A 144,179-nucleotide genomic window follows, 5' to 3' on the forward strand; every position below is an offset into this window, starting at 1 on the left:
CCTTGAGCAGTTCCTGCTCATCTGCCCACAGTCAGGTGTCTGTCAAGGAGATGTTTGAGCGCAAGAAGACAATGTCTCAAAGTCACCCCCTAGCCCGGCGTCTGACAGCTGGCTTGTCGGAACTGCTAGCCCGCCAGCTTTTTACCATACAAGCTGGTGGAGTCTGAGGCCTTTAAAAAATTTGTAGCCATTGGGACACCGCAGTGGAAGGTACCCGGACAAATTTTTTTTTGCACAAAAGGCAATCCCCAACTCCATTGTGCAAAAGGAAATTATGGCATGTCTGGCACACAGTGTAGGGGCAAGGGTCCATCTGACCACTGATACCTTGTCTGCAAAGCATGGTGCAGGGCAGGTATATCACCTACACTGCTCATTGGGTAAACCTGGTGACGGCTGCTAAGCATGGAATGCGTGGCTCTGCAGAGGAGATGGTGATACCGCCACGACTTGCAGGCAGGCAGTCTGCGTCTTGCTCCACATCACCGGCACCCCCCCCCCCCAGCAGCTCCCCAGGTGCTATTCCACATCCCGGATACGGCAGTGTCACGCCATTTTGGGGTTGACTTGCCTCAAAGTGGAGAGTCACACCGCACCAGCGCTCCTGTCGGCCCTGAACGCACAGGTGGACTAGTGGCTCACTCCGCACCAACTGGAAATCGGCAAGGTGGTTTGTGACAACGGAACAAATTTGTTGGCGGCATTGAGGTTGGGCAAGTTGACACATGTGCCGTGCATGGCACATGTGTGTAATCTGTGTGTAATCTGGATCGCCAGTCGCAGACGGACGTATCATGCCTATGGCATTTTGATATGGGGTAACTACACATGGATAATGGCTGGACATCTTTAGTACTATACTGTGGTTATGTGGACATCATAGAGGTTTCGTTACCTAGGTGGCATTATTATCTGAATTCTTTATCTAATAATCTGGAGGGTCAAACAAGATCTTGGTGATTGGACAATTGTGGTCTGGAGTTATCTGTAGTAAGGAAGCAACTATTCTCAGGTCTCTATTCCAGGGGGCCATTTACTAAGCCTATTTTCCCTTTTTCTATGGAGGAGCCCTTATCGTAGGGTCCTCACTTTATCAGTGATCTCGTTCTCTGCTACCTAGAGGTTGCTACATCAGTCGGAGGATATTCAAATGAAGCCACAAATAAGCCTTGCCATTTCCTATCTGCATTCACGTGCTTTGTATTGTATATGTGTCTGCTTTGATGTATTATAATATATGTATAGTTCTAATTGTCCTTTCATCTATTGTACATTAAGCTATGCCTTGGTCCATGTGTTGCACGCTATCTATACATATTGTTCCTCCATATCTCGGTGCTTATTAGGTATATATATGTATACTGTTGTTGTCATCCCCTGATGAACCGTTGTATATCACAAGATACACGGGGAAACGCGTTGGGATATACGGTTGTTCATCATAGGAGAGCTTTTTCTTTCTTATGTATTGATACTAATTATTTATATTATTGTTATTGGTTTTTTTACGAGGATCAAATAAAATTGTGAATTTTTAGCTACATGGTCTAATGTTATTCTGGTAGAAAATAGCTATAGGACACCATTGTGTCCGACTGTCAGTGAGATTAATTTGTGCTCAAGTACCAAGGCTTACAGGATGTCCTGAAGCAGTCCAGGAAGGTGTGTGGCCATTTCAGGTGTTCCTACACGGCCATGGCGCACTTGTCAGATATGCAGCGACGAAACAACATGCTAGTGAGGAATTCAACACTCCTAATGTTCGACCGCCTGCTCCAACAAGAAAAAGCCGTCAAAGCATATTTGTATGACCGGGGTGCTAGGACATCATCTGCGGAGGCTCGTGCGTCCATTTGAGGAGGTGACAAACCTGGTCAGTCGCACCGAAGGCACCATCAGCGACATCATACCGTTTGTTTTCTTCCTGGAGTGTGCTCTGCGAAGAGTGCTGGATCAGGCAGTAGATGAGCGTGAAGAGGAAGAGTTGTGGACACCATCACCACCAGAAACAGCCTTATCAGCATCGCTTGCTGGACCTGCGGCAACGCTGGAAGAGGATTGTGAGGAAGAAGAGTCAGAGGAGGAATGTGGCTTTTAAGAGGAGGAGGAAGACCAACCACAGCAGGCATCCTAGGGTGCTCCTTCTCACCTACCTGGTTCCCGTGGTGTTGTACGTGGCTGGGGGGAAGAAGATTATACCCTCCCTGACATCACTGAGGACAAGGAACGGGACATGAATAGCTTGGCATCCGTCCTTGTGCAAATGGGGTCTTTCATGCTGTCGTGCCTGTTGAAGGACCCTTGTATAAAAAGGATGAAGGAGAACAACCTGTACTGGGTGTCCACGCTACTAGACCCCCGGTATAAACATAAAGTGCCTGACATGTTACTGCATTACAGCAAGGCGGAAAGGATTCAGCAGGTCCAAAATAAATTAAGAAGTATGCTGTACACAGCGTATAAGGGTCATGTCACAGCACAACAGGGATCTAACAGGGGAAGAGGTGAAAGTAATCCTCCTCCTCCTCCCACGAACACGCCGACAAGGACAGGAAGCTGTACAGACATGCCGTTGATGGAGGACATGCGGAGCTTTTTAAGTCCTACGCATCGCCACAGCCCTTCGGGGTCCACCCTCAGAGAACGACTTGACCGACAGGTAGCAGACTACCTGGCCTTAACCGCAGATATCGACACTCTGAGGAGCGATGAACCCCATGACTACTGGATGTGCCGGCTTGACCTGTGGCCTGAGCTATCCCAATTTGCGCTCGAACTTCTGGCCTGTCCCGCTTCAAGTGTCCTGTCAGAAAGGACCTTCAGTGCAGCAGGAGGAATTGTCACTGAGAAGAGGAGTCGCCTTGATCAAAAAAGTCTGGATTACCTCACGATGAATGATGAATGAGTGATGGATCCCGAAGGGACTGACACTTGGCGATACATTTGACTGAACAAGGCCTGATCAGATGAGCTGCCTTGGCCTAAAAATGGTCCACGCTCTGCTGTATTTGAACTCTGAATGCCAGATGACTTGCGTGACTTATCCGCCACCAACTAGGGTTCAAGCCGCAATGTTTTAGGGCCCTTTCTGCCTGGCAAAGCAAACAGAAATTTTTCAGCATACCATATTTTCCAGCCAGGTGTACATGCCTAATTTTTCTGACCTCTGCTGCTGCACTTGTTATGGTGCTTCAATTTTTCTGGCTGCTGCTACAGCTGCGGCTGCGACAACACCCAATTTTTCATCCATGTGTACATGCCTAATTTTTCTGGCCTCTGCTGCTGCACTTGTTATGGTGCTGCAATTTTTATGGCCGCTGTTACAGCTGCAACAATACCAAATTTTCCAGCCAGGTGTATATGCCTAATTTTTCTGGCCTCTGCTACTGCACTTTTTCTGGTGCTGCAATTTTTCTGGCTGCTGCTACAGATGCGGCTGCGACAATACCCAATTTTTCATCCATGTGTACATGCCTAATATTTCTGGCCTCTGCTGCTGCAATTGTTATGGTGCTGTAATTTTTATGGCCGCTGCTACAGAAGTGGCTGCAACAATACCAAATTTTTCAGGCATGTGTACATGCCTAATTTTTCAGGCACTCTCTGCTGACATCTCTGTTCATTTTTGCAACCGTGAATATTAGATGTATGCTAAGGGTAGCATGGTGGCTCAGAGGTTAGCACTGCTGCCTTTCAGCGCTAGGGCCTTGTGTTCAAATCCCACTATGTGCTGCCTCAAGAGGGGCTCTAACTATGTGCTTCCTAATATGGGGGAATCTTATGTGCTGCCTAAAGGGGGGATGTAACTTTGTGATGCCTAAAAGGGGGCTCTATGTGCTGCCTAAAGGGGGCTAAAGCACATTATTCCAAACCATTTAGGAAAAATAGGTGATTTATGCCCTTTATGGATTAAAACCAGACTTTGCATCAACTATGTAATTTTCCATGGGAGTTTTGCCATGGATCCCACTCCGGCACGCCACAGTCCAGGTGTTAGTCCCCTTGAAACAACTTTCAAATCACTATTGTGGCCAGAAAGAGTCCATGTGGGTTTTAAAATTTGCCTGCCCATTGAAGTCAATGGCTGTTCGCCCGGTTCGCCGGTTTGCAAACTTCTGCGGACGTTTGTGTTCGCGGTTCGCGAACCGAAAATTTTATGTTCGCGGCATCACTACTCATATACTGTCCTCTGATCTTGTCCTCCTATCCCTTCCTCATATCAAGTCCTGATAATCTGACCTCAAATCCGGTCCTCATATCAAGTCCTCATATTCTGCCTTCATATCCCATCCTCATATACTGACCTCATATTTCAACTTCATATCCCATCCTCATGTCAAGTCCTCATATCCCACTCTGGTTGCTGGTGCTGCACTCTGGTTGCTGGTGATTAAACTATTCTGACTACGTTTTGTTATGCACATTAGCTTTAGTGCTACTCTGTTCATGTCTGCTTTATCATGCACCTTGTATTTATATTGTGGTGTTTCTGAGTTTTTAACTATGGTTAATTGTCTTGTTTATTGTATATTTTAGTCTGAAGTACAGTTGTCTGTTTTTAGGATTATTGTATGTCCGTTTTGCTTGTACCTTGTTTCTTAGTCTGTGTTCACACTGGGAGTATCCTGACATGCGTTCCTCCATGTTGTGGAGTTTGGTTTTGAATATATCCTGTCTTATATCTTGAAAAATATCCTGTCTAGTATCTTGAACTGTGTTCCTACACGTTGTGGAGTTTGGTTTTCTTGGTATTTTTATGGAGTTCATGATTGCTGATCTTTAGAGTTTATAGTACATGCACTGATCATAGAGTTCATGATCTCTGATCTAGTGTTTCCTCTGTGCTTTACCATTGGTCTATAGTATCCTCCTCTAACCTGCCTGCTGGACAATCGATAGAATGTTTAAAAGTCCAGGCAATCTTCAGCCTGAGGGTAACGCAATCAGGAGATGTGCCAGAAGTCCCATAGACAACAAAAGACCACCTCTTTGAGAAGACCAAATCGCTATTTTGAATTTGTGCGATGGATTTTCAGGTCACCATACATATTGCTTGGTGGCTATCTTGTTTGAGAAAACCCACATAAGTTCTGGGGCCTTAAAGGGGTACTCTGGTGGAAAACTTTCTTTTTTTTTTTTTTATCAACTGGTGCCAGAAAGTTAAACAGATTTGTAAATTACTTCTATTAAATCTTTTTTATTTGAAAAAGGGGAAGCAGTTCCCCGAAACGCGTCTGGTGTTAAGACAACCCTGCACATCATCTGAGACAATCGTTATCAAATTGCCGGTCCTCACCTACTCTCTCACCTGCTCCCTGTGCCGTCGGGGTAGAAAGGATACCTCCAGCATTGCCATACGCTGCTACTACCGCTAGGCTTCACAGCGCTGCCACACGCTGCTTCCCAGCCATCATCTCCAACCCCCAGCACCGGGGTGCTACATTTCTCCCGTGCCGCCGGGACAGAGGGACGTGTATCCGGATCGCAAGCACAGCTGCACTCAACTGACTGTGTACACTGTAGCCGGTAAGAGGCAATAAGTGCCTGAACTGTATAGCGATTTCCCTCTTGCATTCAGTCCCTGTGCCGTCGGGGTAGAGGGGGCATCGCCTGTATTTCTGCACCTAAAAACATTTATAGTGGGCCCCAATCTGGGAGGCTCCAGAGCTACCGAAAATTTGCCTTATTGGATTATTAACTTTTTTGCTATGTACTTTCATCTGGATTAATCCTGGCTCTTATAATATGACTTTACAGTATAACTAAACAGATGCTGTTTGCACTGTCCCATTGCCCCACTTTCATTGTCTCATTGTCCAACTAGTGAAGTGCAATACCATTGTGTATATTTTATATTTTTAGCATTTTATACCATTGTAACCATTTTATCTAGTGACCAGTCTGCGACAAGGGCCCTGCCGCAGACCTCACATAATTTTTCCAAATAAATGTTATCATTTTATGCTATTTTAGGCACGTTTTCTTTTTTCTCTCTCTCTCTTTCTTCTAATTTTTGACCTTATATCTTTTACCCTGACCTAGCCTAGCAGGACTGCCTCCCCTTTTTACACTATTAGTACTCTTTCTTGGCACATGGGTATGTGCAACGCAGTATCCTCGGTATAGGTTTTCTCTTTTTACGTTGAGCTCCCACATTTTTCCTTTATCCTTCCAGTACTTATTAGCTGTTGAATACTACAGAGGAAATTATTTTCTTTTTGGAACACAGAGCTCTGTGCTGACATCATGACTACATTGCTCTCTGCTGACACCTCTGTCCATTTTAAGAACTGTCCAGAGTAGGAGAAAATCCCCATAGAAAACATATGCTGCTCTGGACAGTTCCTAAAATGAACAGAGATGTCGGCAGAGAGCACTGTGGTCATAATGTTAGCAGAGAGCACTGTGTGTCAAAAAGAAAATAATTTCCTCTGTAGTATTCAGCAGCTAATAAGCACTGGAAGTTTTTTTAATAGAAGTAATTTACAAATCTGTTTAACTTTCTGGCACCAGTTTATAAAAAAAAAAAAAAAGTTTTCCACTGGAGTACCCCTTTAATGAAATTGGCCAATCCATTTAGTCTCCAATGCTAGCGTATTTTTATGGGATAGAGATTTCTTTAGGTTTCCTCAAGCACTGGTGTCTGAGTATGGCTGCTAGCTATGCTCATGTACATGCAGATATATCATTTTGTAGAGGTATTTATCCTCCCTCAAAACCAACTTCTATAATTCTAGAGACATTACTTAGCTAAACAAAATGCTGCACCTTCCAACAGAGCAGTCACACAAATTAAAGTTTTCCAATAATGTCCCCACCCATTTGACTATTCACTGAAAAGTACAGATAGTCAACCAAATAGTAAAACGTCTATATCTTAAGAACTAGCGGGAGTAGCAAGGAAGTAAAAACATTGTTGGAATCTGGACACTGGCTGCTACAGAGTGACATAACATATTTTTTTGGAAAACAAATCTCAGGAGATTCTCTCATCTCCAATTATCAGTAAATAAATAACAATAAAATTCCCAAAGTTAAACATCTACCCTGTCCCTTCTGGGTTTTATTACTTCTAGTATACAGCCTATCATAATACATTAATAATTATTGCCAACCTTTTACTTGACTTTATATTGGTATAATTCAGCTTTACTAAACTGTTAATTGGAACAATTAACCCCATAATTGTCCTTGCCTATTACAAGCGACTTAATATGTACTAAGCATCCGACTGAATGTTCATGGCCACAGCTCCTAGTTTTAGCGCTAAGATGTCTAGGATCCAGTACGCTGTATTAATAGCATACAGTATGGCATTACGCTCTCACAGCTACACACTGTTTGCCGGGTATTTTATTAATAATAGCCATCAGATTGCGAAGCCGGGAATATCTTGAGCTAAAAACACGCCAGTCGTCTATAAACAGAAAACTGCAGGCACAGCCAACTCTGCTCACATTCTGCACACCAATTATACTAATGCTGATGACATATCTAGTTTAACGCGGACAACATTAAAACAGGTCCCTTTTTCCTAGGGAAAAAAAAAAATCTAATTACGCCGAACCCAAGTACTCAATCAAAGCTGTTATTCTGTGGCTAAACAGCCTGGTGTTAATACAGTTTGTGGAGATCTAGGCCGTGACTGTGAACGTCATGTATTAACAATATCTAATGGGAGCTCCCGTAGGTAAATGAATATGCTAACAAGTGAGGTCGCTGCTAAATATTATATCGTTAAGCTGTTTAATTCCAAACAGTCCCTTAATAAATCAATTGACCGGGAGAGCTGATGCCCCTATCAATTATTCAACAGGGCAAATAAATATTTCAGATGATTTGATAGGAAGTCTTGCACTGGTCTTATGGAAAGCTTTGCATTTCATTAGCCTCTTGCTAAAACTTTTATAATGTGATGTACACATATGGCTCCAGCCCTGCTAAGGATCAGGAAGTGTCAAGAGGCAGAAATAAGATGGATAAGGGATTGAGTCGCTGGAATGTAGATGACAGGGAACAATAATGAAATGTTGTTGATTACTTAAGTGGACCTGTCAGGATCTACCGTATCTCTTACTTGTGACCCCTTTTGGGGACATTCCATTAGCATCTATAATATACATTTTAGCATTGACATTGTGTTCTAAATCAGGAAGAAGAGAGTTAAAATTTACATACTTCGATTTAGCACAACAAAAATTCTTAATACATTATGCTTCACTGTTAGCAAATATTTAACCCTTTTCTTGACAGATATCATATAGCTTATAGAAAACCGTGCAGAATTAAGTTGTTTAAAATTTACACTCATTTAAAATTCAATTATACTATTTCCAAAAGGTGGTGTTCTCTTCCCTCCCCCATATTAGCCACTGCACTATTTTAGATCAAAGAGATTGTATAGTGTTAGTAAAAAATGGTTACTTTATTTCCAAGAAAAGCACCGCACTTGTCTATAGACTGTGTCCAGTATTTGAGTTTAGCAATATTAAAGTAAATAAAGTATATTTGCAATTCCACACCCACAGCATGTGGACAGGTATGGGTGCCATTGTTATTATAAGAAAGGAGCCAAAGTTAATTGTTATTATTTTTATTATTATTATTATTATTATTATTATTAATAATTATTAGCATTTATTTTTTAACCAAGGTTTATAAATTCTAGCACTGGTGTTGCTAGAATGTCTGTATACAATTGTAAACACATTCTTCAGACAACTAGACAAACATTGGAAATGAGTTGATACATCAATGATTTTTACCGATTTAGCATAAGGATCTGAGCATCATGTAAGGACATCGCAACATGTCATCAGCAGGGCAGACTTACCATCTGTCGTACCAGCACCGCATCTCTTGGGGATGTTAAGTATCATTGCCGTTAGGGTGCCATTACACTCCAATGGTGTTTTTTCTACCTAACAGTACTATGTTAACTCTTGGCTATGATGCTATATACATTTATGTATTAGTACTGCCTGCTATCTTGGCTATCCTTGTGCATATTTGTTTAATACCCCTATAGTAGCTTTGTTATACTGTACATGCTTTGTTATACTTGTGCATGATAGCCCTTCAAACTATTGTTGGACACACTACTTCCACTTACTGTGGAGTTGAGCCAGTATTGTTACTCTGTATGGTGTACCAAAATACCCTTAATTATCTTTGCACTGATGCACTAGCATTTCATCGGTGCTGTTTTTGTATCAGTGCACATCTCCCATCTTGGGTGTTGATAATAGCCCGTTTTTACTGGTTACTGATTCATTACCTTTTGAATTTTATGCTGCATTTCAGGGTGTACTTTAAATATCAGTAGTGCGCCACATCAACATTGTTTTTAACCTCTATGTATTTTGTTAGTGTCTTTCCCTGATGATCCTGTACTAATCTGACAGGTGAAACGCGTTGGAATTGGGAATTTTTGGGTGTTTTTGTGACTATTTTCACATCTGTGGCCATTTTGCTTTTTGGAGCCATGGGGTGTGTATCCAATCCTTTTTCTACTATTTTGTCTATGTTGTTGTTTTCTCGCCTCACTTAGAGAGCGCAGGGAATGTCATCGTGGTTGAGGCCACCCTGTTAAGGAGGTGGGTCCCTCAAAAAGCAGGGAAAGAGGGATGGGCATCTTTATGTTAGTGGGCACTTACCCCTCCATCCTTCCAACCTATTGCCTTCACAGCTATATAACAACATATGTATTTTGCCATTTAGTAGTACCCCCAACTGTCTATCTGTTTGGAAGGCCATTTTTTCCATCTGTCAAATAAGTGGTGCAATTATCTATCTCTATTCATAAAGGATTAGGATAACACACCTCTGGGCTCCCCAGCACATTTTTTGGTGTAGCACTATTAGATACATTAATAAGGATTTTTCTTTAAGTTGTTTTATAATACAGTACAATAAAGGATATGATTTAACTATTTAGTTTGATCATGAGAATCTGTCTCAGTGACACCCTTATGACTTTCACCAGTGTTTATTTGGGACCACAAAACAATTGAGTTGCCCCTAGGTCAGTGATAACCCCCTGCGTCCAAGTCCAAGCTAGTCCTCTGAATGCAAGTGAATGATTTATTCTTACCTAAATGAAGTACCAATAGTTCACAGTCATAAAATTAGGATCAGCATCTTACCATGACAACAGATGTCAAGCTCATCATAACTATACACCCAAAAAATTTAGAAATAGAAACTGTGATATTCAATGTGAAGTCAGAACTGAGACCTCATACACATGGCCTTAGTATGCCTCAATGTGGTACAGAATGATAATACAGTTTCCATAAACCTCTATGGAGCACTGGCCTTATGCTAAAAATAGGTCAATGGTTATTAGACACAATGGGGGAGATTTATCAAAACCTGTGCAGAGGAAAAGTTGACCAGTTGTCCAGAGCAACCAATCAGATTGCGTCTTTAATTATTTAAAGGCTTTGCCCAAACGGGCCCAAAACAGAGCTCACTAGATTTGCTTATCTGTAATAGTCATGTTAGATTAAAATACAAATTAAACTTACAAAATACTTTCATATGTTGTAGACATGTGAAAAGTTTCGATCAGTTGGGATCTGGGTGTTCAGACCACGACCGATTGCTAAAAATGAACTGGGAGAAAGCATGCTAAGGAGACAAACTTACAATGTAAGTCTATGGAATTGTCTTGGTCAACGCATGCTTCTCTCCCTGCTTATTTTAGTGATCAGTTTATGTTTAAAAGCTCAGATCCCAACCGATCAAAACTTTTGACATGTCTCTACAACATATCAAAGGTTTTTTGTAAGTGCCCATTAAATTTGGGCACCATAACAGGTACATTTTAACTGACTCTTTCTTTCACTCTTTCTTTCTACCATCTTAGACCTACCACAGGTTGGGCTTTTGGAACTTCATTGATGACATAAATAAACTGATCCTGGACTGTATATATGGAAGATATAGCATTAGTTGCCACCTCTGTACTTCATTGTGACTTATCCATTCAGGATATTGATGGGCGTCCCAGCTGCCGTATACACACAAAAGTGACCTTTTGGCATATCAGTCATGTCATGCTATGTGTACTTACTAATTTTCTATATAACATAAAGACAACTGAATTAAACTGCAATTGTTAGTTTGGACTTCTTTGCAAACTTGTGATTTACAGTAAAGTGATTTTAAGAATATGTTTTCTGACATACCTTTAATAGATAGCTATAGCTTATAAAACGACATAAAATCCCTGTTCTACATTGTTCTTATGGATATTTTACTGGTATCTTTATGCACAGTTATTAATAAAAATGGCAGTTTTTATTTCTTCCTTTTTGAGATACATTTATGTGATCCTGATGTCATCTTTAATAATACTTGTAAAAAAAAATGAAATAAAATATTTCTGACCTTAGGTTTCCTTCTCTGCTATCTGGCTTCTTTCTCAAGATACTTAGATTGATTTCTATCAGTCATCCATTTAAATTTTATATCTCTCAAATGTACGCTTATTATTATTAATTTTTTAAATAATTTTTATAGGTTTAATCTAGTTTTGCAGTGAATGTTAACCTATCCAGCATTAAGTGCTTACACTAAAATGCCAATGTACAGATGTGTCTTATCTTACCTTTTCTCTTGACTCAACATATTCTGAAATGGCACAAGATGACCAGATTTGAGACAAAAACAAAAGGCTTGATTTTGCGATACACTGCTCTGGGATATTTACACTTTGTATACCTATACACCAGTGTTTCCCAACCAGGGTGCCTCCAGCTGTTGCACAACTACAACTTTCAGCATGCTCTACACAGACCCCCTTCGAATAGGCTGCTGCACACATGGCAGTTTTCTTTTTTTTTTAAAGGCTGCCAAAGCCAGAAGTGGATTTAGCAGGTAGGAGAAGAATACAGTAACCCCCCCGACCTACAATGGCCCCGACATATGATAAAATAGACATACGATGTCCTCTCAGAGGCCATCACATGTCGATGTCAGCATCGACATACGATGCTTTTATATGTCGGGGCCATCGCATTAACTGCTATCCGACAGCGCAAAATGCTTAAGCTGCTGTCGGATAGACAAATCTGTCAATCTGAAGAAGGGGTATGCTAACCCCGAAACGCGTTGTTGTATACTAATAAAGCTTGAATTCCTATCCACCTCCATGAACTGGTTGTGAGATCTCTTTGGATCCCCGAGCGCCTGATGCCAGGTCGATTTTTCCAATATTTAAGCATCCCTGGCAGGTTCGCTTACCTATTCCCGCTGCTCCGGGTCCACTTCGCGATCCTCCGGTGTCTTGCGCATCTTCTCCAGGGTCCGGGCCTCGCTTTCCCTCGTCGTTATTACGTCACTACGCACGCCGCTCCGGCATAGCAGCGTAATAACGTCACCAGAAAGCGAGGCCCAAACCCTGGAGAAGATGCGGAAGAAGCCGGAGGTTCGCGAAGAAGACACCGGAGCAGCGGGACAGCATCGGGAGCCCCTGGGACAGCATCGGGAGCGGTGAGGACCTGGTCCGGAGCGGCGGGGACATGTGAGTACAGCTTCCTATACTTTACATTGCACAGATCCCTCAACATTCGATGAATTCGACAAACGATGGGTCGTTTGGAACGAATTACCATCGTATGTTGAGGGACCACTGTAAATTATTCCTTTATATTGCTCATTCTTTTGAATCCACTCTTAGTCTTGAGTGAAACTGCAGTGTGTAATTTAGGTTGCTACTGAAGCTCTTACCTCTCCAGGCATTGCCCATCCATTTAAATAGGGATCATGTAATACAAATGAGTGGTCACAGGAGTTGGACCCAAAAAAATCAGCTATTCACCAAGGAAGGGTGTTGTCTTACTTTCTGTAATATTTAAAGGTGTATTTTGGTCTTTTGACACATTTTTTTTTAGAAAGGGTAGGCAATAGGAGGGTAAGTAAAACAAAACAAAACAAAAAAAACAAAACATAAACACTCCTCCACTGCCTCCCAGTGTAGCATTGTGCTGGTCTGTAGTCTTTAGCCATAATGCCTTAATGGCATTCTTTAGACTCTGCATAGGACTGCTGACGGCAATTCCAGGCCTCAGTGGTCATGTTGCAGCTTGGTATCTCACAGAGGAGAGAAAAAATCCTGATCGTTCTGCAGCACTATCCCCAAACACAAATTCAGGCCCTGGAAGAATAACCACTGTGTGAATATTTATTACTTGCCAGTCACAGACGCGTTTCGATGTGACATGTATATTTTTCAATGTGAATACAGCCTGTATTCACATTGAAAAAGATACATGTCTGTATTGAAAGGCATCTGTGACTGGCAAGTAATAAATATTCACTTTATTTCACTTGTGTCTGCACTCTGTCCCACCCCCTAAGCCCAACGCTATATAAAGTAGCAGGTCGCTACACAGGGCCTCTTCATTTCTAGCAGCCTTCCAGTCTGACTGGGAGCACATGGTAAGTGAGCTTTTGCCCCTTGTTCACACTGGTGTGGTGCTGTGCGGCATCCATTGCTGCCGTGTCACCATGTCTGTGGGGAGGTGTGGGGAGGTGTGACTGGTTTGAGTGGCATTGGGGCTGCTCTGCCAGTGGGTCATCCCCCCTGTGGGCACTGGTGTTGCAGCGGTGGTGGTCGCCGCCCAGCGCTACGCCATTTTATGCTAGGGACGTTAGGGACCCCCTCTAAATAGGTGGCCTTGACGTGGCAAGTGGGCATGTACTTTTTATATACTAACAACCTGTTAGTTTTTGCATTTATGCTGAGAAGCAAGTAGATCAGAATACAGATTGTATATGTGAGACCATGTCTGTTTTCTCTACCTGGATTCAATAAATATTCACACGTTATTCTACCGGGAATGTGCCTAAATTTGTGTTCTGGGATAGTGCTGCAGAATGACCAGGATTTTTTCTCTCCTCTGTGAGATACCAAGCTGTATCATTACACTGGACAGGAGCACCATGCACAGTTGGGACTCGGCATAGCTGCATCCCCTGATATTGTGTATATGCTTTACAAGTCGTTGTGTATTCTACATAACGCAAGAAGGTGAGCCTTTTCTTTTCTCTCCGATCAGAGGGAAACCTGTTGTATTGCGCTATGGGAAGCTCTGCTTTCATTTTTTGTATTTCTGCCTAGTATCAGTGGTCATGTGGACTTTCTCTTGCACTTCTATCAGGTACTACGGAAAGGCATGGCACTGTACCAGTAGTGTTATGAAATAGGATGTATGAAATTGGATATCTAAGTTTATTTGTTGCATTAAGATGTAACATTATGGTCCAAAAATTTGGTTTGGCACATAGATAATAATACCTTCTTTTCTATAGTGCACACAAATTCTGCAGCACTGTGCATTCAAATGGGTCCCTATCTCCACAGGGTTCACACTCTAAATTCACCTATCAGTATGTTTTTGGAGTGTGGGATCTAACCCACACAAACATCGGGAGAACATACAAACTCATTGCAGGTGTTGTTCCTGTAGGAAATTGAACTTAGGACACCAGAGCTGCAAGGCAACAGTGCTAACCACTGAGCCCTCATACTGCACAGATTATTAAAACCAAATATATTAAGAATTTTATTTAATTCTCATATGTATTATAAGACTGACCAAAATGTTTCATAAAGTTTCTAAAGTTGGCACAAAGATTTGCCCCGGTCAGACCAAGTTTCCAATACTTCCTGTACATTTGTAGAAAATGATTGACCAACTACTTTTACACTCTATAATCACACCAATAATAAGACACAATCTCATGGGTTTCTAAGCATGTTCAATTATCTTCTCAATTGCCAATGACTAGTGCTAATATTATTGTTAAATGAAAACCATTTCACAATTGTTTGCATATGCCGCTAAATTGAGCTGTAATAAATTGTACATATGGAAAACCATCCAGGAGTTCTGTAGATGAATAATCCAACATCTGGACACTATTAGGAGGAAAGAAGAAACACCTCTGGCCCATCATATTAACTTTTCCATAGTGGAGACCTAGAGTCTCTGAGGTTTTTGGGTATTACTTGGTCCTCAAAAAGGGATTCTGGATGGACTACTACTTAAAGAGGAAGCCAACTGGATCTACAGACTCAAAAGTCTGAGTCCTCTAGGCCTAAAGAGGTATTCAAGTGGAAAATATTTATCTTTAAATCAACTGGTGCCAGATTACTTCTATTTAAAAAAATGACTTCTATTAAAAAATCTTAATGTTTCCAGTACTTTCCAGATACTGTATGCTCCAGAGAAAGTTAAGTAGTTCTTTTCTGTTTAACCACGGTGCTCTCTGCCGACACCTCTGTCCATGTCAGGAACTGTCCGGAGCAGGAGAGGTTTACTATGGGTATTTGCTCCTAGTCTGGACCATTCTTGACTTGGACAGAAGTGTCAGCATAGAGCACTGTGGTCAGACTAAAAAGAACAACTCAACTTCCTGTTGAGCATACAGCAGCTGATAAGTCCTGGAATGATTAAGATTTTTTAATAGAAGCAATTTACAAATCTGTTTAACTTTCTGGAGAAAGTTTATATGAAAAACAAATTGTTTTCCACTGGAGTACCCCTTTAAATAAAGGTTTTTCCATCTCAGCCTATGTGTACATTCAAAATGACGGGAATCTGTGCTGGAACTTTTAGACATAGTACCTTAATCAATCTTGTTGTCCTTGGAGTGATTTGAACCCAGGTCCCTAGCGCTGCAAGGTAGCAGTGCTAGCCACCAAACCACCATGCTGCCCAGTTATCCATGAACAGGGGGAAATGTGAGTAATAAGCATTGCGATAGGTTCGAAATCCAGTAATAGGAGTGGCTCTGAGAGGCAAAGAACATCAATCATTGGTGGGAATACCTGTCAGTCAATCTCTCTGATTGAGCACCTTTGTGAATTGGAGAGAATCACTGTCCTAAGTATGGAATTTTGTTGGACTGTGGGTGATGTCATGCTTAGTTACCTTTAAGGTAATTGGCTGGGTCTTGCAACACATCTAGTATATCAGTAACCATTGGATATGATTGTTCCCTCCCTTAATCTGTGATGTCATCAACAAAGGATACATAAGGCCAAACAGTCTCCATTATGGAAGCTATTTGCCCAGGCCTCTGATGAAGCTCTGAAACATGTTAGAGGGGCTATTTGTATGATTTTTTAATAAGCCTGTGTCCCCGGTCATATTTTTATTATACTTGTTGTTGGGACTGCAGCCATCAACAGTATATATCATGTCATACTCCCAGTGTCATACCATTGTGGGTGCATGCCCTCACGTCACAGTGATGTATACCTATTACGGTTGGACTGGTGATACTGGTGTTTTAAACATCTTTTCTGTTTATACTTTTTAATAAACATGTTATTAAAAGTGATGTTTTAGGGTATTTTTGATTCCCAAAACGGGATTTGTTGGTTCATGGCACAAAGATTTGTCCTGATCAGTAAAATTTTCCATGACTTTCTGTGCAATTGTAAAAAATTATTTACCAACTCCTTTTATATCCTATAATTGCACAAATAATAAGAACCAATCCATTCCGTTTCTAACCATGTTCAATGCACTTTTTGATTATCAATGACTAGTGCTTATATTATAGTTAAATAAATACCATTTTACAATTGTTTCTTTAAATTAATTTATAATGCTCTTAATATTTCTAAGGTGAGTGTCACATGCATGACCTCTTTTGAGGCATAGATTGTATCCTCCACTGGGAAATTAAAGGGTACAATTTGTATGGCTCCAGCGCCATAGAATATGTCAGCACCATATGACTAATAAAAATTAAAGAGATTAAATCACTGAGCGCTACATACAAGAGACAAAAGAGGAACAGCCTGACTATACACAGGAATGATTTGTAAGGTTAAAGTTCATTTCTAAAGTGAGTTGTCATGGCCTGCAATCTGAAAATCATTCATGAATATTTTATGAATATTTTCTGTAACCAGGGCAATATTATTTTGAGACTACTTTTTATGGTCCTGGTGTATCTCATTATATGATTATTATCAATCAATGACATTGTAATTATCACTGCTTTATATTGCCTCTTATTTTCTGTTACAAGTCAATGATTTTTAGACACCAGTCACCTTTTGACTCCTGATTAGCCTGGTTCACTTAAGGTTCAGTCCCTCTATGAAATGGCCATTTGTTTTATGGGGAATTAGCTTTTTATTGCTTTCATCACTTGAAAGAACCTCCTGCAAATGAGATAAATACTGAGGCTCTATGTTCAAAGATTAATTTGTCTCACACCTGGTTTTACCATGAATTGTATTAGAAAACAACATGAATTTGGACTGAAAAGACAGCTTTCACTATTTACCAAATATTTTTATGCTTTGGAGTGGAAAGCTTATTTACCTTGTGTCCACTTGGTCAGTGTGTTACAGTTTGGAGAGACAAAGAGTTTGGGAAGACAAATGACAACTTTCTCCCACACATTTCTTATTCCAAAAACTGGGTTATTAAAGGGTTATCCACTATAAAGAAGGATCAATGCTTGTCTGTGGGCAAAAGGGCTGTGTTGTGAGTCCACTATAATGCTGTTGATTTCTTTTTGTGAAATGGCTATTTCCTGTTGGAGTTCCATCCCTCCAACTGCAACCCCCATGATCCTTGTTTGTAAGTGTGAGGCCATTTTTTCCAGGTCAGCCACCCCACCCATTAAAGCACACTTGGGAAAATTCCCTGCTTCCTTGTAGAGAATGATCTCACCCTCACCCTGCTGTCGATCGACCCATTGAAGCAGACAGACTCCCTTATGAATACCAGACTAGTAATGTTATGTTTCAGGACTACAACCTGGGAAAACCTGAGACAACACTCATTTTGTATGTTGTTAAACATAAACATTCGGGAAAAGATCACATAAGAATTGCAAGACCATCTATCAAACGCAGGTGTAGACACTATATTATGAACTACACTAACTTTACAGCCACTGTAGCATAGCCAAATAAAAAAAAATCCTGGAATATCTCTTTAACTCCAGTAAAGTACTGACCTAACACATTGGTGACTTATCCTCAAGGTGTTAGGAAGGATGATATAGCTTTTCAATATACCAAAGAAATCATTACACTTGATAAGCAGGAAAGTCGGACAGCAAAGAATCCACTTGCTTACATAATATTTCACAAGACCCACTTATAGTACATCTACTGTATGTTGGTAATGCAAAAGGCAACCATGTTAAGCATATAGATATATTCAGTGTCAATATCATTTTGAAAATACTTCTTGCTATACCAAGGAGCTGCAGATCACCATTTTCTTGTTTATATTTGCCATCATATTATCATTATACATTATTCTAAGACCAAATATTGATATCTGGTGAATAATAAATAAATGAATAAAAATCATGCCATTTCCAAATTATCCAGCCCTCTTCTTTAGTTCTATGAGAGTCCAACTTTCAAGAGCAGGCTTAAACAGTCCCCTTCTCTTACCCTTCCTGATATTTATGTCCTTATTTCCTATTATACTGGCAATTGTGATTTCAGCCAAAGTTAAGCTAACGGTGATGTTTGAAAAGCTCAAGTTGAACCTTTTTGAGGGACTGTAAATCAACTTGAAATATTATGGAATACTGTCCTCCAGTTAACATCTATGCCATAATGTCCATGTTACTGTGAAAGAGTTAAACTCAGGGCTATGTGTCCACACGAGCTATCCAAGTGTCAGACATCGGTGTATTTGAAAGCATCTAGTGCCGTTTTATGATATTATTAATCTTTGTTGCAGAAAGCCCAGCAGGTGAAAAAATGAAGACAATTTAGTAAATAATGGACGCCAAGATGACTTATTGTTTTCCTGCAATGAGGAATAAGTGCAGTTTATTTTCTGACCTTTTTCCAACGGCTGCCAAGGAATCAGAGGTAATAAACTTTGCTGGCTCTTGCTTTGAGATGAAGAGCTGATTTATTTAAACAGCTTATTTTTACCTTAGTTTTTTACAGCCTTATTCAATTCTTATCACTGTTAAGCATGTGTTTACCATGTCGTTTTATCCTTTCTCTGGACTGTGCAAATAAACAATCAAAAAACTGGAACCCATTACTAGAAGACGGGGAGCACAATGAGACCATCTAGGTCAGGAGACAGCAATAAGTCAAATTGTGCCATTTTATTGGGGTATTTAAAAAACAGCTTACTATGATGAATACTGTATGTACGCTGTTTAAAAGTAGGTATCTCAAGGTAAATTTAATATAGTATTTTTTACAATCCAAATATCCTGAAAAAGTAAATACATCCACAATGACTACAGATTTGATGTTTTAAATGCCTTGTATAAATAAATTCTTCTTGAAATAATAGTATTGGAATACGATTATTTTTTCTCTTCCCAAATTGTCTTTGGAGCCATACCTTGGAGAAACCTGCAGCTTGTGCCATCTTACCTAGACATTCTTGTATATGATTTCCGTAAAACAATGGCATACAGAGACACCATAAGGTGGCACAGGGAGTAACTACAATTCTGTACTCTGAAGCTATTGGTACGCTGTGCTCCTCATTTACTGACTGTGCACCCAGCTTTACTATGTTTAGGAGACCAGAGGAATTATTAACATAAGTTAATACATAAATGTATGTGTTTTTTATTATGGTGTTTTTACGTTTGCAAAAGCATTAAATTTGGATTGTTCGACTTGGAGGCAAATACCGGTGGTTATAGAAAAGTTAGATAGCCAAAAGCTAGGACCAATAGAAATCATAACAACATTCAGATTTAATTTAAGCAATAAAATAAAATAAGGCATTTAATGTCTAATTTCTGAAGACTTTCTAAGATGCAGTAGTATATGAGAATAATTTATTCAACCAAGGGATCACCAATGTATGCTTCTCCGTGCATCTCTAAATGGAAGTGGTAAACAGATTTCCTGTACATAGCTTAGAAAATAGTTTGAACATTTAATTGACGCCATGTTTGTGGGGGGGTGCTAGCCTTAGGAGGGGCACAAAGTCATCTCCAATGCTAAGCCTATCATTTACAATTCCACACCTCTGCACAATGTAAATTCAAAGCAATCCGGGTCTAGGCATTATTGAGGGGTCACACTGCTTATTGCTTTATGACACTGGCAGATTAAAGGTGTAGCTAGGCTTATTTTAATTTTGTTCTTGTTTGACTAGAAATGTCTCCCAAAGCTGGAGGAGCGCAAGGTGAGCTTGTCTCATTGTAGGGCTCATGTCAGTCATTTAGAAATGACAAGCTGCCCCGGTACTGAATAAACATACCCTATATAAGATTAAACCTTCATCACACTGACATCACATAAGGAAATAACTCATCTTCAGCACAAATGTTGGTGTGCAGACAGAGAAATTTGAACAGTGTGTAAGACTTTGCAATTTTTTTTTCAATCCTAAAAAGTGAGTTGATTTCTTAATATTGCTTTATTATACCTTCCATTCTGTGCATGCTTTTTGCTTCCATTCCTTCATTTAACCTTGGACCTTGCAATATTTTAGTGGGATATTTAAACAGGAGGTGAAATTTCCAGATCTCCTGTTTGTTGCATCTCTATCAATTCAAGCCGGACTGTCACCAGTTTCCCTGACAATAATGTTTTTAAATTTTTTTAATATTTTATAAAAAAATATGATGTTATTTTGTTTAATGTGTTTAACTTTCTGGCTCCAGTTGATTTAAAAAAAAAAAAAGTTTTCCACCGGAGTACTCCTTTAAGGAAGCTGATACAGAGTCATATTATTGGGCTTTAATATGGCTGGAACATGGGGCATTATTGAATTCTTATGGATTCTGGCAGAACATATCTCCTCATTCTTTTGTGTAAAATCAGAATCATGTGGGTGAAAAGTACTGAGGCGACACATAGCAGTCTATGAGCATCATACAAATCATAGTCGACAAAAAATGGCAGTTTTTTTTCTTTTTAATAAATTTAACAGCGTAGCATGAAATTTCAGCCAGAAAATATTTCTCATATGAGAGAAAAGTATTGGCACTTATAATAATAGAGGAAAGGTAACAGAAGAACACAATTTTTCACTATGCATATGTACTTCTATGGTTAATGTATATCAATTAGGTTAAAGTGGGTTGGACATCAACAGAGCCCACTTTGTTTGGAGTCAATGTATTGGGTGATAAGACAAAAAAAGAAGATACCTTGGCAAGGCAGGGAAGTGAAATCATTAGCCACATTAACCAACAGTAGCACAAGTGGGGTGATGGAGGGGGTAGTTAGGAGGGAGGGAAAGGAAGGGAGAACTGGGGGGGGGGGATTGAAGGCCTATAACTGGTTTAAATGAGGTACCATCAAAGTTTTGCCTGTGGGGAAGTCATGGGAAAAGGTTCTGTAGTATGGTTAGAATTTTCTGTCCAAGGTGACCATGTGTTACAGAACTTCCCATGTGAACGATGTTCCCAGGCAGCTAATTCGTCAAGTCTATATATCTGAAGTATCTCTATATATATATATATATATATATATATATATATATATATATATATATATATTAATTCATGGATAAAATTGAGTCATATCTTTTTTTATGCAGTAAGAACATTCCCTAAGGCTATGTTCACATGAATTTCTGTGCAAAAACATCTGTCACAGAAATTCAGATTCCGGCCTCCACAGAAAAAATTCTCATGTCAATTGTGTTGTCAGAATCTGCACGGAAATGCATTTCTGTCTATGGAGACATGGCCTAAGTATAGATTTGTAAGGAGAGAGGAAATCAAAATTGAAAGCAGATACATGTCACACAAAATTCCATGTGAAGAGGTGCTTAAAGAGGTATTCCAACTTTAGACATTTTATCCCCTATCCAAAGGATAGGGGATAAGATGTCTCATCACGGGGGGCCCACCACTGGGACCTCCCCCCTCCCCCCGCGATCTCCCTGCAGCAAACACTGTATGTGCGTGTGCTGCAGGGAGATTGCGGGGGGTCCCAGCGGCAGGCCCCCCGCAATCAGGCATCTTATCATCTTATCCCCTATCCTTTGGATAGGGGATAAAATGTCTAAAGCCAGAATACCCCTTTAAGCTCAGTTATGTCATGCAGCAACCATAATGTTAACCATCGTGCCCACCCCAATGGTGGGCAATTGTTTTCTTATTTATTGAATAATATTACTAAAAAGGGAGCTTTAGACTAATGTGCTATATAAATCCTCCTTTACTATGCTTTTTTAATTACTAATGTATACTAACCCATTTTATATGTATGACTATCATTGATAGAATTTGGAATTGTTACAGCACTTCCATTAGTAGCATGACCAATGGAAGGTCCAATGTGTTCCCGAGAGAAAGTTTATTATTGACAGTAAATTGGCCAAGAACCCCTCAGTCGACTGCTGGGAAAACATTGGGCTACTACTTAAGACTCTCTGCTTTTTCTTAGTAAAGGAACATGTTTTGATAGATAAAAACCATTCACCTCACCGAATATATTATTGAGGCAGGTTTCTCTTTCAGTTGAACATGGCACAACAGAAGGTATTGTCTGAAGAAAACACAAAGGATATTTTGAGGTAACTATTCCTTAAAGGGTTTGCGACATATTGTGTCCATGGTCTATGTCTGGTATAACAGCTCCATCTCCAAGTGTAAAAAAGACAAGCTGTGGTGTCAGCTGTCCTGTGAGTGTTTATATTAGGAGCAGCACCATTTCTGGCAATAATATAACTTGTACATGGCATTTTTCAGCAGATGTGTGCTCTGCAGGCTTTGGCCGGCATTTATCATTGTAGGTGTAAGTGAAGCATTTTTCTACACCTTTTTTTGTGTGCTGGTAATGTGGAGGAGCAACAAATTTATTAAATGGTCACACTTGATAAACATTGTGCAGGTCACATTTTCTGAAATTTCTCTCTTACATACACCAAAAAGCTAACCTAAGGCTGAGCTGGTGTAGTTTTAGAGACTTTTCAGTAGTTTTTGCACTTTTTCACAAAAAGGCGCAGTTCAGAAAACCCTTCCATATCATGTGTATTGCCAAAATCAGTGGATTGCAACTCAAAATCTGCAGAAATGTGTAAACCAAAAGGTGCAAAAAAGGCGCAAATAAACCCTGCTTGCACCTTTTTTGCGCCTTTTATAGACACAAAAAACAGTCTAAAGACAATGATAAATGTCGGCCTTTTTCTCTAACTTGCAGTTCTCTGTGAGCGGGTGGGTGAAGCTCCCCCCCCTGCCCCCTCCATAGATTTGTATTGCTTGTCTTGCAGGCACAAGACAAACCTGAGACCAGAGAAGATTTGAGCAGAGAGTGTGTGTGTGTGGGGGGTGGGGGGGGGGGTAAGAAAAAGTTTGATAGCAAGAGAAAGAAGCCTTTTTGTCAAATAAGGCAGAAATTTTAAATACAAAAAACAGAAAGACCAATGCGCATCTAGACGCAATTATCCTTTTAAAGAAATGCAATGAAAAATAATAAGTGGAGGTTTGCTCACCTTTGGGTGTTGTACTATGAGCACAACACCACAGATAACTTGTTTCCATAATAAGTGGTATGTAGAGGAGTGCAGCCTGCACTGGTCCCGTATTCAGCTGGTGAAGAACGGTCTGGTAGAATGGTCAGGAGTGTGACCACGCCCAGAAACAAGAACCACGCCTACACACTGCGGTTGTTTAGGCTGGGGACCAGGGGGAGATGGTTCAGAATCCAGTTTGTCCAGACATTCTTCCTGGCCCGTTTACACCAAGAGGAGAGCGCCGCTGACTGCACCACATTTCTGGGAGATTTTCTCTTCCATACCTTGGATTTTTGTCAAATAAGATATATAAAAAAGTTTCTTATCTTCACCTGTACAGTTGATCAATCCAATGTTTGTTTAAATGACAGTGCCTATTTAAAGGGGTACTCCAGTGGTCAATGTGTTTTTCCGTTTTTGACTTACCCTATTTGTTTTGTTTCATTTCTATTCTTGTTGTTTAGCCTACTCTATTTCCGTTCTTTGTTGTCTTTTTATCCCCCACTTTGTTTTCCTATCTTTGCTTCTATTTCCTGTTTCTTGCTGTGCTGAAAACTACAAATCCCAGCATGCCACATGCCTTGCTGGTTTAGGTCGGCTCCTTTTTTTTGTTTGTTTGTTCCGCCCTTTACCCATCCTACTATTTTCCCGGGTCAGCCCCCTTATACACAGCACACTAATATAATCAGCTCTGGTTGGGATACACTGGCATACACACACAAAAGGGACTACAACTCCAAGCATGTGCCATTCAGGAGTCTTCAGTCTGTGGTATGACACCAGCATACTGCCTCTGTAGTCTCCTGGGGGTTGTAGTTCACCACACCTCTGTAGGGCATACTCCAGTGTTTTCCAACCAGTGTGCCTCCAGCTATTGCAAATCTACAACTCCCAGCATGCCCAAAATCTGTCAGGGCATGCTGGGAGTTGTAGTTTTGCAACAGCTGGAGGCACAATGGTTTGTAAACACTAGCATACACACAACAGGGACTACAACTCCCAGCATGTGTCATTCAGGAGTCCCCCCCTCCCCCTTCACATATAGAGATCATTCCCAGTATGAGATTTATTCCCATGCAGTCCATACATCCCCGGCCCGTGCACCTTCTCATCCTCCCTTTCAGATAACATTTATCTTCTCTGTGAGGTCCTTCTCCTGTGCAGACCTGCGTCCTTAGAATACAGAGCAAGGGGGAGGGGAGGTGAGGAGCTGTGTACTCAGCTGGATGAGATGAGGGTGTGTGGCTTATTTTTCTCATGCAGAAAGAGAGAGAGAAAAAAAAGCTGTGACATCTTGTCCACAACAGACTCAGAACTGTGGACAACAGTAAAAGAAAACCCTCTGAACTACAGAACTTCCTGCCCAACAAACAGGTAAGAAAAACACATACATGCTGCCAAAACATATAACACATGTATATTGCAAAAAAACTAAACTTACAAAGAAGATGCCATATAGTCAAAAAAGTTAACCACCGGAGTACCCCTTTAAAGTGCACAGATACGTTAGACTAAGGTTAGTTGAATATTCTGACAAACAGCTGATCAAACGTTCAGCCAGCAGTTATTGAAAGTGTGTGGGCATCTTTAGACAACCTTTTTATGCTGGGTTCACATATATTTGTTGCATGGTATTCCGTTTTTGTCAGATGTCTTTAGTAATATTATATATGATATAATATGACAATGTGAATCATATAACTTTCTACGGCAGAGCGGATTATTGAGAGCACAAAGGATACACCCTAATGCCCAAAAGTGTTTTGGAGGAAGGTACCCTCTAAGTGACCAATCGGACTATGGCAACAAATATGACCAATGAGATCATTGCCTTTGACTCCCCACTGCCACATTGTTTTGCTTGACCAAGGTGAGATAAATGTCACAAAACAGGTAAAATGTAGCATCATTATTATTATCAAAAAATATGAAATTGTGTCTGCTGTGTCCTATTGTCGGAGTATCCCTCACACTATTCTGTGCCCTCAATGTTCTTTCTTTTTCCTTCTCGGCACATAAAACCATAACAAACTGAGATATGTGACAGCAAAACCATTGCAATTTATAGTAAGGAGATTATCTCCCGAGTTCTTGTACAGATACAAGGGAGGAATGTAATTAATTCTTTCCACTCTACAATAAACTCTGCAACACAACCTCTTTATACCACCAGCAGTTATTATCTTAGATGTTTAAAAGGAAGGAGTTAAGGAGAGATATTTAAGCGTCTTCCCCTAATGTGTACAACCTTGTACCTTTTATTACAAGTTGATGTGAGGTGAGAACTGATAATATCTAGTCTGCTCATACACTGCCACAGATTTTCATATACCGGTAATATCATCTATCTACACTGGTCAGCCATAACATTAAGACCACTGTCAGACAAAGTGAATAACATTATCTCATAGAAATGGCACCTGGTAAGGGACAGGATATGTTAAATAACAAGGTACAAGTAAGTTTTAATGTAAAATTGATGTGTTAGAGTTAACAAAATTGGACAAGTGTAAGGATCTGAGGGACTTTGACAAGGGACTGGGTCAAAGCATCACTAAAACAGCAGATCTTGTGGGTGGGCTGTTTCCATATTGCATAGGTTACAATACCCAGGGCCGGTTTTAGACAAAGTGTGGCCCTGGGAAAACCTAAAAAGGGGGCCCCAATTTTTTTTATATTCTACCAAAAATATAGGCGCATTTAATGCTGAAACCGGTCAGCTGTTTTGCGGAGCTGCCGCAGCTGTATCGTTTCTGTGAATGGGGCCGGAAACAAATGGCCCCATTCACTGTGTAGTGCCCGTGCTGAATTACTGCAGCTCTGCTCCCATTCACTGTATACAGAGCAGAGCTGCAGTAACTCAGTACGGCCACTACACAGTGAATGGGGCCATTTGTTTCCGACCCCATTCACAGCGTAGATCCAGCTGTGGCAGCTCCGCAGAACAGCTGATCGGTTTCAGCACCCCACCAATCAGATATTGATGGCCTATCCTGGCGATAGGCCATTAATATGTGGAACTGGAACTACTATCACAGGGAAATTAAGACATTTTATTACATGTATCAGGGTGCGTTCACATGCTGGTAACTAGCAGCGGGTTTCCTGCTGTGGCAAATCTACTGCGAGTTACACTACCTTTCATTTCAATGGGTCTGCAGTCAGTCTGCAATAGTGGCAGATTTTCAGACTGCTGGCAGACCCGTTGAAATGAAAGGTAGTGTAACTCCCAGCGGATTTCCCACAGCGGGAAACCCGCTGCTAGTTACCAGCATGTGAATTCACCCTTACATCCAAGGGGACCAGTCTGTAGCCCTCCAGCTATTGCAAAACTACAACTCCCAGCATGCCCAGACAGCCAAGGACTGTTTGGACATGCTGGTAATTGTAGTTTTGCAAACAGCTGGAGGGACACAGATTGGACACCTAGGTTATAGTGTGTATGTATTAGTGTATGTATTGTAATGTTTTTTTTTTTTTTTTTACTGTAGCACTTACCCTGTAATGTCCCTGAACTGACTCTGGCTGCCACTGGCTTCCTGGTACTGCTGGGCCACCAGCCTGACCTTGCTCTGCTGACTGCTCTTAAGACGCTCCTTGAGGCTGCACTGCGTCTGCTTTACACCACTGAGTCTGTGCTGTGGTGGCAGGACGCACGCAGCTCAGGGAACGTCATAATCTGGAGGAGGGGCCTTGCTGGCTGTCGCTGAGCTAGAACGTCGGCAGACGCAGCAGACAGCAGAGCAAGTAAGAACTGACAGGGGAGGGGGAGGGGAGAGAGAAGACGGGGCGGGGTATCTGCACCCTGCTCTTGTTGTTTCTGTACAGCACAGTGAATAGAAGGAGCGGCTTTTTCCGGACGCGGAGGCGGCATGACGCTGTCAGCACTCCTGACAGTGTCACGCCGCCTCCGCTGCTGGTCCTCATTGAGCGGACTCCATCTTCCAAAGGGCCCCTGTCACAGTGACAGGAGCCCTTTGGAAGATGAACTCCGCTCCTGACACGGGGCCCCTTTGGAGATGGGGGCCCCAGGCAATTGCCTAGGTTGCCCGCCCTAATGCTGGCTCTGACAATACCTACCAAGGAATGAGGCAATAGAACCAATGTCAGGGTAATGGGGGGAGATTGATCAAAACCTGTGTAAAGAAAAAGTTGCCCATTTGCCCATAGCAACCAATCAGATTGCTTCTTTTATTTTTGAGCAGCCCTTTCAAAAATGATAGAAGCAATCTGATTGTTTGCTATGGGCAATTTGGCAACTTTTCCTTTACACAGGTTTTGATAAATCTTCCTCATAGTGCCCAAGATTCATTGGTGCATTTGGGGAACGACTAACCTTTTTGGTCCACAGAATCCTGGCTATGACAAAATGTGTCAGAACCCACAGTACATATAGGCTTGATGTGTGCTGAGATGACTGCTTTACCCCCACAATGGGCACATAGCATTAGTACTGTCGTTAGAAACAATGGAGGGAGTTTTATTTTACCTAATGTAGATTTAGGGGACACAATATTTGATGATGTTATATTCAGGAGGAAGGATGTGTGGTGCTTGAGATTAAGATGGCACAATATTCACCTCTATTTTTTAATGGTTTATTGTATGTGTGTTTGGGGTGGTGAGCAATAGTGTATGCTGGCTGGAAGCATTTGTAAATCAGGGCTGGTTTTTAGTTCCAAAATGGCCGTGATTGGCGGAACCGGAGGTGCGGCTGATGCAGAAAACATGGTGGCAGCTGCCAGAACTGGGGAAAAGGAGGGGAACATAAAGCAGATGCAGTTAGCGGTGAGTAAGTCAGAATTATATACAAGGAAGAAAAGCATATCTAGACCGAGTCATGTCAAAATTTACTTTATTGATACAGTAATGCAAAATACATACATTTAAAACCATTTAAAAGACACCTAAATAAGATAACAGAGATACATCTCCGTGGCACAAAGATAAACCGGGTGTCATTGGTAGACTCAAATTGCTCCAACAGTATGGGTAATGTACAGACCAGTATAGGGAATATAGTGAAACCACCTAAGGCAGCCCAAATGTAGAATGGTAGTAAGAAATTATTGGGTCAGGTAAGGGACCCAAGAAAAAACAGTACAATAAATGAGTGAGTGAGTCAGGAAGGAGCACAAAAGTGTGTGAGTGTCGGTGAGGAGGAGGACGTGGCACAGTGGGAGCACCCACATTTATGGGAGTATGCTGAGACCTTTAGTTTCACAAGGATTGAGGATTGCTAACCCCCCTACAGTTCTGAACTGTGGATTTTTCACTTATTGCAGGGCTACAACTCCTTGACTTATCTACTGGTCTCTGGGGTGAGTAGTTCGGCACCACATCTTTATGTTGCCATGGACCTCTGTATATAGCTGTGATTGTATGCTGTGGGGGGGGGGGGCGGAATTATTGCCCAGGGTCCAATAATGACTAAAGACAGCCCTGGTCTCGGTGCCAAGACCCCCACGATTGAAGGAGTGGGCAGAAGTGTGCATTAGTGCACTTTACTCCCTGGCTTACAGCCATCTACAATTTGCTTGGCCCACAAAAGCTGGATGAAGAGCTCAGTGAGCCAGGGAGTGAAGCACTTAAAGGGGTACTTCTCCTGGCACGTTTACCTGATTGGTGGGGTCTCAGCACTTAGACATTTACTGATCAGAACGTTTGACATGTCTGTGTGACGTGCCATCATTTTTTTCTAATTGCAGGGAGACTTAAACTGTCAGGAACAAACAGATGTCTGTATGGAACATGCTAATTTCATACATCTAATTTCATACATTTAGGACATGACTATAAAGCAATGGCATTTTGTGAAAAATTATTTTAGTTATCATAGTGGATAAGTGGATACCAGTACCCATGATATAATGTAAATATCCCATGTGCATACTAAAACAAATTTGACATTTAATTCCCAGAGTTTAGTAATCCTTTAAAACTATATTTAGTTTCAGTGGAAAATTATAATTTCCTCAAGGATTTCAGTGTTTTCTTTCCTCTCTGAAATGGGAGGATAACGCAGAAGCTGCGAAGCAATAAGTGTCAACTCATGTGAAGTTCAGTGAACTTTTCCAGATGGAGATGCACCATGAGAACCTGACATACTACATATGAAGGCTATCGGGAAGGCTAGCACATTCCATACCTGTGCCATTAATGCTATCCCTGCTACATGGCCTCAATTAGCAGATATGCTATCATAAGGTTGTACTAGGCTGCAAATGCTCTCATCTGTATGTCTGTATTTTTTTATGCTTTTTATGGTTACAAACCATGCAACATAAGACTGCAATGTTATTCAGCTACAATCTGTTCGAAAACGTTTTGTTGGCCATGCTTATCCAAATTAAACAAGGTTTTACGTTTCAAGTTTACTCATAGTGTAATAAAAAAAAAAATTATACAATTTTCTTCATTAGTTTCTCATGGTTTTCAAGTTCTCTGCTCCCAGTAATTCTGAACTTTTATTGTTTACCATAGGATGAAAATAATTTCTGGTTATGTAATGTATATAAACCATGCATTCAGAAAGTTTTCAAACCTTTTGACTTTCACTTTTTTTTATTATGTGGCCTTGTGGTAAAATCATTTTTAAAAAATCAGGTTTTTATCATCATTCTGTACTCATAATGAAAAGTAAAGTGACGTATTTTTCGCCGTATAAGACGCACTTTAGTTGGTGCGTCTTATAGGGCGAATACACCTCTATCGCGGCGGTCCCTGCGGCCATCAACGGCTGGGACCCGCGGCTAATACATTACATCACCGATCGAGTTATTTTCACTTCAGACGCGGCGGTCAGCTTTAATTGCCGCGTCTGAAGGGTTAATACAGGGTGATGCCCTGTATTAACCCTTCAGACGCGGCAATTAAAGCTGATCGCCGCGTCTGAAGTGAAAATAACACTTACCCGGCTGTTCAGTCGGGCTGTTCGGGACCGCCGCGGTGAAATCGCGGAGTCCCGAACAGCTTACAGGACACCGGGAGGGACCTTACCGGGATCCCCTGCATGGCCGGCGCTCTCCTTCGTCGCCATCATGTCGTCACGCACGCCGTCCCGTCATCCAATAGGAGCAGCGTGCATAGCGACATCATGGCGGCGACGGAGAGCGAGGATACCGGGCAGCAGAGATGTTCCGGAGCGACGGGGATGCGGCGATAGCGATGGAGGACGACATCCAGGGCAGCGGTGACGGGTCCGGAGCGGCGGGGACACGTGAGTACTACCTCTTATACCAGTGGTCTTCAACCTGCGGACCTCCAGATGTTGCAAAACTACAACTCCCAGCAGGCCCGGACAGCCAACGGGAGTTGTAGTTTTGCAATATCTGAAGGTCCACAGGTTGAAGATCACTGTCCTATACTTTACATTGTATCTGGTTCAGAATCTTTATTTTCTAGATTTTTATCCTATAAAATTAGGTGCGTCTTATATGCCGGAGCGTCTTATATGACGAAAAATACGGTAATGCTTGCACATTTATTAAAATTACTAACATTTTTCATGATATTCAGACCCTTTGCTATGACGCTTTATATTTATCACTGGGGGTGTACCATTTCTCTTTCATCTTTTAGATGTGTCTACACCTTGATTATAGTCACCTGTAGTAAAGCCAGCTGATACTGTACATTATTATTATTTATTTCTATAGCATGCCTTGGTTTCAGGGCACTTTACATATGATAAAGGTAACCATACATCACACTCACATGGGACTGTTGAGCATTACACGGAGTAACTTGCCAAATTACACAGAGGAGGAGAGGGCCCTGCCCGCAAGGGTTCACAATCTGCAAGGAATTGTTTGAAGACATAACCTTGTCTTACAGCCGAAAATAAATATCAAACCAAGTTATAAAGTGGAAAAAAAACTGCCTGTAAAGCTCAGAGATTTGTGTGGAGGCATAGTTTTAAAGGGTAAAAACATTACTGCACTGAAAGTTCCCAAAAGCACATTTGCCTTCATAATTCTTAACCCCTTAAGGACCCAGGACGTCGTGTGACGTTCTGGCGTATTCCGGTCCCTGCCGCTCGCCGGGCAGAGATCGGAACCGGATGCCTGCTGAAATGCTTCAGCAGGCATCCAGGGCAAACGCCGAGGGGGGCCATGTAGGCCCCCCATGTCGGCGATCGTCGCAGATCGCGAGGGAAATCGCCCCTGCGATCTGCGGCGATACCGGGCTGATCGGGTCTCTGGGACCCGACCGCCCGGTAATTTTGCCTGATCCCGGTTGTCACAGACAGTCAGGACCATGCTGGAGGCTACGAGCGAGGTGGCAAGCCTGCCACCTCCTCCTATCCCCTGCGATTCTTCGGTTAGCTAACTGACCAATTGCAGGGGGGGGGGGGGGTGGTTACTTCCTCCCGCCCTGCCCGGCCCCTGGAAGTCCGGAGAGGACGGGAGGAAGACCGGAGGACGCGGCGGGGGACGGGGGAGTGCTGGGGCCCGGCCCCGGTACTTACCTTGTCCCTGAAGACCCGGATCCCGGCGATGAAGACGGCGGCGGCGACAGGTGAGTTCCTCTTCAGCCGCGGTCGGGCCCTTTACAGCAATGCACGTCGCCGAAAAAGCGATATGCATTGCTGTATTGGGACCCTGTATACTACAACTCCCAGCATGCCCAGACAGCCCTTGGCATCTGAGCATGCTGGGAGTTGCAGTTTTGCAACATCTGGAGGTCCACAGTTTTGGGACCACTGTGCCCTTCCAGATGTTGCAAAACTACACATCCTCAGCATGCCCTTACTGTCCAGGCATGCTGGGAGTTGTAGTTCTGTAACATCTGGCCCTTCAGATGTTGCAGAACTACAACTCCCAGCATGCCTGGACAGTTTGGGCATACTGGGAGTTGTAGTTTTGCAACATCTGGAAGGGCACAGATTGGGAACCACTGTATTAGTGGTCTGCAAACTGTAGTCCTCCAGATGTTGCTAAACTACAACTCCAAGCATGCTGGGAGTTGTAGTTCGGCAACATCTGGCTCTAAAGATGTTGCCGAACTACTACTTCCATCATGCCTGAGAATGTTTGGGAGTAGTGGTTTTGCAACAACTGGAGGCACACGAGTTGGGAAACATTGTCTGTTTCCTAACTCAGTGTTTCCCAACCCGTGTGCCTTCAGCTGTTGCAAAACTATAACTACCAGCATGCACTGATAGACTGTGCATGCTGGGAGTTGTAGTTTTGCTACAGCTGGAGGCCCCCCCCCCCCCCCTGTGAATGTACAGGGTACATTCACATGGGCAGGGGGCTTACAGTGAGTATCAAGCTGCAAGTTTGCGAAGCAGCAAATTTTGCGCGGCAGCTCAAACTCGCAGCAGGAAACTCGCTGTAATCCCCCGCCCATGTGACTGTACCCTAAAAACAATACACTAACATAAAATAAAAAGTAAAAAATACTACATATACACATACCCCTACACAGCCCCCCTCCCCTCCCCAATAAAAATGAAAAACGTCTGGTGCGCCACTGTTTTCAAAATGGAGCCTCCAGCTGTTGCAAAACAACAATTCACAGTATTGCCGGACCACTGTTGACTGTCCAAGCGTGCTGGGAGTTTTGCAACAGCTGGAGGCACCCTGTTTGGGAATCACTGGCGTAGAATACCCCTATGTCCACCCCTATGCAAATCCCTAATTCAGGCCTCAAATGCGCATGGCGCTCTCACTTCAGAGCCCTGTCGTATTTCAAGACAACAGTTTAAGGCCACATATGGGGTATCGCCGTACTAGGGAGAAATTGCCTAAAAAATTTTCGGGGGCTTTTTCTCCTTTCACCCCTTATGAAAAGTTGGGGTCTACACCAGCATGTTAGTGAAAAAAAAATGTTTACACTAACATGCTGGTGTTGCCCTATACTTTTCATTTTGACAAGAGTCAAAAGGGAAAAAAGCCCCACAAAATTTGTAATGCAATTTCTCCCGACAACGGAGATACCCCATATGTGGGCGCAAAGTGCTCTGGGGGCACACAACAAGGCCCAGAAGGGAGAGTGCACCATGTACATTTGAGGTGATTTGCACAGGGGTGGCTGGTTGTTACAGCGGTTTTGACAAACGCAAAAAAAACAAAACCCCACATGTGACCCCATTTCGGAAACTACACCCCTCACAGAATGTAATGAGGGGTGCAGTGAGAATTTACACCCCACTGGTGTCTGACAGATCTTTGGAACAGTGGGCTGTGCAAATTAAATATTTTGTACAGCCCACTGTTCCAAAGATCTGACAGACACCAGTGGGGGATAAATGCTCACTGTACCCCTTGTTACATTCCTCAAGGGGTCTAGTTTCAAAAATGGTATGCCATGTGGGGGTTATTTTGCTGTCCTGGCACCATAGGGGCTTCCTAAATGCGACATGCCCCCCCGAGCAAAATATTTTTTTTTTACGCATGCAAAAGTCGTGAAACCGCTGTGGGGTATTAAGGCTCACTTTATTCCTTGTCACTTTCCTAAAGGGGTCTAGTTTCCAAAATGGTATGCCATGTGGGTATTTTTTGCTGTCCTGGCATCATAGGGGCTTCCTAAATGCGACATGCCCCTGAGCAAAATTTGCTCTCAAAAAGCCAAATATGACTCCTTCTCTTCTGAGCATTGTAGTTCGCCCGTAGTGCACTTCAGGTCAACTTATGGGGTACCTCCATACTCAGAAGAGATGGGATTAAAAATTTTGGGGGGTATTTTCTGCTATTAACCCTTGCAAAAATGTGAAATTTGGGGGGAAACGCACATTTTAGTGAATTTAAAAATTTTTTTTACTTATGCAAAAGTCGTGAAACACCTGTGGGGTATTAATGCTCACTTTATTCCTTGTTACATTCCTCAAGGGGTCTAGTTTCCAAAATGGTATGCCATGTGTTTATTTTTTTGCTGTTCTGGCACCATAGGGGCTTCCTAAATGCAACATGCCCCCCCAAAACCATTTCAGAAAAACATACTCTCCAAAATCCCCTTGTCGCTCCTTCCCTTCTGAGCCCTCTACTGTGCCCGCCGAACACTTTACATAGACATATGAGGTATGCGCTTACTCGAGAGAAATTGGGCTACAAATATAAGTATACATTTTCTCCTTTTACCCCTTGTAAAAATTCAAAAATTGGGTCTACAAGAACATGCAAGTGTTAAAAATGAAGATTGTGAATTTTCTCCTTCACTTTGCTGCTATTCCTGTGAAACACCTAAAGAGTTAAAACGCTGACTGAATGTCATTTTGAATACTTTGGGGGGTGCAGTTTTTATAATGGGGTCATTTGTGGGGTATTTCTAAGATGAAGATCCTTCAAATCCACTTCAAACCTGAACTGGTCCCTGAAAAATTGTGATTTTGGAAATTTGGTGAAAAATTGGAAAATTGCTGCTGAACTTTGAAGCCCTCTCATGTCTTTCAAAAGTAAAAACACGTCAATTTTATGATGCAAACATAAAGTGGACATATTGTATATGTGAATTTAAAAAAAATATTTGGAATATCCATTTTCCTTACAAGCAGAGAGCTTCAAAGTTAGAAAAATGCTAAATTTTCACATTTTTCATCAAATTTTGGGATTTTTCACCAAGAAAGGATGCAAGTTACCAAAAGATTTTACCACTATGTTAAAGTAGAATATGTCACGAAAAAACAATCTCGGAATCAGAATAACTAAAAGCATTCCAGAGTTATTAATGGTTAAAGTGACAGTGGTCAGATGTGCAAAAAATGGCCGGGTCCTAAGGTGTAAAATGGCCTGGTCCTTAAGGGGTTAAAGGGGTTCTTCGGTGGAAAACTATTTGTTTTTTTTTAAATCAACTGGTGCCAGAAAATTAAACAGATTCTTAAATTACTTCTATTAAAAAATCTTAATCCTTCCAGTACTTTCTTAGCTGCTGAATACTACAGAGGAAATTCTTTTCTTTTTGGAACACAGAGCTGTCTGCTGACATCAAGAGCACAGTGCTCTCTGCTGACATCTCTGTCCATTTTAAGAACTGTCCAGAGTAGAAAATCCCCATAGCAAACTGACAGTTAATAAAAAGTTAATAAAGATAATCTAACCCCTTCCCTAATAAAAGTCTGAATCACCCCCCTTTTCCCATTAAAAAAAAAAAAAAAACTGTGTAAATAAAAATAAACATATGTGGTATTGCCGAGTGTGGAAATGTCCAAATTATAAAAATATTTAGTTTATTAAACCGCACAGTTAATGGCGTACGCGCAAAAAAAATTCAAAAGTCCAAATTAGTGTATTTTTGGTCACATTTTATATCATGAAAAAAATGAATAAGAAGCGATCAAAAAGTCAGCTCAATACAAAAATGGTACCGCTAAAAACTTCAGATCATGGCACAAAAATGAGCCCTCATACTGCCCCATATGTAGAAAATAAAAAAGTTATAGGGGTCAGAAGATGACAATTTTAAACATATAAATTTTCCTGCATGTCGTTATGATTTTTTCCAGAAGTACGACAAAATCAAACCTATATAAGTAAAGTATAATTTTAATTGTATGGACCTACAGAATAAAGATAAGGTGTCATTTTTATCTAAAAATTTACTATGTAGAAACGGAAGCCCTCAAAATGTACAAAATTGTGTTTTTTCTTCAACTTTGTCACACAATGATTTTTTTTCTGTTTCGTAGTAGATTTTTGGGTAAAATTACTGATGTCATAACAAAGTGGAATTGGTGGTGCAAAAAATAAGTTATATGGATTTTTAGGTGCAACATTGAAAGAGTTAGGAAAAAATTAAAGTACAAAAACGGAAAAACCCCTGGTCCGTAAGGGGTTAAGGACTCAGATTGTGAGAATCAAGATTCTTACGAAGGGATGATGAAACCAAACTTTCTGACCTCAATTCTAAGCGTCATATCTGGAGGTAACCAGGCACTGCTCATCACCTGCCCAAAACCAACCCTACAGTGAAGCATGGTGGTGGCAGCATCACGAGGTGGAGGTGTTTTTCAGTGGCTGGGACAGGAAGACTGGTCATGGTTGAATGGATTAAACTTAAATTAGATAGTTATTTATTCATAATGCAAACCTATTACAGAGTGCTCTAAGTTAAAGGTTTACCTTCCAACAAGTCACTGACCCCAAGCACACAGCCAAGACATTACTGGAGTGGCTTAGGGGCAACTTTGTAAATATTCTTAAGGGGTCCAACCAGAGACCTGACTTGAACCTAGTCAAACATCTGTAGAGAAACATAAAAAAAAAAAAACATCTCTAGAGAGACCTGAAAATGACTGTTAACAGACAGTCCCCATCCAACTTGTCAAAGCTTAAAGGGGTTATCCAGATTAGAAAACCTGTCCTCATTTTTGGGTGTGGTAATGCAGCTCAATTTCGTTAATGTAGCAGTGTTGCAATACCATGCACATCTTGAGGTGAGGTTTGCTGTTTTTAGAAGAAATTAGCTAAGTGTTGCTATTCCTAGACAACCTCTTTAAGTGGATCTGCAGAGAAGAATGGCAGAAAATCCCCTAATATAGCCGTACAAACATTGTGGAATAATCCCCAAGAATACTGGAGGCTGTAATGGCGGCCAAAGGGACTTCAACTAGGTAGGTAAAGGATCTGAACACTTATGTTGTTCATGCAATGTTTAGATTTGTTTGTTTATAAATTAGTTTAAAAAAAGGTAAAATTATTTTTCTTATTTTGGGAAATTGTGTGCAGAATGATGCAGGAAAATTGGATTTTTGCTGATTATATAACAAAAACATATGTATATTTTATATAACAAAATTATATGTATATTTTTCTTAAACATTGGCTAAAAAATGTCATATTTTTGGGGTGAAAAAAATAATGTCCCTGCAGCTACTGCATGTGTGTCTCTGTGCTGAGACAAAATACAGGAAATAAGGGCAGGGCAAGCAGGGCACTGTGCAGGCTCCTGGCTTGTCAATCAGCCTGCTGTGTGAGCCAGGAGTGTGTCACTGCTTGTCCTCAATGTACAGAGTCCTGCTTGTCCTCAGTGTACAGAACCCTGCTTGTCCTCAGTGTAAAGAGCCCTGCTTGTCCTCAGTGTAAAGAGTCCTGCTTATCCTCAGTGTACAGAGCCCTGTTTGTCCTAGGTGCACAGAGCCCTGCTTGTCCTCAGTGCACAGAGCCCTGCTTGTCCTCAGTGTACAGAGCTCTGATTGCCCTCAGTGCACAGAGTCCTGCTTGTCCTCAGTGTACAGAGCCCTGCTTGTCCTCAGAGCACAGAGCCCTGCCTGTCCTCAGTGCACAGAGCCCTGCTTGTCCTCAGTGTACAGATACCTGCTTGTACTCAGTGCACAGAGCCCTGCTTGTCCTCAGTGTACAGAGCCCTGACTGCCCTCAGTGCACAGAGTCCTGCTTGTCCTCAGTGTACAGAGCCCTGTTTGTCCTAAGTGTACAGAGCCCTGCTTGTCCTCAGTTTACAGAGACCTGCTTGTCCTCAGTGTACAGAGCCCTGCTTGTCCTCAGTGTACAGAGCCCTGCTGACCCACAGTGTACAGAGCCCTGCTTGTCCTCAGTGTACAGAGCCCTGCTTGTCCTCAGTGTACAGAGCCCTGCTTGTCCTCAGTGTACAGAGCCCTGCTTGTCCTCAATGCACAGAGCCTTGCTTGTCCTCAGTGTACAGAGCCATGCTTGTCATCGGTGTACAGAGCCCTGCTTGTCCTCAGTGTACAGAGCCCTGCTTATCCTCAGTTTGCATAGCCCTGCTTGTTTTCAGTGCACAGAGCCCTGCTTGTCCTCAATGTACAGAGACCTGCTTATCTTCAGTGCACAGAGCCCTGCTTGTCCTCAGTGTACAGAGCCCTGCTTGTCCTCTGTGCACAGAGCCCTGCTTGTCCTCAGTGTACAGATCCCTGCTTGTCCTCAGTTGCAAACTGTAGGAGCCCTGCTTATCCTCAGTGTACAGAGCCCTGCTTGTCCTCAGTGTACAGAGCCCTACTTGTCTTTAGTGTACAGAGCACTGCTTGTCTTCAGTGCACAGAGCCCTGCTTGTCCTCGGTATACAGAGCCCTGCTTGTCCTCAGTGTACAGAGCCCTGCTTGTCCTCAGTGTACAGAGCCCTGCTGGTCCTCGGTGTACAGAGCCCTACTTGTCTTCAGTGTACAGAGCACTGCTTGTCTTCAGTGCACAGAGCCCTGCTTGTCATCAGTGTACAGAGCCCTGCTTGTCCTCAGCGTACAGAGCCCTGCTTGTCCTCAGTGTACAGAGCCCTGCTGGTCCTCAGTCTACAGAGCCCTGCTTGTCCTCAGTGTATACAGCCCTGCTTGTCTTCAGTGTACAGAGCCCTGCTTGTCCTCAGTGCACAGAGCCCTGCTTGTCCTCAGTGCACAGAGCCCTGCTTGTCCTCAGTGTACAGAGCTCTGATTGCCCTCAGTGCACAGAGTCCTGCTTGTCCTCAGTGTACAGAGCCCTGCTTGTCCTCAGAGCACAGAGCCCTGCCTGTCCTCAGAGCACAGAGCCCTGCTTGTCCTCAGTGTACAGATACCTGCTTGTACTCAGTGCACAGAGCCCTGCTTGTCCTCAGTGTACAGAGCCCTGACTGCCCTCAGTGCACAGAGTCCTGCTTGTCCTCAGTGTACAGAGCCCTGTTTGTCCTAAGTGTACAGAGCCCTGCTTGTCCTCAGTTTACAGAGACCTGCTTGTCCTCAGTGTACAGAGCCCTGCTTGTCCTCAGTGTACAGAGCCCTGCTGACCCACAGTGTACAGAGCCCTGCTTGTCCTCAGTGTACAGAGCCCTGCTTGTCCTCAGTGTACAGAGCCCTGCTTGTCCTCAATGCACAGAGCCTTGCTTGTCCTCAGTGTACAGAGCCATGCTTGTCGTCGGTGTACAGAGCCCTGCTTGTCCTCAGTGTACAGAGCCCTGCTTATCCTCAGTTTGCATAGCCCTGCTTGTTTTCAGTGCACAGAGCCCTGCTTGTCCTCAATGTACAGAGACCTGCTTATCTTCAGTGCACAGAGCCCTGCTTGTCCTCAGTGTACAGAGCCCTGCTTGTCCTCTGTGCACAGAGCCCTGCTTGTCCTCAGTGTACAGATCCCTGCTTGTCCTCAGTTGCAAACTGTAGGAGCCCTGCTTATCCTCAGTGTACAGAGCCCTGCTTGTCCTCAGTGTACAGAGCCCTACTTGTCTTTAGTGTACAGAGCACTGCTTGTCTTCAGTGCACAGAGCCCTGCTTGTCCTCGGTATACAGAGCCCTGCTTGTCCTCAGTGTACAGAGCCCTGCTTGTCCTCAGTGTACAGAGCCCTGCTGGTCCTCGGTGTACAGAGCCCTACTTGTCTTCAGTGTACAGAGCACTGCTTGTCTTCAGTGCACAGAGCCCTGCTTGTCATCAGTGTACAGAGCCCTGCTTGTCCTCAGCGTACAGAGCCCTGCTTGTCCTCAGTGTACAGAGCCCTGCTGGTCCTCAGTCTATAGAGCCCTGCTTGTTCTCAGTGTATACAGCCCTGCTTGTCTTCAGTGTACAGAGCCCTGCTTGTCCTCAGTGCACAGAGCCCTGCTTGTCCTCAGTGTACAGAGCCCTGCTTGTCTTTAGTGTACAGAGACCTGCTTGACTTCAGTGCACAGAGCCCTGCTTGTCTGCCCACTCTTCCTGTATTTTGTCCTGTCTCTGCAGGGATGAGACAGCATTTTTTCAGCAAAAAATACACACATTTTTTAACCACTGTATATTACAAATATATATACAATGGTATTGTCTACATCACACAGAAATTGTTTTTCTAATGACAAGCACACTTTAACTAAAGTAAAAAGAAATGTAAGTGTGAATGCATCTACAGAGGCAAAAGTGAGGACGTTAGGGTGATGTGTATTACATGCAGATTTTGCCATGGCTTTCCAGTAAATTTCACACTGTTAAATGAAAAGGGTTAAAGGGGTTGCTCAACAGGTTAAATATCTTCTTTTCATACTGGGTTACCAGGTCCCTATTGATATCCACTTTCCAGTCCAATCTCAATGCATAGGAAATAGCTGTTCCCCCCCCCCCCCCCCCCCCCCAGTTGATTATTGGCTAAGGCAGGTCATCAATGGAGGCAATGACTTACTGAGAGTACTTTCCTCTCATGGAACCAGAAACCAGGAAGTGAAGATGAGTGGAGACACAGTCATTGTCAGAATTTGGACCTGGAAGGTTAGTAATGATTGTTTATTTATTTATTAATTTTTTTTAACCCTGTCTGACCGTGTTTAGGAAAAAAAATCTTGTTGAACAACCCCTTTAAATCCTATCCTGCGTTCACTCATTGCGTGTCATATGCAAGCTAGGATCATTCATCATCCCAGAGCATAGTTTCTCACTCAGGGTGCCTCCAGCTGTTGCAAAACTACAACTCCCAGCATGCCCGAACAGCCTTTGGCTATCCGGGCATGCTAGAAGTTGTAGTTTTGCAACAGCTGGAGCCACCCTTGTTGGGAAACACTGTCCTTGAGCCAGATAAAGTACTTTGCTTGAAACGTTGCATACTGATATGACAACAGTACAATTTATTGGAACCTGATTTGAGAGTCTACAGCAAATTCTCAAATCTGCTGTGTAAAGTAACAAACTGCATGCCTGTGTGTTAACCCCATGACCAGAAAATACTTTTATCACCTGGAAATAAGCAAAGATATCCAATAAATGAATACAAGCAGATATTTTTAAAATTATGAATAGAAAGTATACAGTATTGGAGCATTGTACAAGTAACTATTTAGTTGCTGAAGCCAAAATACCAATTTAAGTTGCTGATTTGCAGTGTCTAAAAAAGGAACAGGTTTCAACACAAAACCCTACAGTAACCTAAATTGATTATTTCTGTTGCCCTTCAAATAATTTTAATAGCCATAACTGTATCACTCAGCAATAACCGCCTTCTCTTCCACAAAGTAAGAGACTCTCCATCAGCAGGGTTTTACTCAATTGCAAAACTAATTTTGGAAATGGCCGAACATACTCGTACATTAAATCAATAACACCCATGAGATGTCTTGCCGCTCATACATTCCTTCCCTTACACTTACTTACTCTATCACCATCACAGTTTTTCACCCCCTTTATTCCTTTTTCAGCCACCCACCTATCTCCTTCCTTAGCACTCAATTAACCATATGAAAGTGTGACCCTTCTTTTTAGAAAGAAGCTTTTAGATTAATCATATTATCTTAGGTTTCCAAATCTCACAGCCTCTACGACCTTTTTTTTCCTCTTAGAATCCATTATCTTAAACTAGCACAATAATCCTGGCTTTAGGGAGGGAGAGAGGGAAGCAGAATTCAGACCTAATAGATGGCAAATAAGATTAATCTATGATCTAAGTGCCGATTACACTTGGCCCTGCCCTTGAGTGTCCAGCTGTAACCTTGAGAATCACATCTACAGGGTTGGATTCTGGGGTTCTGGAAGCACACAGAGATGATTCCACTAATGTGCTGTTATCCTCATGAGCATGCTAAGACAAATGACTGTTTTTCTATTCGAGAAGTGAAGCTTTTATTTAAGGTTTAAATTGCATCTAATTTGAAACTTTTAACCTGTTACATTTCCCACTGAACTCGCAAAATTTCTTAAACCAGTCATTAGAGAAAGTGGGAAATTACAGTTTTCAGTGTAAATTTTATGTAAAAGTGCTATGAGGGGATATTTATTATTACTGTTCAAAATTTAGACAGAATAAAGTCAGACTAGACTGGCAACGCTGTGCCAAATCCATTGCTGTGGTACCTAGTATATGATCAATTTGTGTTGGCTTGCTAGACATATTTATTTTTTCTTCTCTTGGATAGAATACTATAATCCAACATTTAGGGGTATTCTGGGCAAAAACATTTTAGGGCATAAGATGTCTGATTACGGCGGGTCCGCTGCTGAGAACCCCCTCGATCTCCCTGCAGCACCTGCATTCTATGCGGGGACTGCGTCTCTAGTTTCGGAAACCTCCGGGTTTCTGGGACTGGGGAAGTGACGTCACGCTACGCCCCCTGCATTCAAGTCTATTGAAGGGGGTGTGATGGCCATCACGTCCCCTCCCATAGACATGAATGGAGGGGGCGTGACGTGACATCACGTCCCCAGTCCTGGAAACCTGGAGGTCTCCAAAACTGGAGATTCAGCACCCGCATAGAATGCGGGTGCTGCAGGGAGATCGCGGGGGTCTCAGCAGCGGGCCCCCCCACGATCAGACACATTAGACACATTAGTTAGGCATAAAAAAAAGTCTAAACCGCATAATCAGTTGGGCACATATCATATATGCTACTCTTTTTTTTAATACAAATAGTGCAAGAATTCTGCTGTATTTGAGCCCTATTAAATGACTAATGACTCTTTCCAAGCTTTTTTGGATAGTTAAAAATAGTAACTGTTGTAAATACCAAAGTAAAACTTTATTAGGCTTAAATAGAAAACTGACTGTGACAACCCCTTTTCATATGTCCTCTCACGCCATATGGATGTCATAGATAGAGGTCAATATGGATACAGAATTCCAGCTCCCCCTCTAGCCGGGACGTAGACTTGGCGCACAGATATCCACAGTGCAGTGGAATAGACAACCAACATGGAAAAGGTAATCCAGCGCTCATCGGATGGTGGTGACCCACTTTATCAAAGGCTTGACTTGTTCATAGAGCAAAAGAGGAAAATTTGCACAATTTTTTCCATTTTCCACCATGTTTTCTGACTGGGCAGGGTTAAGATGTAGGGGAATGGTCAAATTTACTACAGTTAATTGTAGTTGAAATCTATGCCAGATCAGAGCTGACAGAGATTTCAGCAAGGGCGCACATGCATGTTTGGATGAACAGGGATTTATTAGAGGCATGAGCCAGACTTTATAACCCCCCAAAATCTCACTCTGGCAGACCTGGACATTTCATGTATTCAGAGTTAGCCTACAAAGCATTCATTTGAATGGACAGCCTGCATTTATAGGCCACTCTAGGAGAAATGTATGGCTAGTCATAACTTCCCGAGACAATATCAGCTGTTCATTGGAGATTTCATAGGCTGCACTAATCTGCAGGCTGCTGAGGCTCAGATAATACAGCTCAGATACTGTACAGAAACAATACAGTACAATGCAGTTTTATGCAGTTTAGCAGTTTCTTGGCATTATGATGTCCAGAAAAGGGAAGTAAATAAATATTTATTTTATACTTTTCTTCCATTTAGTGCCCTGCCTAAAAAAATAAAAAATAAAAAAAATAAAAAAAAATGGATTTCCTAGCAAAAGTTTTAACAATCTGCTGTCCACAATGACAAATTTCTTCTTTTCCTCCTTATCCCTGTATATTGACTTATTGGAGCAAATGTAAATTGTTTTCTATAAGGATGTAAAACTTTCATTCAAGTTATGACTAAGGTATATTTATTAAAATGTTACAGTGCTTATAATAAATGTCTCTAATACAACCAACATTTTTAATACAGGCACAAGCTCTGTGTCTTAAAGTGGTACTCCGCCCCTATACATTGTATCCCCTATCCAAAGGATAGAGGATAAGATGTCTGAACGCGGGGTCTGGCCACTGTGGACTGCTGTGATCTCGGCTGTGGCACCCTACTGTCATCACTGCACAGAGCAAACTCGCTCTGTGCATAATGGCGGGCGATACGGAGCATTGTGACATTACGGCTCCGCCCCTTGTGACTTCACGGCCCTCCCCCTTAATGCAAGTCTATGGGAGGGGGCGGGATAGCTGCCAGACTCCCTCCCATAGACTTGTATTGAGGGGGTGGAATGTGATGTCATGAGGGTGCGGGGCGTGATGTCACAATGCTCCGGCCCCTGTATCGCCCGTCATTATGCACAGAGCGAGTTTGCTCTGTGCAGTGATGACAGTAGGGTGCCACAGCCGAGATCACAGCAGTCCCCAGTACACTCACATAATACCTGTATGCTATTAAAGGGGTTATCCAGGAATTGAAAAACAGAGATCATTTTGTTCCCTCAATACTTCCACGTACTAATTAACTGTATGCAGTTTAAAAGTCTTCTCACAACTGCATGATAACTACCAATAAATGGCAGTAGGAGCACAGGTAACAGAACACTCTCTGAACTCAGATGCTACAAAGAGGAAATCCTTGATTTACCTTTCAGACACAGTGTATATCTTCTGGATTAGAAGTAGAGCAGGAAAAAACCCTCAGGTATGGCGCTGCAGACTCTTGTAGACAGATGAGGCGGATGCCAAAGGTAATAGGAAAGTCCTCAGCAGGACATCTTATTAAAAAAACAATAAAATGGACAAGATTACGCGTTTCGGGAGGATCCCTCCCTTCCTCAGATCAGGATCGTGTCCATTTTATTGTTTTTTTAATAAAATGTCCTGCTGAGGACTTTCCTATTACCTTTGGCATCCGCCTCATCTGTCTACAAGAGTCTGCAGCGCCATACCTGAGGGTTTTTTCCTGCTCTACTTCTAATATTGACTCCCAGGACGACTTGTTTCCTCCTGCAACCCATCGGCATAGGAGCGACTCGTACTACAGTACCCAGATTATATCGTGGGTGATATGCTTTTTTGCATAGATCTCAAGGTGAGCGGCCATCTATAAGCCCCGTGGGGTTGCCCCCCCACCCACCACCCGATCTATTGAGGGTAAATACACGAGGCGCCGTCCGTCGGTCCTTTCTTTTCTTTTCTCTACAGATTATATCTTCTGGAAGATGGACAAAAGATCATCTTGCAGTTGCACAGTCCAGTTTTTTTTTTTATCTTTCTGTGGATCAACAGATCAGGAAAACAATGGAGATATAGGTTGAACTTGATGGACTCTGGGTTTTTTCAAACTTAGGAACTATGGGGAAGATTGATCAAGACTTGTGCTGAGGAGAATGTGACCAGTTTCCCAAAGCAACCAATCAGATTGCTTCTTTTCAGAGATATTTTCAAAAATGAAACAAGCGATCTGATTGGTTGCTATGGGCAACTAGAAGACTTTTCCTTTGCACAACTTTTGATGAATCTCCCCCTATGTAACTATGTTTTCCATAACACATGATACATGGCTAAAAGCCACCTGTCAATAAATAGGTTCACCATGAATAAAAACCAAATGCTTTACCCATTATGCTGTGTACCCTACAGCCTAGGGTTTTCATATGACAACATTTGGGTATGTATTCCAAATCCAGGAGTGGAACAAACACAGGAAAAAGGTACAGTAGTCCCTCAAGTTACAATATTAATTGGTTCCAGGACGACCATTGTATGTTGAAACCATTGTATGTTGAGACCATAACTCTATGGAAACCTTCTAATTGGTTCTGAAACCCCCAAAATGTCATCCAAAAATAGGGAAAAAGTGAGGATTAAAGAAAAATAAGTAGATAACTAATACAGATAAAGCAAATCCTTACATATAAAAGTAATAAAGATCTGCTGGGAGCTGTAAATCACTGTCTATTTCAGTGTTTCTCAACCAGGGTGCCTCCAGCTGTTGCAAAACTACAACTCCCAGCATGCCCGGACAGCCGAAGGCTGTCCGGACATGCTGGGAGTTGTAGTTTTGCAACAGCTGGAGGCACCCTCTTTGGGAAACACTGGTCTATGTAGAGGACAGGAGCTTCTTCAGGGTCCTGTACAGAACACAGTGTCCTAAAAAAAAGTAACATGGAGCCGCCCTCACCTGGTGTCCAAAGGAGCAGATAACCCTGGTACAGGTAAAGAGTAGTACAGGACATGTAATACCTCCCTGTACTGTAGGGGGCGCTACCAGACACCAGTCAGTGCATACACTTTAGGAATAATGGGGGTTTTACCAATGAATTGTCCATTCTAATTGGTCGGTTCTTTCAGCCATTGACACGTTTCGCAGATTCCATAGCATTGTATGTTGAGTCCTGTTTCAAGTTACAATGGTCCAGAAAAGACCATTGTGTGTTGAAACTATTGTATGTTGAGGCCATTGTAAGTTGAGGGATCACTGTATAATGGAAAAGTTTGCATCTCCTCCATCGTTTGGACCAACTCATAATTCTATTTTATAGATGCCGTTGCAAAATACTGCCCTAAATACCATTTGAATGGGACCTAAAGGAAACACTACCTGTTCTTACAGAAACACCTTGCTATTTTGTCTAGGAGCATTAAATAATACACTCTGAAAAATAATGTAAATGTGCCTATATTTAGCAAATATGTTTGTCAGCAGCTACAGCTGTCTCAATGTACAAAGTGCTTTATGCAGCTTACATGTGAAAGCGGCAAAATTCACACTGTAACATAAAAGGCATTAAAAAGGTCATTTCAGCAGCTGAAGGTGATGACTTAAATTGATTTAGATTCCTAACTCCATAATTGCATTCACCTAATGGAATCTATGAGCACTGTGTTTCCATATATAATAGGATCACGGGAGCAACGGGCAAAAAGAAAAAAAGAAAAAGAAAAAGAGAAGAATACTTACTTATTTAAAGACACATAAAACACAATTTGACAGATTCTGGTATTTTTTTTTTACAGATTTCAGTTACATTGCAAAGGAAACAGCTACAATCCACAAGATTGCACTAAGGCTAAGTTTCTACAGGGTTTTTTTGTGGCCCAAAAAACTGCTAGAAACAAAAAATTCCAGGAAAAACTCCACAGCATTTTCTTATGTTTGGCTTTTTTTTCTTGTGTTTTTTCGGGTATTTTTTTTTCCTTCGAGTGGAAACTGCATTTTAGAAATTTTTTCTAAATTTGTTGGGTTCCAAATTTATTTTTTAATAAAAAAAAAAAAGGATGCAGTAGTGATGGAAAAAAAATTGTTCAACAAAATTTATATTTTTTATAACAAAATTTTTATTATTTTTTAATCAAGGATTAAACAGGGGAAAAAATATATATATATATATATTCACAGCTTCCTGCATATCCCAGAACCATTAAAGCTTCCAATCTAATCCCTTACCATGTACTCACATTACCGGTAATTTATTTTCTAAATTGACAGGAAACTGTAAAGTCTAAAGGAAATCCAACAACACTGCAGGAAAAAGCAACTGCATACTGACACTGAGCCTAACAGAGTCCATGACCCTGACACTGTAGAGGAAGGGTTAAAGGGGTATTCCAGGCCAAAACTTTTTTTTATATATCAACTGGCTCCGGAAAGTTAAACAGATTTGTAAATTACTTCTATTAAAAAATCTTAATCCTTCCAATAGTTATTAGCTTCTGAAGTTTTCTGTCTAACTGCTCAATGATGATGTCACGGGACGTGACATCATCATTGAGCAGTTAGACAGAAAACAACAACTCAACTTCAGAAGCTAATAGCTATTGGAAGGATTAAGATTTTTTAATAAAAGTAATTTACATATCTGTTTAACTTTCCGGAGCCAGTTGTTATATAAAAAAAAGTTTTGGCCTGGAATACCCCTTTAACACATACAGAGTATTTATCAATGCAATAACCCCAGTAAGGCCCATTTCACATGGCTGTATTACGGACCTATTTTCGCTTTCGTTTTACAGTTGTAAGTCCTGGTCTTACCACCCAAACTGACAGATGTCAATTCGGGTCATTAGACCCACAGTCAGGTCAGAATGGAAGGTAGTAATACAGATACAAAAATGTATACACAATACGCCTGTGTGAAACCATCCTTACTGCTAAAATTATACTTGGCGTTTTTTCCTTTGTGTGAAAAAAAATCGTAAGAAAAACGCCTGAAAAGACGCCAGTGCAATTTCCTGCATCTGGCGTTTTTTCTGGTGTTTTTTAATTTGTGTGGAAATCGCATTTTTTTCTTAAAAATTTGTTGGGTATCAAAAAAAAAAAAAAAGATGCAGTACTGATGGAAAAAAATGGATTTAACAAAATTGATATTTTTTTTATAACAACATTTTTATAAATTTTTAAACAGGGATCAATTTATGTGTGTGGGCAGGGCACTAAAAATGTAGCCGGCAATAATAAAAATGTAGTGTGTATGTGTTTTTCCCTTTTTTTGTTTAGGCAGTACTACTACTCCCAGCATGGAACACACTGTTCCATGATGGGAGTAGTAGTTCCTGTACTAATAGACAGATCGCCCTGGGTGTCACTCCTGACACTCGAAGTGATCGTCCACAATATAGCAGAGACGCGGAGCGGCTCTATACAGCGCTCACATCTCTGCACTATACTCCGGCCGGCCAGAGATGTGAATAGAAATTCACATCACTCATTCATATTTTCGGCCCAGAGTGGGGATTGGCCGGATGGTGGCAGCCAATCCCCGCTCTCAACGGGAAATATGAATGGTGAGTGGCCGGCCAGAGTACAGAGCAGAGATGCGAGCACAGGAGAAAGCCACTCCGCATCTCAGGGATGAAGGATGAAGGACGATCGTAGTGGGTGTCAGGAGTGACACCCTCTGTGATCAGTCCTTAACTGCAGGAACTACTGCTCCCAGCATAGAGCAGAGTGTGCTTCATGTTGGGAGCAGTAGTACTTGCAGTTAAGGACAGATCACAGCGGATGTCACTCCTGACATCCGCTGTGATCCTCCTGTATAATATATAGAAGCGTCCGGCCACTCTTCTATGGTCCACTGCACTGACGTATATATATATATATATACCTATTCATATTTCCCACAGAGAGTTGTGATTGGCTGGAACCATCTGGCCAATCACAGCTCTCTGTGGGAAATATGAATAGGTGTATATATACGGCAGTGCAGGGGACCATAGAAGAGTGGCTGGCCGCATCTATACATTATACAGGAGAATCGCAACGGGTGTCAGAAGTGACACCTGGGGTGATCTGCCAATTAATACAGGTACTACTACTCCCATCATGGAACAGTGTGTTCCATACTGGAAGTAGTAGTACTACCTAAAAAATAAATTAAAAAGTGAAAAAAACACACACACTACATTTTTATTATTGTCGGCTATATTTTTAGTGTCCTGCCTGCCCACATAAATTGATCCTTATTAAAAAAAAATATTAAAATTTTATTATAAAAAAGATACATTTTGTTACATACAATTTTTTCCATCAGTACTGTATCTTTTTTAATAATTTTTTTAATGGTTCCCTACTATCCATCACTTTTTTTGGATCGCTAAAGTCCCAAAAAAAGAATAAAAACCGCCTGCAAAAATGCCAGTTAACCCCTTGATGACCAGGCCAATTTTCACTGTAGGACCAGAGCATTTTTTGCACATATGACCACTGTCACTTTAAGCATTAATAACTCTGGGATGCTATTACCTTTCATTTTGATTCGGAGATTGTTTTTTTTGTGACATATTCTACTTTATGTTAGTGGTAAAATTTTGTCGATACTGGCATCATTTCTTGGTGAAAAAATCCAAAATGTTATGAAAAAATGGAAAATTTAGCATTTTTCTAACTTTGAAGCTCTCTGCTTGTAAGGAAAATAGACATTCCAAATAAATTATATTTTGATTCACATATGCAATATGTCTACTTTATGTTTGCATCATAAAGTTGCCATGTTTTTACTTTTGAAAGACATCAGAGGGCTTCAAAATATAGCAGCAATTTTCCAATTTTTCAAAAAAATTTCAAAATAAGAATTTTTCAGGGACCAGTTCAGGTTTGAAGTGGATTTGAAGGGCTTTCTTATTAGAAATACCCCATATATGACCCCATTATAAAAACTGCACCCCTCAAAGTATTCAAAATGACATTCAGTAAGTGTGTTAACCCTTTGTGTTTGGTGTTTCACAGGAATGGCAGAAAAGTGAAGGAGAAAATTCTAAAGCTTCATTTTCTACACTCGCATGTTCTTGAACACCCAGTTTTTGAATTTTTACAAGGGGTAAAAGGAAACAAAACATCTCAAAATTTGTAACCCAATTTCCCTTGAGTAAGGAAATACCTCATATGTGTATGTCAAGTGCTCGGCAGGCGCAGTAGAGGGCTCAGAAGAGAAGGAGTGACAATGGGATTTTGGAGAGTGAGTTTTTCTGAATTTGCTTTTGGGGGAAATGTCACATTTAGGAAGCTCCTATGGTGCCAGGACAGCAAACCCCCCCAAATGGCATATTATTTTGGAAACTACACCCCTCAAGGAACGTAACAAGGGGTAAAGTGAGCCTTAACACCCCACAGGTGTTTGACGACTTTTCGTTAAAGTTGAATGTGTAAATAAATAAATAAATAAATTCCACAAAAATGCTGGTTCTCCCCCAAATTTTACTTTTTACAAGGGGTAATAGGAGAAAATTCCCCCCAAAATGTTTAACCTCATCTCTTCTGAATATGGAAATACTCCATATGTGGATGTCAAGTGCTCTGCTGGTGCACTACAATGCTCAGAAGAGAAGGAGTTACATTTGGATTTTGGAAAGCAAAGTTTTCTGAAATGGCTTACTATTTTGGAAACCACACCCCTCCAGGAATGTAACAAGGGGTACAGTGAGCCTTAACACCCCACAGGTGTATGACGACTTTTCGTTAAAGTTGGATGTGGAAATTATTTTTTTTCCAACTAAAATACTGGTTTTCCCCTAAATGTAACCCCAAAAATATGTAACCCCATCTCTTCTGAGTATGGAAATATCCTATGTGTGGATGTCAAGTGCACTGCGGGCGCACTACAATGCTCAGAAGAGTAGGAGTTACAGTTGGTATTTGGAAAGCAAATTTTGCTCAAATGGTTTTTGGGAGGCATGTCACATTTAGGAAGCCTCTATGGTGCCAGGATAGCAAAAACACCCCCACATAGCATGCTATTTTGGAAACTGCACCCCTCAAGGAACGTAACAAGGGGTACAGGGAGCCTTAACACCCCACAGGTGTTTGACGACTTTTTGTTAAAGTTGGATGTGGACATTTTTTTCCCCAACTAAAACACAGTTTTCCCCCAAAATGTTACTTTTTTACAAGGGGTAATAGGAAAAATGCCCCCCAAATTGTGTAACCCCATCTCTTCTTAGTATGGAAATGCCCCATGTGTGGACGTCAATGGCACTGCGGGCGCACTACAATGGTCAGAAGAGGAGGAGTCACATTTGGCCTTTGGAAAGCAAATTTTGCTGAAATGATTTTTGGGGGGCATGTCACATTTGGGAAGCACCTATGGTGAAGGACAGCAAAAAAAAAAAAAAAAAAACATGGCATATTATTTGGGAAACTACACCACTCAAGGAACGTAACAAGGGGTACAGTGAGCTTTGACACCCCACAAGTGTTTGACGACTTTTCGTTAAAGTTTTATTTTTTCACTAAAATGCTGGTGTTCCCCCAAATTTTGGATACAGAGACAAAAAAATAAAAAAAGAGACATTGTCGCACATCCACAGAATGCACTAATGATCTAACGCTTCTCAGCAATATATATATATATAAAACAAACAGGTCGTTTGTGTACTTTATGATCATAAAGTGCATGAAGCCCGCCGGCCTCGTCACGGCCACCTGGATGTGGCGGGTCCCTAACATCCCTAGCATAAAATGGCGCGGCACCACGCGGCGACCACCACCCAGTTTTTTTTTCACTAAAATGCTGGTGTTCCCCCAAATTTTACTTTAGCAGCCGTTAACCCCTCCCCTGCCGGCTGCTATTGGCCGGATGTCCACCTCGCCACCTCCCCATAGATACAGGAGGTGATCACCATGTATCTCCGGGTCAGCGGGTCACACGTGACCCGCATCACTGGAATCACCGCAAATTGTAAGTGTGAATTCACTTGCGATTTGCAGTGATTGCCGACATGGGGGGGTCTGATGACCCCCCCTGGGCATTTGCGCGGGATGACTGTTGATCAATATCAGCAGTCACTCCGATTCGGTCCCTGCCCGGCGCGCGACAGGGACTGAAATTCCCACGGATGTACGCGTACGTCCTTGGTCCTTAACTACCAGGGAGCTTAGACATACGCGAACGTCCATGGTCCTTAAGGGGTTAATACCCACATGTCACTTTTCTTGTTCTTTTTTTTTTTACTCCCATAGACTTCTATGGGAGAAAAACGCCACAATTTCAGGGAAAAAAACACAATAGGCTCAACATGCTGCAACTTTGCAAAACCGCCAAGGAGCGAAAAAAGAGTGAAAAAACGCCAATGGGATTAAAAAAAAAAAAATGCCAAACTGAAAACTGCAAAGTGGAAAATGATTTTTTGCGATTTCTCATTGATTTACAGCTAACAGCTGGCCACAACCATGGGGGCAGTTTTGGCGTTTTTTGGGGGAAAAACACACACAAAAAAGTGGAAACTAAGCCTAAGGGTGATTTCATGCTGTGTCTGAAAGTGTCTGTCTGGGGTATACATGCCTTCTGACCTCCCTACCTTTGACAAATGCCAATGACAGATGCCATGTTATGTATTTTTTTTTATTATTGCACCCAGCTCAATGGAATATGGCAGAAGTCTGCACCATTTTATCTCGCAAATGGAATGGATGGCAACTTATACTATTTTGGCCTCTGTCAGGTAATGGGGAGTCTATGGATACATTAACTATATGTGTTGGGACTTTTTCAAGCAAATACAATAAAGGAATCGAGCTTATTAGATCCCTATCAGTCAATCAGTCAATGTGTTTATTTAACTTACTGGGGCAAATTTATTAAAACTGTCTCATTCTGAGGCAGTCTAAACTGTTTATGAATGTGAAATATTTATTAAAGTGGATTTGACAACCTTTCAATCATTGGATAAATGTTGGCTTAAAGAAGAAGTATCATGGTAAAAGAAACGTATCATGTTAAAAAAATGTTTTAGATCGCGCGGGGGGGCGGGGGGGTGTCCGGGCGCTGGGGCGCGGGGTTTGGAGCCCCGGCTCTCCTTCACAGTGGCGCTTCATGACTACCACCCAAAACAGGGGCCGCCACCCTCCTCTATATAGCCCTATGGGAGAGCTGAAGATTGCCAAATGTCTCTAACATAGAGCTATATGGAGGGCGCGTGGTGGCCTCCGCTTTGGGCGGGGGTCGTGATGTGCCGCTGTGAAGGAGAGTTGGAGTTCCAAACAGGGAATTGTGGGGGGCACCAGCGCTCGGACCCCTCCGTGATCTAAAACTTATCATCTATCCTTAAAGGGGTATTCCAGGCAAAACCTTTTTATATATATCAACTGGCTCCGGAAAGTTAAACAGATTTGTAAATGACTTCTATAAAAAAAATCTTATTCCTTCCAATAGTTCTTAGCTTCTGAAGTTTTCTGTCTAACTGCTCAATGATGATGTCACGTCCCGAGAGCTGTGCATGGTGGGAGAATATCCCCATAGGAACTGCACAGCTCCCGGGACGTGAGTCATCAGAGAGCAGTTAGACAGAAAACAACAACTCAACTTCAGAAGCTAATAACTATTGGAAGGATTAAGATTTTTTAATAGAAGTAATTTACAAATCTGTTTAACTTTCCGGAGCCAGTTGATATACATAAAAAAAAAGTTTTGGCCTGGATTACCCCTGTAAGATAGAGGATACATTTTCTTCCATGATACGTCCCCCTGAACCCCCCATTTCTACGGGACTGGCAAACAATCTAATGAACATAGGATTTTTTCAGATTCTCTCCTGACAAATGTTGCCAGGGAAAGAAGGATCAGGCATCTTGGATTACAACTGCCTTACACCTTCTGTATTTAGGGAGATAAGCTGCCACCAGTGGAGACAGGCAGTGAGTTAGCCATCTTCTCCCTTTAGAACTAAGCAAAGCATTTATGTGTATGGAGGGATTGGGAAAGATAGCTGTCAGCTGAATGAGCATTCAGCCAACAGCTGTGGTATATGTGCAACCACCTTTAGACGCTTCATACCATATCTTAGTTATTGTGTCAATTTGTACCAGAATTCAGTGCTGAAATTTTGGAACAATTTTAATCTATGTTGTTGTCATCGTAAAAGGAGTCTCTCACCACATTGGACAAAAATAAGCTTCTGGTATTTCTAATATCACATTTTTTACAGATTATTTACTGAATGCTACTTTTTTGCACCGAAGAAAGAATTATGCAGCAACTCATCCCCTTCAATAAGACTGGAATATGGCACTGCTACAGAGATGGGCCAAATCCCTTCTTTGAAAAATTCCAAATAATAAAATCAGATACTCTTAAGGAAAAAGTTCAGTTTGTGTGGGCCATCATGCCTTACAGCAGAGGTCCCCAACCCAGTCCTCAAAGCCCACCAATATTTTTTTTCTCTGTTCCATTCCAATGGACTAACTGAAGAAAAATCTGGAATGTTTGTCTTGAGGATTAGGTTGGGGCCATTGCCTTAGAGGACTTACTGCGGTGTCCCAGTACCGCATTCTATACGGTACTTGTTTATTTATGGGTCCCCATAGCCAGAGTCCCTAGGACGTAGGGATTACTATTAGTCAGTCTACCCCTAGTCGCCTCTATCCTAGTGTATAATTAGTAATTTATGCATAGGTTAATGGAAATAGCATAAAATATGTAATTAAATGGTTAATTACTTGTTTCTATGACATCGCAGGGCCTTCGGGTCATGTGATGTGTTCGAAGCCTCACTCTGGATGCGTTTCAGGCCTCACTTTGGTATTTCTAGCCTCGTTTTGGTATTATTATGTGTATAGGAAGTCAGATGATCACCCAGAATCCTGTGTGACGGTGAGTGACAGCTGACCTTGGACCTATCAAATTAGACCCCGCCCCCTGTCCATATAAGGGACGCGGCAGCCATTTTAGCTCTCTTGCTCCTGTGCTCTTGATGAGAGAAGACCTGTACAGCAGTAATCGCAGTGAGTTAGGCCTGAGCCTTGCGGCAACGACTGAACAATTATAGTTATAGAATGTATCAATCCCCAAACACTCTGCGGGACTACCGGACCTAATTTACCCCTAAATCCGGACGGATCCATGCACCAACTACCTTGATTCTATTAACCTGCAAAAGATGCAAGGTCCACAGCAACTGTCAGTCATTGAAGTCTATACAAGTGTATTACAGAGACTGTTACTGTATTCTGAATGTACCGCAAGTTCAAGAGTAAGGTTTACTTCAGTTCAAGTTTAACTCCAGTGTGGACCTTCAGTCATTATCTGCACACGCCTGTCATTTCTGGGAAGGGCGAAGATAGGCCGAAGCTATACCTCAATAAAACCAGCCCTCACCCTGGCGTCACAAGTGACAGGGTTAATATTAACCCCTCATATACCGTTACCATACCACCACTACCATACAGCCCCCAAGGGCTACCACATTACAATGATCTGATCTGTACATGTCTGTTGATACCACATTTATAGTAAAATATACCACAAGTCTGTTGTATCCCTCCACATGTCTGTTATCCATTTAATTAGCCATATGATCAACTTCAGTAATGATGATAGATAGATAGATAAGTGAGAATAATACAATAATGAAAAACACAAGTGTAAGATGTATCATTGTTATTATTATTATTATTATTATTATTATTATTTTTATTACAAATAATATTTACTTAATCTAAACATGTGGCAGTTGTCAGTTGCACTCCCAAAAGTCTTTCAGGGAATAGAAGCAAAGAGTTAACTGGAGTTAGAAGCAGGCAATCTGTTGCCATTAAGCCAGGGAGAGTAATGAAATTTCATTTAATTTGTCAGGAGGAAAGTGCTAATGTTAAAAGACATTTAATAAAAAGGGGGGATTTTTGAAAGGAAGCCTTTAAGTAATTGCTTCAAGTGTCTTTGGTCGGCTCCCTGGAATATTTACATTACTGTCTTGCAGTGCCAAACTATAATTAAATTAGCACCACATTTACATCCCATCTCTCCTTAAAAGTGGGATTTTATTAACAATTACTGTAAATTTTTGATGCATCTAATTGTGTGTTTGGTGCTTTTTCAATGCTCCCTGTAAATTCCACCAAACTTCAACTGAAACGTGCAGACGCAGCAGATATCCGGATGTATTGAAAAGCTGCCATCTACTATATACTGCAATGCTAGACTCAAAGCCCCGGCCAATAGCTCTGGACTGCCAAACTGTCCCATAAGACTTTCTGGCTATGTCTGCTACACTACCAAATAGGAAAGGAGAAGAGGGTATAATGAAAAAAATTGATCATGCAGCTGCCCGAAATCCTTCATTGCTTTATGCCAGTCCCAATAAAAATAGAGAATGTTCAGAGCTACAAAAATCAGATGAGTCAGTAAAACCTGTTGGTTTGGATCTAGTCATTAAGTATTAATGTTCATTCACTAAAATGAGCTATAACTGATATAAGGATTGAATAGAGGTGATTGATACATCCCCTGAAAAGAATTACGGAAATAGCACACTAAGGCCCCATTCACGTGGCCGAATTTTTGCAGAATTTCCATGTGGAAAAATTTAGTCTGGACATTGTGCCATCTTGGAATTGTGCCATCTCCAAGAACGTTGATGCTTTTTCAAACATATTATGCAAAAAAAAAAAAAAAAATGAAAAAAATATGTTAATTCTTTCTGTGGAAAAGTGGCATTCAAAAGAACTGCACAACTTTCTCCGTAGCATGCATACTCTATCGGCTAGTGGTGTTCTGGCACACTGGAATATTTAGTGTATATGGAATGATTTTAGTCACTGCCTCAGAACCTTTTCTCGGAATGTATTATTTCTCATTGCGAAGATCCAAATGGTAGAGAGTCAATAGGAAGAAAAATATCTGTCGTGACTTAGGACTTTGTAAGTCAAATATGTTATATGTCTTATGCAGTGATTTATGTGAACCCAGTAATTCCTACCAGAGGCCCCCAGTTTTTTTTGTCAGATTTGATTGGATATGATCTATGAATGTGGGATTCTGTGGAGCCAAAAGGGTCTTCTCAATGTTTATATGTGCATGCTAATCCACCAAGGAAACATTAGGTCTCTGGGCTGGACGGCCACAAGAATAATGCTGAGCAAGGGAACAGAGGAGCCCAACATACATGTGTACAGATATGATGGAAAAGATAACTGGTGGCCGAACATGCTTTGGGAGAATATATAGAAATACAAATGATATACATTCTCCCAAAGCACTGATCCAGAGGAGTAACAGATGGTACAAGGAGCATGAGATAAGCCAACAGAACTTTATTTTATCATGCAACATGTTTCAATACAGAAATTGAATCTTTTTCAAGCAAAAATGCAAGTCCTGTGTTGGGATGTGTTGCATGACAAATAGTTTATTTGAATTATCCCATGCTTTCTGAATCCCCTGTTTCTCTACTAGATCAGTGCTTTGGCAAAACCTGCATTGCTGCATTCTGTACTCCTTTCCCGTACATACTATCCAACAGAATGCATACTCCAGCTCAGCACTGCCTCTACAACACTTGAGAATAACTTTTCAAACAGGCATCAGCTAAGCAACAGGTATCTTTGTTTTATATTCCCATTAGCTATCTGCCCACGTCTGCAGCTCTATATACAGCTGAATGTGATTCTGCTTCAGCGGAATGTCCGTGTGGACATTAACATGGCTTTAAAGGGGTACTTATTATTTGGCTTCAGAAAGTTAAACAGATTTTTTAAATTGCTTCTATTAAAAAATATTGATCCTTCCAGTACTTATCAGCTGCTGTATACTACAGAGGAAGTTGAGTTGTTCTTTACTGTCTGAACACAGTGCTCCCTGCTGACACCTCTGTCCGTGTCAGGAACTGTCCACAAGTAGGAGCAAATCCCCATAGAAAACCTCTCCTATTTTGGGCAGTCCCTGACATGGACAAAGGTGTCAGCAGAGAGTGCAGTGGTCAGACAGAAAAGAACAACTTAACTTCCTCTGTAGCATACAGTAGCTCATAAGTACTAGAAGGATATTTTAGTAGAAGTAATTTACAAATCTGTTTAACTTTCTGGAGCCTATCAATATGAAAAAAAAAAAAAAAAACATTTTTCACTGGAGTACCCCTTTAAAGCCATGTTCACACAATGGAATTTCTGTACGGACTTCCACAGAGGAATTCTGTACGGACAGTCCGCTGCGGCAGAATCCCACTGATTTCAATGGGATTCTGCTGCACTGTACACAAAGCTAAATTTCAGAAACATCTGCCATGGAAATCACAATTCCAGAGCCTGATGAAAAAATAGACATGTCTATTCTTACTGCGGAGTCTGCACAGAAATGCATTGCCGTCTATGAGACGGTGCAGTTCCGAACTGTCCTAGCGATGGCAGGTTATGCAGGCACTCCACTGTTGGAGGAATGTCCGCATGGAATTTTTTCCGTGCGGACATTTGCCTGTGTGAACATAGCCTTAGGAGACTCAAAGGTCCCTCTGTCACTCAAGAAGACGCCATTATAGGCATATGGAAGGTACGGCGTTGTGACAATATTTGAAAGGTGCTCAGGAGCCTTACTTCTTATATGATTGATGTACATAATCCCCCTCTTCCCTTCAGCACATATACACCAATTTCAGCATAGCACACTAAGTACTTTTTAGTTTTGCTAAATTGATGAAATCTATAGAACCTATGAAATACAAACTATAAACTGGACAATATATGAATTATAATGAGGGAAGCTGTAAGCTACAACCCAAACTGAGATAACCCTAAACAGTCTTATGATATCCAGCACAGTATTGATGTATTGGCTCAGTGATAGTGAGTTTTCATATTACTAAATGATCTATAAGGAAATATGCTGTTTCAGTGCCTTAAAGCATATATAAACCACATATGCATGAATTCACAATAAGATTGCTTTTGATTTGCTGCCAAATATGGGGGGGGAAAAAAGAAGGAAGGAAAATGTGAACTTTTGGTCACATTTCACCTCCAGGCTGTCTGTGTGTTAAATTAGAGGGTGAACTACTGTGTATTCAGTCAGTGCTGCGGGATTTACCAGCAAAGCTACCTGGGAAAATCAGATCTGTGTCTATGTGACAAGATGCAAACGGGAATCTGCAAAACAAACTGTAGGACTATGCGTTGTAGGCGCGCTCCGCGGACCAGGTGCATCTTGTTTTACAACTGGCAGTACACAGGCAACATGAAAGGTTATCTGTGACAAGCTTTTCTGGCTATTATTTTCTCTCAGTGAAATGCTATTTCTCCAGAAAAAAAGGTCTTTGGAACAAAATAACAGTAAATCCTTATTGAGATACATAAACCTGCCATTGATATCACATAATATCAGTGTTCTTTCTCATTCGATACAGGCGGTTTAAAGATAAATGGTAAAAAAAAAAACTGGAAATCCATCTGGCTGGCTGCCTACTCTAATGAATAACCCCACTTTGGCTCCTGCGATGTAAGCAGAAAGTTCTCTCCCGGCCGCTTTCGTCTGTCATGAATCTACAAGACAGCCGGCATAGTATGAGGGCGACAACAGCGTGCTAACAGTGCACGCACTTCCATTTTCTTTGCTTTCTATTGATTTTCACTTAATAACTGGCGAAATACTAAACGCCAGTCCTGAGTACCTTATAAATCCTGCCTGAGCTTTTTATTGAAGAGAATTTAATAAAAACAACCATTGAAGCTGAGGGATTTTTTTTTTTCTCCTTTGGACAAAACAGAAAAGGTGCAATGGGAAGAAGCCATTAGAATGTTTTCAATTGAATTATCCATGATGCTGATAATCAAGGTCAAAAAAGAATAAAAATAAATAAATAAAAAGACAGGAAAAAAAAAGCCAAAACGAGCTATCTTCTCTTGCCAACACCCTGCAGACAAATGGCTCTAGAAACTGAATAGATTTCTACTTAACTTGGATATATGGCTTATGACTTAATTGCATTTAAATAATATACAGTTTTACAGACCAGCACCCTATTCCTACAACAGAGGACCCGGAGATGCTTCTGTCTGTAGAGCTCAGCTGGTCTATTTGATACAAATGGTACGAAATGGCACATAAAATAAAAAAGGACTCCTATTGACACATGTTACCACTGCCAGAGATAATCACACAATATATTAGCACAGGCAGCAGATTGTCATGATGGGGTTTGATTTTGCACAGGGTTCTTGGTTTATGACCCAATGTAGAGAGAATCTGCATGGAGGTTGAGTCCCTGTCTGTCCCTGGGGCTCTCCTGTAGTGTCCCCCCTGTGTATATAGGTTTCCCATAAAAGGGTTTTCACATAATGAGTAAATGACCTTTATTGTTTGTCACATAATGATATGTGTACCACATGTTTATGTTTGTCACATGTTTAAGTCATATGATTGTTACCCAGAGAACCCAGTGACTGGGTGACCTCTCTAGTAACCTATAGGCTCCTTGCACAGCCCCCTTATATAAGATAGGGGAGCAGCTGCAATCCCTCTCAGCTCTTTCATCTTTCTTAGTTCCTGAGGTCCAGTGCAGTCAAGTCGTCTCTGTATCAGTATCCAGAGTATTGGAGGCCTCAAGCCTAAAGTCTGCAGCCACCTGTCAATTGCAAGTAAGCTAAAGTCATCTAATTGTCAGTCATCAAGTCAGTCAAGTCAAGTCTACTGTCTAGTCACCTTGGCCTGCATTATAGTCAGTCTAACTACTGCAAGTCCCAGCAAGCCTGCGAGGTCTCTCTGTGTCACTGGCCACCTCTCTGGGATACTGGCTGAACTGTATAGACTGTACCACCTGTCTAACCTCAGTAAAAGCTACCGTTACCCTTTACCTGGCTTTGGACTCTTTATTGCCCCTGCCTGACCTAGAACTAGCGGTACTATCTTCTGGTGGTTATATAGGAAAACCACAACCTGGCATCACAAACCCGAAGAGGTTAACACCATCTACCCCTGGGCAACACCATCTGCCCCTTACACCTCACCTCACACCCCCAACACCACATAAGTATAAAAAAAAAATGTCACCATCTCCAGGATATTTTTAAAAATGATGGCCCACTTGAATACCTCTTTAAGCAGTGTCTATAGGATGCATACATTAGGGACTTGGAACAGGATTGGAACCTGCATTGCTGCTCATTGTTCCCTTTAAAGCATTACTGTCATTAGTAAGAACATTGTAAAAAAATGCGCAGTGAAGTTATGTGCCCTAAGACCTGTATGCATAATAATATGCACGTTTTTATGTGTAAAATACCTTTTTGATCTATGTATTACTAGGATGACTCTGCTTGCAAACCTCCTAGAGGCCTAGGAGGTTTCTTCAGAACCATGACAAACTTGCTCCTTTCCTCTCCCCTCGCTCTCCCTTGTCATGATGTCTGTAAAAACATTTTAACATTTGCAAAGCTTTGTGCCTAAAGTGCATTCTTTTTTCATAACTCTAATGCAGCCATGTAAACTTATATGGTACAAATACAAAAGAAATGCATTTATAAAATGTTCACAACCATTTTATGGCCTAATTGTTAGCTGAAAAAAATGTATCAAAAGCAAAAGCAAACTGCATATTTTCTGGAGCTGTTGGTGGTGCCCAAATTATGAAAAATTGCCCCTTCTTGGGGCAAAAAATGTCTTTTTAAATCTTCATTTTAATCCTTCCAGTACATCAGCTGCTGTATACTACAGAGGAAGTTGTTTTCTTTTTTAATTTCTTTTCTGTCTGACCACAGTGCACTCTGCTGACGCCTCTGTCCATATCAGGAACTGTCCAGATCAGGAAAGATTTGTTATGGGGATGTATTCCTGCACTGGACAGTTCCTGAAATGGACAGAGGTGTCAGCAGAGAGCACTGTGGTCAGACAGAAAAGAAATTCAAAAAGAAAAGATCTTCCTCTGGGGCAAACAGCAGCTGATAAGTACTGGAAGGATTAAGATTTTTAATTAGAAGCAATTTACAAATCTGTTTAACTTTCTGGCACCAGTTGATTTAAAAAAAAAAATTCCACTGGAGTACCCCTTTAAGTTTGGGTCAAATTTCCGATCATTTGCTTTTCATTAACAACTAAAAATAAAGACATGCCACCTAATTATATATCGGTAGAAATATATATTAACTTAAATATATCTGTATGCATGCAATACTGATAAATTTTTAATATGTCATGGTATTGTATTGTTTTAAGCATAAATGTAACATGTGTCATTGTAATGTACGATTTTAATAGAAAAACAATTACACTTGACTTCTTTTTGGTCACTATTCCCCTTTCCTACACATTTATAATTGAAGCAATTCATTCTTCAACTTGATTAATAGAGAAGCGGAGGCCATCCTTAAGAATAAAATCCAGCTAATGAACCAGTTTATAGAAATGCAAAGCAAGCAGCGCATAATCCCTAAAAATTTGCAATTTGTTTCAGCCACCCCATAACTCATAATAAAATTCATAGTATTTTTTATTTCTGCCTCAGAATCTACATGTGTGTTGCTCTTTAATTGGTCAACATAAAGGTGTATCGCTATGTCGTTAATTCATTGTGCTGCATTACAAAAGGTTGTGGTATCCAGCTCTGATTGTGACAAATGGTTTACTATTAGGAACATTCTGTAATTATTGTTTGGTGGGACCACAGACCAATACATCATTAACATGATAGAGGACCTTTAAGATCAGCAAAAATAACTAAATTAATAAAAATGGCTTCATTCCAAACTCTGTCAGAAAGCCAATATTCAGAACAATTGCATATCATTGACACTTCAGACAGAGACCATGAGTGCTTTTCTTTCTCTCTTACGTGGAGCCTTATAAATTGAATAGTTCTTCTATTCAATACCATATTAGCAGAATCGGTATTGTTCTTGTATGTTATGTAATGCACTTTTTCAACAAAACTGGCGCAGCACATATTTTCAGAAGAATTTTGCCTCATTTTTACCATGTGTGCTGATTTTTTTTTTTTTTTTTTAAATGGTGTGACCTTTGGAAAAGAGGGCATGACCACTATGCCAACTCAGAGGGGGTGTAGACTAAGTACAAAGTTTAAACTGCGACAGATTTCAAACAGCCGGAGTAACTTTTAAAATTAAAAAGTCTGACACAATCTTAGACTGTCTGTTCTTAGTAAAGCTAAGCAGGTTTTTGAATATGTTCCAGTGTTTTATATTATCTAATCTCCTAATGTGGTTCTACATAAGAATTATTTAAGTTACCATGTTGCACTAAAGCACCATTTAAAGGGGTACTCCTTTACCTTATTTTTTTAGTGTGCCATATTATGTGTTGTATTGTTGTTTGTTTGTGATTTAACCTTATTTTTTGCTTTTTTTCTGCCTCTTTTTTCGTCTGTTGTCTTTGCGTCCTGTGTGTGTGTTTTTCATTTCTTCTTCCTGTTCCGTTTTTGATGAAAACTACATTTCCCATAATGTTTTAGTGTCTTTATTTGCTTTTTTTTGTTTCCGCCTTTTTTAAAATCTTTTCCCTTCCCACTTTGTTTGGATACCCGCCCTTGACTCGCCCTCCTAATTTACTTATTTCGCCCACTGTTTGTCTATTTGTTTTTTGTTTTCTCGCCCCTTTGCTCCATTGGTTTATTCCTGTCTGCTGACTAGTCATGTGGCTTGTGTTGTGTCATGTGATTGCATCACATGAGGTGCGCAGCTCGCTTTTACTCTTCGCCCGGTTGTTGCATGCTCCGGACTTGTTGCTTCTACAGGTTAGTTTTTTTATGCGCATGCACAGAGTTTGCATAAATAATTGCTAAGGACACAGTATTACAAACTGGAACAACTACTGAGGAAGCCGGAAACATAGCCAGCAGCCTGAAAATGCGCAAGCGCATTCCATGCAGGGTGATTGGAGCAGTGTAAGGAAAAGAAAAAAAAAAGAAGCACAGGAGGCAGAAACCATGAATAAAATTAGACTAATGAGTACAGGGGTGGCGTCAGGAATGCCCAAACGAGGATGGAACATGGCCGAGCCACCTGGGAAATCCTGATGTCACGACCAAGACATGGCTGACGAACGGGAAGGAAAGCGTGGTCGCCATACCCAGGACCGTCCCGAAACTGCCAGACTTCCGCCCTCAACAAACAGTAAGAAAAATATACTAAAGAAAACAATGTTAAAAAAAAAAAAAAAACATAACACATAATGAGAACAATCAGAAGCCAAAAAAAAAAAAAAAAACAGGCATGGGAGTACCCCTTTAATGGCAAATGAGGCTCTGTTCAGAGCTCTTCACCAAGACATGTTCTTGGAGAGAAGTTGAGGGTCAGATTGGGGGAAAAGGCAGGTGTAGAAAATTTGGCTTAGTTCACACAAGGAGTTTGGTGGACAGGGATGATGTAGTAATGGAAAGAGAACTGGATGATAAGAGATGTGGGGTAGGTGAGGGTGGATGAGGAGTGCTGTGACCAGCTATCAGCTCATTAGTTGACCAATCCTTCAGTGCACCCCAGCCTCAATAGCCACTAAATTTGAATGGCTTTTCCACCAGGCACCATTCTTTCTGTACCCTTTGCTATTTATGGGATGAGCACTGCAGCATTTGAAGGTCTTTAGATAAAAGCCCCTGCTGGCTGCTAACAAAATCAACCTTCTAACCTTAGGTCATGTAATCTTTGCACTTGCAAATTATTTTGGGCTGCACTGATATCTTTGCCATATCTATGTTTATCCTTTCATCTCCTTTTGTCACACTGCACTGGTGCCATGTTAACAGGTTCTGCCTAACCGAACCAGACAATGTTCACCTTCTTGTTGAAGCTAACAACTCCCAAAGTTCTGAGCAAACCCAGATTCACACTCTAATAGTATGTATCAGATAATAATGAGAAATGGACCAATGTGTTGCCATAGTATGTATTGACTGTATGTATTGTAAAGTCTCTCTGAAAATTGGATGTACCATGCTTTTTATTTTCACCACTCTTTCTTTCTATTTTGTATTACATCAGACCATGGACTGATCCACTACAGAGCTTACACTAGACCCGCGGACTGATCTACTGTAAAGATTAGACTGTGGACTGAAAGAGGCTCAAAGGTAATTTATATTTATATTACAGACAAGTACTAAAATCTGTTAATAAAATGATTACCTGATGTTGAGATGACATATAGATACCTATGGCTATTTGCTCATAGTGTTGATGTGTGTAAATTAAAATGGCGTAGCTACTTCATGGATAAAGAGAGGTTTAGAGTTCCATGACTCCTCATGATCAGTACAGTAAGCTGCCTTTTTTTAGGCATATATTTATTTATTTTTAGATACACAAGTATAGAAAATTAAATACTCTATCCTCAGCTTTGTATCAGTGTTATGTAGTTATTGCGTTGGACTGTTCTATTCCCTTGTCTCTGTCTGAACAAAAAGAGATGCCCTGGGAGTAGAAATTGTGAGTCAGTGACTTGGAAGAATGGCAGGATGCTCTCTGCCTTAAGATGTGCCTCCTCTTAGACCAGTTCATGTTTCCTCTCTCCATATCTGAACAAGACATTTTAAAGTCTGCCATTAATTCCCCGAAGGCTTTTTTTTTTTTTTAAGAATATCAAACATAGGAAGTAGCCTCTGCAAGGGTAATTTAACACAATGCAATATGAAAGCAAGGATTCTTTTCTGAGGCGGAATTACAATTCTCTTCTGCATGGTACTGCATGATCTTTCACTTGCTGAAACTTAAAGCAATTTCCTCTATGTACAGAAGAAATACATACAATTATATCAGTAAGGTTTATTTCGGATGCAACAAGAAAGATGAGTACATCTAAAACGTGAATATGTCTAAATGATATGTGGTCACATATGAAAACAGAAAAGAATATACATTCGGCCTTGTAAAAGGCTTGTGGACAACCAACTTACCTAAAAATGTCATTCTATCCCATTTAAATACCCCATTTGTGAAGGCCTCAGTTGACAATGGGAAAAGGGACTAATACATGTACAAACTCTATTGCTGCTTTTCTTCACTAGCTCTACCAACCACTACCTTCTGACCACCATAAGACACACTCCTCTCATTACGCCGCTCTTTTCCCAAAACTCTACCTTAAATGATTAATAGGTTTTATGTAACTTCTGAAACAATGGCCAACATGAAGTATCCCACTACTTGACAACAAGATTTTAATTCTAGTCATGACATTATACAATGTTCAATTTTGACATGCAACCGGAGTGGACCTGCCTATGGGACCTAACAGGTTTGGTGTTGACCCAAGATTCAAAATATTCTCTAGGTTTTCACCCTTTATTCCACTTCAGAGTTAGGAAGCTTATAGAGGGTATGGGATAGGGACAGACATGCACCATGCAGCTTAGCTAAATGCTGGTCACAGTGGTATCCCATCTCAGCCAGTGAAAAGCTGACTAAATATGACTTATTGGGCTCAGGCACCAGTCTTCTTCCAGGTGCCCAGGCCCAACATGTCACATTACTGCTCAGTCTATGTTGCCTGCATGTTGCGTGTCAGGCCTAAGGTTGCGTGGGAATAGGGGCAGGGAAAAGACAAGACCAAGGTCTAGAATAGGGATCAGGAACATAACAGATAATAAGACCAGTTACAGACCAGAAAAGAACCAGATATAAGCAGTATGAGGCTGAATCCACAGGAACATGAGGCCAGATGGACCAGTACTGGAACTGGCTATGTATAATATTCAGACAAGGAAAAGCAGGGTCTCAGAAGCTAAGACAGACTGATGTGGTTGAATGAGATCCTGTTACCGTTACACATCTGAAGTAGGAAGAAGTAGCACTGCTTCCCTCTACCTATTTCGAAATGATCTGCCCCTTTAGCACCAGGTGAGCATGTCTCTATATTATTTCTACTGTACACTGCATGGTATGCACCAGACACAGTAAAGGCTTGTTAACCCTTAAATTTAGGGAAGAGAACACGAAGACAATTTAAAGATTACAATCAATATGGTGGAACTTCCTGTAATCAATTTTGCTAAATTATTGAGCCCAATGTAACAAGGCAGAAAAATATCAATTTCTCAGTAAGGAAAATAAACATTAAAAGAAGAAAAAAAAATATCCATCATTCTAAATGATTATTTAGTAAGAAATTAAATTTTGTATGGAAAATTTGGTTGGAAGCCATTTAGTGGGATCTCCAGATATCAGAGCAGTGGCATAAAATGTCAATCTGTTTACTGAACTGTATTCCTTAGTAAATCCTGACTCATAGTCTGCAGCACTTTCTGCTCTATCTCTGTTGTATTAACCAAAAAGCTTTTTATTACAACAGGCATTTAGCAGAAAGTTCTCCAGACTATGAGTCAGGATTTTAATAGATCTGAAAGGATCTGATTGCACTTTTTCAGGGTCTGATACAGTGGATATATTGGTATTTTGGGATTCCCTGAATGACTATTAAAGTATTCATACTGTATGTTTAATGACATCAGAAGTACTATAAAAACTTTAGTTCAGTGTCCAATGTTATCTTTTTTAACGTTGCCATTTGCTTCAGTCCATTTAGTCTCTTGTTTCATCAAAGTCTGCGGTACGTATCTGAATCCATACAACCCAACAGAAACAAAAGACTATGTATCACAGTGTTTTCATTGCAAGATGTCACCAAACTGTTAAGGCATATTGCTATATTCCATTTCTGTGGAATGATGCAAAAGGAATACCTAAGGTCCACTCATATATCTTTTGCTGTCTGACACATCTCAATACATGAGATGCGTTGCTCTTTGAAATCTTATGACCCAGCAAGGAGTCCTTTAAAATCATGTTATAACAGAGAACCTTTCTAGATGATAGGCAATCCCCAGTTTACACAAATAATTGAGCTGCCACACACTGATAACAGAGAAATATGTTCTGTATTATCTGAAGAATTGCACAGAGAAATTCTGACATGGATGACCTTTTTAGGGCAAGAAAAGACCCAGCAGTCCCATTGAGCAATCAGGTAGGGGAGTAAAGTGACTCGATTCAATGCTGAAACACAAAGGTGACAGGAGTCAGGAAGGAGAAAATTTGAGATTTTCAAGGAGAGCTTCAGAGTCATCTCCTGTGAAATACTGCCAGATGTGCACTTGGTGTACAGCAACAATACTGAGATGTTTGTCATTGCTAAATCTGAAAGACAAATCATAAGGCAGCCCATGGGGGTGAATAATAACTTCAATGAGTGGAGGACTCGTACCAGTAAAAGATAAACACTAGATGTCTTATTGTCTATTCACATGGCAGAATTTTTGCATGCGGAATTCCACACAGATTCCGCATTCAGATTCCGCAAGGATTCTGCACCAATTCCGCACAAGCCAGAAACCATAGATACTTACGGTGATTGTCACAGCATTGATTCCTTAAATGGGCACTGTCATCAAACTTTTTTTTTTGATATGTTGTTGTACTTATGTACTACAACATATCTCTAATATATATTCATAATTTTTTTTTATCATTAAAATGTTGTGTTTTACCGGCTGCAGCCTGACATGACGTCACCAGTGAATTAGGATCGATGCCGGCCGGGCAATCTGTCCTAATTCATTCAGCCTGAGCCCGCTCCCTGCCTCTCAATCAGACAGGCAGGAGTGAGCGCTGGGCACGCATTGGCTCCCTGGCCTCACATGCCGGCTCCATCTCCCAGCATATACGAGCTGCTGCTACTGCCTCAGGACTGGCCGGCACTTGGGTAAGTCTCTTTCGGGGAGGGCATTCGGGGTAGCAATATAGCAAAGTTATTGTTTTTAACCCCGTGGGGGGGGGGGGGGGGGAATGGGGGTTCGGGTTAGCACCATGGCCATAACAAAGTTATTGTTTTTAACCCACGGGGAGGAGCGGCGTGGCCAGGGCCATATCAAAGTTATTGTTCTCAACACAGGGTGCCTCCAGTTGTTTCCCCACTACAGCTCCCAGCATGCCCTGACAGCCAATAGATGTCAGGAAAAGCTGGGAGTTGTAGTGGTGAAACAGCTGGAGGCACCCTGTATAGATGAGCTAAGGGCGGAAGTCAGCCCCCCCCAGCAGGCATCAATGACGTCACACCTGCTGGGGAAGTCTGCTTGTAAATGAGCACACTACCAGGCAGACAAAAAGCCATTTCTCAGCTAGTTAAAAAAAATGGAAAGGCAGGGAGGGGGTTAGGGATAGATGGGCAATAGGTAGGGACAGAAAAAGAAAGAAAAAAAGATAGTGAAAGCTACTCTTTAAAGAAATTCTGCAGCATTTTTTTTAATCTCAAATAGATGAATGTCCTTCAACAAAGTTGGACTCATCTGGCTCAAGGACATCATGAGTGGTTTTGGTGTACTTGGTGTAAGGGGTTTTCTAAGATGTGACAACAGTTTAAAATACAATCCCTGGCAAAAATTATTATATTAAATATATTTAATTTTTTTTTATTCAACATAAAAGGAGCACTGTCATTAAAATAAATTTTTACTATTGCACTACTTATGGTAGTGATAATAAAAAATCTTTCTAATATAGTTTGTACTTGTCCAGAACACATTTCCTCATATTTCTTGCACAGACGTTGGACTCCTGCTGGCCTTGCAGAAGTCCAAAATCAGGAAATGCAGTCTGGAGGGCTGAGGGGGGGGGGGGGTGCAGCCTTAGCCAATCAAAGCTCACCTCATACACTGAACTGCTCTGGGCTGTGTGTAGCAGAGTGAGGGAGTTCTCCCCTGTATGGCTTCAGATGATGTCACAGCCTGCTGGGCAACGCCCCTTCGCAGTCTGTGAATCTGACTGAGCAGAAAATACAGAACAATTGCAGGGTAGAAAACAAAAAAATTATAAAAGTAAAGGCAGGAGGTGGTTTATCATGATGGGGGCAGTGAACTGGGAGGATTATAAAATTTAATAAGATCATGAGACGTACTCTTTAAGTGATTTCATCATTTTGTACTCAGCTTGACCTTGAAAACATGACTAATGAAGTCAGCAAATACATGTACAGTCATGGCCGTAAATGAACAAAGAACACTATACTGTACAACACACAACTACATGCAACTGTGTCAAATTACTTGTCCATGATGTCCCTTCATTTTATTTCTAATCCCCAGCATGGCTCCCCTCTCTTTCTTGGTCTCCATAATGGCTTCCCATTCAAGCCTAATTCCCAGCATGGCTACCCATCTCATGTCTGGTCCTTAACATGGCTTATCATTTCATTCCTGGTCTTTAACATGGCTTACCATCTCACTCCTGATTCCCATCATGAATGCATCCTTATTCCTGGAGCTTGGTATGGTTCCCCCCTCATTCTTGGTTCCCAGAATGACTCTCACACTCATCCTTGGTCCCTAGAATAAATCACTTTGGTTGGATAAAGGGTAATTGGCTCAGAGATTGGAAGCTTACATAGGCTGTCACAAAAACAGAGTTGATTGGGGGGGGGGGGTTCCTTTTAAAGAATGGAGAGATTTCATTGGATATAGATTGCAAAGTTCATTCATTTAAACTTTCATAAAAGCACCATTAGAGATCTATACATTTTGCATTATGAGCCAATCTACTATAGAAATATTTGCTATCTGGAATCTGCTGTGTGAACATACTCTGGCCACACATAAGAATTTGTTGGTCAAACAGACTGATTTTCATTGAGAATAGTTGACCACTGGGCAATGGGCAAGTAGAATTTCCAAACATTTTTATGTGTATGGGATGGTCTGGAGAGATAGCGTGAGAGATAGAGATAGTGTAAATTTGGAAATTACAGGAAGTTGTGTAGTCCTTTCATTCTCCCTGTGGTATTGATGCAGCTTCTAGCTCCCCCCTCTCTCCCAAGGTAATCAACCATCCTTTGCTGTCTCGGGAGGCTCGGTAAAATGAGGTGTGTTTACTGCATGCTGTCTTGTGCTGAACAATGCCACAGGCAGAGGAGCAGACAGGGAATACTTAAGATATGTGTCACCTCACCGTATGATAGTCTGCTGTGAAATAAGATATTCTGCAACAGCTCTGGGAAGGGAACTGGCAGGGTGAGAGGACTATGAAGAAAATCTGATTTAAATCAATTTTCCACCAAGAAGTGCAACCTCATACAGGACTAAGACCCCCCCCCCCCCCCCCCCCCCCAAAAAAAAAAAAAAAAAAAAAAAAAAAAAAGGATTTTTTGGTGGTTTCATAACTGGGGCAGGTTAGCAATGCTATACTGTGTGCTACTGCAGCACTTTTCTTTACCTGATGTCAGAGTATCCCTTTAAGATGTAGTCAGACTAGGATTTCTGCTCATCTGATATTGCCCTAAAATAATAACAATAATTATTAATATAAATGAGAACTATTTTATATCTTTGTCAGATTATCTTTATATCCTATTTAAAATGTAGCAACACATATCTTATAGTTAGATAATTTCATTTAATACAGCAAACATATAGTGATGAGATGTTGTGGATGTCTTGTTCATGAAATCCTTTATTTAATGTGAATAAATGTCTTACTGTTTCACGTCAGAAATCAACATCATGTTGTGCATTAACAATTTTTAAACTAGAAGAACAGAAATAAGAAAGGGAAAAAATACAGCAGCATCAATATGGATTTCTCCAACAGCTTAATCCCCCGAATTTCAGGAGGAATGGATTGCAATGTGTTGTATGTTGCAGATAACATCTCCCAAAGGCAGGTGATTTGCTGGCTGCTACAGCACAATCAAAGGACACTACATCTCTAAGTAGAATTGAATGTTCTGTGTCTTTAAGTGAAAGCTGCACTGTTGTTGGGCAAATAAATTTAAACCACTTAACATGGCAGAGAAGGTCAGGCGAGCTTATTAAAGTGATCATGGCGTTACGGCTATTGCGATTGACCGCTGCTCTTTGGAATCACCAATAATCAGGTGCCGGGAGCTGTGTTTGCTGAGAAAGGTCATCATTCATTTTTCCGAAGCATTAATATCTTTTGTTTGTTTGGCTCAACATGAAACAGGGATCAATAGAGGTAATTCACAGAGCAATTAGCCCCTCATCTGTCAAACCACATCTGGGTGTGTTTAACAGAAAAGGCCTCTCGAAAGATTTAGCAGGAGAAAAGTGTCTTGGCCCCATCAACAATTTATATGCATGCATGACACATCGTATGTATATCTGAGGAGGATGAAGCCTGCTAGACCCTGTGGGAAAAATATATTGCATGTTCCAGACAGCATGCAGTGACAGAATGTGGCCTCACTGCACACTGACCTGGACAGATTGCTCTCACCCCGATGTCCTTACTGTGTGAAAAAGCATTAAAACTGCTCTGTCCATTTACACACAAGGAAGACCCCTCTGCTCTAACACTAAAATTCCTTTTGGTACACTGATCAGGCTATGACATTAATGTGTGGTATTTATAAAAAAATTCATTCTGCAGGATAGCACTGTACACAGTGTATAATGTTCCAAGCTGAAAAAAACCTGCAACATGTATAGCTCAGGGCATTTCTATAGTTTATACACTGTTTAGCCTTAGCCATTGTGATGTTCCAATGGATTTGCTATAAAAAAATAAATAAAAAAAATGTGCACAATGCAAAGCATGAAGATTTTTGATTTTTCAGGGGGCTATGGGGCTTGAGTAAGGCATACAATATTCCCCCATGTCTGGGCCGTAAAAAGAGGGAGCAGAAGAAGTCTCTCGGTATTTCACTCCAATTTTAGGAAAAGTGCAACAAAATCTCTATATTTTGGTTATGAGTTTGATAAAACTATCAAGTGCCCATCACCACCTAGAAATTAAGGACCATTAGTGACGTCACCAAAGGTTCTTTCAGTTCTAGCTACAGCACAAGTGATGAGTAGAAAGTAGGGCTTTGATTACATTTGCGTTTGAGGCTCCATTCGGGCAAAATCTGTTCAAATAACATATGACAACACTATTTTTTATGCCCAGTTAAGATTAACTTAAGGTTTAGCCTACTGGATATTTTTTTTTTTGAGGGGGTGGGGGGGGGGGGGAGTAGTGAATATTTCTACATTTTTAGAGTGGCTCCTTAGATAATCCATAACAAGGGCTCAATAGGCATAGACCACAAACAACATCCAATGCATAAGGGTACTCCCGCCCTAAGACATCTAAGATGCCTGATCATGGGGGTCCCGCCGCTGGGGACCCCCGCAATCTTTCATGCAGCACCCCAATATCACACCCCCTCCCATAGGCTTGCATTGAGGGGGCAAAGCATGATGTCATGCGGGGGCAGAGCCGTGACATCATGATACTCCAGCCCTGTGATCATGATTCATCAGACCCGGAGCGATGTTTGCTCTGGAGGCTGATGATAGCAGGGTGCTGCATGAAAGATTGTGGGGGTCCCCAACGGCAGGACCCCCGTGATCAGGCATCTTATCCCTATTCTTTGGATAGGGGATAAGATGTCTTACGGCTGGAGTACCCCTTTAACAGAGCTTCCCCCATAAGAGCTGGCAATGGGTCATTTCATAATAACAACCCACTTACTGGTACATATAGCTGAAAACCTACCCATTTCTGTTTTACAGATTGTAAGTGAAGCCTTAGCAGGCAGTGGTGTAATAGCTTGTTGGTTGTTGTAATAGCCAGCGGACAGAAGTAGTGGTGGATGGACTAGGGAAAGTTGTAGCCAGCAGACAGCAGGTTGTGGTGAACTGGTGGTGGTGAGGTAGTATCCAGCATACAGCAGGTAGTGGTGGACTGGTGGGAATTGTAGTAGGCAGCATACCGCAGGGGTGGTGGTAGTAATATTTCATCAATGGCATAAAACACAGGAGTTTTAAATGTCTTCCTAATCCATGCCTGGTTCATTTTAACAAACCTGAGTTTTTCCACATTGTTGGCGGAAAATCTTGTTGACTTAGGAATGACAACGTCAGCTGCTGCATTGTACATCTCATGCTACACTGGAGGGTGGACAGAAATACAGAACACCCATGAAAAACTGGGCAAGCTCTGCAAAAACAAAAGCAAAAACAAAAATAGCCAGCACAACTACCTAATACACGGGTGCACGCTGCTGTGACGAATACAGAGTATACAAAAAAGAAGGTTGCAGCAGCACTCTTGGTCAAAAATAGAGGCTCTTAGCACACTTTTTGATCAAAACGTGTCCCCCATCCACCACACGGAGGTGGCTTCATTTCGGTTGGGACCCTAAGACTCATTTCCCTCACCTCTGCTGGGCATATGGCCTCTGACTGGGTGACATGCTGGATCCACTAGCAATTTAAAGAACTTCCTGTGAAACAGGGAGGGTGCACGGCTACAGTGGGTGCCACTCCCCTGAAATTGCACAGAAAAACAAAACAAAAATAAATAGCCAGCACAACTACCTAATACACGGGTGCACGCTGATGTGGTAAATACAGAGTACACAAAAAAGAGAAGGTTGCAGCAGCACTCTTGGTCAAAAAATGGAGTGCACTTTTTGATCAAAACGTGTCCCCCATCCACCACGCGGAGGTGGCCTCATTTCAGATGGGACCCCAACACTCAGAGGTCCATGGGGTTTAACTGAAGGTGTCTACTAGAGAAATGGCACAGCTCAGGTATGCAACAACCTGGCTGTTCAGGTCATGGGGAACTTGGAAATAGGAACATGCTGCTTCTGTTGCTGCTTCTTGAAAGAGAAGTTAAGGCAGAGACAGTGGAGAATTTACTCAGCAGGGAGCGGAGAAGTCTGCTTTATAAAAAAATAAAAATAAAAATAAAAATTTAACATGTACGCCCTTCGCCCACTCCCGTTCCATAAAGCGGGGCCACAGCGAGTCGGGCCCGGCCTCTAACAACGGCCGGGACCCGTGGCTAGTAGCACACGGCACCGATTGCTATTAATCCTTTAGACGTGGCGTTCATAGATTTTCTATGAGAAACCAGTGATCAATGTAAAAGATCAGTGTGTGCAGTGTTATAGCCCCATATGGGAGCTATAACACTGCAAAAAAAAAAAAAGTGAAAAAAAATGTGAATAAAGATAATTTAACCCCTTCCCTAATAAAAGTTTGAATCACCCCCCTTTTCCCATAAAAAAACTGTGTAAATAAAAATAAACATATGTGGTATTGTCGCGTGCAAAAATGTCCAAATTATAAAAATATATCATTAATTTAATCGCACGGTCAATGACGTATGCACAAAAAATTTCCAAAGTCCAAAAATGTATTTTTTGGTCATTTTTTATATCATGAAAAAATGAATAAAAAGCGATCAAAAAGTCCGATCAATGCAAAAATGGTACCTCTAAAAACGGTGCAAAACATGAGTCCTCATACCACCCCGTACGTGGAAAAATTAAAAGTTATAGGGGTCAGAAGATGACAATTTTAAACGTATACATTTTCCTGCATGTACCGTATTTATCGGCGTATAACACACAATGTTAAAACTTAAATTTAAGGCAAAAGGTCTGCCTGCGTGTTATACGCCGATAAATCTTCTGGTCACTGATTTAAAGCGTCCGCAGCAGCATCTGCTTGTTAAGTATTAACAGCACGGCCGTGGCCACTTTAAATCAGTGACCAGCGGCGTCTCCTCCCCGCTCTGTCACTTGTTTTCTCCCGCGCTATCCACAGGTACTGGTGTGGTGAATAGTGCGGGAGATGCTGAGCCCTTCCTTGTCCGGATCTGCCCTACCATTTAATCAGCGTCTCCCGCACAATCCACCACACCAGTTCATGTGGATAGTGCGGGAGAAAACAAGTGAGTTTCACTTTTCATTGCCCCTTTTCCCTACCTCCCCCCTCCCTCATCATTCCCCCTTTTCCCTACCTCCCCCTCCCTCATCATTCCCCCTACCTCCTCCTCCCTCATCATTCCCCCTTTCCCTGCTTTTTATAGATTTGTCTATTTTCCCTACCTGTCTGCACTTCGGCAGGTCAGGTCAGGCTGGGGGGTCTTGCGGGCTGCGGTCAGTGAAGCTGATGAGTGACTTCCTCTGCCGGCTTCTCTGCGCTGCATCACGGATCTCACTTTTCATTTCCTGTAGTCGCCGCCGAAAAGTGAGATCCGTGATGGTGCACAGAGAAGCCGGAAAGTCACTCATCAGGTTCACTGACCGCAGCCCGCAAGACCCCCCGCCTGACCTGACCTGCCGAAGTGCAGACAGATAAGGAAAGGGGAAGAGTGGTCTTCAACCTGCGGACCTCCAGATGTTGCAAAACTTCAACTCCCAGCATGCCCGGACCACAGTTGGCTGTCTGGGAATGCTGGGAGTTGTAGTTTTGCAACATCTGGAGGTCCGCAGGTTGAAGACCACTGGGGGGATGATGCGACGGTAAATGATGAGGGGGGGAATGATGGGGGATGAGAGAGGAGGAAATTATGAGGGGGGGAATGAGGGGGGGGGGGGTGATGAGACAGGGTGGGGAATGATGAGGGGGAAATTATGGGGACATGATGAGACAGGGTGTGGGGGATAATGATGGGGGACATGATGAAACAGTGTGGGGGGCATGATGAGACAGGGTGTGGGGATGATGAGGGGGGAATGATGGGGGGCATGATGAGACAGGGTGGGGGGATGATAAGACAGGGTGAGGGGATGATGAGGGGGGAATGATGGGGGCATGATGAGACAGGGTGGGGGGAATGATGAGACAGGGTGGGGAATGATGGGGGGACATGATGAGACAGGGGGAATGATAAGAGGGGGGAATGATGGGGGACATGATGAGACAGGGTAGGGGATGATGAGACAGGGGGAAATTATGGTGGGGGAGGAATAATGAGGGGACATGATTAGACAGGGTGGGGGATGAGGAGATGGGGAAATGATGAGGGGGGGAGGCACTAAATGCTTAATGTCTGTATGGCTAGTGGTGGTCTATGACAGGGGGAAATGATGAGACATGGGGGGATGATGAGACATGGGAGGTGGCGATGAGAGGGGTAAATGTTGCACAGGGACTGATAAAAGGGAAGGAATGATGTGGCACTGGAGGGGACAGGACCAAACTGAGGTGCAGAAGAAAACGAAGTTGGGGGGATGATGTGGCATTTAGTCCAAGTCATTTATTTTACATTTTAATTTAATTTAAATTTCCCTGTTAAAATGGGGGTGCGTGTTATATGCCAGTGTGTGTTATACGCCGATAAATACGGTAGTTATGACTTTTTTTTCCAGAAGTACGACAAAATCAAACCTATATAAGTAGGGTATCATTTTAATCGTATGGACCTACAGAATAAAAAGAAGGTGTCACTGAAAAATGTGCTGCGTAAAAACGGAAGCCCCCAAAAGTTACAAAATGGCATTTTTCTTCAATTTTTTTCGCACAATGATCTTTTATTCCATATTGCCGTAGATTTTTGGGTAAAATGACTGATGTCATCACAAAGTAGAATTGGTGACACAAAAAATAAGCCATCATATGGATTTTGGAAGGGTTATGATTTTTAAAAGGCAAGGAGGAAAAAAGAAAGTGCAAAAACGGAAAAACCCTCCATCCCCAAGGGTTTAAAAAAGTTTATATCACATCTGCACAGCAGAGAAAGACGTGTTTATGAAGTGAGACGAGAGGAGAGTCTGAGTTGAATTTTTTTTTTAAATATTGAAAACATTTTTCAGCAATCAATTTTGAAAAAAATATATAAAAGTTTGTTTTTTGTTTTGGTTAATGTATTTTTGCTTTTTTTGGTTCCTGATTTCTAGATAATTTTTGTTTTCTAGATACATTTTTTTAATAATTTTTTTTTTCTTAACCCCTTAAGGACCAAGGACGTACTGGTACGTCCTTGGTCCTGCTCCCGTGATATAATGCGGGGTTACACGGTAACCCCGCATCATATCATGGCGGGCCCAGCGTCATAGTGAAGCCGGGACCCACCGCTAATAGCGTGCAGTGCCGATCGCGGTGCCGCACGCTATTAATCCTTTAGCCGCACGCTCAGAGCTGAGCCGTGCGGCTAAAAGCGAAAGTGAAACCATGCCGGTTAGCTCAGTGGGATGTTCGGGATAGCCGCGGCGAAATCGCGGCATCCCGAACAGCTTACAGGACAGCGGGAGTGCCCCTACCTGCCTCCTCGCTGTCCGATCGCCGAATGACTGCTCAGTGCCTGAGATCCAGGCATGAGCAGTCATGCGGCAGAATCATCGATCACTGGTTTCCTATGAAAAACCAGTGATCAATGATAAAGATCAGTGTGTGCAGTGTTATAGGTCACTATGGGAGCTATAACACTGCAAAATAAAGTGAAAAAAAAAGTGAATGAATATCATTTAACCCCTCCCCTATTTAAAGTTTGAATCACCCCCCTTTTCCCATAAAAAAAACACAGTGTAGATAAAAATGTAAATAAACATATATGATATCACCACATGGGTAAATGTCCGAGTTATAAAAATATATAATTAATTAAACCGCTCGGTCAATGGCGTGCGCGCAAAAAAATTCCAAAGTCCAAAATAGTGCATTTTTGGTCACTTGTTATATCATTTTAAAATGAATAAAAAGCGATCAATAAGTCCTATCAATGCAAATATGGTACCGTTAAAAACTTCAGATCACTGCGCAAAAAATGAGCCCTCATACCGCCCCATACACGGAAAAATAAAAAAGTTATAGGGGTCAGAAGATGACAATTTTAAACGTATTAATTTTCCTGCATGTAGTTATGATTTTTTCCAGAAGTACGACAAAATCAAACCTATATAACTAGGGTATCATTTTAATCATATGGACCTACAGAATAAAGATAAGGTGTCATTTTTACCGAAAAATGCACTACGTAGAAACGGAAGCCCCCAAAATTTACAAAACAGCATTTTTTTTTCAATTTTGTCGCACAATGACTTTTTTTTCCGTTTCACCGTAGATTTTTGGGCAAAATGACTGACGTCATTACAAAGTAGAATTGGTGGCACACAAAATAAGCCATCATATGGATTTTTAGGTGCAAAATTGAAAGAGTTATGATTTTTTAAAGGCAAGGAGCAAAAAACGAAAATGCAAAAATGGAAAAAACCCCGGTCCTTAAGGGGTTAAATCCATAAAATACAGGTAACATGACGTAACAGGCCCAGTTAACTCTTAATGGTAGACATGCATTTTTCTGAAAATACAGGTAAAATGCAGGACAGCCCCCTGCCCTGCACATATTGCTTTGTGTTGTAGTGTGATAGCTTTCTATGGACTTGTTTTGCAGTCACATTGCTGGGATTTGTAGTGCAGTAAAATCACTGGACACAGTAATACAGGTCAGGCCACTGCACAATGCTTTTCTCAAATTGCTTTGTGTTGTAGTGTGATAACTTCCATGGGCACGTTGTGCATTCAAACTTTGTGGATTTGTTAGGGCAGTAACTGGACACAGTAACACAGGTCACAGAGGTCAGCCCACTGTACAATCCTTTGCTCAAATTGATTTGCATTGTCGTATGATAGATTTCTAAGATTGGTAGTTCCACATTGAGAGTTGTTTTGTGCATTGTTCACTACTCAGCTCAGCTTTCTATCTGCAACACAGTGCATAGGGTTTTATCACTCCTTTTAGACCCACCCATATGTTGTCTCCTTGGGCAGCTGTATGCAAGCAATAATTGGCTAACCTGTGGTCATTTGATCATCTAGCTACATGGTATGTTGGGCTACTCTGGCATCATCTCAGTGTTCCTACTTCCTCATTCCTTTCATGCATTCAGATGCTAAAACATCATGTGTTTCTCATGTCTTTTCCTTTAATAGTGACGTTGCCAGGCTCGTGCAACCCAAGCCTGGCAAAGTTCTAATGTTCTCAGAACAGCATTTAAGACTGACCAAAACTTGGTTATTCAGGCTTTGCTCACTTATCTCTAATTGTGAGGTCAAGCTATATCTTAGACAATCTGTTCTGTTTTTTTTTTTTGTGTCAGTATTTTGACAGTTGAACCGTGTAACTGTCTTTAACTGCCAGTTACTGCCATTTGCATATCTCTACCATGCTCAACTCCCACCCCACATAGTGCCATGTGAATTAGTCCCTAGGAAATAGGTAAGATGGATGTACCACAATGTTTTATAGATATTGGCTCTAACTTCTGTCAGTGTAAAATTCCATTTCAAATGTCTATGTATTTAAACCCCTTAAGGACCAGGACCATTTTGGTCTTAAAAACCAGACCAATTTTTTTTTGCATTTTCGTTTTTTCCTCCTTGCCTTCAAATAAATCATAACTCTTTTATATTTCCATCCACATACCCATATGAGGGCTTGTTTTTTGCGTCACTAATTGTAGTTTATAATTACATCACTTATTTTACCATAAAATGTACGGCGCAACCAAACAAATATTATTTATGTGGGAAAATTGAAAAGAAAACTGCAATGTAGCAAATTTTTGAAGGTTTGGTTTTCACGCTGTACACTTTCCGGTAAAAATGACATGTTTTCTTTATAGTGCAAGTGAATAGCTGAAAAAAGAAGGGTTACTTACATATTTAGGAAAAGAATATCCAGAGTTATGACCATTACTAATTTCATTTCCATTGCTCTCCTGTGCACAATGGAGGTGGGCAGCCGGTTGCCCATCTCCCCTGCCTCATCAATAGTAATTCCTCGATCTGCCCCCTTCGGTGATTTGAGAGCCTGTGGTGGGAGGGTGATGAGCATTTGGCTTTCTTGCTACAGTTGGGTGTAGCAAGGAGCAGAACGTTCCTTTCCCCAGGCTCTCACATCACAGAAGGGGTGGTGGGCTAGGAAGGGAATATTAATGAGGCAGATGAGCTGAGCGAGCCAGTTTCCCACCTTCATTGCGCACAGGACAAAAAGAAATCATGAAATGGAAACGGAATTAGTAATGGGCAGGACTCTAGAAATACTTTACCTAAATATGTAAGTAACCCCCCCCCCTTTTTTTTTTTATAGATATTCACCCGCACTATAACACAATATATTGGGTTTAGTGTGGGTGAACTAGCTGTCAGTTTTTCTTTAACTACACAAGAAAAAAATAATTTGCTTAAAATGAAAAAAAAAAAAAAAACGTGAATAAAATTATGAATGTTCTGATTACTCAGGAGGAACTGCAATAATAAGCATTGCTAGGTATATACTTAGTACAGAGCAAACCAGCGCAGTGTATACTATTTTACCATTTGTAGTCCACAGTGGGCAGTCTTCTAATGGACTTTCCACATTAAAAATTGCACATCGCTGGTCTCAGTGTCTCCGTCTACCACAATAGTGCTGTATCAGGCCTTTCCTAATTCTATCAATACAATCTAAACTACATTCCAAGAAGCTTCACAGTGATCTGAGTGCTAATGAAATGATACACTCACAATTGTGCTCCATGCTGACTTCAGCTGTACAATACACAAGAGGCCACTTGTTACTGGGATAAAAGCTTTATTCCTAATTCATATATGTATACAATAAAATATAGTGTTCATTTCCCAAAAATCATCTGTGTCAATTCTAAAGGGAAGCCAATAGTTCAAAATAAGCAGCAAGATTATAAATATTGTATTGATAACCTCAAACTTACAAATATTTACTTTTAGGTTGAGATATTGATAAATATTATGTTTTCCTTATCTCTTGTGTGTACTCCAGAAATAGGAACACAAGCCATATATTCATATAATCTATTTTACATGGGATTAACTATAGGGGTTGTAGACCAGTGTTTCCCAACCAGGGTGCCTCCAGCTGTTGCAAAACTACAACTCCCAGCATGCCCGGACAGCGCATGCGAGGATTGCTGTTTGGCAACAGTTGGAGGCACTCTGGTATAGATGCACCTAGAACTAGAAACTTGAGGGGCACTATATGAAGAGACCAGTACTATACATTATTTATGATTATGCATTGGGGCCCCGCATCTTCATGTTTTGCCTCTGGGTCTATACACTTATGCATATTAGTGGAATAAGGCTCTAAGAGTTTTTTAGTAAATATATTTGTTAAATTGTTTCCACTTCTAGTGTAAGAGCCTGTAAATGTACCATAAAGGCGTTCCCTGGTGCTTAGACATATTTTCCCCTATTCAAAGGATAGGGGATAAGATGCCTGATTGCGGGAGTCCCGCAGCTGGGGACACCCGTGATCATGCACGCGGCACCCCATTAGTAATCAGTCCCCGGAGCGTGTTCGCTCTGGGTCTGATTATGCTCGACCGCAGGGCCTGCGGCATGTGACGTCATGCTCTGCCCCTCAATGCAAGCCTATGGGAGGGGGCGTGATAGCTAAGCACCGGAGTACCCCTTTAAGCTTAAAATATATCTTAGATAAGTGTAAGGGATGAGCAAATCGAATCTGACGAATCCAAATTCATTAAGAATTTCAGAAAATATTTGATTCGCAACGAATGTGAATATCTCTGGGATTCGATTGCGCAAATCACTTCATTAATTTCCATTTACTGCAGTCCAGGCTCCAGGGCATCTCAAATGGTGGATCCACATGTGAGGACATGGGGCAAGGAATCCTGGGAAGGCGGGAACAAGGGTCAGCAGGATGACCCTGAATCACATGCAGCATGCAGCCTATCAGCAGCCAGCCACCCCTGTGATGTCACAGCACTATACAATCTGCACCCATCTTGCGGCCAGTCACTTCAGCCTTTTAGTGCAGAGAGAGAGAGGGACAGACAGCAGTGTGTGTTGCACAGAAAAGCATTTTTACAGCAGCATTTAACATCCCAGTCACATCAGCATTCTATTGCAGAGAGGGACGGAGAGCAGTGTGTTGCACAGAAAAGCTTTTTTACAGCAGCAATTCACCTCAAGCCCAAATCCAGCCTAGAAGCACTGATTGGGAGGGAGATTAAGAGAGAAAGTGCAATTTTGGGTGTAGTACACAGCGACTGTGTGCTGCAGCACTGGTGTGTACAACAACTGAAAAGCTAATAGTAGCCAGCCAGTTAGGGTGAGCAGAGCACTAAAAGCATATTGTCCTCTATTAAGTGTAACCTGTGCGTAAATCTAAGTGGTGTACCATTTTGTTCCTGTTAAAGTCCTAAGGGCCTAGATACTGTAAAAGGCCAGCCAAAAGTACACACCTGCGGGTGTTGTAGACAACTACTATTTTAAGCGTACTGGAGCGCATTGCCCTCCCCTCATAAGTGCATACCACATATGCTAAGTGGTGTACCATTTTGTTCCTGTTAAAGTCTCAAGGGCTTAGATCCTGTGAAAGGCCAGCCAAAAGTACACACCTGCTGGTGTTGTAGTGAAACTACTGTTTTAAGCATACTGGAGCGCATTGTCCTCCCTTCATAAGTGCATATTACATATGTACATCTAACTGGTGTACCATTTTGTTCCTGTTAAAGTCTTAAGGGTCTAGATACTGTGAAAGGCCAGGCAAAAGTACACACCTGCTTATGTAGACAAATACTGTTTTGAGCGTACTGGAGCACATTGTCATCCCCTCATAAGGGAATGCCACCTACGTACATCTAAGTGGTGTACTATTTTGTTCCTGTTAAAGTCTTAAGGGCCTAGATACTGTGAAGGGCCAGGCAAAAGTACACACCTGCTTGCGTAGTGGAGCGTTTTGTACTCACCTCAAATACGCACCAAGTATGTCAGGCAGAGAAGTGCCAGGACGTAGCAGAGGCCTAAATCCATCATACAGAGGTCGCAGCAGACTAGGGGCGAGTACCAGCAGGAGTCACAGTGAGAAACCTGAGCTTGTGGTATCAGCTAGCGGTCGTGTCTCAACCTGCAACCTATCTACCGTCATCAATTGGTTAACACAATCATTTACTTCATTACAAGTGACATCTGACACCCCCAGTCAACAGTCCATGGGTTCCTCAGACACAACCCTCAGTGGGCATGGCTCGGGATCAGTTCCTGTCCTCCCATTGCCTCTGTCCAATGCTGTTCCCTCCCCCACAGAAGTATCTTATGCTGTGGGTTCAGCACAACTATTAAGTGAGGATGATCAACTAGCAAACAGTCAGCAACTACTACCCAGCCAAGAAGGGGAGGAGACATCTTCTGCTTCCTCCGCTAGGCAGGCAAATAGTGATGAGGAGAGTGGCATGGGAGGTGGTGTTGCGAGTGTTCAGACTCCAGAACCAGACACTGTTGAGGAACCTGAGGAGGACATCAGTGACGTGCAGACACAACTCGATGATGATGAAGCCAAACGCACTTGGGAGCCGGGTACAGAAGGGGCTTCGTCATCATCAGGAGAAAAGGGTTGCAGGTTGCCCGTGAGGCAGCAGCTGAGCCAGTAAGATGGTAGCATGGTTGGCAGTCAGAATGGTGGCAGAAGTGGAAAGTCTGGAGCCAAACGTGCCCAGGGTAGACCACCTGTGTCGCGGCAGCCTACCTTCCCGGGAGGTAGTGGAACAGGGGTTCCTGGAGTTTGCGGCACTAGCAGTCAATCAGTGCGGACTGTTGGTGGGAAAATCAGGTACTCGGGGGAGTGGCAGTGTTTCATCAAGCATCCAGAGGATTTTAACCTGGCCACATGCAAGATGTGTCGGCAGAAGGTGAAGCGTGGCCAGGGTCCCAATGTTGGCACCATGGCCCAGTGTCACCATAAAGCAGCCTGGGAGAACCGTGGTTTCTGATGTGGAGGTCCAGCCTTCTGCATCACCCAGTGGCAAGCCGCTCCCTGTTTCAGCCAGCCAAAGCTCTTCCATCTCAGCCAAAGGGAGCTGTGTGTCATACACCTCTTCTGTCACTCCAGATGCTCCTGCTCCTCCTACTTCTAGTCAGTCATTCCACCAGCAATCCATCGGTGAAGCCATGTCCAAGAGACAACAGTATGCGCCCACTCATCCAACGGCGCAGAAGCTGAATGTGCTGCAGTCCCTCCCTTTTCAAGTAGAGGACTCTGCACCTTTCAGAGAACTTATGGCTTGTGCCGAGCCGAGGTGCAGTCCCAAGCCTTCATTTCTATGCGAAGAAGGCAGTACCAGCCCTGCACAATTTTGTGGAACAGAAGGTGGGCCAGTCCTTGAGTCTGTCAATGTGTGCTCCACACGTCGGTAGCCCCGACGTGTGGAGCTGTAAATACGGTCAGGGACTTGCCCTTTTTAAGGAGAGTAACACTTGCCAAGAAGGGAATTAATATTGCGAGAGTAGGGCCTTACAGGGGAAGATTTTACCCCCACCGGTTACAATGGACCACACGTTGTTCCCTTCCACCTTTTAGAGGTCTTTACATCACATCAATACTTGGTGGTGTAGGTGGCACATGGTGTTTTTTGCACACCTTTCCTTTTGTTTGATAGAAAAAAAATTGGTACATATATTTTATCCTAAGCATATTATTAAAAGATATGTTTTATGCAATGTATATCCTCAATTCTTGCTTGTGCACACTAGCACTTTTACAAAAGAGACCGTTTTCTTCTGCCTACCTGCCTCAGCTACTATTCATATCCTGATACCGGATATCCTTATCCTGATGCTGCTGCTGCCACCTCCAGGCTGTCTCATTCTGCCACCATATGTTCTCCTCATGCTGATGCCAGCTCCAGGCTGTCTCATTCTGCTACCATATGTTCTCCTCATGCTGATGCCAGCTCCAGGCTGTCTCATACTGCCACATTATGTTCTAATCCTGCTGCTGCCACCTCCAGGCTGTGTCATTTAGCCACTATATGGTTTCCTCATGCTGCCAACACCTCCACGCTGTGTCCTTCAGCCACTATATTCTCTCCTCATGCTGCCGTCACCTCCACACTGTGTCATTCAGGCACTATAGGGTCTCCTCATGCTGCCGAAAAATCCAGGCTGTGTCATTCAGCCACTATGTGGTCTCTTCATACTGTCGCCAACTCCAGGCTGTGTCATTCAGCCACTATAAGGTCTCCTCATGCTGCCAACACCTCCACGCTGTGTCCTTCAGCCACTATATTCTCTCCTCATGCTGCCGCCACCTCCACGCTGTGTCATTCAGGCACTATAGGGTCTCCTCATGCTGCCGCAAAATCCAGGCTGTGTCATTCAGCCACTATGTGGTCTCTTCATACTGCCGCCAACTCCAGGCTGTGTCATTCAGCCACTATATGGTCTCCTGATTCAGCCACTATATATTCTCTTCATGCTGCCGCCACCTGCACACTGTGTCATTCAGCCACTATATGGTCTCCTCATACTGAGGCCACCTCCAGGCTCTGTCATTGTGCCGCTCTGCAGCATTGATTCTAATAGCGACGCGTCTGATCTGCATGTCATACTGAATTACAGTAATATTTCCCTAACCCAGCACACTCCCTATGCGTGTTACAGCGTAGCAAAGTGTTTAACACCCGTATTGAGTCTCTCTTTAGGCCAGAAATAGCCGTTTTAATAGTGATGCACCGCAAATAAATTCAGACCAAAACACATTTTTGGGGAAAATTTGGCAAATCGGCTGAATCGAATTTTTCAAAACTTTGCTCATCTCTAATAAGTGTCATCCACACTCAATGTATCTTCCCCTCTGATAGATCTTGGGGTAGAGAAAGATGGAACATGTTGAATTTAAACTGCATATTCCTTGTTTTTTCATAAAGGAAAGACACCATCAAAAATGTTATCTTATTGAAATTATAATAATATTAATAATTCCTTTATTTATATGATTTATATATTGTATAAGGTTTTATTTAATGCTAATGATTTAGTATTATTATTTCTTCTATTTCAGGGTGACTTTGGTCTAACAAATTTACCATAGTAAGTTATCTGCATAATAGCATTTCATGTGTTCTCCTAGTGATTTTTATGATTTTTATTATTTTTTCTAAAATCAATCTATCTCATATCTATCTATCTATCTATCTATCAATTGATCTATCTATGTATCTATCAATCTATCACATATCTATCAACTTTCTGTCTATCTCCTATCTATCTTTTTATATATATATATATATATATATATATATATATATATATATTATTTTTTTTTTTTTTTAAACCTAGCTCAAATCTATCCATGTATCTATCTCTGTATATATACTGTGGGGCAAAAAAGTATTTATTCGGCCACCAATTGTGCAAGTTCTCCCACTTGAAAAGATGAGAGAGGCCTGTAATTGTCATCATAGGTTTAACTCAACTATGAGAGACATGATGAGGAAAAAAATCCATAAAATCACATTGTCTGATTTTTAAAGAATTTATTTGCAAATTATGGTGGGAAATAAGTATTTGGTCACCCACAAACAAACTAGATTTCTGTCCTCTGTCCTCCACTCGTTACCTGTATTAATGGCACCTGTTTGAATTTGTTATCAGTATAAAAGACACATGTCCACTACCTCAAACAGTCACACTCCAAACTCCACTATGGCCAAGATCAAAGACACCAGAAACAAAATTGTAGACCTGCTCCAGGCTGGGAAGACTGAATCTGCAATAGGCTAGCAGCTTGGTGTGAAGAAATCAATTGTGGGAGCAATTATTAGAAAATGGAAGACACACAAGACCACTGATAATCTCCCTTGATCTGGGGCTCCACGCAAGATCTCACCCCGTGGTGTCAAAATGATCACAAGAACAATGAGCAAAAATCCCAGAACCACACGGCTGGATCTAGTGAATCACCTGCAAAGAGCTGGGACCAAAGTAACATAGGCTATCATCAGTAACACACTATGCCACCAGGGACTCAAATCATGCAATGCCAGACGTGTTCCCCTGTTTAAGCCAGTACATGTCCGGGCCCATCTGAAGTTTGCTAGAGAGCATTTGGATGATCCAGAAGTGGATTGGGAGAATGTCAAATGGTCAGATAAAACCAAAGTAGAACTCTTTAGTAAAAACTCAACTTGTCATGTTTAGAGGAAATGCTGAGTTGCATTAAAAGAACACCAAACAGTCATGGTTGTAAATGTTGACACCCCTGAAATAAAATAAAAAAATTAAAAAAATTTAATATTTCTCATAGAAAAGGATTGCAGTAACACATGTTTTGCTATAAACATGTTTAATCCCTTTGTTTGTATTGGAACTAAACCAAAAAAGGGAGAAAAAATTGGACATAGTGTCACACCAAACTCCAAAAATGGGTTGGAAAAAATTATTGGCACCCAACAAAAAGAGGAGAAGAGAACTGTCTGTCTAAGTACTCGAGACCAAAATTGTGGAAAAATATCAACAATCTCAAGGTTACAACAAGTCCATCTCCAGAGATCTAGATTTGTCTTTGTTCACAGTGCGCAACATTATCAAGAAGTTTGCAACCCATGGCACTGTGGCTAATCTCCCTGGACGTGGATGGAAGGGAAAAATTTATGAAAAGTGTCCAAGCAGGATAGTCTGAATGGTGGATAAGCAGCCCCAAACAAGTTCCAAAGATATTCAAGCTGTCCTGCAGGCTCAGGGAGCATCAGTGTCAGCGCAAACTATCCGTTGACATTTAAATGAAGTGAACACTGTGGTAGGAGACCCAGGAGAACCCCACTGCTGATACAGAGACATACAAAAGCAAGACTATATTTTGCCGAAATGAACTTGAGTAAGCCAAAATCCTTCTGGTAAAATGTCTTGTTGACAGATGAGACCAAGAAAGAGCTTTTTGGTAAAGCACATCATTCTAATGTTTACCAAAAATTGAATGAGGCCTACAAAGAAAAGAGCACAGTACCTACAGTGAAATATGGTGGAGGTTCAATGATGTTTTGGAGTTGTTTTGCTGCCTCTGGCACTGGGCACATTGAATGTTTGCAATTCATCATGAAATCTGAGAATTACCAACGGATTTTGGATCGCACTGTACAGCCCAGTGTCAGAAAGCTGGGCTTGTGTCCGAGATCTTGGGTCTTCCAGCAGGACAATGACCTCAAACATACATCAAAAAGCACCCAAAAATGGGTGGCAACAAAGTGCTGGCGAGTTCTGAAGTGGCAGCAATGAGTCCAGATCTAAATCCCATTGAACACCTGTGGAGAGATCTTAAATTGCTGTTGGGAAAAGGCTCCCCTCAAATAAGAGAGACCTGGAGCAGTTTGCAAAGGAAGAGTGGTCCAACATTCCGGCTGAGAGGTGTAAGAAGCTTATTGATGGTCATAGGAAGTGACTGATTTCAGCTATGTTTTCCCAAAGGGTGTGCGACCAAATATTAAGTTAAGGGTGCCAATAATTTTGTCCAGCCAATTTTTGGAGTTTGGTGTGAAATCATGTATAATTAGCTTTTTTTCCTCCCTTTTTTGGTTTAGTTCCAATACATACAAAGGGAATAAACATGTGTATAGCAAAACATGTGTTACTGCAATCCTTTTCTGTGAGTAATATTTAATTTTCTTGAAAAATTTCAGGGGTGCCAACATTTACAGCCATGATTGTACCTACTTTGAAGCATGGAGTGGAAACATCATGCTTTGGGGCTGTTTTTCTGCTAAGGGACCAGTACAACTGATTAGTGTAAAGGAAAAAATGAATGGGGCCATGTATCGTAATATTTTCAGTGAAAACCTCCTTCCATCAGCAAGGACATTGAAGATGAAATGTGGCTGGGTCTTTTAGCATGACAATAATCCCAAACACATCACCCTGGCAGCGAAGGATTTGCTTTCTAAGAAGCATTTCAAGGTCCTGGAGTGGCCTAGCCGGTCTCCAGATCTCAACCCTATAGAAAAGCCTTTGGAGGGAGCTGAAAGTCTGTGTTGATCAGCGAAAGCCCCAAAACATCACTGCTCTAGAGGAGATCGTCATGGAGGAATGGGCCAAAATACCATCAATAGTGTATGAAATCTTTGTAAAGACTTACAGAAAACATTTGACCTCAGTCATTGCCAACAAAGGGTAGATATAACAAAGTTTTGAGATGAACTTTTGTTATTGACCAAATACTTACTTTCCACGATAATTTGCAAATAAATTCTGAAAAAATCTGGCAATGTGATTTTGTGGATTTTTTTTCTCATTATGTCTCTCATAGTTGAGGTATACCTATCATGAAAATTACAGGCCTCTTATCTTTTTAAGTTGGAGAACTTGCACAATTGGTGGCTGACTAAATACTAACATGAAACTTGACACACATGTTATTTATATGTCAACAACAAACATACGATAGGTGATTCAACCCTTACTTACCCCTATTTGCCAGGGTCGGGGTTTTTGTTTAAAGTCTCATACAAGTCTTTGGGAAATATATGTTACTGCATAACTTTCAAAAGGCTGGGGATCTTTCGATAATACTTGGTCACATGTTACTTACATGTCCACTTAAAATATAGGATAGTTAATTTAACCCTTAACTACCCCCATTTGTGAGGGTCGGGGTTTTTGTTTAAAGTCCCATGCAAATAAATCGGAAATGTATGTTCCCACATAACTTCCGTATGGCTGGAGATATTTCAATAATACCTGGTACACATATTACTTATATGTCAAATAAAAATATATGATAGTCAAATTAACCCTTAACTACACCCTTACATAAAAGATGGGTTTTTGTTTCAAGTCCCATGCGAGTATATGGGACCTCCAGTACCTTACTCCATAAGCTCCGCTCAGCTTGCAAGCCACACCCCATCTCACAAAGAGAAGAGGTCGGGATAGGAGATCGAGATATGAGGATGGGATATGAGGTTGGGATATGAGGACGGGATATGAGGTCAAGATAGGAGGACCGGATAGGAGGTCAGGATATGAGGACAGGATATGAGGTCGGGATAGGAGGTCGGGATAATAGGTCGAGATATGAGGTCAGGTTATGAGGACAGGATATGAGGACAGGATATGAGGTCGAGATAGGAGGATGGGATAGGAGGTCGGGATATAAGGGCGGGATGTGAGGTCTGGATATGAGGACAGGATATGAGGACAGGATATGAGGTAGGGATATGAGGTCGGGATATGAGGATGGGATATGAGGTCAAGATATGAGGACGGATATGAGGTTGAGATATGAGGATGGGAAATGAGGACAGAATATGAGGACGGGATAGAAGGACGGGATAGCAGGTCAGAATATGAGGTTGAGATATGAGGACGACATATGGGGACAGGATATGAGGACGGGATAGGAGGTCGAGATATGAGGTCGAGATATGAGGTAGGGATATGAGGTCTGGATATGAGGACAGGATATGAGGTCAAGATATGAGGACGGGATAGGAGGTCGGTATAGGATATCGGAATATGAGGTCGAGATATGAGGACGGGATATGAGGACGGGATAGGTGGTTGGGATATGAGGTCGAGATATGAGGACAGGATATGAGGACGGGATATGAGTACGGGATAGGAGGTTGAGATATGAGGCCGGGATATGAGGACGGGATATGAGGTCGGGATATGAGGTCGAGATATGAGGTCGAGATAAGAGGTAGGGATATGAGGTCTGGATATGAGGTCAAGATATGAGGACGGGATATGAGGACGGGATAGGTGGTCGGGATATGAGGACAGGATATGAGGTCGAGATAGGAGGACGGGATAGGAGGTCAAGATATGAGGACGGGGTATGAGGACGAGATATGAGGTTGACATATGAGGATGGGATATGAGGACGGAATATGAGGACGGCATAGAAGGACGGGATAGCAGGTCAGGATATGAGGTTGAGATATGAGGATGGGATATGAGGATGGGAAATGAGGACGGAATAGGAGGTCGAGATATGAGGTCGAGATATGAGGTGGGGATATGAGGTCTGGATATGAGGATGGGATATAAGGTCAAGATATGTGGACCAAAAGAAGAAAATGTTCAGTGCTGGTGGTGCACTTGAAAGCTGATTTATTTCTTATGATGGAGTCACAATAACAAGTAAAGGAACGACTGACTCCTTTACCTGTTACTGTGACTCCATAATAAGAAATAAATCAGCTTTTAAGTGCACCACCAGCGCTGGACATTTTCTTCTTTGGATTCCTGCTGTGAAGCCGGGGCGGGACCGGCGGGTCTGACTGCGCAGGTGAATTGCATTGGTCGTTGGTGTGAAGCGTGCAGCTTTCCTTTCTTGTGTGCGAAGATATGTGGATGGGATATGAGGACGGGATAGGAGGTCGGGATAGGAGGTCAGGATATGAGGTCAAGATATGAGGACGGGATATGAGGACGGGATATGAGGTTGAGATATGAGGATGGGATATGAGGACAGAATATGAGGACGGGATAGAAGGTTGGGATAGCAGGTCAGGATATGAGGTTGAGATATGAAGTCGAGATATGAGGTAGGGATACAAGGTCTTGATATGAGGACGGGATATGAGGTCAAGATATGAGGATGGGATAGGAGGTCGGGATAGGAGGTCGGGATATGAGGTTGAGATATGAGGACAGGATAGGTGGTCGGGATATGAGCTCGAGGTATGAGGGCGGGATATGAGGATGGCATATGAGGATGGGATATGAGGACGGGATAGGAGGTCAAGATATGAGGTCAAGATATGAGGTTGAGATATGAGGAAGGGATATGAGGACGGGATATGAGATCAAGATATGAGGACGGGATATGAGGACAGGATATGAGGTTGAGATATGAGGACGGGATATGAGGACGGAATATGACGACGGGATAGAAGGATGGGATAGCAGATCAGGATATGAGTTTGAGATATGAGGATGGCATATGAGGATGGGATATGAGGACGGAAAAGGAGGTCGAGATATGAGGTCCAGATATGAGGTCGAGATATGAGGTAGGGATATGAGGTCTGGATATGAGGACAGGATATGAGGTCAAGATATGTGGACGGGATATGAGGACGGGATAGTAGGTCGGGATAGGAGGTCGGGAAATGAGGTCGAGATATGAGGTCAGGATATGAGGTCGGGATAGGTGGTCGGGATATGAGGTCGAGATATGAGGACAGGAAATGAGGACGGGATATGAGGACAGGATAGGAGGTCGAGATATGAGGCCGGGATATGAGGTCGACATATGAGGACAGGAAATGAGGTAGGGATATGAGGTCTTGATATGAGGACGGGATATGAGGTCAAGATATGAGGACGGGATATGAGGACGGGATATGAGGATGGGATAGGAGGTCGAGATAGGAGGTCGGGATATGAGGTCAAGATATGAGGACAGGATAGGTGGTCGGGATATGAGGACAGGATATGAGGACGCGATAGGAGGTTGAGATATGAGATTGGGATATAAGGACGGGATATGAGGACGGGATATGGGGTTGGGACATGACAACAATATATGGGGTGGGATATAAGGTCAAAAGCTTCCTCCTTTGTTGACTTTTCTCCCCAACAAGGATGAGGAAGGAAAAACCAGGCAACGCCGGGTACTCAGCTAGTATATATATATATATATATATATATATATATATATATATATATGTCATCAAAATCAAGGCAGCACTACTTAGCCAAAGATGTGTGGAGCCAGCACCCCGACCAGATCGCAGTCCATGCAATAGAAGAAGATTGGCGCAGCACTCCAAAAATAGTAGAAAATGTGGTAAATTTTATTCCTTCATGTCAAACATGCACTATTTCTCCTGTTACTATCTTCCGTCACAAAATAATGGGCGTTATTAATAACGGGCTATCACGGGTTAAAACGGCTATTTTAAAAATCCCATAGGCTATAATGACATTTTCTAACGGCCGTATAGGATTTTGTAACTGCCGTTTTACAGCTGATTTTTAGACAGAACTTCGTTTGGATCTTTAAAACTGAGTAATTTTGTAGATGTGAAAGAAGCCTTAGACAGATAGATTAAAAAACATTCCAGAAGAGCAGCACAACTATAAAAATGAAGGCGTAAATGGTGCTCGCTGGTTGGGAGCCCTGGTGAGTGGCCCACAACTGAATATCATTCCAGTGTTACAGAAGCAACATTTCCGCCACCTCTCATCGCCATTTTCAAGCTCAACTGACTGACCCAAGGTGCAGCCTTAAATGTGTTCACATAATTGCATAATTACATTGTTACGCCGAGCGCTCCGGGTCCCCGCTCCTCCCCGGAGCGCTCACGGCGTCTCTCTCCCTGCAGCGCCCCGGTCAGTCCCGCTGACCGGGAGCGCTGCACTGACATGGCCGTCGGAGATGCGATTCGCATAGCGGGACGCGCCCGCTCGCGAATCGCATCCCAAGTCACTTACCCGTCCCGGTCCCCTGCTGTCATGTGCTGGCGCGCGCGGCTCCGCTCTCTAGGGCGCGCGCGCGCCAGCTCTCTGAGACTTAAAGAGCCAGTGCACCAATGATTGGTGCCTGGCCCAATTAGCTTAATTAGCTTGCATCTGTGCACTCCCTACTTATACCTCACTTCCCCTGCACTCCCTCGCCGGATCTTGTTGCCCTTGTGCCAGAGAAAGCCTTTCCTTGAGTGTTCCTAGCCTGTGTTCCAGACCTCCTGCCGTTGCCCCTGACTACGATCCTTGCTGCCTGCCCTGACCTTCTGCTACGTCCGACCTTGCTCTTGCCTTATCCCTTGTACCATGCCTATCTCAGCAGTCAGAGAGGTTGAGCCGTTGCCGGTGGATACGACCTGGTTGCTACCGCCGCTGCAAGACCATCCCGCTTTGCGGCGGGCTCTGGTGAAAACCAGTAGCTACTTAGAACCGGTCCACCGACACGGTCCACGCCAAACCCTCTCTGACACAGAGGATCCACCTCCTGCCTGCCGAACCGTGACATACATCATTAGTATACAGTGCTAATTACAAAAGTGTACATCAAAACATAATAAAACATGTTTACATAGACAATAATTCATTTCTGCAGTGATCAATACTCCTTATTCATGTTTCGAGATTCCAGTGCTTAATTCATGGTGATAGTGTATTCCTCAGTGATAGTGATTCACAGGTACTGATGTGCTTGAAAACATTCCACTGTACTGTACATAAATGCACTTACCCAACAGAGCTGGCTGTTTGCACGTGTGTCACTGTATGGAGTGTGTGTTATTAGCAAGTGCACAGCTGAAGAGCGTCCGCCAATCCCGCGGATGTTTCTCTGCTGCCGTGTAACCAATAGGAGTTGGCTAGGAGGTGCATGCATAGTGTGGAAGTGTGGAATCCACGCCATCTTTGTTGTGGGAAAATAGCCCATACTTCAGAGACTGGTATGGAGATGTGTATGTAATGTCAGTGGTCCCGTGCTCACTTTAGTGGGGTTTGCTGCAGACGGAGCTGGCATGGCTCAATGAAGACTGTCACTCAGGTTTCTGGTGTTCACATGTAGGCTCCTAATGAATGAACATCAGGCACTTCACGAGGGAAAACTAGGCAGACCAACATCTGTCAAAAGACAGGCATTTCTACCTCTTTTCCAAGCACCCCTGCACGGACAGTTCAAAATGATCTGCACTCACTGAGCAATTTAGACCAAACTGGCATGATTAAGGCAGGGCGGCGTATGTGAATTATATTGTGCCACAACTTTAAAAAGATGTATAACAGAAAACAATGCTCCATTCACTGTACAGGACACAGCTGCTCTGTTTGTGGCTTACAAAGTGCAGAATCCATTTTATCTGAAATTAAACAGAGAAAATGTAATATTAGTTTGGTCAATAATACAAGTAAACCAAGAGTTACATACCACAGGTAAGGGGCTACAGTGGGGATCAAAAGTTTGGGCACCCCAGGTAAAAATTTGTATTAATGTGCATAAAGAAGCCAAGGAAAATGGAAACATCTCCAAAAGGCATCAGATTACAGATTAGACATTCTTATAATATGTCAACAAAAGTTAGATTTTATTTCCATCATTTACACTTTCAAAATAACTGAAAACACTGGAGTTGTGGTTCACTATTCCACTATAAATAGATACTTGTACAAATATGGTCTTCATGGTAGAGTCATCAGAAGAAAACCTCTTCTATGTCCTCACCACAAAAATCAGCATTTGAACTTTGCAAATGAACATGTAGACAAGTCTGATGCATTTTGGAAACAAGTTCTTTGGACCGACGAGGTTAAAATTGAACTTTTTGGCCAGAATGAGCAAAGGTACATTTGGAGAAGAAGGGGAACAGAATTTAATGAAAAGAACCTCTGTCCAACTGTTAAGCATCGGGGTGGATCAATCATGCTTTGGGGTTGTATTGCAGCCATTGGCACAGGGAACATCTCACGAGTAGAAGGAAAAATGGATTTCATAAAATTTTAACAAATTTTGGATGCTAACTTGATGCCATCCATAAACAAGCTGAAGTGAAAGCGAGGATGGCTTCTACAAATGGATAATGATCCTAAACACACCTCAAAATCCATGGAGGATTACATCAAGAAGCATAAACTGAAGGTTTTGCCATGGTGTTCACAATCTCCTGACCTCAACATAATTGAAAATCTATGGATAGACCTTAAAAGAGCAGTGCGTGACCGACAGCCCAGAAATCTCAAAGAACTGGAAGACTTTTGTAAGGAAGAATGGGCAAAGATACCTCAAACAAGAATTTAAAGACTCTTGGCTGGCTACAAAAAGTGTTTACAAGCTGTGATACTTGCCAAAGGGGGCAGTACAAGATTTTAACTCTGAAGGGTGCTCAAACTTTTACAGACGCCATTTTTTTGTTTTCTGTTATTTTGAAAGTGTAAATGATGGAAATAAAATCTAACTTTTATTGACATATTATAAGAATGTCTAATCTGTAATTTGATGCCTTTTGGAGATTTGTCCATCTTTCCTTGGCTTCTTTATGCACATTAATACAAATTTTTACCTGGGGTGCCCAAACAAATTCCCTTCATTTTGACATATGAGTTTTCACATAAGATCTCTACTGTTATGTGCAAACACTGGCACTTAGTTTGTGATTGCCATACTCAGGTAGAGGAGTTTAAAAATGCTCCCTTAACCCCTTAAGGACGGCGGGTGTATGCATACGCCCCCGTTTTAAAGTCCTTAAGGACTGAGGGCGTATGGATACACCCGTGGGAATTCCGGTCCCCGCTGCTCGCCGGGTGGGGACTGGACTGGGGTGACTGCTGATATCTATCAGCAGGCACCCCGTGCAAAACCCTGACTGACAATTTGAAGCTTTTCCGGGTCAATCGGGTCACTGGTGACCCGGAAAAAAAAGGGTGAATGGGGCTGTCCGAGACCGATCAAGCACGGACCTGCTGGGCGGTGATCGGGACGGCGATCGGAGCGGAGATCAGCGCCGGCTGGGTTTTCTACCTTGCCCTGGTCCAGAAGGGGTCCCCTCAGGATCGGTGGTGGCGACAGGAGCAGCAGAATCGGCGGCAGCAGCGGTGGCGGTCCCCGCAGAAGGATCCAGCAGGAGGTGAGGCGTGTTCACTTCCTGCTGTTGCTTAGCAACAACTCGCAGCATGCACAGCCAAAGGGCATGCTGGGAGTTGTAGTTTTGTAACAGCTAGAGTTCCAAATACAACTCCCAGCATGCTCTTTGGTAGTCTGTGCATGCTGGGAATTGTAGTTTTGCAACAGCTTGAGGCACTTATTTTCTATGAAAAAGTGTGCAGCCAGCTGTTGCATAACTACAACTCTCAGCATGCACAGACTACCAAAGGGCATGCTGGGAGTTGTAGCAGTGTGCCTCCAGCTGTTGCAAAACTACAACTCCCAGCATGCCCTTCGACTGTCAATGCATGCTGATTGTTGCAGTTTTGCAACAGCTGGAGACAGATTGGTTGTGACACTGAGTCTGAGTGTGCCTCAAGCTGTTGCAAAAATACAACTCCAAGCATGCACTGAGAAACTCTACATGCTGGGAGTTCTAGTTTTCCAAAATAGTATGCCAAGTGTTTTTTTTGTTTTTGTTTTTTGCTGTTCTGGCACCATAGGGGCTTCCTAAATGCGACATGCCCCCCAAAAACCATTTCAGCAAAATTTGTTTTCCAAAAGCCAAAGGTGACTTCTCTTCTGAGCATTATAGTGCACTTGATGTCCACACATGGGGTACTTCCATACTCAGAAGAGATGGGGTTACAAATTTTGGGGGGCATTTTTCTTATAACCCCTTGTAAAAATGTAAAAATGTAAAAGTTGGGGGGAAACCAGCATTTTAGTGAAAAAAAATCATTTACACATCCAACTTTAACGAAAAGTCATCAAACACCTGTGGGTCGTTAAGGCTCACTGGACCCCGTGTTACGTGCCTTGAGGGGTGTAGTTTCCAAAATGGTATGCCATGTGGGGTTTTCTGCTGTTCTCGCACCATAGGGGCTTCCTAAATGGGACATGCCCCCAAAAAAACATTTCAGCAAAATTCACTCTCCAAAATTCCATTGTGACTCCTTCCCTTCTGAGCCCTCTACTGCGCCCACCGAACACTTGACATACACATATGAGGTATTTCCTTACTCGAGAGAAATTGGGTTACAAGTTTTGGGGGCTTAGTCTCCTTTTACCCCTTGCAAAATTTCAAAAACTGGGTCTACAAGAACATGCGAGTGTAAAAAATTAAGATTTTGAATTTTCTCCTTTACCTTGCTGCTATTCCTGTGAAACACCTAAAGGGTTAACACACTTTCTGAATATCATTTTGAATACTTGGAGGGGTGCAGTTTTTTTATAATGGGATAATTTATGGGGTAGTTCTAATATGTAGATGCCTCAAATCCACTTAGAAACTGAACTGGTCCCTGAAAAATTCCGATTTTGAAAATTTTGTGAAAAATTGGAAACTTGCTACTGAACTTTGAAGCCTTCTGATGTCTTCCAAAAGTAAAAACATGTCAACTTTATTATGCCAACATAAAGTATACATATTTTATTTGTGAATCAATATATCATTTATTTGGAATATTCATTTTTTTGCAAGCAGAGAGTTTCAAAGTTAGAAAAATGCTAAATTTTCTAAATTTTCATGAAATTTGGGGATTTTTCACAAAGAAAGGATGCAAATAAGGACAAAAATGTACCACTGTGTTAAAGTAGAATATGTCACGAAAAAACAATCTCTGAATCAAAACAATCGGTAAAAGCATGCCAGAGTTATTAATGCTTAAAGTGACAATGGTCAGAATTGCAAAAAAGGGCTCAGTCCTTAAGGGGTAATGTTGTTCCGCAGGGCACCCAATCTTAAGGATAAAATAGTCAAAACAGATATTTCTAAACAACCTAAAACACAACAAAAATATATTACTGTAAAAAACAAGGGCTGCTTCCCATGCCGCAGTTGCATGAACTGCGGCTATATGGCGAAGGGCTCAACGTTTGTACATCCTCAGACAAAATGACATCAGATTTTATCTTAACCGCAACTCAGATATTGTGGTATACTCATTGTGGTGTCCATGCAGGAAGCTATATGTTGGTGAGACGAGCCTCATCCTGAAGACTCATCTCAACCAACATTGCTACACCATTCATAAAAGAAGATTGGATCTTCCAGTCGCTAAACATTTCATGGAAGCCAATCATAAAGAGAGAGATCTCAAGTTTATGATCTTGGACCACATTCCTCCACTTAAATGGGCACTACGCCTCTAGACATCTTATCCCATATCCATGGATAGGGGATAAGATGTCTGATCGCATGGGCTCTGCTGCTGGGGATCCCCATGATCTCTCGTGCAGCCCCCCGAGTCATCAGCTCTCCAGAGCTAAGTTTACTCTGTGGCTGATGACAGGTGCCAGCAGTTTGTGGTGTCATGGCTCCGCCCCTTGTAACATCACGGCCCATCCCCTTAATGCAAGTCTATGGGAGGGGCAACATTCATGCCCCCTCCCATAGACTTGCATTAAGGGGGCAGGGCATGACGTCCCAATCCAATGAGCCCTGTATCGTGAGTCATCAGCCACGCAGCAAATGTAGCTCTGGAGAGCTGATGACTCGGAGGGCTTCAGGAGAGATTGTGTGGGACCCCCTGCAATCAGACATCTTATCCCCTATCCTTGGATAGGGGATAAGATGTCTAGGGGAGGAGTACCCCTTTAAGAGAGGCGGCGATAGTGTCATACTTTTAATTTTTTTTAACTAAAATTGATTTTTAGATTGGGTACCATGAGGCCTCTTGTTCTCAATGCCGAATTCAAGACAACATCTAAAATGAGTACAAGGTAGTTCATCCAGTGTAGCCCCTTACCTGTTGTATGCAACTCTTGGTTTAATTGTATTATTGACCCAAGTAAGATTACATTTTCTCTGTTTAATTTCAGATACAATGGATTCTGCACTTTTTAACCCCTTAAGGACCGAGGGTTTTTCCGTTTTTGCATTTTCATTTTTTCCTCCTTGCCTTTAAAAAATCATAACTCTTTCAATTTTGCACCTAAAAATCCATATGATGGCTTATTTTTTGTGCCACCAATTCTACTTTGTAATGACATCAGTCATTTTGCCCCCAAATCTACGGCAAAACGGAAAAAAAAATCATTGTGAGACAAAATTGAAAAAAAAAAACGCTGTTTTGTAACTTTTGGGGGCTTCCGTTTCTGTACGATTAAAATGATACCCTACTTATATAGGTTTGATTTTGTCATACTTCTGGAAAAAATCATAACTACATGCAGGAAAATTAATACATTTTAAATTGTCATCTTCTGACCCCTATAACTTTTTTTATTTTTGCGCATATTGGGCGGTATGAGGGCTCATTTTTTTTGCTGTGATCTGAAGTTTTTAGTGGTACCATTTTTGCATTGATAGGACTTATTGATCGGACTTTTTATTCATTTTTTCATGATATAAAAAGTGACCAAAAATGCACTATTTTGGACTTTGGAATTTGGAATTTTTTGACCGTGCAGTTTAATTAATGATATCTTTTTATAATTCAGACATTTCCGCACGTGGCGATACCATATATGTTTCTTTTTATTTTTATTTACACTGTGTTTTTTTTTATGGGAAAAGGGGGGTGATTCAAACTTTCAATAGGGAAGGGGTTAAATGATCTTTATTCACTTTTTATTTTTTTTTGCAGTGTTATAGCTCCCATCGGGACCTATAACACTGCACACACTGATCTTTCACATTGATCACTGGTTTCTCATAGGAAACCAGTGATGGATGATTCTGCCGCTTGACAGCTCATGCCTGGATCTCAGGCACTGAGCAATCATTCGGTGATCAGACAGCGAGGAGGCAGGTAGAGACCCTCCTGCTGTCCTGTAAGCTGTTCGGGATGCCGCGATATTGCCGCAGCTATCCCGAACAGCCCACTGAGCTAACCGGCATACTTTCACTTTAGACGCAGCGTTCAACTTTGAACGCCACATTTAAAGGGTTAATAGCACGCGGCATCGCGATCAATGCTGCGCGGTATTAGCCACGGGTCCCGGCCGTTGTTAGAGGCCGGGCCCAACCCGCTATGACCCTACCCGCTATGAGCCTACAAAAAAATTTGTTTCAATCCAAATTTATTTGTGGCAAATCTATATTAAAAACAGCTAGTTCTGGCCTACAGAGAGCCTCAATAGGGGTGTAGAACACTTTGCTGTGTTCTAACATGCATATGGACTGTCCTGGGGTAGTGAAATAATACTGTTATTCAGTATGACATGCAGATTACAGGCATCACTTTTAGAATCACTGCCGCTGAGCGGAACAATGACAGAGCCGGGAGGTGGCATCAGTATGAGGAGACCATATAGTGGCTGAATGACACAGCGTGGAGGTGTTGGCAGCATGAGGAGACCATATAGTGCCTGAATGACACAGCCAGGAATTGGCAGCAGCATGTGCAGACACTAGGGCTTCACAATCCCTTAGATTAAAAAATGAATTTTGAAATTAAAATTGAAGTTTTATGGTAGCTAGTGCTAACATAAAAATTTTTTAGGTCCAGGCCCAGCAGCATCAGTAAACCATATATTGGCTGAATGACACAGCCTGGAGTTGGCTGAAGCATGATGAGACCATATAGTGTCTGAATGGCACAGCCAGGAATTGGCAGCAGCATGAGTAGACACTAGGGCTTCGCAATCCCTAAGATTAAAATATGAATTGTAAAATTTTAACTGAAGATTTTGGGTAGCTAGTGCTACCAAAACAAAAATTTTATTCCCAGACAGCATCAGTAAACCATATATTGCCTGAATGGCACAGCCTGGAGTTGGCTGAAGCATGAGGAGAGCATATAGTGTCTGAATGGCACAGGCTAGAGTTGGCAGTTGGAGTTGGCAGCAGCATGAGGAGACCATTGAAATTTATGATTTTTAAATTTAAGGTTTTGAAATTAAAATTAAGGATTTTGAAATTGCAATTTCACTACTCTGCCTGACATACTTATTGCGTATATGAGGGGAGTACAATACGCTTCAGTTCGCTTAAAACAGTATTTGTCTAGAACCTCAGCAGGTGTGTACTATTGGCTGTCCTTTCACAGTATATAGACCTTTGACAGACTAACAGGTACAAAAAAGTACACTACTTAGATGTACGTATGCACTTATGAGGGCAGAAAAATACGGTACAGTACCCTTAAAAAAAATGCATTTTTGTCAAACACCAGCAGTACACAACAGTGCTGCAGCCAAACAAAGCTGTGTACTAAACACAAAATTGCACTCTGTCAAAGACTATTGCTGTGTATTATACCATCTACAGACTAGTATAACCAGCAGATGATTTTTTGTAAAACAAAGACACTGAATTGCGCTGAAAAATTATTCCTGCCTCCTCTGCTAAGGTTTATGAAGTTGATGCAGCTTGTTGAAATGTTTGAGGCAACACACAGCTATGTGCCCTTCTCTATTATACTATGCCGAAGAAAGCGACTGTGAGGTTAATGCCTGCAGCTGCAGTAAAAATCCTTTTCAGTGAAAAAAAACAATGCTCTCCGCCCAGGAAATGGAGTTTAATGAAGCTATTTGCGCGATAGAATTGTGGCTATATTTGCATTTGTTGCAAATCAAATATTTCCTGAAATTCGTAACGAATTTGGGTTTGTCAGCTTCGATTCACTCATCTCTATCACCATGGATAAAACACTGGAATCCCGATACATGAATAAGGAGTATTGATCACTGCTGTAATGACTTATTGTCTATATAAACATGTTTTACTATGTTTTGATGTATACTTTTCTAATAAGCACTGTATACTAATGATGCAATTATGCAATTACGTGAGCACATGGGTGAATAAATACCACATTGAAGTTATTTTTGGAAGCTGGAGTGCCGCCTGATTGTCTTTTTTCTGGTTGGATATATATATATATATATATATATATATATATATCCAAAGCAGCTCATCACACCACCTTCTCAGGTAGCATGCCCTAAGATCAGCTCTGACTCCAGCTACAAAGTCTCAGAAGCTGATTGGAATTTATGCCAAGCCAGAATTATCCCCAGAAGGGGAGAAGACCCATCTGTAGACAACTGATCTTAAGGCATTCTCCCTGAGGAGAATACTTGACCCCTATATATATATATATATATATATATATATATATATATATATAGTGTTGAGCGTGAATAATCAAAATGCAAATTTTTACAGCAAATATCGGCACTTCGCGATTTTGCAAATATTTAGAATATTTTCGTAATGACGAATATTCATTTTATACAAATGTATGCAAATATGTATGCAAATATCAGCAGTTCCAGAGTGGACACTGATTCCTCCCTTCATTTAGATGAAAGATATAATTGCGCTTGCGCACTATGCAAATTTGAATTTCTTGCATGGAAAAGATAAAAAGAGAACGAACATAGCAAATATGCGAAAGCATCGCAAATTGGAATATGGCCCCTGCTGCTCCTCACTATATATATATATATAAATATATATATATATATATATATATATATATTCACCTATCTATCTAACTAAAGCAAAAGAAGAAGCAGCACACCCTTCAATGTAGATGAAAAAGAGTCAAGGTGCAAACCAGTGAGGGGTCCTGGTCCCAGGGCCCCAATTTTCATGTCCAAATGAATAAAGCTACACATTTGATTTGCATAATTTGTGAATTGCTGCAGTGGTTCTTCTCCTGGACATATATTTATCTCATATCTATCTACCAAATGAATACTCGGTAGCACTCCAAACGGTAAATCAAATAAGTGGCTTTATTTTAAACAACAGGTGTGCACCTGTTGATGTAAATAAAGCCACTTATTTGATTCACCATTTGGAGTGCTACCGAGTATTCGTTTGGTATATCGTGTTGGGGGCTCAGGACCAGAGCCTGACCGTGCTGCCTTCTATTTCCTGTTGTATGTATCTATCTATCTATCTTATATCTATCTATATATATTTGTATCTATCTATCTATCTCATATCTATCTATATCCTATTTATCTATCTATCTTGTTGCAAACTGATGGTCAAACTGCTAAACTAAATCATATACTTCTCTATAAGATCTGCCTTACCACTCACGGTTGGTTCCTTGGTGTATCCATTTAATGATTTCTTTTTCACTCAGGTCATTGCCTTTTATCAGTGTGAGTGTACTCTAGTTGTTTTGGACATTACACATAATGGAAATATTCTTTCATTTCTTTGAAGTTATCCATCAAAAACTATAGAAACAACTGTGGATTGAGTGTAATTGGTTAGGTGAAAGGGAATGGTCAGAAATCTAGGCCCTAAAAAGTGTCATTAGACTCATAGGCTACGAACAACAAAAATAGAGCCAATTGCCTTCCACTTGTCCACTGTGGCTCTAATCCTCTTTAACTATCCCCTCCAGTCCACAAGCTCTTTCTACTTCATGTATCAATTCTTACTCTATCTCTAGTTGTGTCTTCATTAAGCTTATTTGAGGCTCTTATTCTACAAGGATCTAAAGGAACAATGTACTTGTCCAGGTTTGATTTAAATCTCCTGAGTTAGCACTTGACGTACCTGTAGATCATTCCCTCACCACAGTGTAGGCACCTTTGCTGATCCATACATTTCATTTTATTTGATATTCAATCACACACTAAGACTATGAAACTCCCATTCTGTAAAGATTCTGTAACAAATTGTTCTTTTGTACCAATGCCAACCTTTCAGACTTAAAAAAAAAAACATAGCCAGGAAAAGTCTAGATAAAATTCAATGAAGGTAAAATTAGAGTCCCACTAATAAAACCCTATTTTCCTGACACTTTAAGTCAATGCAAAAATAATTGTGAGAATATAAAAGGTTTTTTATGGTCAATTATTCTTGTCTTTAGTAAGTATCTATAATCATAACCACCTCGGAATAGGTAATAATCTTCAATGTGCAGAAGGAAACTTCCCTGCAGTGCCATAAGACGGTAAAACGTTATCACTTTCATGCATAAAATATGCCAATATTGAAAGAATGCCGATGTTAAGGTCATACGGTGAGACATCATTTTCCAAGGTGATATACTAGGCAACTTTATTGGATTATGACATAGTAACTGATTTGCATTACGTATTGCTGGTAAGTGTACCAAGAAGACGTTAGTGCCTTCATGTGATGGGTGTTAAGATATCAGTTAAGAGCATTAGTTGAATTTCAAGAGAAGTAGAACGATTTAAAGCACTGTATAAAACACAAATTACACAAGGACACGTCACAATGAATAGAGGGTTAACACGATTTGCTAAGAACCGTAGGGAAATTAAAAATGTCTCAGATATAGATAGAGGGCTATTCTAAGTATATAGCCAAAGCTTTTAAATATAACTATGGGTTTTAAATCAGAGCAGAATATGGCAGACTAGATGGTTCATCCGGCACTATGTACTATAAAATTCTGCAGATAATGTAGTAATGGCCAAACAGTGAACAGTTATTATTCCGAAAAAGACACAAGTCTTCAAGGATGACATACGCTGTGCTTCAACGCAAAGACCAGGGTGTGGAAGGCAGATAAAAAAAGCTTCATAGCAGCTACCGCATGTATTATCTTTATCAGGCTATGTCACAAAGTATCAACAGTTTTCCTCAAATGCTCTTTCTTTCTCTTCAACATTCTCAAAGTTCTATGGGAGAGTTCAGACAAGTTCACGCCGTGATGGATTCCCACATCTTTACCACCTTTAAGTTTCTGTTCAATGTGGATATTTATGATATGGGCTTTAATAAAGTTTTAAATGGAATCCATAAGCATTAGAAGATTTACAGTCTTCTGTATGATCTATAAAAATGCCCTAACTTGTCCAGATCCTGCCTGTGCTATCATAACCATTTAAAAGGTTTATCTCTTCATCATAAAAGCAGCCTGGGTTTTATAGCCAATAAGTATGCTCCTTTGTTGCCTATTGGAATAGAGATCATTTTCAGGCTATATATATATATATATATATATATATATATATATATATATATATATATATATATATATATATATATATATACCAAATACCAGTCAGCCATTAAAAGCATCAAAAGGCGAGATACATTATATTGATTATTGTCAGGGGGTGAGGGGTCAGCTTTTCAAGTTGCCGGGTTAAAAACAAAAAATCTTGGTAAAAATAAAGGACCTAGATACCTTCTCTGACAACAGACGAGTTAGATGACTAAATCAAGACATCTTCGAAACTGCAGGTCTTATGGGGTTTCCCAATATGCAAGCAGTTCGGACCTTCTAAAAATAGAAAACCAGTGCACTGGTGACAGGTTTATTGTGGGCACCTATAGCTTATTTAAGTGAGTGCGTGCCTTGGGTCTGATACCAAAGAACAGGGTTCCCCAACCAGACTGCCTCCATCCGTTACAAAACTACAACTCCCATCATGCGCAGGCTGAGCGTTGTAGTTTTGCAACAGCTGGAGGCAGACTGGTTGGGGAACACTGCCATAGAACTACACAGCACAAATTGTTGAAAAAAAGTTAGTGTGGGCTATGATAGATAGGTGTAAGAACACAATGGGGGAGATTCATCAAAAACTGTGCAGAGGAAGAGTGGTGCAGTTGCTTATGGCAACCAGATTTCTTCTTTCATTTTTAAAGAGACTTGTAAAAAATGAAAGAAGTGATCTGATTGGTTGCCATGGGCAACTGGGCAACTTTTCCTCTGGGGAGATTTTGATAAATCTCCCAAAATGTGCATTGCAGCTTGCTCTGTATAGGGCTATGAGCAGCAGTCAGAATGACATTGTTATATTGGGCATATATGAATCAGAACTAGACCCAGTAGCAGTGGAAGGCTTAGGTTTTACCTTTTTCTTCTCCACAGATTCTCCTCCTAGAGTATCTCAAACAGCAGCTTTAAAAAAAAAAAAAAAAAAAAAAAAAATTACCAATCAATCTGACTGGTCCTAAGTCCTATGTTTTATCTTTCACTACCCGGTTGCCGAAACCAACATTTTCTCCAGACATTTTATTGTAAGGTGAAAGGCACAACCAGATGGTCCCTATTGCTTGGAGCTTACCTAACACCAAGGTCAGAAGACTGTACGTTATACTAAGAATGAATAATATATATCTAACTTCACATAAATTATAACTATTGTATTTTTTTGATCCTTGTACTCCTTTAGCCACTTAATGACATTGGACGTAAATGTATGTCCTGGTGCCCTGGTACTAAATGCACCAGGACATATACTTACATCCTAGGAGGCATTCCGACTATGAAGCAAAAGCAGAAGCTGCGCTCACTTAATAGACAGCAGGTCCTACCATTAACCCTTTAGATACCTTGATCAATACTGATCATGGCATCTAAAACTGTTGCTGTGCTTGTATTCACTCATCGGACCTCCTGCAACATTATCCCATGGGATCCGATGATTGAAAAATGCAACTGGAGGTCTCCTTACCTGTCTCCTGCTGCAGTTAAAAAATATCTTTTTTTTATTTTTTTATTTAAACCCCCCATTTAAAAAATATATATAATATCTAAAGATATATATATATATATATATATATATATATATATATATATACAGACGCGCTGGCCGTGGGCGCTCTCTTGTCATGTCCCCGCTGCCGGCGGGGCTGGGATTCGCATCACGGGAGGCGCCCGCATGCGAATCCCAGCCTGTCACACACCTCCCTGGTCTTCCTCTTCTCGCAGCCCCAGCACTCGTGCCCCCGCCTCCTAGGGCGTACGCGCCAGAGCTCTTACATTTAAAGGGTCAGTACTCATTTAATTTAGTGTTTACACCTGCACATTGGCCCACATTTATCGTTGCAGTGCAAGTGAAGCATTTTTTTACACCTTTTTTTTTGTGTGCTGATAATGTGTAGGAGCACCTAATGTATTAAATGGTCAAAGAGCATTTGATAAATTTTGTGCAGGTCACATTTTCTGAAATTTCTATCTACACATACACCGAAAAGCTACACCATGTCTGGGCTGGTGTAGTTTTAGAAACTTTTTCAGTGGCTTTGCGCCTTTTTTTGCTCCTTTTTACAAAAAGGTGCAATTATAAATCCCGTCCATATCATGTCTTTTGCCAAAATCAGTGGATTGCAACTCAAAATCAGCAGAAATGTGTAAACAAAAAGGGGCAAAAAAAGGCGCAAAAAACCCTGCTTGCGCCTTTTTTGACCCTTTTTTAGATACAAAAAACAGTCTAAAGACAATAATAAATGTGGCCCATTGTCTCTAAGTATCAGCTCCTCCCTTTGTTCCTCCCTTTGCTCCTCCCTTTTTTCCTTTGTTGTTTTGTTTCCTAGTGAAAGCATACTGTTTTTCTATGTTCCTGATATCCTTGTTCCGTTACCTGACCCTGCACCTGTGCCACCTGCCCTGACCTTCTGCTACCTTGACCTCATCTTGCCAGTTTCCTTTTGTGCCACACCACATCCCAGTAACCTGTGTGGAAAAGTCGTGCCAGGGGTAGCAACTTGGGTGCCGCCTGCCGCAGCAAGACCATCCCGCTTTGCCACGGGCTCTGGTAAAAACCAGCTGCACCTTAGACTCCGCCCCCTGACATGGCTCGCGTCATAATCCACACATGCCCAGAGGATCCACCACCTGCCGCGACCCTTACATATATGAACATATTTGGTATCACCACATGCATAAATGTCTGAACAATTGAAATATAAAGATCCTGAACGTTGATCTCATAAGTGTAAAAAATAAATAAACAAAACATTCAACATTGCTGATTTTTGGTCACATCCCAAATTATAAAAAATTCACATAAACGCAAAAGTGGTTCAGATAAAAACTACAGATCACTGTGCAGATAAAGTAGCCCACATATGGCCATTTGTACAGTAAAATAAAAAAAAAGTTATAGGGGTCAGAATAGGGCAATATTTAACATAATTATTTTAATGGCATCGACCCACAGAATAAAGATTTCATGTCATTTTTACCATAAAGTGAACTTCATAAACCCCCCCCCCCCCTCCTGAAAAAAAAATGCAAAAGTGTGATTTTCTTTCCTATTTCCCTCCACAAATAATATTTATTTTTTTTGTTTCACTGTTTTATGATAAAAAGAATGGTGTCATTACGAAGTACAATTGGCCACATAAAAACAACCAGTCATATAGGTCTGTGGTTGGAAAAAAAAACTTTAAGGCTATTTTCACGTGGCGGACTCCGGAATCAGGATTTCCCCAGCAGATGTTGCTGCTGCAGAAATTCTGCCATCTGAACAGAGCAGCAGAATCCCATTGATATCAATGGGACTCTGCTGCTGCAGAATGTTCTTGTGAAAGATCAATGTAGAATTTTGCACGGAAATTCTGTGGTGTGAACCCAGCCTAAAAGTTTTGGCTCTTATAAGGCGAGGAGAAAAAACGCGAAAAAGGAAATTGGTTTTGACCTGGGGCAAATTGGGCTGTGTCCTTAAGTTAAAGTAAAAAAAAAAAAAAGAAATTGCAGCCAAAGTTTATCGCAAAGAATATACAATTTTTTTCCTTATTTGTGGCAACAATTTTGTTATTTATACAGATATCTGCACAATGCTCATAGTCCGAACCACATGAATTTAAACATTACATGTTGCTATTGTATACACATCATAGCCCTACTTGGAACCTTTTAAGTCTTCTTACTTCAGGTCAAATAAACTTTTCTGGCAGAATCTGACCCATCACCTGCGGAGATGTTTGAACCTTGGTTTCAGATGTCAGATGACCGATGCATTTGTAATTTAACCGGCTGAGGAAGTCAAATTGTGAAGAGAGGCTTTTCTTGTAATCTTCTTATCATCTTTATTCTGAAGTGCTTGTGAAGTGGAAGTCCTGTTGTCTGTGAGTACTAGGGCTGGAGGTTAATGCAGGGGCATGAAGTATCCTACTGTATGTCTGACCTGATAAACATTCATGTAGACACAGACAGAACTATTTATTACCTTCTGAGCCAGAGATGAGCTGAGCTCTTACCAATTCCAGTTTGTTAATACTGTACTGTAATCCAGGTTGTCTGGTGTCATAAATCTGAACCACACTTGGCATGTCCGCGTAGGTTATGTATTCCAGACAGCAAAGTCTTCAAAGTAAGTAAGTGAGTCTTAAGATATGGTTACCCAAAAATGCATCAATTTGGAATTTTGGTGAATATTAAGCCAGGACACATTTTAGTGTAATATAAATAGTTCATAAGTAGCAAACATTTGAGCTCACCTTGAATGGTTGCCTAAAAAAGAAAAAGGGAAAACTTTTTCAAATACTCTTTTTATAAAATTCTGAGTTAATGCAGAGGTTTACCAGTACTGAAGGTACAACTAAGCAAGCATAGATATTGGCCACCAAGACCAGCTCTCATTCTGGAGGACCAAGCATGTCTAGGCCTTATACAAATAAACTATGAATTTTGATGGAATAATAATAACTCTCAAGGCTGAAGAACCAGTTTTCATCTATAGTAGAGCCATTCCCAATAATTGCTCTCCGTATCTAGTTGCCCCCCAGGTTTTAATAGTAGCAGGATAGAAAGATTCTCAAGTAAGCACACAAGCTCTAGTTACTAATAAAGAGCAATTACTCTACATAATACCCACAGTGAAAATAAGTATCTTCAGGATAGCTGAGCAGCCTCTCGCCAAAAATGGTTGCAACAGTCCAAAGCAGAACTGGCACTGGAACAACTACTCACTAGGAATTTCTATTTATGCTTCACATAAACATGAAATATGATCAGTAAATGGTTTAATAATATCCCCTAGACAACAATTGATATAAATGTATGCCCTCGCAAATGTATGCCCTGGGGTACTCCAGATAGCAAAAATGATTCAAGTTTGTCCCTTCATTGCCAGACTCTTGTATAGTAATGTAAACTTATTGAGGGAGATTTATCAAAACCTGTCCAGAGGAAAAGTTGCCCAGTTGCCCATAGCAACCAATCCGATCACTTCTTTTGATAAATATCCCCCATTATCTGAACTGGGCCATTTTCCTTGATGGAATATGCTGTGACAGGCTGAAATGAACCTGCCATCCCCTATCTATTTCGTCTCCTCTGTTTCCTCTTTCCCTTCCCCCTTCCACCTCAGACAGAGGAAACTTTGTCCTTGCTTACAGCATCCTCCTCTTGTAAACCACACCCCTTTTGGCTGTCATAACAACAAGCCACACTCACTAACGTTGACCCACCCAGCCAATCCCCCTCTCTATCATTGACCATCCAGCCATGATGTTGCATCAGTAAGCCACAACCCTTTTTTGCTAGGAAATGTAATTAAGGAAGGAAGAAGCAGAGATAAAATGGATCAAAGAAGGACAGCGTATCGGAGAGAAAGTGAATGGTGTCAGAAACTAGACAGGATACTATGTAGGTGCATTTCACACCATTTGGACTACTTTTTTCCTTCCCTGACGAATTACCCCTTTAATACACAAAAACGTAAACATGCAGTGTTTACTGTCACTAAAATGGTTGCAGGTGCTGAGTTTCTGTCATTAACCCATGAGAAGCTGTGATCAATGCCGATCATGGCATCTAAAGGATAAAAATGATGTGGTAAAATGAAAGATGTCATTACAAAGTACAATTTGTCGCAGACAAATATGTGTCTGTAGATGGTAAAAGACTCTCCATTCTGGCTCCCTATGTGAGATCCTACATAGAGATGACGCCTTGGCGTCACTATGCCCTAATAAACCATATGGACAAAAGTTGCCATTTTGCCAAAAAGAAAAAAAGCTTTATTCCATGATCACTCCTTTATCTATATCTCCAACTCTGCAGCTTTGTATTTAGGTTTAGTAGCCCTTTATGGTGCTGGTGTTATTAATCCTTAAATTCCACTCTATATAATAGTTACTTGCAAGATTATTTAGCAATATTAAAGTGTTGTATTCTGTCAGAAATATACTATATACTTTAAGAAATTGAACACATTTCTTTTTATTGATCTGTATTATTTCACCATATATTCAGTGGTGGCTAATGTACTGTGCCATATATTGATCAATGATCATGTTCATATTTTATATATGTAGTGCTTTCCATCTTATAGCACAAGAATAACTCATACTGTAACCTTAGGGAGAAATTGACATTTTAAACTGCAGAGTTAAATGTAAGACATGGCATTAATGACCCAATCTGAGAAATATACATGAATCCATATTTCTACTCGTATTTATATTTTTTTTGTGTGAAATTCTTAGTTTTGTGTGTGTATGTGTGTGGGGGGGTGGGGGGGGGTATTTGCCTCAAAGCTGTTGTAGTATGATGAAAATGAAAAAAGTACAAATCCAGTGACTTCCTCCCATTTCTTCTATGTTTTATACGAAAAGGTTTCCTTATTCGTCTTAGCATTCGGCATACACTTAGCATTTACTATAAGATATAATTGACAAGGCAAAAGACACCTGCCTGAAAAAAGACCCATAAATCAGAAATAATTTCCAAAATTGGTTGAGTGTTTGAAGCTTTGAATAAGCAAACACTGGTAAAAATCTCTTTATTAAGCCTGACAGGAACAGCAAATGTCAGCAAAGTACCGTATTTTAAAATATATACGACGAGATTAATTTTGTGGTCCTTGATTTGCAGTGGGGACCCGCTTCATTTTTGTCTGCTGCATTCTAAGAAGTCTATTTCTTCAGACCTGTGGAGGAACAGATTCCTTTAATTGATGAATAGTCACTCTGCTCCTGGGGAGAAAGGTCATTCATTTTATTTCTTTATTTTTTTTTTCTCATCTTTTTGCCTTTTTTACATGAATGAATAGAAACCCCATTACTAATTATGCATCTCTTCCCCTTACGGAAGTTTTTGGCAGTAAAAAATAGGCGTTCTGAGCTCTTCTATTAGGAAGCATGGGTGTGGAAGGATGTCCTGTAGGCTTTACCTGACATTTAATTAGCTAACCAAGCATAGCGGATCTAGCAAGTGAAACTAACAATGATATTTCTTGTAGTCCTTTTTTTTTTATAGTTTAGCATAAGAGAGGGCAGAATATTGATTATAGACTTTTACTCACAACCCCCTCCCTATATTTGGCTAGTAATGAAGCAAGCCACTGGTTATCTACCCTTATTTACTTCTCTTACACATGGAGCCATGGCCAAGCAAGCAGGGATTAACAATGGGGAGAGGGGAGAGAGCCACGATCAGGCAACCAGCATGTGCTGTCAGAAGAGAAGACCACCATACAAGTTAGGCGATCATTAATTCCTAGTTATGCAAGCAAGTTTGGCTGAATTGAATCTAATAGTTGGAGCCTACTTTATTGAATATGGCTTTTTTTCTCTTATAAACCACCAGTCTCATTTGTTTTTAGTGGACAGTGGGCAATGATTTGTATAATTTGCCACCACATGGATTACAGGAATCAAAGCAGGGCTCAAGTCCTGAGAATGGAGTTCCTGCACTTTTACCACAGCAGGAATACCATTACCATTAGCAGCAGTCCTACAGAACCAGCCCTTGTGTAGTAATCTTGGGTGAGTTCCCACCCTTTTTCCCAAGACTTGACCCCTGGATCAAAGTACTTATGGAACAATTCTCAATTATGTTATCAGGTTATCGCTTGAAGACCTCACTGCTTTGAGAAATCCAAATCCTTAATATAGAATGGGGTTTACCAAATTGGACAAACTGGAAGTTTCCAACTTCTTTAAAAGGATCTTTCTTTCAATAGTATACAGGCATCAAAGAGAAGGAAACCATTGTCCACATACCATGCATATTGACATCACCTACCTGTAAATAGCTTAAAGGGGTTTTCTGGGCGAATAAAATACTTTTCCATGCGCATCTTTGTGCAAAAAAGAAAAGGCAGCATATTGAGCTCCCTCACTCTCTATTATCAGACCTTCCAGTCTGTGCTGCAGTGCTGTTATTCCTCCTTCCAATGAATCGTTTTAAATCCAATACCCTAGTACTGCAAGGAAACAATGCCAAAAACTGTAATACATACTGTACCTCTCCCTTCTAGTTCTTCTCACCTAAAACATGTGCACCAAATGCTTGACAATGATATCACATGAGAGCCTGGATGCCATGGCCTTCATGGTGTTGATTTCTGTTCCTGAACCCTTCCTCCAGCCTCTATTTCTAATATATTCTGCATTTGTTTGACTCCTTGGCTTTGTCTCCCTCTGTCTCTCCACAATGACTTCTGGTGTATACTCGTGACTCTCCCTCCATTAATCCCATTGAATTTGCCATTTTTCATTGTTCCTCTGGTTTTGAGCTATAGCTCTGTTGGACTCCTTTTAGTTCCAAAATCGCTGCATCCTGCCAACCAATTGGTGACTAGTCTGAGGACTGTAATCTGGTTATTTGATTGGTTAAGTCCACACTTTGTTGGTTGGTTTTCCTAGAAGAGAACAGAAGGATCCATTAGACCTATTGTCTTCCACACGGAGAATTTTCTAGGTGTTCACACTAGTGTGGTGCTGTGTGGTGGCCATTGTTGCTATGGTGATTTGTCTGCGGGGTGACGAGGTCCTGAGCCAGGGGATTAGTCGAGTTATTCCCCCTGTAGACTCTGGTTGCAACAATAGTGGTCACTGTCCAGCGCTATGCCAGTTTTAGTTCATAGACCCACTCTTATCAGGTGCCCACTCTTATCAGGTGCCCGCTCTTATCAGGTGCCCGCTCTTATCAGGTGCCCACTCTTATCAGGTGTCCACTCTTATCAGGTGTCCAATCTTATCCGGTGCCCACTCTTATCAGGTGCCCACTCTTATCAGGTGCCCACTCTTATCAGGTGCCCGCTCTTATCAGGTGTCCACTCTTATCAGGTGTCCACTCTTATCAGGTGCCCGCTCTTATCAGGTGCCCGCTCTTATCAGGTGTCCACTCTTATCAGGTGTCCACTCTTATCAGGTGTCCACTCTTATCAGGTGCCCGCTCTTATCAGGTGTCCACTCTTCTCAGGTGGCCTTGATGTAGCAGGTACACTAACAACCTATTGGTTTCTGAAATTATGCTGAGAAGCAATTATATCATAGTACAAGTTGTGGATGTGCGGCCATGGTTCTGTTTCTCTATTTCTGAGTTACATTACACCTATTGTAGTGCCAACGTTTCCAAACTTACACAGAGGTTTAGACTTTAGCACACGGAATCCTCAGATTGTGTCCTTGGCATCTGTAACTGGTGACCAGGAGATATTATACACACAAATGTATTGTATAATGAAGAAGATGAATGATCATTAAACCCGAGGTCAATGCCAAAAATACAAGGAAGGCAAATCAGAAAGCCTGGATCCATATATACTGTCCCCATATCTATATATACTGTTTTAAACAAATAAACACATCTTCACAATATAGTGACTCCCCGACCTACGATGGCCCCGACATACGATCATTTCAACATATGATGGCCTCTCAGAGGCCATCGCATGTTGAAGGCAGCATCAACATACAATGCTTTTTTTATGTCGGGGCCATCGCATAAACGGCTATCCGGCAGCGCTGACTGCTTCAGCTGCCGCTGGATAGCCGTTTACGGTGCCCCGTGTGCTCCGGTGATGATCACTCACCTGTCCTCGGGGCTCCGTAGCGTACTCCTCGGGATCCCCTGCATCACCGGCACTCTCCATCGTCGGAGAGTGACGTTCCCAGGCAGCAGAGACCTTCCTGGAGCGTTGGGGACACTCCGGGGACACGGCGACATCGATGAACATCGTATGTTGAGGGACCACTGTAAACAGGAAAAACCTTAGAATGCATTTAGGAAATAGAAAGAGTTGGTAGAACTTTTTGATGTATACAGCTGAGAACAGGTCCTCATAGAGAAAGGGACATGGGCTTTAGTCACCATATCATCATCACTTAGTTTTGGGTCACTCAAATAGGACTCCTGTCGTGCCCTTTGGATTATACCGGAGCTATATAAATAACAGGACATAAATATATATCTATAGTATCAAGCAACTATTAAGCAAATCTTACATACTACATAGAGAAAATTGATTTGTCACCAAATGACAAAAAAAAGAATCCAACCAGTCACATATGGGTTAACAATAGCTGTTTGTCCTAAAAAGGAGCCTGCCAAAGAAAGAAAATGTATAGCATTTAATATGCACGGTGGGCGGCACAGCTTTAATCAATTCAGTATCCACTGTTTAAAAATATTCAGACAGTAAGGATTGTGGAATTCCTTTAATAGTAAAGAAGATTTAATTAATTCCTTGAATGACTACTTGGGGGGATTATCAACTTTACAGTGTGAAATTTACATGAAAAAGCTTTCAGCCGATTTTATTTCTGTCCACACTTTGTTATGTTAGAAAAACATTTATTCATTTCATGTCATTCCATCTCATTAGTGTGTTCCGACTGCTCCTAATTCCCACTTCCCTGTCAGCTTAGTTCTACCTATCATCTTGTTCCATGCAAAAGATGCAATTTGTCAAGAAAATACCAACACATCTATGGATGAGGAAGATATCTTTATCAGCTGAGCTGATGATTTGGCTGCGAGCTGGAAGGGGACGGGAACTTGCATCAAAAGACAGCAGTGACAGAATAAAAAGCAACATTTTCCCCAAAGCATTATTGAGAACGCTCATTCTGAAGACTCGGGTGGCACCTTGGTACTGTTACAAAAACACATAAGTAGACAGAACAGGACAACCAGTCCAGACCCGGTGACAGCTGCACCAGATCTAATGATGAATGTATGCATAAATGTATGCTGAGATGAAAGAACACAGCTTTGCTAGGATTGTATGCCCTTCTCCCATTGTGGAAAATTACATTGAGTTCCAGTCAAATTCCAATGTATGTTACTATATATATATACAGTGGTCCCTCAACATACGATGGTAATCCGGTCCAAACGGACCATCGCTTGTTGAAACCATCGCATGTTGAGGGATCCGTGCAATGTAAAGTATAGGACAGTGGTCTACAACCTGTGGACCTCCAGATGTTGCAAAACTACAACACCCAGCATGCCCGGACAGCCGTTGGCTGTCCGGGCATGCTGGGTGTTGTAGTTTTGCAACATCTGAAGGTCCGCAGGTTGAAGACTACTGTTAGACGAAGTTTTACTCACCTGTCCCCGCCGCTCCGGACCGTCACCGCTCGTCACCGCTGCCCGGAATGTCGCCGTAGATCGCTGTTGCTGTGTCCCCGACGCTCTGGCAAGGCCTCCGCTTCCCCGGCATCTGCGATCTCCGTCGCCGCCATCATGTCGCTCCGCACGCCGCTCCTATTGGATGACGGGACGGCGTGTGCAGCGACGTGATGACGTTGATGGGGAGCGCCGACGATGCAGAGGATCCCGAAGAGGACTCGACGGAGCCCCGAGGACAGGTGAAAGACATCACCGGAGCTCACGGGGCACCGTAAACGGCTATCGGGTGGCAGATGAAGCAGTCTACGCTGCAGGATAGCCGTTTATGCGATGGCCCCGACATAAAAAAGCATCGTATGTTGATGCTGACTTCAACATGCAATGTTGAAATTATCGTATGTCGGGGCCATCGTAGGTTGGGGGGGGTCACTGTATATGTATATATATATATATATATATATATATATATATATATAGGGGAATATGCAAAGCAGCTCATTACATCACCTTTTCAGGTAGTGTTCCCTGGTATCAGCTTAGCTCCTGTTAAGGAATATAAAAAGCTGATCGGGATTTTAAGTTTCTACCCATCTGCAGACAGCTGTTTTGTCGTTTTTGCCACTCGTCAGTACAGAGCAGGGTGATCTGGCTTGGCTGGGGTAAGAGGCCTGAGAGCAGCTAAAGGGGATGAGTATTTTCCTCAGGCCGAGTCCACCACTCCTGTTGTAACGGAGCTTCAGAAGGCCATTAAGCACTGGTGTATAAATATATATATATATATATATATATATATATATATATATATATATATATATATATATATATATATTGTGAAACAGTGACAAGAATGGTCGTCTGGGATCACTAAATTTACCAAAGGTATCTGTTGTATGTGGATACCAGGTTTCAGGAAGCACATATCTCATCCAGGGAAAGCTGGATGAGATATTGGTAATCCAATAAACATTTAAAATCCCTGGTGAGACTTAGATTGCTAGGGACTTTGGTAAGTCCTATTATCAGGCCTGGATATTTATGGGATGAAAGGCAGGTTTGGTAGTGGGGCCTTTCATCCCTTTCCTGGGCCATTCCAGGTGCTGAAGACAGATCACCCCTGGGATTTAAAACTAGTTGAGAGTCAGTCTGCAAGCGGGGCTGTGAGGAACCTGGACTACTGATAAGAGTTTAAAGGAGAACTCTGCAATGTGAAAACTTATCCCCTATCCTAAGACTTATCCCCTATCCTACGGCTATCTTCCGCACGCCAAACTGGTTCTCTGCATGAAAGGAGCTGTTTCGACCACAGCACGAAGCTGCGGCCAACACACCCCCTCCAGGCAGCTCTATGGCAGAGCCAGATATAGCCGAGAGCAGCACTCCGGCTCTCCCATAGAGCTGCATGGAGGGAGAGTGTCGGACGCTGCTTTGTGCGGTGGTCGACACACCCCATTCATACAGAGAGCCAGCGCACTGTCCGGGAGTTCTTCTTTAAATCCAGAGGTTTGCTGCCTCAAAAAATAGACTTTTGTGACCAGTGTAGTAAGCCCCCTGAATAGACAGACAACAGGGAGTAAAAAGGTTGGATTTGTTTTGTAACTGAAAAACAGGAGAAGTCCTGTTTAAAATTTTCTACCATGACCCTGTCTCTGGTATATGTATATATATATATATATATATATATATATATATATATATATATATATATATAATATTTGAAAATAAATCTAGCACTGTTTTAGTTTTTTTAAAGATCCATTCAACAAGTCATGATACAAGTCCAACAAACATGCTCACTTTGTGGACGTAGCAGAAACATAAAGGGGTACATTTAACACTGATGACCTGTCACTTTTGACTCAAGTCCCTTTGTACCTCTTCGCTCTTTAAATATTGCTCTTCTTGAACTAGGAAAAATAATTTTTATTAATAAATGTTCTATATTTGTCAAGAAACTGTCTGGCTCCTACCTGTGGTTCAGCCTGGATCTTAAAAAATGATATGAATAAATGAGTTTTGTAAAAATACTTAAATTGAAAAAAATTCAGTTGTACAAAAAAAAGGGAAATGTTCAGCGCCAAACTCGTACAAAGGAACTTCTTTATTGTGTTGCCATAAGAAACAACAAGGACTCAGGTGAAGTGACGCGTTTCGGCCCAAGGGCCGAAACGCGTCACTTCACCTGAGTCCTTGTTGTTTCTTATGGCAACACAATAAAGAAGTTGCTGTGTACGAGTTTGGCGCTGGACATTTCCCTTTTTTCTACACGTTCCATGGACTATCCCCGGTCCAGTCCGAGCGCAGCAACAGAGGGTGAGCTGGATAACTATATTTGCTTAGTTGTATAGAAAGTCTTGTAAAAGTGGAACTTACAGTATGAAAGTATGTCCAAGATTTATAAGCAATGTGGATGGGTAGATAGATAGATAGATAGGTAGATAAAGATAAGACGGATATGTAAGCCACAGACACCTGTCTTTTCTTATACAATGTGAGAAGACTAAAGACATTGAGGGAGATTTGTCAAAACCTGTCCAGAGGAAAAGTTGCTGAGTTGCCCATAGCAACCAATTAGATCACTTCTTTCATTTTTTTAAAAGCCTCTGAAAAATTACAAAAGCGATCTGATTGGTTGCTATGGGCAACTTAGCAAATTTGTCTCCCAACAGGTTTTGATAAATCCCCCCTATCATAGTATATAAAGTGCCATTCATGTTCAGTGGCACCTATGAGAATGCAAAACATGTATTTGGCTCAGACAGCATCTTTAGTTGATGAGCATATTGCCACCTGTCACTGTTCCCCCCTGAGAGCTGCCAATGGGCCAAATCATAATAACAACCAACCAGCTGGCACATATAGCTGAGAAGTCGCCCATTTCTGTTTTACAATATGTAAGTGGGGCCCACAACATCAAACTGACAAGAACAGATAACGCAATTCTCTATATGGAAATGCTAAGTATGTGTTATGTGTGTGGTGTGTCCCGGCACCGTATTTCATACTGTGCCTTAGTTATTAGTCCCCAAAGTTAGAGTCCCTAGGACTGTCGTGGTTCGCTTCCCTAATTAACCCCTAGTCACCCCTTATATTATCTATATAAATATATGTATATGGTGTGACCCGGTTCACAGAACTCTAGTCAGGTGATCACCCACAATCCATTGTAATGGTGAGTGACAGCTGATATGGACCAATCCAAAACGGCCAGCCCCTGCCCATATAAGGGAGCTATAGCCATTAATCGCTCTCTTGTTCCTGCGCTGCCAAGCAAGCAGCATCATTGCTCTTGGGTTGCTGACTCTGGACGAGGTAGGACCTCCGCAGCTTTCAAGACAATTACTAGGCCAAAGCCTTGCGGCCTAGGCCTGTGCTAGAGACGGATAGTTCTTACAATTCCCCGCTATCTCCACAAGATCTCTGGACCTAATCCAACCCCTAAATCCAGCGGATCTATGCAAATTGAATCCTCCTAATCTTAAGAGAACTTTCCGGTTCTAAGCAACTGTCAGCCACTGCTGTGCTGTCTATATAGACTCTGTTATCTGGACTGTTACCGATACTGCATGTACAGAAAATCTTCAGCAAAGATTCCTGCAAGTTTTAAGTTCAGCACTGCTGTGGACAATCCATTTATTTTACACTCACCTATCGCTCTTGGGAAGGGTGGTGATAGGCCCAGCATCACTACAGAGTTTTAACCCTCACCCTGGCGTCACGAGTGACAGGGGTTGAGTTAACCCCTCATATACTACAGAAACACCCCAACTACCCTACACCCCCACCAGGCTACCACATGTGGTATAGTACACTCAAGTACAGAAAATGTATTTTGAATTGCAAGACAGCATAGAGGGAAACCCTTCCATTGAAACTTTATGATAAAATTATCTCTGACCCACATGACACTTAAGGTGGACTGCTCGTCACCATATTACCACACCTTACAGTAACCACAGAAAACGTAGAAAAAATAAACAGTTTTTCTTCACCAATTTCAGTGGTCTCTTTGGGGGACATTTATCAATGTTTGCTTATGAATTACATTTTTTAGTTATTTTTACCTTACAATTTTTTTTTTTTTGCTCATGTGCGACTTATTTATCAACTGGTTGCAGCCTGCTGAGAAATTTGTTGCAAAAAGTCGCACAAAAAATAGAGTAGTCGCACATGGGACTGTTTTTTGTGACAGTTTTAATCCCTTAAGGACCCGGGGTTTTTCCGTTTTTGCACTTGCATTTTTTCCTCCTTACCTTAAAAAAAATCTTAATTCTTTCAATTTTGCACCTAAAAATCCATATGATGGCTTATTGTTTTGTGCCACCAATTCTACTTTGAAATATAAAGTAATTTTACCAAAAATCTACGGCAAAATGGAAAAAAAATCATTATGCGACAAAATTGAACAAAAACGCCATTTTGTAACTTTTGGGGGCTTCAGTAAAAATTACACCTTCTGTTTTTTCTGTAGGTCCATACAATTAAAATGATACCCTACTTATATAGGTTTGATTTTGTCGTACTTCTGGAAAAAAAAAATCATTATTTACACTGTTTTTTTTTTTTTTCTTATGGGAAACTTTTATTAGGGAAGGGGTTAAATGATCTTTATTAACTTTTTTTGCAATGGTATAGCCACTGCACATACTGATCACTGCACACACTGATCTTTTATATTGATCACTGTTATCCCATAGGATAACATTGATCAATGATTCTGCCGCTTCACTGCTCATGCCTGGATCTCAGGCACTGAGCAGTCATTCGGCGATCGGACACAGGAGGAAGGTAAGGACCATCCTTGTGTCCTCTAGCTGTTCGGGATGCCGCAATTTCACAACGGCGGTCCCGAACAGCACACTGAGCTAGCCCCGATTAACCATGACCATGCCTTATAGAAAGGGAGCGGACTCAGGGCATACAGGTATGCCCTGCGTCCTTAAGAGGTTAAGCAATAAAAACCTACTAAATGCTTTCACAAATGTCACCCTGTGTTGTTATTAAGCCCATCAAAGTCCCTTCAATGGTGCACTGCTATTACTTATTTGGGGCCAGAGCTGAGCTACTTGCCAGCAGTCATCACACCTAGGCTTCCTTTTCCATACTTTTCTTGCCATTCACAGGACAGCATCTACTCCTCTGTGCTATTTCATGCTTTACTTCTGGAGAAAGTGCACTGGAAGGAACAAACTGGCACTGTGTTGAGGATTGATTTACAGAACAGTACTATAGATGGCAGGTTGAGGGAAATGGGAGTTTCATTGGGTTTGCAATATGCTATATGAGCAGATCACAGCAACAGGATCACATCTAGAGAAAGAATTTCCCAAACAACAACAGGCACTGGGTAGGAGTTTGCAGGGAAGTGAGACACATAGTGGATATGACATAAGAGCTTTTTCCGGGGGTAACAAGTCATTTTGGTAAAGGAAGTGATTTCCAAATGTTAGGAATCACATAGGCTATTAAATGGAGAGAAGTTGTTGAAAAAATATAACCCTTTAAATGGCACTGCACTGGCATTTGCAAAAAATTTCATGTAATGTAGATAATAACATTTTATTTGTATATGAAATATGCATTGGTTAAAAATGTGTATATATTTGAGTGAAAATGCTGTCTTGTCCCTGCAGTTATTGTCAGTGTGTCTCTGTTGTGCAGAAGAGAGTGCGGACAAGCAGGACCCTGTGCACTGAGGACAAGCAGGACTCTGTGCACTGAGGGCAAGCAGGACTGTGTGCACTGAGTGCAAGCAGGACTCTGTGCACAGAGGACAAGCAGGACTGTGTGCACTGAGTAGTGTTGAGCGGCATAGGCCATATTCGAATTCGCGAATATTCGCGAATATATGGATGAATATTCGTCATATAATCGCGAATATTCGCATATTCGTTATATCCTCGTTTTATTTTCGCATATGCGAATATTCGCGTATGCGAAAATTTACAGATGTGAAAATTAGCATATACAAAATTAACATAAGCTACAATTCGCATATGCGCAAATTCGCATATGCTAATTTTCGCATATGCGAATTTTCGCACGCCAGTCTCACACAGTAGTATTAGAGCCTTCTTTACACCACACAAGCTGGAAGCAGAGAGGGGTGATCACTGTGATGTGTACTGTGAAGAAAAGAAAAAAAAAAAAAAAAAAGAATATTCGTAATTACGAATATATAGCGCTATATTCACGAAATTCGCGAATTCGCGAATATGCGATATTCGCGAATAATATTCGAATTGTGAATATTCGCGAGCAACACTAGCACTGAGGACAAGCAGGACTGTGTGCACTGAGGACAAGCAGGACTCTGTGCAGTAAGGCTCTGTGGCACGCCGCGGCTCACACAGCAGGATGATTGACAAGCCAGGAGCCTCCCGCCTGCCCTCACTTCCAGCATTTTGTTTCTGCACAGAGAGACACAGGCAATAGCTGCAGGGGCAGCATTTTTTCACTCAGATTTACACATTTTTAACCAATGTATATTACACATATGCATATAATGTAATTATTTACATTATATGAAAGGTTTGACAAATGACAGGTACACTCTACCAGATCCTAAAACCTTTGCCCATATGCCCTAATAGGGAATATTGATGTAATATTGGTGCCCCCGGCCTAAGATGTATCCCTTATCTCTGAGCTACTGCAGAAGAAATATCTAGTTAGAGAGTTTTCTCTTTGGGCCTCAGTAGCCAAACCCAGGGCAAACATCTGTAATATGAAAGGGGTTGTCTCTGATCAAATCTCTTTAACATCCATTTATACCACAAAAGATCAGTAGTTTGAAAAGTAATTTCAAGGGTCAGGAATTAACTTTAATGGAGGCACAACTTTCATCACCAACTACTAATACAGTGACCCCATCGACCTACGATGGCCCCGACATACGATAATTTCAACATGCAATGGCCTCTCAGAGACCATCGCATGTTGTAGGCAGCATCAACATACGATGCTTTTTTATGTCGGGGCCATCACATACACGGCTATCCGGCAGCGCAGATTGCTTCAGCAGCCGCCAGATAGCCGTTTACGGTGCCCCGTGAGCTCCGGTGATGGTCACTTACCTGTCCTCGGGGCTCCGGCGTGTCCTCTTCGGGATCCCCTCCATCGTTGACGCTCTCCATCGATGTCATCACGTTGCTGCGCACGCTGTCCCGTCATCCAATAGGAGCGGCATGCGTAGCAATGTGATGGCGGCGACGGAGCGCGCGGATGCTGGGGAAGCAGAGGCCTTGCCGGAGCGTCGGGGACACCTCGGGGACGCAGCGACAGTGATGGACGGTGACATCCTGGGCAGCGGTGTCGAGCGGTGACGGTCCGGAGCGGCGGGGACAGGTGAGTACAACTTCATCTAACAGTGGTCTACAATCTGCGGACCTCCAGATGTTGCAAAACTACAACACCCAGCATGCCCGGACAGCCAACGGCTGTCCGGGCATGCTGGGTGTTGTAGTTTTGCAACATCTGGAGGTCCGCAGGTTGAAGACCACTGTCCTATACTTTACATTGCACAGATCCCTCAACATGCGATGGTTTCAACAAAAGATGGTCCGTTTGGAACACATTATCATCGTATGTAGTTGAATCTAATTATTGCTATATGTCTTATTGTGTTATTTGTAAGTAGCTTACTTTCTGGCCTAGTATAAATTGTTTCTCTAAACTGTAAATGTCCCATATGATTCTAAGTATTGTATATAGGAAATACAAGTGAAAGGGACAGCTGTAAAATAAAAGTTCAAAGCTTGTAGAAAGTAGTTTAAATATCCCAGAACTGTAATTAATCCCAGGTTTTATGTTAGTTTTATGGGTTTGCTGGAACCAGTAGAATGAATGGGGGACCTCCAGTAAAGAGAAGCATTTAAAGACAGATCATCTTCAAACAAACGCTATGAATTATCTGCATATAAAATATTTGTTAAACTTGAAGCAGCTACCTCTTGTGGTCTGACACTGACTTTATTCTGCTGCGCGTAAGTTATGAGACCCTGCAGAACAGCAGATCCCGCAGAGTAAAGCCATGTACTGTACTTCCGTGCCCCGTGCGAACAAATGCGTGATTAACTCTTTAAGTGCACTAGTAAACTACAGGGAAAGGCTTCAAGCCATGTTTTGTTATAAAATAACCATTTATAGAGTGAATGTTCCCAGTTTCCTTGATATGATTTTAGTCATGTAAATACATATATAGCATGCTTGCTCACATAGATTAGATTACTACTTGTGCAGATCCTTATAAGCCAAATGGGGGAATTTGGCTACAAGTTTGAATTTATACTTGTATTTTTTCTATTAACGGTGCCCATATTTTTTAACATAAAAAAAATAATATAATAAATAAATAATACAAGAAACACTGTAATCCATTTATGTACAGTGACACCTCGACCTATGATGGCCCCGCCATAAGATCATTTCAACATACAATGGCCACTCAGAGGCAGCATCAACATACGATGCTTTTTTATGTCGGGGCCATCACATAAACGGCTATCCTGCAGCGTAGACTGCTTCAGCTGCCGCCGAATAGCCGTTTACGGTGCCCCGTGAGCTCTGGTGATGGTCACTTACCTGTCCTCGGGGCTCCGGCGCGTCCTCTTCGGGATCCCCTGCATCGTCGGCGCTCTTCATCGACTTCATCCCGTCGCTGCGCACGCTGTTCCGTCATCCAATAGGAGCGGCATACGTAGCGACGTGATGGCGGCGACGGAAAGCGCGGATGCCGGGGAAGCAGAGGCCTTGCCGGATCGTCGGGGACATCTCGGGGACACGGCGACAGAGATGGACGGCGACATCCCGGGCAGCGGTGACGGTCCGAAGCGGCGAGGACAGGTGAGTACAACTTTCTCTAACAGTGGTCTACAACCTGCAGACCTCCAGATGTTGCAGAACTACAATACCCAGCATGCCCGGACAGCCAACGGCTGTCCGGGCATGCTGGGTGTTGTAGTTTTGCAACATCTGGAGGTCCGCAGGTTGTAGACCACTGTCCTATACTTTACATTGCACGGATCCCTCAACATACGATGGTTTCAACAAACGATGGTCTGTTTGGAACGGATTACCATCGTATGTTGAGGGACCACTGTATTAGCCTTTGTGACATCACAGTTATGTAATGTATTTATATTATCATCAATAAAAATGATATTACAAAATTGTATTTGCCTTTTAACTTCTTAAGGACGCAGTGTACATGTATGCCCTGCGCCCAGTCCCGTGATATAACGTGGGGTCACGGGCTGACCCCGCATCATATCGGGTCGGTCCCGGCACCTAGCAACGGCCGGGACTCGTGGCTAATACCGGACATCACCGATCGCGGTGATGTCCAGTATTAACCCCTTAGATGCTGCAATCAAAGTTGATCGCCACGCATAAAATGTAAAAAAAAATGCTTCCCAGCTGCTCACCGGATCTGCATTCACACACCGGATCTGCTGCGGATTTAAAAGTGGTAAAATCTGCAGCTGATCTGGTGTGTGTGCATGCACCCTCAGGGTATATTTATATGTACTGTATATGTTGCAGATTTTACGCTGTGCAAGGGTATGTTCATACTGCGGAATCTCCGCTCACGGGATTCTGCGAGCAGAGATTTTGTCAGGCGGCTGTCGCTGAAAATACTTTGGCGGTAGGACCGCGGGGCACAGCGCCATCACCATTGACGGCTATGCAGTACTCGCTGAATTTCGCACAAAGAATGAACATGTTCTTTATTTGCACAGAACAATTTCAGCGGCGGTCTCGCAGAAGACCCATTCACACTGATGGTACTGTTCACTGCGAGAAATTCTACTCGCGTTAGTCTGCTCGCGGAATTCGCAGGAATTCCGCAGTGTGTACGTACCCTAAATCATGAAAATAGAAACTTAAAGGGCTACTCCGTCCCTAGACATCTTATCCCCTATCCAAAAGATAGGGGATAAGATGTCTGATCGATGGGGTCCCACCACTGGGAACCCCTGCAATCTTTCCTGCAGAACCCATGTCATCTGGTGCACGGAGCGAGCTTCACTCTGTGCCTGATGACTGACGATGCAGGGGCAAGAGGATCGTGACATCACAGCCCACTTGTGATGTCACGGCCCCGCCCCCCTCAATGCAAGTATGTGGGAGGGGGCATGACAGCCATCACGCCCCCTCCCATAGACTTGCATTAAGGGGGTGGGGCGTGATGTCACCAGGGGGCGGGCCCATGACATCACGATCCTCCCGCCCCTGCATTGCCAGTCATCAGGCACAGAGTGAAGCACACTTTGATGGTGCATGCACACCCTGAGGCAGCAGTGGATAATGCATAGTCTCTGGAAGGAGAAGCCACGGAGCTGCTGAGACAATGCCACACATATAATAAAGAAGGACTACACAACTTTCTGCCAGGGAAAGCAAAAGCATACTGAAGCCAGTACAATTTGTGATAACACTATATTAGAAAGTTATGTGTCTTAGGTTAATGGCATAACCATGACATACTACCTGCGTTGTAGTACATAATATATATATATATATATATATATATATATATATATATATATATATATATATATATATGTTGTTTACTAACTGTACATATATTGTTATCATTCACATCTACTCTCCCATATGCACTCACAATCTCATTTCACTCAAACTGAGCCCAATTTAATCAGGACCTCTGAACACTGTTCTACCCCATGGTGGCTCCGATGTCCATTCTTTATAAATGCTGGCATGGAAGCAGCAATTGAGGGATTAGAGAGCAGTGTCTAGCCGTGTCTTTGAACATATCAGAGGGCATCATTAGCCCCCACTGAGTCCCCCATTTATCTTTCTGAGCCATCATTTATTCACTTTACATTTTATCAGAAACACCGGCAATATTGTACATAAAAAAGATGTAGTCTCATAGCAAAGAGGCTGGTGTTTGTTTTCTCATCCTTGCCCTTTCCATGACTTTTGGACCAGACCTCACCTTCCAGGCTTGCTAAGAAATCAGTTTTTTTGTAGATGGGAGTTCTGCTCCATAGCAGCTGTATGGTCCGCTTTAGTAGATTTAGTATCTCCAAACATGGAGTTGCCAGAAGAGTTCAGGTCTTGTATTCTTTCCTATTGGACTTTGTGGGCTGTGGAGTACAGTGGTCCCTCAACATACGATGGTAATCCATTCCAAACGGAATAATCGTTTGTTGAAACCATCGCATGTTGAGGGATCCGTGCAACGTAAAGTATAGAACAGTGGACTACAACCTGCCGGCCTCCAGATGTTGTAAAACTACAACACCCAGCATGCCCGGACAGCCAACGGCTGTCCGAGCATGCTGGGAGTTGTAGTTTTGCAACATCTGGAGGTCCGCAGGTTGAAGACCACTGGTATTGGAGGCTATACTCACATGTCCCCGCCGCTCCGGACCGTCACCGCTCGTCACCGCTGCCTTCCATCGTCATGTCGTCATGTTGCCTTCCATCGCTGGAAGGCCTCTGCTTCCCCGGCATCCTCGCTCCCTGTCGCCGCCATCACGTCACTACGCACGCCGCTCCTATTGTATGACGGGACGGCGTGTGCTGCAACATGATGACGTCGATGGAGAGCGCCGTCGATGCAGGGAATCCTGAAGAGGACGCGTCTGAGCCCCGAGTACAGGTAAGTGATAGTCAGCGGAGAACACGGGGCACCGTAAACGGCTATCCGGTGGCAGCTGAAGCAGTCAGCTCTGCCAGATAGCTGTTTATACGATGGCCCCGACATAAAAAAGCATCGTATGTTGATGCTGCCTTCAACATGCGATGGCCTCTGAGAGGTTATGTTTCGCCCATGATCTGTTGATTGTCCTGAACACTGGCAGTGGCGCACATAGAAAAGAGGAGGCTCAAAGTGCCTCCCCCAGTGTCATTTTGCTATCTAGTACACAAGGACCCTTTTTTTTTTTTTTTTCCTACTCCACGCCATTTCTATGTCAGTCACTTGGGAGAGGGCAGTTCTGACAGTAGCAAAGGGATGGAACCAAAACTCTTTGCAAGGGCTTCATAGCAGCTGCCAGCTCTTTTTACAACAAATCTTAAAGTGTACCTGTCATATCACACCCAAAAATAAGAGGCATGTCCCGGGCAAGCAATGAGCTGCTATCCCTCACCATGCATGCACTCCCTCCCTGAGTCTGCTGTGCCGTGCTGTCTCTCTTCATCCATTCATTTCAGGCTGCTCTGCAACCCCCTCATTTCTGTTTTTATACAGGAGTCTGATAGACAGGACAGGAGTGAGCACAGAATAGTGCTAGTCCTGCCCTCACTTCCTGGACTTTGCCCTAGCTTTTACTTCAGCTGGGACAAAGATGACGGCTGCAGCCAGACAGTATTATGTTCTGTATGGTATAAGGACCCCTAGTGGTTTTTTTTATATAAGCCATGCTTTCTTTCAAAAGGAGATAAAAATTTAAAATAAACATTTTCATTAAAGGGGTACTCCGGTGGAAAACTTTTATTATTTTTAAATGAACTGATGCCAGAAAGTTAAACAGATTTGTAAATTACTGCTATTAAAAAATCTTAATCCTTTTAGTACTTTTTAGCAGCTGTAAGCTACAGAGGAAATTCTTTACTTTTTGAATTTCTTTTTTGTGTTGTCCACAGTGCTCTCTGCTGACACCTCTGTCCGTGTCAGGAACTGTCCAGAGAAGAATAGGTTTGCTATGGGGATTTTCTCCTGCTCTGTACAGTTCCTGATACGGGCATCAGGTGTCAGCAGAGAGCACTGTGGACAAGACAAAAAAGAAATTAAAAAAAGAAAGATTTTCCACTGTAGCAAACAGCTGCTAAAAAGGACTAAAAGGATTAAGATTTTTTTTTATAGAAGTAATTTACAAATCTGCTTAACTTTCTGGCACCAGTTAATTTAAAAAAAATAAAGTTTTCCACCGGAGTACCCCTTTAAGTATATTAGAAAGGTTAATGTTTTGCCAAGATTTGTAAGATATAAAAAGTTTTTGATTCTGTCATATTTAAAGTATGCACAATGCATTAGAAAATCCTTCCATCTACACTTTTTATATTATTGACACAGTCCTTTAGTGTCCTTGAAGTAATACAAATTGGTTGTATAGATTGTCCATGACACACTAAAGAATGGATATGAAACTATGTATGTACAATAAATAGGAAATATGCCATAAAACCAACAAGCCCCATTCTGTATAAATGATTCTTTGTGTCCAGGTATTAAAATAACAACAAAAATAAATAAATAAATAAATAAAATACATCGAGAGATGTAAGCATACAGGAACAGGTTACGATCTTCTCACGTTGCTAATGTATTCCAAACAATATGCTTTTTAGTGTAACAATGAACTCTCCCACCCTTTTCCATACCGTACATTCTGGTCAATAGTAGATTCTGGGAAAGCCTTATTCTGTTTACCAAGTAGTGACAAGAACCAGAAGGACAAGTGAGTCTAATAGCGAGAAATAAAGACATGTCCTTCTCAATTATTTATTTTACAACATATAATACATCTAAAAGCTAATATGAGCGCAACTATTCCGTACACTGTGCAAATTCCAGGAGAATTCCAAAGGCATGAATCGTATTGACAAGACTCTCTTTATACCAGACTGATTTAAGTGGTCTGCATCCCTTCCCTTTTTTTTTCTATCCAGAGACATTTTTCAGATAGTAACCAAACACATTTTCCGATGAGAAACTGCAGCTTTGAGTAAAAATAAAATGAATTGTTAAAAAACATGTCCTTCGGACTGGACATTCTCACAATTGAAGAAGGACTATGGGAGATATATGTACACTTATAACTTACAGTCGGAGGAAAGCCGGGCCAGTTATCATTGATAACACTACGTAGGTCAGACGCTGAAACGGAACCTTTCTGTCTACTTTTAGCGAGGTTTTAAAGAAACTAAATACAGGAAGGTAAACCTAATCTATAACTATTGTGGTTTTCATAAAACAATAAAAGGATTGTGTAGATTTGTCAAGATAAAAAAAAAATTAAATACAGAATTCACTGAAAATAGACAAATATGCTTATTTTCACCAAACATAAACGAAATGCTGTATTAGAATATATTACTTTAACCACAAGCGGAGCACTCAGAAACAGAATTCTTTCATCTGAATCATGTTTCCCCCAAAAAGGTTCAAACTAAAGAAATCATATTCCATGATAGGGGTAATTTGGATTTATGATAGGGGTAATTCTTTTAGTTACCCCCCCCCCCCCCACCCCATACCTTGCCACAGGTTAGGCAATAGATGTCCCACTTTTTTATATGGAAAAGTAAATAATATATACTCATGTGTTCATGGTCCCCCCCTACTAAACAATGTACTTGATATGACCCCCTATACCATATGGGCATGAATACAGTATAGCCCCAATTTCTCCTTTTATCCACTCTCGCCACATCTCATGCTCACATGGGTCTCATATCAATGCTGCATGGGGACTATGATTATTGTGCGAGAACTTTAAGGGGGAAATTTATCAACTATCTTGCACCTCTGCCTTTTTTATGTGCATAATGCGACAGATTGGTTGAAAAAGTGGCTCAGCACAGAATTTAGCTTTTTTTGAACCATGGCGGACAATTTTAATGGGGCGTGGCCTAGCAAAGGGTGTGCTAGATACGTGTCAAAACTATACCCCCACAAAGAAGGTTTAGACCAGTGTTTCCCAACCAGTGTGCCTACAGCTGTTGCAAAACTACAACTTCCAGCATGCCCGGACAGCCAAAGGCTGGGAAACACTGCACTACAAAATCAGGGTCTGGTCTGATAGGCCATTCAGGAGCCTAGGAGAGCTGGGTAGTAGCCTTTGGCTGTCTAGGCATGCTGGGAGTTGCAGTTTTGCAACAGCTGGAGGCAAGTCGGTTGGGAAACTCTGGTTTTAGACTAAGCACATAGTGTAAGATGCGCCAGATTTTCAAATAGCCTGAGTCACTGTTAAAAATGACTCAAAGCAAAACCTAACAAGTTTTTGAATATTTCCCCTAGTGTTTTTATTTTGCGCATTGACTTCCATGAAAATGATTATCTAATTTTGTGCTGTTACATTGTCTGAGCTGGTTTTGTCCTTTTTCTTGTGCACCTTCATCAGGCGTGGTTAGCAGATGTACTGGTTGGTTTTCTAAATTTATCGCTACAATTTTAATTTTTTTTTTTACAAAAATGTACTCCACCGACGAGCTGTTATAGGTATGTATGTGATCTTTTCATACATATATACCTATATGTATAAAGTAGGACACTGTAATGTTGGCACTACAATTGAAAGATGTCAGATCTCCAGGGTCCCGCCGCTGGGGACCCCCGCAATATAGCAAGCTGCACCCACCTGTAGCTGCTTCCGGAAACGCTGGAGGCTCTCAGGCTAATTCCTCCCGACCACGGGGACAGAAGATCGTGACGTCACGACTCCACCCCCATGTGATGTCACGCCCCACCCCCTCAATGCAAGTCTATGGGAGGGGGCGTGACGGCCGTCACGCCCCCTCCCATAGACTTGCATTGAGGGGGCGAGACTTCCCACCGGGGTGGAGTCGTGATGTCACGATCTTCTGTCCCCGTGGTCGGGAGGAATTAGCCTGAGAGCCTCCAGCGTTTCCATACAGTCCAAAAAGAGCAACACTGGTATATGGATTGCATGTTTTTCCTGGGTATGTATGGTTTTTTTGCAGGTACTTTTAAAGGTTCTTCTTCCCATGTTCCAAAAACATACTGATTAGGTGTAGTGACTAGTATTTGTGCAAGAGATAGGAACATTTTGATTGTGATCAGAGGACACTGATGTGAATGGGATCAACCTCCGTACTGTAGAATATATAAACACGATGGGGGACATTTATCAAAGCATTTAGTATTTTTTTTTTGTTTTTTTTGCTTAAAATTGTTGCAAAAAAGTCGCACGTGCGACTACGCTCTTTTTTCTGCGACTTTTTGCATGTTCAGTGTCCTAAGCAAAAAATAAAAATCTTGCTTACCAAAGCAAAAAGTGATTGTTGACTTGCAGTGGTCAGAGATTTATCAAGTGTGAAAGTCGCAAAAAAGTTGCATTGCATGAAAAAACCTACTAAATTTACTCCAGCTCAGACATGGAGCAGAAAAAGCCACTACCAAAGCAAAAAAAAAAAGTGCTTAAGTGAACGAAATTTATCAACAGGCTGAAAGCAGTTGATAAATAAGTCGCACATAAGCAAAAAAGTAGTAAGAAAAAAAATAACTAAAAAAAGGAATACATAAGCAAACATTGATAAATGTCCGCCTATATAAGCAAATGCAATGAATTTACAGTTCTCTCAGCCTGAACATGTACAACTGCATCTTACTGTACTCACTGTCAGAAAAAGCCAGTGGAATTATGTAACCAATTAGAGATGAGCGAACTTACAGTAAATTTGATTCGTCATGGACTTCTCGGCTCGGCAGTTGATCTATTTTCCTGCGTAAATTAGTTCAGCCTTCAGGTGCTCCGGTGGGCTGGAAAAGATAGATACAGTCCTAGGAAAGAGTCTCCTAGGACTGTATCCACCTTTTCCAGCCCACCGGAGCACCGGAAAGCTGAACTAATTTATGCAGGAAAAGTCATCAACTGCCGAGCCGAGAAGTTCGTGACAAATCGAATTTACTGTAAGTTCGCTCATCTCTATAACCAATATAATACATCACTTGAAAATGAATGACATGATTGACAGATAGCCATAGAACATAACAGGTTCTGCAATGCCATGATCACCTGAAAGTGACAAATCTGTTGTCCTCCTGGAAAAGGAAAATGAATCTGCTCTGGTCAAGTTAAAATTAATTAAAATTATGCAATGTTGCCCTTGTGTTATGTTTAACACAGAGGTTGTAGTGATTTAGGACTACAATTAGTTCTAGTGTTGGAGATAGGAGTCCTGTAATGGAGACAGGACATTTTAATAATCCTGGTTATAAACATAATATGCATCATCTTTAGGGACTCACAAACACATTGTAATTAACTTTTACAACAGAAATCAATCAGATTGCATTAGCATATTGAAAAAGGAGAAACATTTGCATGATTGAACGCAAGCTCTGAATATGACACTGGGGCATGGTCTGCGGAGATATGACACTTCATTGTCAGGCTACTTTCTGTATTGATGGTCATTTATCTATTCTATCATTCTGGTTCTATGTCATATATAATATTTTAGGGCATGAGAATTGTATAATCAATTTTGTTTTGGCTGCCATGTTCATTTTTGTAGCATTGAAATATATACAGTGACCCCCCCCCCCCCCCCCCCGACCTACGATGGCCCCGACATACGATCACTTCAACATGCGATGGCCATCGCATGTTGAAGGCAGCATCAACATACGATGCTTTTTTATGTCGGGGCCATCGCATAAATGGCTATCCGGCAGCGCCGACTGCTTCAGCTGCCACCGGATAGCCATTTACGGTGTCCCGTGTGCTCCGGTGACGATCACTTACCTGTCCTCGGAGCTCCGGCGCGTCCTCTTTGGGATCCCCTGCCTCGTTGGCGCTCTCCATCGTCGTCATCACGTCGCTGTGCACGCCGTCCCGTCATCCAATAGGAGTGACGTGATGGCGGCGACGGAGAGCGCGGATGACGGGGTAGCAGAGGCCTTACCGGAGCGTCAGGGACACCTCGGGGACACGGTGACAGCGATGGACGGCGACATCCAGGGCAGCGGTGACGAGCGGTGACGAGCGGTGACGGTCCGGAGCGGCGGGAACAGGTGAGTACAACTTCCTCTACCAATGGTCTTCAACCTGCAGACCTCCAGATGTTGCAAAACTACAACACCCAGCATGCCCGGACAGCCAACGGCTGTCCGGGCATGCTGGGTGTTGTAGTTTTGCGACATCTGGAGGTCCGCAGATTGTAGACCACTGTCCTATTCTTTACATTGCACGGATCCCTCAACATGCGATGGTTTCAACAAACGATGGTCCGTTTGGAACGGATTACCATCGTATGTTGAGGGACCACTGTGTATATGTATATATATGTGTATATATATATACACATATATATATATATATATACACATATATATATATTAAATGATCAATACATAAAGTCAGGCAGAAAGGTAGATAGATAGATATTCAACTATACGTAATTTATTTTTATTAAATAAATAAAGCAATAAATAAAAACATTTATTCCTGATAGAGGAGGCCACTTGACTAATCATCTTATATAGCCACCAGCAGTCACGTCTACTTCTACAATTCTTAGAACTTGCAATAGAGCCAAATGACTTTTATATCATTTAATTGTCAAAAATAAGTTCATTCACAACAAGGGTCCGATATAACATCTATCGTCTGGACTTTTGTTATAAAATGCTCTCAGCTTTATAAATGTCTTGCAATATAGAAAGAACATTTCCAAAGTTATGGTCGTTATAGATATTTCCATTATTGTTGTGCAATTAGAAAATGCAAACTGTTTTTATGAATAATGTTTTAAGATTTGAATTACAACACTTCCCACTACTGACAGATAGTCCACATGAAAACTCTGTAAACTGAATATTATGACAAGGCAAAGAGCCATGACATGGCGGCACCTATAGAACTTTATGGTAGCTTGCCTATTTTTTCCACACATAACCATGCAGTTTTTAGGCAAATTTGCCGTATTTTTCGCCGTATAACACGCACTTTTTCTTCCCCAAAACTGGGGGGAAAAGTTGGTGCGTCTTATACGGCGAATACACACACCTATCGCGGCGGTCCCTGCGGCCATCAACGGCCGGGACCCGCGGCTAATACAGGACATCACCGATCGCGTTGATGCCCTCTCTTAACCCTTCAGACGCGGCGATCAAAGCTGACCGCCGCGACAGAAGGGAAAGTGACACTAACCCGGCTGCTCAGTCGGGCTGTTCGGGACCGCCACGGTGAAATTGCGGCATCCCAAACAGCTTACAGGACACTGGGAGGGACCTTACCTGCCTCCTCGATGTCTGCTTCGTGCCGGGATCCCCTGAATGGCCGGCGCTCTCCTTCAACGTCATCATGTCATCGCGCACGCCGTCCCGTCATCCAATTGGAGCAGCGTGTGTAGTGACGTAATGACGGCGATGGAGAGTGTGGATCCCGGGGAAGAAGATGTCCGGAGCGTCGGGGACATCATGGGGACACGGCGACAGGGATGGAGCGACCAGCGATGGAGCGACATCCAGGGCAGCGGTGACGGGTCCGGAGCGGCAGGGACACATGAGTATTACCTCCTATCCAGTGGTCTTCAACATGCGGACCTCCAGATGTTGCAAAACTACAACTCCCAGCATGCCCGGACAGCCAACGGCTGTCCGGGCATGCTGGGAGTTGTAGTTTTGCAGCATCTGGAGGTCTGCAGGTTGAAGATCACTGTTGGGTTCAGAATCTTTTTTTTCTAGATTTTGCACCTTTAAAATTGGGTGCGTCTTATATGCCGGTGCGTCCCACAGGGCGAAAAATACGGTATATGGTCCATTGGAGATTGTATTACAGAGACACATTCTACAGCATCCGTAATATGATGGAGTATTAGGGTTCCATACAGTGTGCTTAGCGTTAAAAACACTTTGGGGGAGATTTATCAAAACCTGTGCAGAGGAAAAGGTGCCCAGTTGCCCATAGCAACCAATCAGATGGCTTCTTTCAGTTTTAACAAGGCCTCTGCAAAATGAAAGAAGCGATCTGATTGGTTGCTATGGGCAACTGGGCATTTTTTCCTCTGCACAGACAGCTATAGTGAATAATTGAAACTTTATCCATGATTCTAACTTTATCTACTGTTTTCAGCAATATGCGGTAGTAGTTTATTTGTCATCGCATATCATTTATGTCTAGTTTAGCATTTCTCTGACTACGGGAATGTATAGCATTGACCAGTACTTCAGATTATTTAACTGGTATCAAAACATTTTTTAAGTCGCATTGTTTATTACAGATTAACATATGGTTTATAATGAAATTTTGGCATGGACTGCTTGTGCTTTAGTACGATATTTATTTTGGTTTCCCAAACACAATGTTATTCTGTTGGCAAACTAACAATAAAATTAACTGTCCAAAAAGCAGTGCAGAAAAAAAAAAAAAAATTTAAATGGATAATGATTTTGTTTTTCATGCTATGTCCTCGGCAGGGAATTGGTGTTTATTTTTGTAGAGTTTCTGCCACAAATTCTTGTAGCTGCGCTGATTGCAGTTATGGCTTTGAAGGCAAACACTTTCTGGTACCCTCTTACTCAGGTATTTCAGATAACATGGGAAAGTTTACTATTAGAGATGAGCGAACTTACAGTAAATTTGATTCGTCACAAACTTCTCGGCTCGGCAGTTGATGACGTTTCCTGCGTAAATTAGTTCAGCTTTCAGGTGCTCCGGTGGGCTGGAAAAGGTGGATACCTTCCTAGGAAAGAGTCTCCTAGGACTGTATACACCTTTTCCAGCCCACGGGAGCACCTGAAAGCTGAACTAATTTACGCAGGAAAAGCCATCAACTGCCGAGCCGAAAAGTTTGTGACGAATCAAATTTACTGTAAGTTCGCTCATCTCTATTGACTATATTTCACATAGTACTATTACAAATAAAAACAAACAAACAAATAAACAAATGAAAACAAACCTCAAGAGGTTGATGTATAGATGCATTGACATGTAGATATATACTGTACATAAAGAATGGTAGAGAAGAAAAGAGGGAGAGAGGAGGGGGGTAGAGGGAGAGCAGAAATAGTCATGATTAAAGGGGTACTTCCAAACTTTTTTAATCAACTGGTGGCAGAAAGTTAAACAGATTTGTAAATTACTTCTATTTAAAAATCTTAATCCTTCCAGTACTTATCAGCTGCTGTATGCTCCACAGGATTTGTTCTTTACTGTCTGACCCAAGTGCTCTCTGCAGAGTTCACTTAGAGAGTACTCCAGCTTCACAGGATTCAGATTAAAACTTACATATTTTATAATATTTCAAATTAAAATCTCAATGTGAAAAAAACAAAGATAGGCCCACATTTATCATTGTCTTTAGACAGTGTCTAAAAAAGGAGCAAGAAAGGTTTATTACGCCATTTTTTGCCCCTTTATGTTTACACATTTCTGCTAATTTTGAATTGTGATCCACTGGTTTTGGCAATAGACATGATATGGAGGGGATTTATCAACTGCGCCTTTTTGTGAAAAGGAGCAAAAAAAGGCGCAAAGCCACTGAAAAGTCTCTAAAACTACACCAGCCCAGACTAAGCATAGCTTTTTGGTGTATGTGAAGAGTGAAATTTCAGAAAATGTGACCTGCACAAAATTTATCAAATGCTCTTTGACCATTTAATACATTTGGTACTCCTACACATTATCAGCACACAAAAAAAGGTGCAAAAAATGTTTCACTTACACCTACAATGATAAATGTGGGCCATAGTGCTCAGTGAGGTAAAACCCGCAACGCCAACTAAAACTCTCACAATAAAATCTTTCATTAATTGTGATACTGCTCACGTAGTACATCTTGTAACTTGCAAAGCATGTGACATTCAGTATGTTGGGTGTACAATCCGAAAGTTGAAAAGATGCATCTATGAGCATTTGTACAATTCAGCTTCTGGTTTAACCAGGCACTTCAAAGAAGTTCACAATGACAATGATGCGAACATACAAGTTAGGGTGGTTTCACACCATGTTTTGTACTTACAGTTCCCGTATACGGCTGGGAGGAAGGGGCGGGGCTTAATCGCGGCGCCCGCACTCAGCCATATAGGGGAACCATATTTAATGCATGTCTATGAGCCGTATTTAATGCATGTTTATGAGCCGACCGGAGTGAGCCGCAGCCTCTGGTTGGCTGCGTTTTTGGCCGTATGCGGTTTCTCAACCATAGGAAAAAATGCGGTCGACCACATTTTTGCCTGCGGTCGGGAAACCGCATACAGCCAAAAATGCAGCCGACCAGAGGCTGAGGTTCACTCCGGTCGGCTCATAGACATGCATGAAATACGGCTCAGAGACATGCATTAAATACGGCTCATAGACATGCATTGAACTCTGCTGTTGGAACTGACTATATGGCTCAGCGTTATTCTCCCTGCTATGAAGTTATCCCGGTTAATCAAGTCTGCATACAGAGAGCTGGTGCTTTGTTTGTTCACAGTGCTCTCTGCTGACACCTCTGTCCTTTTCAGGAACTATCCAGAGCAGGAGAGATTTGCTTTGGGGACTTGTTTCTACTTTGGACTGTTTTTGACATGGACAGAGATGGCAGCAGAGTGATCAAACAGAAAACAATCATACAACTTTCTGTGGAGCATACAGCAGCTGATAAGTACTGGAAGGATTACGATTTTTTAATAGAAGTCATTTACATATCTGTTTACATTTTTTGGCACCAGTTGATTTTTAAAAAATTGGTTTTCCATTCGCATACCCCAACAATGTTATTGGATGTCAAAAACTAAAGACATTTAATAACTGTTTTTTTATTTTTTATTTTATTAATTAATTATGCAAAAGAAAGAAAAAAAATACATAAGGAGAACAAAATAAATAAATATTAACCATTAAATGCAATAAGGAGCATATTAACTTTTTTTTACTTATTCATGTAAATAATATAATAAAACTGAAACAATAACTAGATCTAAGTCCACCATAACAAATAGATGTTATGTAATATTTTAATAGTTAATTAAATATGGTGCTTAAAGGGAATATTTCAGCTGTATTTGCTGGTAACAACTACAGACATAATTGGATAGTATAACAGTAAACTGTACCTTTCCTGATGGTGGTTGCCAAACTTTGCATTTTTATTTTTCAGCCAAGTGTCAAGAAGTCGGGGATGAGCTGCTCAATTGCCACAGTCTGATATGCCTCCTTGCCCACTACTCCCACCCCCGCCTTGACTGATGTACAGGGCTCCAGGTCAAATCAAGGAGAGGCTGGGAGATGAGGGCCAATTAGGAGGCATACCAGGCTGTGGTACTTAACCCCTTAAGGACTCAGGGTTTTTCCGTTTTTGCACTTTTGTTTTTTCCTCCTTACCTTTTAAAAATCATAACCCTTTCAATTTTCCACCTAAAAATCCATATTATGGCTTATTTTTTGCGTCGCCAATTCTACTTTGCAGTGACATTAGTCATTTTACCCAAAAATGCACGGCGAAACGGAAAAAAAAATCATTGTGCGACAAAATCGAAAAAAAACCGCCATTTTGTAACTTTTGGGGGCTTTCGTTTCTACGCAGTGCATATTTCGGTAAAAATTACACCTTATCATTATTCTGTAGGTCCATACGGTTAAAATGATACCCTACTTATATAGGTTTGATTTTGTCGCACTTCTGGAAAAAATCATAACTACATGCAGGAAAATTTATACGTTTAAAAATGTCATCTTCTGACCCCTATAACTTTTTTATTTTTCCACGTATGGGGTGGTATGAGGACTCATTTTTTGCGCCGTGATCTGAAGTTTTTATCGGTATGATTTTTGTTTTGATCGGACTTTTTGATCACTTTTTATTCATTTTTTAATGATATAAAAAGTGACCAAAATACGCTTTTTTGGACTTTGGAATTTTTTTGCGCGTACGCCATTGACCGTACGGCTTAATTAATGATATATTTTTATAGTTCGGACATTTACGCACGCGGCGATACCACATATGTTTATTTTTTATTTTTTTTACACTGTTTTATTTTTTTTATGGGAAAAGGGGGGTGATTCAAACTTTTATTAGGGAAGGGGTTAAATGACCTTTATTAACACTTTTTTTTTAAAATTTTTTTGCAGTGTTATAGGTCCCATAGGGACCTATAACACTGCACACACTGATCTCTAATGCTGATCACTGGCGTGCATTAACACGCCTGTGATCAGCATTATCGGCGCTTGACTGCTCCTGCCTGGATCTCAGGCACGGAGCAGTCATTCGTCGATCGGACACCGGGGAGGCAGGTAAGAGCCCTCCCGGTGTCCGATCAGCTGTTCGGGACGCCGCGATTTCACCGCGGCGGTCCCGAACAGCCCGACTGAGCAGCCGGGTCACTTTCACTTTCACTTTAGAAGCGGCGGTCAGCTTTGAACGCCGCTTCTAAAGGGTTAATACCGCACATCGCCGCGATCGGCGATGTGTGGTATTAGCCGTGGGTCCCGGCCGTTGATTAGCGCCGGGACCGACGCGATATGATGCGGGATCGCGGCGCGATCCCGCTTCATATCGCGGGAGCCGGCGCAGGACGTAAATATACGTCCTGCGTCGTTAAGGGGTTAAAGGGGTATTCCAGGCAAAAACTTTTTTATATATATCAACTGGCTCCGGAAAGTTAAACAGATTTGTAAATTACTACTATTAAAAAATATTAATCCTTCCAATAGGTATTAGCTTCTGAAGTTGAGTTGCTGTTTTCTGTCTAACTGCTTTCTGATGACTCACGTCCCGGGAGCTGTCCAGCTCCTATGGGGATATTCTCCCATCATGCAAGGGATATTCTCCCATCATGCACAGCTCCCGTGACGTGACATCATCATTAAGCAGTTAGACAGAAAACTTCAGAAGCTAATAACTATTGGAAGGATTAAGATTTTTTAATAGAAGTAATTTACAAATCTGTTTAACTTTCCGGAGCCAGTTGATTTATAAAAAAAAGTTTTTGCCTGGAATACCCCTTTAAGCAGCTTATCCCAAAATTCTTGATACTTGGCTATAAAATAAAAATTTGATTTTATACATTTGGCAAAAAACATCAGCTCCAGCAAAGGTACAATTTTCTTTTATACTCTAACAGCTATCCAAAAGTGTCTACAGCTTTTTTAATCAAATAGGGTTCACAGATTCCCTTTAAATACGAACACATTTTTGAAGGGGGTTAAATAGTACTAGTAGTTATAATTTAAAGGGGTACTCCGCTACTCAGCATTTGGAACAAACTGTTACGAACGCTGAAGCCAGTGCCGGGAGCTCGTGACGTCATAGCCCCACCCCCTCATGGCATCACACCCTGCCCCTCAATGCTAGTCTATGGGAGGGGGCGTGACAGCCGTCATGCCCCCTCCCATAGACTTGCATTGAAGGGGTGACATAATTATGGGGCAGGGCTATGACATCACAAGCTCCCGACACCGGCTCCAGAGTTCGGAAAAGTATTTTCCAAACGCTGAGAAGCGGATTACCCCTTTAACTTGTTGCATCCACTGCAAAGAGAGTTTTGACAGCCCAAAAGTCACTCTGTGTTAGGAACTCTCCATTTTGGCTCACAGAGAGCAGTTCTGAGTGGAAGATGCCCTCTTTGAGGTCATATGCCACAATATAAAGGGGTTATTCTAGGGAGACAACTTCTTTACAGGTACATCTTCATGGAATGGATTTTTTCAACATTTTCACAGATAAATTTGCAGTATTAAATCTACACCAAAATGGTCGTGATGATTAATTGTAGATAAGAAAGAAAAAGTAAATAGAATCTACTGTAAAAATGCTTCAAATTTAAGAGGCACAGAGATAGTAATAGAGTTGGCATATAATAAAGTTACTTTACTGTGACTGTTCACACACCACAAATTAGGATGTGAGACTTGTGTTACATTTTATTCTGTGCCCCCTACACTACGTACCATCCATTTTATGGAAAAAATTATACATTATTTATTAAAAGTAGGAGTGCACCGAAATGTGTAACTTTTAGGTCTGAAAATTCATATAACATTTTTTATAAATTCCACAGGTGTGCATTTTGCTGTGGATTGGTTTCCTCAGCATTATATTTCATTGAGAAATTTAATTTATTTATTTTTTTTACAATTTTGCCTTCCCTATGGAAATCAACAGGGAAAACCTGAAATGAATGAATTTTTTTTAGCAGAACAGAAACTTTTTAAAATTCCATATGAAATGTAAAAAGGGAGTGATAATATCATATAATAGCTTGTGAGCTTAACCACTTATGGACCACTTACGCCCTCGCTCCCCGGTACATAAGGACCCAGGGCTCACCTGTGTGCCATGGGAATTTCTTCAGCAGACATCCCGTGACAATGCCCAGAGGGGGTCCTGAGACAATTCAGTCAATTCAGACCGGCGATCTGCGGCGATTCCTGGTCATACGGGTCTCCGGTGACCCGGAAAATAAGGGGGATCGGGGCTGTCCAAGACACAAAGCTGGAAGTTTGTTCCCCCCCCTCCCATGTGAATGTACAGTGAGTTTCATGCTTCAAGTTTGAGCTGCGGCAAATTTTCCGCCTCAGCGCAAACTCCTAGTGGAAAACTCACCGTAAACCCCCGCCTGTGTGAATGTACCCAATGAACACTATACTACACTAACACATAATATAGGGTAAAACACTACATATACACCCCCTTACACTGTCCCCCCCAATAAAAATTAAAAACGTATCGTACGGCAAAACAGAGCCTCCAGCTGTTGCAAAACAACAACTCCCAGCATTTCCAGACCGTCCAGGCATGCTGGGAGTTTAGCAACAGCTGGAGGCACCCTGTTTGGGTATCACTGGTGTAGGTCCACCCCTATGCAATCCCTAATTTAGTCCTCAAATGCGCATGGCGCTCTCTCACTTCGGAGCCCTGTCGTATTTCAAGGCAACAGTTTAGTGCCACATATTGGGTATTTCCATACTCGGGAGCAATTGTGTTAAACATTTTGGGCTTTTGGAGGGAAAATTTGTCCGAAATTGAAGATCATGTATGTTTACAAACAGCCCACTGTTCCAAAGATCTGTAAAATGCTAGTGGGGTGTAAATACTCACTGCACCCCTTATTAAATTCTGTGAGGGGTGTTGTTTTTCGAAAATGGGGTCACAAGTGGGTGGGTCCACTGTTCTGGCACCACTGGGGGATTTGCAAACGCACAAGGTGAAAAATGTAAAAATAAAAAGTAAAAAAAAAGTGAAAAATCCCCAATAAAAATTTAAATTGTCTGTTTTTTCCATTTTACCCCCAAAAAGCGTTTTTTTTTTAAATGTCGGAACTATCAAAATATAATGTTAATGATCCTGTATGGCATAAACGTAAAAAATAAGAAAAGTAAAAAAATGCA

General features: G+C 41.7%; 2 long non-coding RNA genes across 2 annotated transcripts; both read right to left on the minus strand.

Moving 5' to 3' along the window:
- Positions 1–28,067: 28,067 nt before the first annotated feature.
- LOC130368339 (uncharacterized) lies at positions 28,068–80,589 on the minus strand. The gene is made up of 3 exons (XR_008892426.1): positions 80,451–80,589; positions 71,264–71,326; positions 28,068–28,200 (listed from the first exon to the last, which is right to left on the minus strand). It is a non-coding gene; the product is annotated as an uncharacterized LOC130368339 (long non-coding RNA).
- A 28,893-nt stretch (positions 80,590–109,482) lies between these two features.
- LOC130368338 (uncharacterized) lies at positions 109,483–115,692 on the minus strand. The gene is made up of 3 exons (XR_008892425.1): positions 115,595–115,692; positions 114,045–114,418; positions 109,483–110,280 (listed from the first exon to the last, which is right to left on the minus strand). It is a non-coding gene; the product is annotated as an uncharacterized LOC130368338 (long non-coding RNA).
- Between the last annotated feature and the right edge of the window lie 28,487 nt (positions 115,693–144,179).

This window comes from Hyla sarda, chromosome 4, assembly GCF_029499605.1.
Source record: "Hyla sarda isolate aHylSar1 chromosome 4, aHylSar1.hap1, whole genome shotgun sequence".
NCBI lineage: Eukaryota > Metazoa > Chordata > Amphibia > Anura > Hylidae > Hyla > Hyla sarda.